This window comes from Anomaloglossus baeobatrachus, chromosome 4, assembly GCF_048569485.1.
Source record: "Anomaloglossus baeobatrachus isolate aAnoBae1 chromosome 4, aAnoBae1.hap1, whole genome shotgun sequence".
NCBI lineage: Eukaryota > Metazoa > Chordata > Amphibia > Anura > Aromobatidae > Anomaloglossus > Anomaloglossus baeobatrachus.
Window position 1 is genome coordinate 523,520,111 of NC_134356.1, and position 144,179 is coordinate 523,664,289.

The following is a 144,179-nucleotide window of genomic DNA, read 5'->3' on the forward strand; positions in this document are numbered from 1 at the left end:
AAAAGTTTGTGAACCCTTTAAAATTTTCCACATATTCCAAAGCTTGACCTAAAGTTAGATCAGATTTTTCACTCTCAGTTCTAAAAGTGCGATAAAAGAGACCCAAAGCAAACAAAGGAGTCAAAAATATTCGATTTTCCCATTCATTTTCTTGAGGATATATAAATGAATATATTCACACACAAACACCTGATCATTTTCTGTGTATAGCTTCCTTTTAAAGGGATTCTGTCAGCAGGTTGTTGCTTTATAATCTGAAGACAGCAAGAGATAGGGGCTGAAACACAGATTTCAGTGATGTGTCACTTATTAAGCTGTGCGCTGTTGTTTACTTAAATTGAAGGTTATATATACTAGGACATTATCATAACTGGGCCTAGCTGCCTTGTGCCAAGTCATCCGACCATGCCCCCTCCTCATAAGCAGATAAGATAAGCAGCTCACTGTCAGTAGACAAAGTTCACACAAATATGTGGTGTAGGCGGGCTTAGCTTTCTAAACTCTGGTACATCTAATAACTGATCGTGTCACAAGTCCTAGACCTAGTAAACTAAGAGATACATGGCTGGAATCATGGTTTCTTTTCCTATATTATGCTGCTCTCAGATGAGGTAGCAAAACCTGGTGACAGATTTCCTTTGAAGAAGGAAAAACAAACTTTTGGAGGGGAAAAGTCAATGTGATAATCTTAATCTTATTGTATTGTCTGAGTGAACCCGAGTTGTAAAATTTGGGGTTAGTGATGAACACTGGGTGTTCAGGTCTTGGACCTGAACACAGACCTGCATGTCCGGTTCCTGTTCAGGTTTGTCATTTGAATAAAGCTTGTTGAAAGGTTGCAGAGCAGGCAATGGTCAATTGACTCCATCACAGCCATGTCAAGTATTGGCATTGTCAAAATTGGCCAACTCACTACTGTAAAAAAAAATATTATTATATTATTATTATTATTATTATTATTATGTGGGCTACTGTCCTATTTTTGATATCCAGTGCAGGTAAAGCAGTAGCTACAGGCTGCAAACCCCAGCTGTCTGCTTTACAATGGCTGGTTATCAAAAATAGAGTGGATCCCGCGCCGTTTTTTTTAAATATTTAAAAAATATGAGCAGGGTCCTCTTATTTTTGAAAAGCAGTCACACTAAAGTTGACCACTAGGGGCCTGTATTATCGCCTGGGGTGGGAGAGCCATGATTATTGGCCTCTCCGAACCTTAAAATACTAGCCCGCAGCCACCCCAGAAGTTTTGCATCCATTAGATGCGCCAATGCTGGCACTTCTTCCCAACTCATCCCGACTGCCCTGGTGCGATAGCAATCAGGACAATATATGGGGTTGATGTCAGTTGTGATTAGTCAAAACAGCGGGAAAAAATCTCCGCTAAAAAATACAGCAAAGTCACAGCAAAATCGCAGCTTTTACTGCTAAAAGATCAGTTTTTGTTACCAAAGAAAAGAACCAAAAATGTCCTGTGTGAACATAGCCTAACCCTGCTTCTGCTGAAAAGGAAACTGCTGTAAGCGCCACGTGAAAGAACAGAAAGTAGGAGTTTAAAAAAAAAGTCCTAGTGGACAGTGTGACATTTACAAGAAAGTATAATTTTTACTAAAGACCATGAAATTATAAAAAAAGACGGCCAAATGAAAAAATATGCCTAAAAACGAACCACACACACACACACACACACACAAAAAGGAGCCCATGATCAAGTTTCTGGCCTCTTCGATCTTTCTCTCTGCCCTCACATCTCCACAGCAATACATTGACATGCTGTGGCTCGGAAAGCCGCACTGCATGCAATTTATGTTGCGGAAAAACAAGCTCAGAGGTCATGTGATTTCTTTAAATCCGATTTACTGTGCTTGTACTGTACAAAACCGCATTTTGGACAGAATAAAAACACTACGTCCAAAACACTGTGAATCCTAATCCTGGACAAGCAGCCTTAGAGGTTGATTTGCAATCTTTTCAAGCCTGATGAACATCAACAACTTTTACTGAGGTTCTCTGAAATCCCCTTTATTCTTGCCATGAACATCAGACTTTGATAGATCCCTGTTCTTTAACCAACCACCAGGATTTTTCAATATGAAGTAAAGGCAGTGCCATACTGGCACTAAGTATCTGAATCCAGGCATACCTGTTGTAGAAAGATCTGTTGCTTAGTTGGGCCACCTATTTTCCTTAAAGAGGACCAATCACCAGGATGCCCACTCTTACCCAAATTTCACCCTAATGAAAAGTGTAATTCCACAATAGTTTTCTTTTTTTTTTTTTTTTATTTACAGTGTTCATGTAACGTTAAAGTTACTAGGCAATGTGGTTCTCCAGGGTACTATGATTACGGTAATACTAAACTTGCATAGTTATTGTTTTATTTAAGTGGGGAAAGAAAAGTTAAAAAAAATTGGAAACAAAAGCAAAAAAATTGCTTGTGACTTCATTTTCAGATGTTCATAATGTTTAAAATTTTAGGGAGCTGTCTGAGGGCTTGTTCTTTATTGCCCAAGAAGATGTTTTTATTGATATCATTTCGGGGTGGATGCAATGTTTTGATCGCCTGTTTTTTCGTTTAACAATCTGATTAGTTCAAGAGACCTGGGATCAGATCGAGACTTGTTTGAATCTGATTGAGAGCATGCTCAGAAGGATTCAAACGATATTTACAAAATATTAACAAAATAATAAAAATAAAAATGTAGAATTTTAGGAGCAAAACAGTAAGAATGTAGTAACATGACAAGAATCTGTATAACTAATCATATGCTAATCAGTTGCAAGTCAAATTTATGTATGAGACAACCAAGATGATTGTGTATAAAATTAAGGTAATCTCAGGCTCAAAGCTGTAGTGGATGGTAAGATATGGAGCCTGAAAGTCAAAAGTTTACAACATTGTTACCCTTTTGCTTGTCACTGTATATATCACACTAAAGGCCCCGTTACATGCAGCGATATCACTAGCGATATCGCTTGTGAGCATACCCGCCGCCCGTCGGTTGTGTGACACGGGCAAATCGCTGCCCGTGGCGCACAACATCGTTAGGACCCGTTACACGGGACTTACCTGCCTAGCGACGTCGCTGTGGCTGGCGAACCGCCTCCTTTCTAAGGGAGTGGTTTGTGCGGCGTCACTAAGTGGCCACCCAATAGAAGCGGAGGGGCAGAGATGAGCGGCCGTAACATCCCGCCCACCTCCTTCCTTCCGCATTACCGGCGGCCGCAGGTAAGCTGTAGTTCGTCGTTCCCGAGGTGTCACACGTAGCGATGTGTGCTGCCTCGGGAATGACGAACAACCTGCGTCCTCTACAATCAAAGATTTTTTGAAAAGGAACGACGTGTCAACGATGGACGATAAGGTGAGTATTTTCCATCGTTAACACTCGCTCGGAGCTGTTACACACAACGACGTCGCTAACGACGCCGGATGTGCGTCACGGAATCCGTGACCCCGGCGATATATCGTTATACGTCGTTGCATGTAACGGGGCCTTTAGACTGTAATATATGAAAAACATAGGAGACTTGAGACTGCTGTGTATACATTATATAAGAGACACTGAGACTGCTGTATATAGGAGATTTGAGACTACTGTGTATATATTACACTGGAGACACTGAGAATCCTGTATATACATTACATAGGAGACTTGAGACTGCTGTTTTATACATGAAAAAGGATACCTGAGACTGCTGTATAAATCAAATAGGAGACAATAGGACTGCTGTATACATCATAGGAAACACTAAGACTGTTCTTGTATATTTCCTCTACTGTATACAATAGTATCAGTTTCTCCTATGTGATGTATAGACAGGAGTGCCAATGTATCCTACGTGATATATGCAGTAGTCTCAGTTTCTTCTATGTGAGGAATAGATAGCAGTCTAAAGGGGGCTTTACACACTGCGATATCGCTAATGATTTATCGTCGGGGGGGTCACGTCGTTAGTGACGCACATCCGTCCTTAGCGACATTGCAGCGTGTGACATGTACGAGCGATCTTAAACGATCGCAAAACAGGCAAAATTGTTGGTTTTTGAGAGGTCATCCTAAAACCAAATATCGTTGCCTGTTTATTATCGTTGCTGTTCTCCTTCCTGCGGCATCACACATCGCTATGTGTGACACCGCAGGAGCGACGAACATCTCCTTACCTGCGTCCACCGGCAATGAGGAAGGAAGGAGGTGGACGGCATGTTACGGCCGCTCATCTCTGCCCCTCCTCTGCTATTGGATGGCTGCCGTGTGACGTCGCTGTGATGCCGCACGACCCGCCCCCTTAGAAAGGAGGCGGATCGCCGGCTACAGCGACGTCACTGACCAGGTATGTGCGTGTGACTTGCCGTAGCGGTAATGTTCTCTACGGCAGCGATCACACAATATCGCACATACGACGAGGGCGGGTGCTATCACGCTCGACATCGCTAGCCGATGCTAGCGATGTCGCAGCGTGTAAAGCCCGCTTTAGTGTCTCATGTGATGAATATACAGCAGTCTCAGTTAATCCTATGTGATGTATTCAACAGTCCCAGTTTCTCCTATGTGATGTATATACAGCAGTCGTATGATCCTATGTAATATATATACATCAGAGGCTTAGTGTATCGTACATGATTTATATACAGCAATCTCATGTATAGTATGATGTATGCATAGTAGTCTCATTATCGCTTATGTATTGTATACACTAACCTCAGTGTCTCCCACGTAATGTGCAAACAGCAGTCTCATGCACCCTATAACATACATACAGCAGTCTCAATATCTCTTATTTGTTATATACAGCAATCTCAATGTTTTCTATGTGGTGTATATACAGCAGTCTCTGTATCCTATATGATGTATACAGCACAGTCCTAGTGTATCCATTGTAAGGTATAACAGCAGCCTCAGTATAGTGTTTTATTCTAGATTTTCTATATTTGTTATTACAGTCTTGGGACCTGCTCAACAATTTTAAAAAAACAGTCTCCAAACATACATAATTTAAATTATTATATAAAGACATTTTTGACTATTTGCGGTGGCAGAAATCATGAAAAATACACATGGACCTTTTTTTCTCATCAGCTTTCATTAGGGTATGTGTATTTCATGTGTGGCCCAAGATAAATGTTCTTCTTCCGATGTGGCCTGAAGATGCCAAAAGGTTGGACACCCCTGGATTACAAATTTTCAAGCACCACTGCATTTCCATGCATATTTTTATAGTAATGCAAGATTCACTAGATTGAAATAATTCCGAACATCACTACACCTCTATAGAAGTTTATACTCACTACACCTCTACAGAACTTTCTACTCTATAACATTAACTGCCAGGATGGTGACAGAATATACACATGCAGCAAAGATATAACAGTGAGTAATAGCATCAACTACAGAAGTAACCAAATTTTACTATACAAATAACACAACATTTGGATAACTTTTCTCACAAAACTATCTCACTTAAATAGATTAAAGGGAACCTGTCAGGTCCAATATGCACCCAGGACCACAAGCAGTTCTGGTTGCATATTGCTAATCCCTGCCTAACTGTCCCTTTATCTAGTAGCATAGATAAAGTATTTCTAAAGATCTTTTTATCATATGCTAATCATATGCTAATGAGGCTAGTTGCAAAGGCGCCAGTTCCCATGGCTAGTTGGCCCCCTTAGCATGTTAGTGTGCCCCTGTGGGCGTGCTAACATGCTAATGAATGCACAGTGTCAGAACTCACCTCTCCACTGCCATCGTGCCAAACACTGCATTTCCGCTCAGTGCGCATGATCAGAAGTCCCAGACTTCCAGTCATGTGCACTATGAAGTCGACTGTACGTGTCCCGGCTTCAAACTGGTGTAGTGTGCATGACTGGAAGTCCAGGGCAGTTCTGATTGTGCACACTAATCCGAAAACCAGTGGTAGCAGTAAAGGTAAGCCCGACCATGCATCTGACGTTGTGCATTCATTAGCATATTAGCACGCCCGCTGGGTCGTGCTAATATGCGAAGGTGGCTGACTAGCCAAAAACTATTGCCCTTGTGACTAGTAAAGGAATCCAGCTCACCCACGTCTGACCTCACCGCACCTCAGACTCGGATCCGGCCCTGCCCCGGCCGCAGCAATGAAATGAAGAAAAACGATCCAGCTGAGTGACCAGGTGATTTATTCAGTGCAATACAGACAAGGCATGGTCGTGGTTAACGCGTTTCTAGCTTAACGCTTTTAATCAACCATTAATTGATTGATTAATTAACCGTTGATTAAGGGCGTTAAGCCAGAAACGCGTTAACCACGACCATGCCTTGTCTGTATTGCACTGAACAAATCACCTGGTCACTCAGCTGGATCGTTTTTCTTCATTTCCTTGTGACTAGTCCCTGGCCTCATTAGCATATAATAAAAGATTTTTAGAAATACTTTTCCTAAAGAATTCTTTATCTATGCTACTAGATACAGGGACAGTCAGGCAGCAATTAGCATTATGCACCTAGAACTGCTCGTGGTTCTGGGTGCATATTGCCCCTGACAGGTTTATTTTAATAGTATTGCAAAAGTAATTGACAAATCTCAAGTTAGGCGTGAGATTACACTTTTCAGCCCGTGATATCCCAGTGCTGTGTCATCGGCAATTTTTTAACCATGAATACATCTGGTACACAGTCTTTTGGGTGTGTAATGAATAAAATTGTGGGTACGACTCTTGTTTGTCACTATCGCCAATCAACTGATTAAAGAGATCACAGAGCTAGAGAGAAGTTGCAGAATATTTATTGTCTACATTGGGTTTTAGACTTGTGCGCACTTTTCCTTGCGGCTCCGACAGGTATTGCAATTTTGTCCCGGTCAAGTGAACAAAAGGTGCAATTCTCAGCTCATAATTACAATATTTTCCATAGTATGGAAAAAGTAATCACACACGTCAGGAGACGCTGACTGCCAGGGTCTGTTTTTCCGTAAACAGGAGCAGCTGAGGAGCTAAGGTGTCCCAGAGGAGTGAACGTGAGAAGGACTGGTGCTGTGTGTTATCGCTTTATTTATACTGATCTCGTCACCGCTTCTGCTGACCCTTCTCTTTCTTCTGACTACCTGGAGCCGGTCTCCCAAATCACGCAGCATCAGGACCAGCTACAGTTTGGAATCCCTTCCGTTGCTATGGAGAGCAAGTATTCTTCTACTGATGGAAGGCTGTATTGCACTTACAGTACCCCCATCTCTCCCAGAGGAGTAATTATCAAGGGCTGGCAGGCTGCGAGTGGAAACAAACCATCAATTACATCACTAAGCCAGATCCATTTTTAAAAAGCATTTATTGAATTAAAAGGGGCATACATACAAACACACAAAACTTCTTTTTTCTTTTTTTTCATTTGTTTCTGCCGCTCCATAGAAAATACATATATCCATAGAAACTAGATTAGTTTAAAAATTAAATAGAAGGCCCCGGGCTGAATTAAGGTCCCCATAGTGACTCAATTTGTGCAAAACACTTTGCTGTTAAGCTCAGTACCCTAGAGAAACAAGAAAAGCAGCTGCACTCAGCTCATATGCAGATGCAAGCGAGGATTTCCTCCATATTAATAGCTTTTTTTTTTATATTTTCAAAAAGAAATGCTAAAAACTGTGCCGTGTAATTGAGGTCAGCGCTTTGTCTTTTCCTCCAAAACATCTCTGAAGAAACTTGATGGGATTGGAGTCAGTTTACGGCTGCTGGGGGACAAGTTTCTGAACAGAAGTTCCGAACTATGGGGGATTGAGTAAGCATGAACTCCCGAAAAATGACAAGAGAGCATGCTGCGTCAGGAACAGCCCACGCAATGAGGCCGGTACATGGAAGGTATGTGCACAAATGGCATGCATGTTAGTTATACATACCAGACTATGTTCTGCTGCATTTGCTAGTACAATGTCACAATCTTCTTTATATACTAGATTTCTTCCCCCAAAATGCAATTTTTAAATTGGGTTTATTACTAGATCAATTATTAAAATGATAAATAATGTAAAAAATAAAAGGAAGAAAATGCAAATATTGTGTGTGTGTGTATATATATATATATATATATATTTTTTTATTTTTTTTTTATATATATATATATATATATTATATATATATATATATATATATATATTATATATATATATATATATCTCAAAACCTACCAAGAACACCATCTGCAAGGAGTTTGTATGTTCTCCCCGTGTTTGCGTGGGTTTCCTCTGGGTGCACCGGTTTCCTCCCACACTCCAGAAACATACTCATAGGGAACCTAGATTGTGAGCCCCAATGAGAGCAGTGCTGTCAATGTATGTAAAGTGCTGTGGAATTAACAGCGCTATATAAATGAAATATATATATATATATATATATATATATATATATACATACATACATACATATCTATATATATATATATATATATATACATATATATATATATATATATATATATATATATATATATAAAAACATCATCCTGATGAAGGCAGTAACTCTGAAACGCGTTGATTAAAGTCACATATCAAAGATCTTGCATTCATCTTAATTGGCATCCGGCTTTTTAACCCTTCCAGCTCGTATATTAACTATTTTTTTAAAAAAGGCAGAGGATTCACCCAAATGTTTTTTTTTACCCTGATGTTTTTATATATGGCATGATTTTACTTCAAATTTCCTAATATGAAATATTATTATTTGTCGTATGAAATATGCTATATTCACCTGTTAGAAGACGAGCATTGTTTGCCTCCTTTGTAAATGAATATTTGTGCTAAATGTACAACACGTAGAGATAAAGTGATCATCCAAAGGTCACTGAGGCAAATCCTGATCCTCCACCCACACACCTGTGCAACCACTTACATAGGTCTCTGGGGAAGATCTGCACCAAAATCACCAAAACCTTCCAAACACATCACAAGGCAGAACCTGCAAATCATATTTTCTAGCTTTTCTATCATATACATTTTCTTTAAGCTGTTCCCTGTGTCCAGAAGAGCTTACAATCTAATCCCCCATGTCCAGAGGTTTCCCTAAAATCCCAAGGAGGCTGGGGCTTCCAGCTTGCAGTGTCATTCTTACTGATCTGCTTCTTCAGTCCCTGCTTAATTAAAGCGTTTAGTTCTAGACCTTGAATACATTTTAATAAATTACTATTACCGAAGAGGGGGGGGGCTACGAGTCACGGACTTTTGATTTTTGGTTTTGTGTGGGAGAAGGAAGGGCAAAGGTCAGGACCAGACAGAACAAAACACCTTTCCTTACATTACAAAGTACTGGAGAGCTCTTCAAGGCTGCCTGAACAAAGGAGCTGTCCAACAGAATGGATCCACAGCCCTCCATCGGAGCTGCACGTAAGTCTCCATCCTAATGCACTTTGTGCCTGTTCTGTTATTACTGTAATTGCTGCCTACTATTTGTAGAGAACGCCGCTGCATTTCCTAGATGCTGGAAATAACGACTTTCCTTGTGCATCATGCAGAGTGGCAGGGGAAGGGTTAATAAAAAATCAACTTTTTTTTTATATCAGTCCTATATTGTGCTGCTCTGTACTGAATATGCCTTATATATAGGTTATTAGGAGTTAATTAGAATTACGTGACCGTTGTCGCAGTTTAGGGTTCCCTCCGCTTGTTGCCCCTCTATAGGGCCCGCCATATGGATTTACAGTATAGATTATGCTATCGGCAGCATTCGAAGAATATTCAACTATATAACAGGAAAGATTATTGCGTTACCTTTCATGTGCTCCTATGTGACTGTTGGAGTTTTCTACTAAACATAAAGACTTCACCCAAATATTGGGGTTTATTGTAACCACCATCACCTGCTCCAGATGGTTATGCTTATTGCTTATTCCGACCATATTCCTGATAAATACGGCAATGCTTCCGATGTGGGAGATTGAGTGTGCCGCACTTTACAATATTACTTTATTGTCCGAATAGATGACTATATCTACAATGTTGCCTATTGCACTTTTGGTTTCCCGTCTTTACAAATACAGGTGCTGTAGAGTCCACATTAACTACTATTAATACTTCCATTATCCTAATATTTGTCAGTGGACAGGTCTGTAAATAATATTAGTGTGTCTGTGCACACAGTGCGTTTTTACCGTGGGTTTTTTTTATGCGTTGTTGAGTGCAGTTTTGTCACAAATCCTGATACCAGCAAAGTCAATGAGAATCCAAATGTAGTGCACACGGTGAGTGTTTTCTAATTGCATATTTGGTGCAGAAAATAATGTGCAGCATGTCAATTCTTTCAGCATTTTTGCAGCTTTTTTCACCCATTGAATTCAATTGAAAATCGCATGTAAAAACGCATCAAAAACTCATCAGAACACAACATCAAAAATGCATCAGAAGTGTTAAAGAGAATCTGTGACCACATTTGACCTTTAGGCTATGTGCGCACGTTGCGTACAGTCACTGCAGACATTTCTGCAGCGATCTGAAGAACACACGTGCGCTTCCAATTGCTGCAGAAAATGTCCGTAGTGAAAAAAAAAAAAGCCGATTCCATGCGCTCTGCCTGCAGCTCCTGCCATAGACAGAGCAGGAGCTGCCGGCAAAGCGCACGGAAGAAGTGACATGTCACTTCTTAGAACGCGCGCTTCGGGCAGCAGCCGAAGTGCTGCGCTCTAAGACGCCACGTGCGCGCGGGTCCTGCATAATCTTCATAGATTATGCTCGGGACGCAGGACGCATGCAGTTACGCTGCGCTACAAAGCGCAGCGTAACTGCATGTAATTATGCAACGTTAATATGCGCATACAGGATATAATGCTAAAAAATCCATACCCATCTACCTCATATCAGATACCTTGTTGTGGATAAAAAAAAATCTTCTTTTATCACTTTATATAAATGAGCTCTTCCAGGCTATGGGGCGGATGCTGTCTGCAAGTTAACTCCGCCTCCAGAGATTATTTTAAATAAAAAGGGCGTTACAAGTAACTGACACAGAACAGGAGAAATGACATTTGACTTCTTTCAAACACATTATTTTACAGCTCCCTGAGCTCTGCTTCATTGCAACAATATCGCAACGCTGTCTGTTTGTGAGTTGGAGGCTGAAGCTGAGAGGCACCTGCAGAAGTGTCAGTTAGGCCAGAGTGACACTTGCGAGTACCTCGCGTGTAACTCGCGCGAGTCTCTCATAGAATCATCCGGCACGGAGTCACACTCTCCTGACAGGAGTGGTCAGTTGCATGTATCTCTATGCAGCTGAGACGCTCCTGTTCGGAGAGTGTGCGGCCATGACGGGTGATGCAATGAGAGACTCGCGCGAGTTAAACACGAGGCACTCCCAAGTGTGACTCTGGCATTATAATCACACACAGCTCTGCAGTGAGAGCATAGAGCGGCCATCACACATCACACTGGTAGCGCATCTTATTCTTAAAATAATGTCTGGAGGTGGAGTTATCTTCCAGGCAGCGTCCGCCCCATAGCCTGGAAGAGCTCATTTACATAAGAAGATAAAAGATGACATTTTAACAAGGCATCTGATATGAGACATAAAAGTAAGGATTTTTTAGCAGCCTATAACCTGTATGCCCATATTAACAGTTTAAAAAGGTCAGAGTGGTGACAGATTCTCTTTAAGGGCTCATGCGCACGTAACTGCTGAATATTCTGCAGCGATTTGACAGCACATGTGCGCGTCAAATCACTGCAGAAACACTGAATAATGGATGCAGTTTTTCTGTACAAAAAAAGCCGATTTCATGCGCTCTGGCTGCTGCCCCCACCATAGACAGAACGGGAGCTGCTTCCAAAGCGCACGGAATAATTGACATGCTCATTTTATGAACGCACGGATGTGGATCAAAATTTTAGCACCCAAATCGCTGCGTTCATAAAAGCATCCTGCGCACGTATCATGCACAATCTACATAGATTGTGCAGAGGACGCATGCATTTACGCTGCAGTGCAATACGCAGCGTAAATTCGTAGAGAGTACGCAATGTGCGCACAAGCCCTTATAATGCAACAAAAATGTGGCAAAAATGCGTGTTTTTGCACTGTGTTTTTCCTGCCAAGAGATGCAGAATTGGTGCAGAAATTTCTGCAACGAAATACTCAACGTGTGCACATACCCCATACTTTATATTCTGATGTCAACACTGGATTATACAGAGAAGAGCATCTACATGGACACTACTACTTTTTCTGTAGCACATCGATAGTTGAATTTCTAGAAACTTTGTCCTCTTGTGACAGCCAGTGCTTAGCTGGCATGTAGTGTAGTCTCTTCTTTAAAAATGAGCTACAGTACTCCAACAACTATAGTGTGAATGGTGCTATTCACAGCTTTTAGACCTCATGAGCCTCATATACATATATGTGTTGTAAAAATCCATTCTAGAATGGCTGTATAATCCTTTTTGAATGTTGAAGCTCCATATCCGCTCATGTATCTTGTCAGCTCCTCAGTGCCCCTCCTCCCTGGCGCTGCTGAACTTTACAAGCTGCACGCTTTCAGACAGGCTTCATCCATGGAGATTGAATACAACGAGCCATTCTGACATGGATTTTCAAATTTGGAAATATACTCATGTAAATGTATTATTATTGTCTAATATAGCCATTAAATATTGTATCATGGTTTATTATGAAATCTAGTGACAGATCTGCTTTGCATACGGTATATAAAATATGTAGGGTAAAAAAAATGACAGAAAGATATCTTGTCCTGATAGAGTCATGATACACTTAGGCTGTTTTCACACATGACATTTTTGCAGCGTTTTGGCGTTTTTTGCTGAGTTTTTCAGGTGATTTTACATGCATGATTTGTCCTCAGTAGATGAAAATAACGTTAGTTTTATTTACCAAAAACACTGAAAAAAGCAGCACACATGTTATACTGCTTTTTTTGCAGCGTTTTTGCACTTTCTCATTGCTTTCTATGGGAGAAAAAAAACACTGCGGAAATGCTGAAAGAATTTGACATGCTGTAGATTTTGTAAAACACAACATTGCTCAAATTCAGTGAAGAAAAATAGTTGTGATTGTATGAGATTTCTGAAATCTCATAGATTTTGCTGGTAATGTAAAATGCAGTTTATTTTATCCTGAAAAAAAACAAAAACCAAACCACATGACATAGGGGCAGAGACCCTGATTCCAGTTATGTACCACTTAGTTGCTTATTATAGTTTCAATAAAATCAGTGTTTAATCAGCACCAGATTATCACTTCAGATCTAGTTGTCTCTGGACATCATTGTTTATATATGTATACATTGATCATTGTTTATATATGTATATGCTTAAAAGGCCACTATTAAACACCTAAGTGAATGATCCATCGCTGTGCGCATGCGCGATGACAGCTCTTCTCTCAGTACGGCAATGAATAGTAGCGCTCGTACACACGCGGAAGTTGGGGCATCATGTTACCTGTATACCTGTGGTGGTCGGATGTCCATTCAGCCGGAAAGGAGAAGCAGACTGTTATTTCCTTGGTTCACATTGCGCATGCACCAGATTTGCGACGGTATCTATTCACAGTCAAATTAGAGGTAAATAATATGTTCCTCTTTATAAATTTGATACTATGGTACTGCATCATTAGTAAAGAGCTTTTATTCACGGAAGGTCTGAGTGGTGGGATGACTCCACATGCGCGGACGTGATCGCACAAGTTGCGGTGACAACCGTGGCTGGCATGCGTTCCACTGACCAGACGGAAGGTGAATTCTTCTGTCATTTTCAGTGCACCCACTGAGTACGTCTTGCACAGGCGACGACAATTACACACAGCTGAAGCTACGCTATTAATCCAAAACCCCTATAAATAAGCACAATTTTAACAGCACTATGTCCACACGCCTCCTGATGACACAGGAGAGAAACGCGCGTCGAGGCGCTCGGTGTTTTGCCCAACGGATCACTGATCTAGCAATATGGTTATTATTATTTATTTATGATCTGCATTCTGGCACTATACTATTGCCTTACTATGATATGCTAACACTTATATGGTTGCAAATAACTGTCCCAGCATATAATTGGAACCCTGGTGATAATTGTCCACCATTATATTAATTTTTAACATTTCACATGTTGGGATTATGGAATTGATTTAATTGTTTTGAAAGTGTCATATACTTATATGGAGGAAATGTATCCCAGGGTTCTAATTATATGCAATCATTATGATACAGAGACTAAATATTTGATTTTTGGGATGCTATGTCAAACCTGTAATTAGGGTTATTTGAGTGCTCTGGCTGGTGAAACCGCTGTGGAACACCTGCTTATTTTAAATTTGTACAAAATTGTCTAACATTATATTTAATAAAAATTCATTTTATATGATTAATTTGGATTTGCATCTGTTCTGATCTCGATCAGATGTTTTATGTATCTTGTTAGTTTATGATCTCTGGACATCTAGTCCTGCTTTGTGTAACATTGTCCTCACCACTGATTAGCATCTTCTTGACAATTTACATTGTACACAGAGAGCTGCCAATCAGTGGTGTTGCCGGAGTTATACAGAGCTCAGCATTCAGAGAACTGCTAGATCTGCAGCGGAGAAAACTGTTATTAAATCTAATCTTATCCCATTGCTGGAATCAAGTTATCTGTCCCTACATCATGCTGCTCTAACATTAAGTACTGTGTTTCCCCCAAAATAAGACTGTCTTATATTATTTTACCCCAGAAAAATGCGCTAGGGTTTATGTTCGGGGTAAGGCATATTTTCGGGGAAACTTGGGTTGGGGATAAGTTTACGCGCCTCAAAAAAGGCAGAGCACCCCACCCAGGGGCATCATACTTACCAGACCCCGGACGTCTGTGTGGCGCCCATGTCGTCCTGTGACCCTCGGCGGGCCCTCCAGCAGGTGTGCTCCACAGCAGTCCTCCCTTGCTTCCGGCCGGCACGCACACAGCATTCGTATTCCTTCCGGACGTTCAGGGGGACCTGGGACGCAATGCAGTGGAGCGCACAAGGACCTGCAGTGGAATGCATGAAGGACCTGCGGGTGGAACACATTGATGCATTCCTCTGCGTCCCAGGTCATTGGAGCGGTATAAGGGGGGTGTATTCCACCGCAGGTTCTCGATGCCTTCCAGCGCAGGTCCTTCCGTTCGGGGTCTGGTGAGTATGATTGCGGGGTCTTCTGTCTTCTTACTTCTCACTATTGAGGGTGTCTTCTTTCTATAATGAAGTGTCCTGCAGTATTATTTAACTCTTTTAGCTGCATGGACACTTATTGTAAAACAACTAGGGCTTACTTTTAGGGTGGGGCTTATATTTAAGCCTTACTCCAAAAAGGCCGAACATTCCTGCTAGGGCCTATATTCGGGGTAGGACTTATTTTCGTAGAAAAAAACAGGTGGATTTTCAAAGTAATGCACAGCAGCCTCCTCAGGTCTAAGAGATCGATTTACTAATGTATGCAGTTTGAATAGTGAAATCTGGTGACAGATCTGCTTTAAGAGTTAAAACCCATTTATACTAGCTGACCAAGGCCAATACATTACCAGGACCAGTAATAGACAGGCTTATTGGCAGTTGGTTCATTTCCTTTATAGACAGGCTGGCTTCATTCTATGCGCACAGGATGATTGTAAATACGATTGTACTGTTAGCATAGAATAACTATTATTGGCAGAACATCTTAAGGCCACGTCTCACTAATCGACATCGCTAGCGACATCGCTGCTCAGTCACGGTTTTTGTGACGCAACAGCGATGTTGCTAGCGATGTTGCTGTGTGTGACATCCAGCAACGACCTGGCCCCTGCTGTGAGGTCACCGGTCGTTGCTGAATGTCCTGGACCATTTTTTGGTCGTTGCTCTCCCGCTGTGAAGCACACATCACTGTGTTTGACAGCGGGAGCCAACCATCTGAATGTGCAGGGAGTAGGGAGCCAGCTTCTGGCAGCTGCGGACGCTGGTAACCGAGTTACATATCGGGTATCCAAGCAAGGCGCTTTGCTTAGTAACCCGATGTGTACCATGGTTACGAAGCACAGCGTCGTTACACAGGTCGCTGGTGGCTGATCTCTGATCGCTGTGCCTGATTGACAGCTCACCAGCGACCATGTAGCGACGCACCAACGATCCCTGCCAGGTCAGATCGCTGGTGGGATCGCTGGTTGAGTCGCTTAGTGTGACGGTACCCTTACACAGGATGTTGTGCTGCCAAGAATGATTTTAAATCCAGCATCAACAATTCAATCACCCGTTCAGCGATCTCTTGCGCCCGGTTCTCGGCTCCTCTAAATGATACTTCACAATAATTTTATATATTATTGCAGCCTCATCACTTGTATCAACGAATAGTGTTATAATTAGGTTTATATTTTGGATCTCCAACCAAAATTAGAACAATACCTGCACTGTGGAAGTATGTGAAAAATGTTAGCCCTTGGATATGATATTCTAGTGATCCATTGTTTCCTAAATGCATACTGTATTTCTCTGACTCAGCAGTTTAGGTACAATAGTCTGGATATCAAATTCATTGCTCTTTGATAAATGCACTTGAGCAGAATTTATAATTTAGTGTTACGTCTGAATGGGGAATAAAATATCATACAATGCACAAAAAGTAAAACAAGTGCTTGTTGGGAGGACGATGAGTTCCTGTATGGCCAATAGTTTGGACTAGCGGCATAGTTGTGCTACTGGCCCAAAGTATCCACTCTCCAATGCTTCAATCAGAGGCAGATTTTAAGGCTCAAAAGTGCAGCAATATAGACAGCCTCAAAACAGCACTTGCAAGCTCTATAGAAAAAAACTAGTATCTACAGGGGGAGGGGCGGTGGGCATTTGCCCCAGGCACATCTGGCAAGGAGCGCCAGTCAAAGATGTCTCCCAGTGGCGACATTTTTGCCGCCCCCCGATGTGGGAATCAGCTCAGAGAAGATGTAAGGCTGACTTCACATGTCCTGTAATCATCCCGCAGAGATCCGTTGGGAAAAAAGTTCTGCAAACACAATTTTTTGCCCATTTTTAAACTAATGATGTCTGCCGGATCCATTTTTGTTTTTACATGGGAGTCTATGGAGAATGGATCCGTTAACTGTTTGCTATTTAGCCATCTGTTATTCTTGCATTTTTAATCCTTTTTTTTTTTTCTTACAGAATCTGTTACAAATGGAACATAAATAGCATTCCGTTAATGGAGCTGTTCTCCATTGACTCCCATGTTAAAAAAATGGATCCAGCAGAAATAATTTTCTCAAAGGATCTCTGCAGGATCCATTCTAACGGATCATTACAGGACATGTGAACTTAGCCCTAATCCAGTACAATTGAAGGCCTAACTACCAACACTTCTGTGTCAGGACCACATCAGCAGTGTGATCAGGTTAACTGATTACGCAGCTGACGTCATTTGATGGCGCTGCATAGGCATGAAGAGGTTTGGTGTGGTAAACCCTCCACCGGGGCTGAAGACACCAAAGATTTTTTGGAATTAGGGGGGGAATTTTCAGAAACAGTATGAGGAGTGAAGGGCGAATGGGTGCAGACACAGTATGAATATAGGAAGGGGGTAATACGTATGGAGAGGAAATGGGGAGATGAATGTAGACACAGTATGAGGAGTGAGGGGGAGATGTATGAGGGAGCGGGAGGATGGGTATGGTTGCAGCATGGGAAACCAAGGGGGGTGGAAATTTAAAAATACAGTATGGGGAGGAAGGGGGATGGGTGAAGACAGTATGGGGTGCAAGGGGTTTGGGTGAGGACACAGTATAGGGAGTGAAGAGGGGAATTTGAGGACACAATATGGGGAGTGAAGGGGATGGGTACAGACACAGTATGAGGAGCGAGGGAGGGTGAAGGGTGCAGACACATTATAGGGATCAAGGGGAATGCGTAAGAAACAGTCTGAGGATTGAGGGATGAATGTATGCAGTAAGACAAGCATGGGTGTAGACAAAGTATGGACGCAGTATGGAGAGCGATGGGAGAATATGTGAAGAAACAGTATGGTGAGGGGGAGGAATGTTGTCAAGAGTGTGTTGCAGTAACTTCGGCGGTATCTAGGATCAAAAGGTCAAGGCGTTTGGCTGACCGCAGGTCCTCTTTAGAGCCCGCTTGGCGATTATCATGAGTGGAGCAGAATTATTTTCTTTCTGTGCTGATGGGGTTAAACATACCTTTCTTTTCCTGCTCAGAATGTTTGTTAAATCTCAACTGCTGCACACTTTATAACCACTCCCTTCTCTATTTAAACTCACTCCTAGCTCTCTCCTCTGCCGGTTATAGATCTTCTATAGATCTTCTATACTGACCACTCTGATGAAGTCGGTCCAGCTCAAGCTGTGGAGTTCTTTTCAGTAGAAGTTGTGAATCCCCTCTCTGGAGAAGCTTTAGAATTCCATTTTCTGTTTTGCCCCGCTTGTTTGTCTTTCTCCCCGTGTGGTCTTACTGCACTAGTGAAACAAGTGTCTTTCTGCCCTAGACACTAGCTAAGGCTAGTCCAGGGTCAGCCAAGGACTAGGTATGTGATTGCGCATTGGGGGGGGGGGGAAAGGACCCATTTAGGGATGATAGGAAGCGCAGGATTCACACTCAATGAGTGTTAAGGGGTGACCCCTTCTTCCCTCTCGTTACTGCCAGGTCCTCCCTTTTTCCTTTTCCCCCGATGTTTCTCTCCTATTCCTCCGTATGTCAAGCGTTAAAATGCAATAACAAGCAATGAAAACAGCACATCTACATAAAAATGGTATAATTAAAAATGCCAGTTCAAGAAGCAAGATATAAGTCATCACTGAGCCCCAGATTCCGAAAAATGAGAACGAATCTGGGAAAATGGTGGCAAAAGCGCAATTCATTTTTTTTGTTTTGTTTTTTTTTACAAACGTCTGAATTTTGTTTCACCACTTGGAAAAAAGTTAAACTATACAAGTTTGGCATCTACAAACTCGTACTGACCTGGGGAATCATAATACCAGGTCAGTTTTACCATATAGTGAACATGGTACATTAAAAAAACCCAAAACACAACAATCCTGCAATTGCACTTTTTTTTGTAATTTTACCCCACTTGGAATTTTCTGCCCGTTTTCCAGTACACTATGTTGCAGAATGAATGATGTCATTCAAAACTACAACTTGTCCAGCAAAAGACAAGACCTCATATGGCTATAGACATAAAAAATAAATAGTTATGGCTCTTGGAAGAAGGGGAGGAAAAAAACAAAACAAAAAATGGAAAATTGCACAAGGGTCAGGTGAAGGGGTTAATGTCAAAAGCGCTGAAAACAAAAGTGAGTATACACCTAAGTGAAAATGACCAAATTGTGCCCAATTAGTCATTTTCCCTCCACAATCTCATGTGAATTATTAGTGTTACAAGGTCTCAGGTGTGAATGGGGAGCAGATTTACATTTGGTGTTATCACTCACACACTCTCTCATACCAGTCACTGGAAGTTCAACATGGCACCTCATGGCAAAGGATTCTCTAAGGATCTGAAAAAAAGAATTGCTGCTCTTCATAAAGATGGTCTGATCTGTTAAAAGATTACCAACACCCTGAAACTGAGCTGCACCACAGTGGCCAAGACCATACAGCCTTTTAAGAAGACAGGTTCCGCTCAGAACAAACCTCGCCATGGACGACCAAAGAAGTTGAATGCACGTGCTCAGTGTAGTATCATATTCAGAGATTGTCTTTTCAAAAACAGACGTATGACTGCTGACAGCATTGCTGCAGAGATTAAAGGGTTGGGAGGTCAGTTTGTCAGGGCTTCAACGATACACCACACACTGCATCAAATTGGTTTACATGGAAGTCAACTCAGAATGAAACCTCTTCTAAAGATGATGCACAAGAAAGCCTGCAAACAGTTTGCCGAAGGCAAGCCGCTTAAGAACATGAACTACTGGAACCCTGTCCTGTGGTCTGATGAGACCAAGACAAACATATTTGGTTCAGATGATGTCAAGGTTGTGTGGTGGCAACCAGGTGAAACGTACAAAGACAAGTGTGTGAGCTCACACCAAACCCCCCCTGAGGAAGTCCACAAACGACGAAACACGTGTCGGGAACAGAGATCTACAAGTATAATAGCCTTCACAGCAGGTGATTGTGCAGCTTTTGAACTCCACATTTATATAGCATAGCATAATTGTTGATCACCCATATATACCTATGCCTATTAATTTTGAAGGACATAGCACTAGGCTCCTTAATACTATTAGGCACACAACACTGGGCACTTTAATTCCATACAGTACTTGAATTGTGTAAATATATAATTTATTATATTTAATACTTGAGCAATTATTTATGATATTGTATTTTTTTTAATATTTACATTCTGGTTATTTATTCTTGATACTGTAACTTTTCAACAACATCTAATATTTTTATGCATTTTTGTCTTAATTCGAAACCTGTACTTTAATTCATATTTTTTTAATTAATTCTTTTTTACTGTGTATCCTGCTTGGACCCATATTTTTGTTTAAAAAAAATCTGTTTGCACATATACCCTGGTTATTTAAAATTGATTTTTAATATTATGAAATAAAAAGTATATATATTTTTATACAGTTTCATTGTTTTTTCATGTCACCAGTGACCCCTTGGAATGGGGATTTACCTCATGCCATTCCATAGGGGCCTTTTTGATTATCATTTGTCTATAGAGTGATATTCTTAAGTAAGGCATTTTTGAAGTATTAGTCATGTACATGACCTGAACAGGAATCATATCACTGTGATAAAAATAGCACAATACATACACATGTCTTGATATGTATCAGATAAAAATGCATGTGCAAATATTTATAAAATATATGTAAAGAGAACATCATTTGTGTAAATAAAGGTCAATCAATCATGAAAACTAATATGTGTATATATATATATATATATATATATATATATATATATATATATACTAGAAGGTGGCCCGATTCTACGCATCGTGTATTCTAGAATTTACGTATTGTGTAGTTCATGTATGATTTTTGTTATATATATATATAGATGTTGTTGTGTGTAGTTACCAAGTGTTTGTGTAGGGGCTGTACATGTTCTGGGTGTTGTCTGGGTGTGATGGGGGGTGAGAGCGGTGTTGTTTGTGTGTTGCGTTGTTTGTGGAGTGCTGTGTGTGTAGCGTTGTGTGTGTGTGTTGCGCGGTTAGTGTGTGTGTGGTGTGTTTTGGGGGGAGGTATGTTTTGTGCAATGTGTGTGTTGTGCGGTATGTGCGTATATTTGTGTGTGCAGCGTTGTCTGTGTGTGGGTGTCTGTGTAGGGCAGTTGTTTGTGGTTCCCAGTGTGTGTGTGGTGTGTTGTGCAGTGCGCGCGCGCGTGTGTGTGTGTGTGTTGGGGGGAGGTGTGCATTTCCCATCGTGCTCCATCCCCCATGCAGCGCACTCCCCATCGTGCTCCATCCCCCATGCAGCGCACTCCCTATCATGCTCCATCTCCCATCCTGCGCACTCCCAAACGTGCTCCATCCGCCATGCTGTGCACTCCCAAACGTGCTCCATCCGCCATGCTGCGCACTCCCAAACGTGCTCCATCCGCCATGCTGCGCACTCCCCATCGTGCTCCATCCCCCATGCTGCGCACTCCCAAACGTGCTCCATCCGCCATGCTGCGCACTCCCCATCGTGCTCCATCTCCCATGCTGCGCACTCCCAAACGTGCTCCATCCGCCATGCTGCGCACTCCCAAACGTGCTCCATCCCCTATGCTGCGCACCCTCCATCGTGCTCCATCTCCCATCCTGCGCACTCCCAAACGTGCTCCATCCGCCATGCTGCGCACTCCCAAACGTGCTTCATCCGCCATACTCCGCACTCCCCATCGTGCTCCATCCCCCATGCAGCGCACTCCCCATCGTGCTCCATCCCCTATGCTGCGCACCCCCCATCGTGCTCCATCTCCCACGCTGCGCACTCCCAAACGTGCTCCATCCGCCATGCTGCGCACTCCCAAACGTGGTCCATCCGCCATGCTGCGCACTCCCAAACGTGCTCCATCCGCCATACTCCGCACTCCCCATCGTGCTGAATCCCCCATGCTGCGCACTCCCAAACGTGCTCCATCCGCCATGCTGGGCACTCCCAAACGTGCTCCATCCGCCATGCTGCACACTCCCAAACGTGCTCCATCCGCCATGCTGTGCACTCCCAAACGTGCTCCATCCGCCATGCTGCGCACTCCCAAACGTGCTCCATCCGCCATGCTGCGCACTTCCAAACGTGCTCTATCCGCCATGCTGCGCACTCCCAAACGTGCTCCATCCGCCATGCTGCGCCAGCATCAGCCTCTCTACCCGCAGCATCAGCCTCTCTGCCCGCAGCATCAGCCTCTCTGTCCCCAGCATCAGCCTCTCTGTCCCCAGCATCAGCCTCTCTGTCCCCAGCATCAGCCTCTCTGTCCCCAGCATCAGCCTCTCTACTCCCAGCATCAGCCTCTCTCATCCCAGCATCAGCCTCTCTCATCCCAGCATCAGCCTCTCTGTCCCAAGCATCAGCCTCTCTGTCCCCAGCATCAGCCTCTCTGTCCCCAGCATCAGCCTCTCCTCTCTGTCCCCAGCATCAGCCACTCTCCTCCCAGCCTTCCCCAGCATCAGCCTCTCTCCTCCCAGCCTCCCCCAGCATCAGCCTCTCTCCTCCCAGCCTCCCCCAGCATCAGCCTCTCTCCTCCCAGCCTCCCCCAGCATCAGCCTCCCCCAGCATCAGCCTCTCTTCTTCCAGCCTCCCCCAGCATCAGCCTCTCTCCTTCCAGCCTCCCCCAGCATCAGCCTCCCTCTCCCAGCCTTCCCCAGGATCAGCCTCTCTCCTCCCAGCCTCCGTCCTCCCAGCCTTCCCCAGCATCAGCTTTCCCCTCCCAGCCTCCCTCAGCATCAGCCTTCCCCAGCATCAGCCTCTCTCCTCCCAGCCTCAGCCTCTCTCCTTCCAGCCTCCCCCAGCATCAGCCTCTCTCCTTCCAGCCTCCCTCAGCATCAGCCTCCCCTTCCCAGCCTTCCCCTGGATCAGCCTCTCTCCTCCCAGCCTCCTTCCTCCCAGCCTCCTTCAGCATCAGCCTTCCCCTCCCAGTCTCCCCCAGCATCAGCCTCCCCCTCCCAGCCTTCCCCAAGATCAGCCTCTCTGCTCCCAGCCTCCTCCAGCACGCCGTGCTCCTCTGGCGACACTCACACACACGATCGCATCCACTCACACACACCCGATCCCGACACTCACACACACCCGATCGCATACACTCACACACACAGACACTGACGATATCGCACATACGCGCTCACAGTCACAACATCCGGAGATACCACATGCTTCTGGCCATGTGATCCTCCGTCAGGTCCTGGAAGGTCACAACAGCACAGTATCGAGGCCGAGAAGCAAGCGATATCGCCGGATGCTGTGAGTGTGTGGATGCGATGTGATGTGTGTGTGAGGTGTGTGTGAGGTGTGTGTGAGAGTGAGTGTGAGAGTGAGTGTGAGCTGATGTGTGTGTATGTGTGTGTGTGTGTGTGTGCGTGTGGATCTTCCGCCGCTACAGGACCTCGATGCGCTTGTAACCATGCCAACGTATCCCGTCCCCCGCTCGCACGGGAGCCCACACCACTCCCGTGCGAGCGGGGGATGGGGGACGGGGGGGGGGAGTACAGTACTCACCCCCCTTAACAGCCGTGTCAGTTCGGGGAATGCGCGGGGTGGGAGAGGGGGGGGGAGTACAGTACTCACCTCCGTGACAGCCGGCCCGTGTCAGTTCGGGGAATGCGCGGGGGGAGGTGGGCGGGGCCAGAGCTAACGTGCGTTGCGTGAGGGGGGCGGGGCGTGGCGTGGCCGAATTGCCAATGCCTGCAGGGTGCCGGGGCGAGAGGCCAATCTGTGGGGGGGCGGAGGCTGGGCGAGCGGCTGGCCAATCCGTGTGGGGGCGCAGCCTGGGCGAGCGGCCAATCGGTGTGGGGGGGCGGGGCCATGGCGAGCCCAGCGGCCAATCAGCTTTGTGTCACCGTAAGGACACAATGTCACCGGAAGGACACAATTTTGAAGCATGACAGACAGACAGACAGACAGACAGAATAAGGCAATTATATATATAGATATATATATATATATCTAATATATAAAGCTGAATGTGTGTGCGTGTGTGTGTGTGTGTGTGTGTGTGTGTGTGTGTGTGTGTGTATGTCCGGGATTGGCATCCACACCGTCGCAGCTACAGCCACAAAATTTTGCACACTCACACTTCTGGACCCCAAGAGCGTCATGGGCTATGTTTTGAGGGGAAATTTTAACCCCGCTCTTTACAGTTATTCAACAAAAAACCTGCCTCCATTAAAGCGAATGGAGCTGGGAGCCACAGTGCAGCCAGAACTTCAGAAGAATGCGCGGCCAAGCCCTTATATGGAATGTTGGCGTGTCACAATGCAGCCAGGGAAAGAGACAGACACAGAGCCACGCCCTTATATGGAATGTTGGTGTGTCACAATGCAGCCAGGGAAAGGGAAAGAGGCAGACACAGACAGGGTAAGAAACAGACATAGACAGGGTAAGAGACAGACACAAAGAGACAGACACAGACAAAGAAACAGACTGACAGGGAAAGAGACAGACAGGGAAAGAGAGGGAAAGACAGACAGGGAAAGTGACAGAGATAGATAGACAGACAGGGAAAGAGATAGGTAGACAGACAGGGAAAGAGATTGAGACAGACGGAGAAAGAGACAGTCAGGGAAAGAGACAGACATAGAGAGAGAGAGACAGAGATATATACAGAGGGGGAGACAGACAGAGAATGGGAGAGAAACAGAGAGATTTTTACTGTCCCGGGCAGCGCCGGGTGCTATGTTGTGAGGCGAAATTTTAACCCCGCGCGTTCCAATTTACCAATCAATTTTGCCCTGATCTACATAATGGGGAAAAAGTGAAACGAAAAGTGTTGGGGGCAAATTGACAGCTGCCTGATGTGAACAAGGGGGACTTAAAGAATGAGAGCGATGGCGCCAAAGAGTATATACCGTACAGTTGCTAAGGTGGGGCCCCGACATAGGATACTCACCACACTCGGGGATATGAACACACACACACAAAATGCACCACACACTACCACGCACTTGAGCACATATACCACCCTCAGCACACATCTCACCACACATACACCAACCTCACCACATAATTGCCCTAAACACACACAAGTCTGGTATTATCCTTCAAAAATAAAAATCTGATTAATAAGCAGCCAAACTACAAGAACAACAAATGTACCATATAGGAAATACGGCAGCTGTCAGTCACATGACCTGTCTATATGTGTGTGTGAGCTAATATATACTGTCGGGTGGGGGGGCTTTCTGTTGCCTGGAGATTTAGCAGGCTGACAATAGCAACCAATCACAGCTTAGCTTCTATTTTGCTACAGTTAATTAATCTGAGCTCTGATTGTTTAATATAGGCAACAATTTAATAATTACATTTCTATCTATTTATTTTGTGGTTTTTGTGTGCAGAATACATTTTTCTTAATACATTCTATTTTGTTAACAGCAGTTATTAACCCGGGCGAAGCCGGGTAGTGCAGCTAGTATATATATATATATATATATATATATATATATATATATATATATATATATATATATATATATATATATATATATATATATATATATATATATATATATATTATACAATAGAAAAAATCAGAATGAAACAGGAGTTTCCTTGCTGGTTTCCCACGCTGGTACTAACCTGAGTTCAAACCGTACTGGCAGCACCTTTACAATGTGAACAGGTGCGTATCTGGATGGTGTATAAATATGAGACAAAAAAGACCAACCACACACTGTGAAAAAAACAAAATAAATTCTACCTTATAACATAAATGGAGGCATTTGGAATATTATAATGGCCAGCCCAGCGCCACTTCACGACACCCTCCTTTGCTGGGTCCTACTCTATCTACACTGCATCTTTTCTGGGTTTTAAAAACCTACAAGATCAGCTGGTGAACAAAAAGGAGGCTAATGAAGCGGCCAGGAGCTGGGGTGCAAATCCAGCAAACAGAGCACCACTCCCTGTTTATATGCATTATACAATAGAAAAAAACAGAATGAAACAGGGCTTCCCTTGCTGGTTTCCCACGCTGGTACTAACCTGAGTTCAATCCGTACTGGCAGCACCTTTAGGGTATGTGCGCACGTTGCTTTTTACCTGCTTTTTACCTGCTTTTTTGCTGCTTTTTCTTCTGCGCTGTTTAATGGCAAAATGGTTGTGTTCTGCTTTTCAAGCAAAGTCTATGGGAATTTGGGTTTCTTGTCCGCACTATGCAGTTCAAACTGCAGCCTTTTTGTTGCAGAACTTTGGTCAAAAACTCAGCTTTGCAGTGCAAAACCCAAATGGCAAAAACAATTGACATGTCAATTGTTTTTGCCATTTGGGTTTTGCAGTGCAAAGCTGAGTTTTTGACCAAAGTTCTGCAACAAAAAGGCTGCAGTTTGAACTGCATAGTGCGGACAAGAAACCCAAATTCCCATAGACTTTGCTTGAAAAGCAGAACACAACCATTTTGCCATTAAACAGCGCAGAAGAAAAAGCAGCAAAAAAGCAGGTAAAAAGCAGGTAAAAAGCAACGTGCGCACATACCCTTACAATGTGGACAGGTGCGTATCTGGATGGTGTATAAATATGAGACAAAAAAGGCATTTTTTAAGTATTAGTCATTTACATGACCTGAACAGGAATCAAATCAATGTGATAAAAATACCACAATACATACACACATCTTGATATGTATCAGATAAAAATGCATGTGCAAATATTTATAAAATACCGTATTTATAAAGAGAACATCATTTGTGTAAATAAAGGTCAATCATGAAAACTAATATATATATATATATATATATATATATATATATATATATATATATGCTAATGTTCAAAATAATTTAACTTAATTTATATAATTTTATTCATTTATATAGCGCTATTAATTCCACAGCGCTTTACATACATTGGCAACATTGTCCCCATGGGGGCTCACAATCTAGAGTTCCTAACTGTATGTCTTTCGAGTGTGGGAGGAAACCGGAGTACCCGGAGGAAACCCACGCAAACACAGGGAGAACATACAAACTCCTTGCAGATGTTGTCCTTGGTGGGATTTGAACCCAGGACCCCAGCGCTGCAAGACTGCAGTGCTAACCACTGAGCCACCATGCCGCCCTTCAGAGTAACCATTATTGGAAAAGGGGTATGGCTACCCATATGAAATCTCCCTCCCATGATGGACAGACATATGATAGATAAATAGATAGATAGATATGCCATAGCTGTAGAAAAATACATGAATTGCACATCCAAACATCATACATTGATCTAATATTTATATATCTGATCATGAGGTTCTTGGTTTAACATTCTGATTACACGGTGTGAAGACCAATGTCATGTCACGGCGAACCTCTGAGTGGGTCCCTAATCTATTTGAAGCCTTAACGCCTTCATGACTGAGGACGTACCCATACGTCCTAAATCATGAAGGGGTAATCACTGCCAGCTGTTGCGGTTAGCCTGCGGCGATCCCTGCACATGTTTGCTGATTAGTACAACAGACGTGTGTCTCGCAGGTGCAGGTGGATCCGCGCCTGTTAACCTCTTAAATTGCACAGTCAAAATGTGGCAGCGTGATTTAAAGGCCTGGAGCAAGTAACGCGCACTTACCATCGGAAGCCCCTCATCGTGATCACAGAGAGCCGATGGTTGTCATGATAGCACAGGGTCATGTTATGACTCCTGTGCTATTATGACTCACTTCCTGTAACAGCTGGCAGAGAGCTGGCTGTTACAGAAGATGAGCATTTCTCATGATCTGAGCTGTGCAGCTCTGATCAAGAGAAATGAATGAGTGATCAGACTGCTGATCCTTATAATCCCCTAGGGGAACTAGTAAATAAAAAAAGTAAAGAAAGAAAGTTTTAAAAAAAAATAAAAAAAAATAAAAGTTCAAAGTTCACCCCCCCAAATTAAAAGATTAAAAAATATACACACATTTGATATCGCCACGTTCAGAAACGCCCGATCTATCAACATTTAAAATCGATTAACCTGATCAGTAAATGGCGTAGCGGCAAAAAAATTCCAAAATGCCAAAATTTCACTGAGCCCCAGATCGCAAAAAATTAGAACGCTATGGGTCGCAGAACATGGCGCAGAAAGTGCACCACTTTTTTTGGACAAACTTCTGATTTTTTTTTAACCTCTTAGATAAAAGTAACCCTATACATATTTGGTGTCTACAAAACCGTACCAAATTGAGGAATCACAGTGACACATCAGTTTTACCATATAGAGAACACGGTGAATAAGATATCCCCAAAACAATCATGCAATTGCACTTTTTTGCTTTTTTTGCACTTGGAATTTTTTTGGCGTTTTTCAGCACACTATATGGTAAAACTTATGGGTTTTTTTAAAGTACAATTTGTCCCGCAAAAAAAAAAGCCCTTATATGGCAAGATTGACAGAAAAATAAAAAAGTTACGGCTCTTGGAAGAAGGGGAGCAAAAAACCCTGAAAAACGGAAAATCGCCCAGTGATGAAGGAGTTAAAGGTGTGGCGCAGCGTGCTAACCATCGCCATACCTCATAGCGCCCATGCTGCAAGGCTGAGCCCCCATGACTCCAGTCCACACTGCCCCACTGACACAAAACCACCACAACAATGGCCACCACACAGCACCAGGACCCTGTGAATGGAACTGGCCAACTCACCTTCCACAAGCTCCCAGCATGTGAACTGAGAGCAAAAAGGCAGAACCCCTCCTTATGGTCACACGCGGCATCTTTTTGTCAGTGCATATTGACTGCATCTTAAAACGCATCAAAAACAGAAAGCATTTTCACCGCGTTTTACCCAATGCGTTTTTTAATTCAAATCTATTTACTGGAAGGGCTCAAAAACGCAGTAAAAACGCAAAAAGAATTGACATGCTGCATCTCCAAAAACGCAGCCAAGATGCAGCCAAAAAAAGATGCACAGTGTGGACAGCAAAATAGAAATCTCATAGACTTTGCTGGAGGAAGGAAATTCAGGCATATAGGTGCATCTTTGTGACCTCAAAAATGCACCAAATATACAGCAAAAGATGCCCTGTGTGAACATAGCCTAAATACGCCTGTGCCAAATGGGAGGAGTGCTGGTTCAAGTAAAACAAAAAAACAGAAGTGGGACAGACCATGTAATGCAACATAGCTGGAGAAAAAGACATGGACTGCACATCCAATGCCGTTAGGCAAAAATTTAGATAGATAGATAATAGATGGATAGATATACGATAGATAAATAGAAAGATAGAGGGATAGATAGATGATAGATAAATGGATAGATAGATAGATAGATAGATAGATAGATAGATGAATAGATAGAGGGATAGATAAATGGGTAGGTAGATAGATCAATACATGATAGACGGATAGATACATGGATAGATAAATGGGTAGATAGAGGGATAGATAGATAATAGATAGATAGATAGATAGATAGATAGATAGATAGATGAAAGGATAGATAGAGGGATAGATAGATACATGATAGGTAGATAGAGGGATAGATAGATACATGATAGGTAGATAGAGGGATAGATACATAGATAGAGGGATAGATAGATACAAACATATAAACATTGATGTGTTTATAATTAAGTAGACTGACAGACTTACAGAGAGATTGTTAGATGGACAGACAGACATGCGTTAGATGCCGCCCTCTTTCTATAAGCGGATTGTGTGCTGCCCAGCGGTAGATCACTCATGTACCAGAATGAAATGTACTGTAATCCCTGAATGGTGAACTGCCAGGTAACTAATGCTGCTGGAATAAAAGGCGCCCAGAAGAGTTCTAACAGACTATTGCTTTTAAAAGAGGAACTAATTGGACTGGAACAATAAAATGTATTTGCTCATGTGGCAAGCCTTAATGGCATTTGTTCTCTGTTTATTGTCACAGGTAATGGATGCAAAAGATAATGTTGCTTGCGGTTTCTTTGTATCTCTCTTCCCACCCCACTGCTCTGGCAAACAATGTCCACAGCACACAGGAACTCCTGAGAAGATGAAGGGGCTGCATTCAGCTAACCTGCTTCGCTTGACTGTGCTGCTCCTCAATTATCTCTGGAAAGGTATCTGCTGATTTCCCTCCTCCTCTTTGTACTGAAACATTTTTTACAATTTGACTACACAAGAGAATCGCTGACGCTGGTTCTGCCATTATCAGATCTGGTTTCGTACCCCCATGTATTCAGATCTTTGACGTCATACGTAGCTGTAATGCTGAGATGTTATTTAACTTGCCTTCTCACTTTCTTTTGGTTAGAAGACTGAGACAAGAAGAGGCTCTAGGGAGGAATAATCGGGGTGACTGTAGGAGAAAAAGAGACTTAGGGAACCAGCCATCAGGATTTTCATATATAAAGTAAAGCCAGTGCTATACTGGTGCTAGGATGCTGAATGTAAGCATAGCTTTTGTTATGAGATTGGATGTTTATTTCAGAAATATGTGCAAGTAAAGTTCCAGCAATGCACTACTCTTTGATTGACAGGTGCAACAGGAAGGAAATATGTGGGTCAGGTCTTGCTATCTATTCCCGCCCCTGTCTGCCTGGCCTTCCTCCTCCTGTCGCTGTCATAGACGTTTATTTCAGAATAGACAGACAGAGGCGGAAATAAATAGCAAGACCCGACCCACATATTACCTTCCTGTTGCACCTGTCAATCAAATATCAGTGCATTGCTGGAACTTTACTTGCACATATTTCTGAAATAAACCTCCAATCTCAGTGCAAAAGCTATGTTTACATTCAGCATCCTAGCGTCATTAAAGCACTGGCTTTACTTTATATATGAGAATCCTTCTAGTTGGTTCCCACCACCAGCGCAGGATCAGCCTCCTAGAACAGCTTCCTATTATGCTTGTATAGCAAATAGACTAAGTAATTTGTTTTGCAATAAAACCCATAGGCCCCGATTTACCAAGACTAGTATTTTTCATGATGGTTTTGAGGAGGTGGTGAGGAGTGCAAGGCACCGGGTTCATTAGGAGGAGCACCACTTAATGGAGTAGGCGAGTTGGTTAGTGGTGTGCGACTCCATGTGTGCCTCACCACACCACAGTCAGAGACTTGAATAAGATTTGTGGCGTAAAGAACATCACCATCGCTTATCATAAATTTGAGGATCCGGGGTTGCCAGGCCCCTATCTTGCCCCAATGTTGAAGCTGAGCAAAAAAAAAAGAGAAAAGAAGAAAAGTCGCACAATTTTTGTGCAACCTCACGTTGATCAAAAATGATGAAACTTTTCAAAGCTTTTTACGCCGGTTTTCTGGCATACAAACTTTGATGAATCAGGGCCATAGTCTAATATCACCACACATCATATAAAATTGCCTGATTAGTCACAGGGGCTGCATCTCATCCAGGAACAGACGAAGAGGCATGAATGATGTCTGAGAAGTCCCTGATTGCCTCCTCCCCATTGCTTGAAATGTCACTCGTGTGTGAGCTGTCTTCTCGGGGATGCAGTCGGAAACTGACGATCATATTCCTGATTTTGCACACGGATCCCACAGTTCACATACATGAATGATACTTCGGGGGAGTTGGGCGGGGACTTGCTGAGGAATCTGTCTCAGATCTTTGGGCGTGATTACTGCTTCTCCGTTTCTGGATGAGGTGCAGCCTCTGTGACTAGTCAATATACTTTATATTTGATGCTCATCAATGAGAAAATACATATGTTGCAAAATTGCTTTTCTGTAATAAGGGCATGATAGGAAGCTTTTCTAGGAGGCTGATAAAGTTCTGTTGGGGAATTTCGGAGTTAAACTATCAAGGCTTAAGAAGGTATAAAATGAGACTGAGCTGTCACTCTCCTGGGGCGCAGCACTGCCTCTCACGGCTTCTCCTGTAACTGTGTACAAGCTGCAAGGGTGACATCATGTTTACAGCACTGCAGACAATCACTGAGCTCAGAGGCCCTCCCAATGGAGGTGCCACAAGCTCCTGTACTAATATATTGGCTGCAAAGCTGTTAATATGACATCACTACTGCAGCTTGTACACAATCACCCAAGCAGCGGCAGGAGGCAGAGCAGGAAAAATTGAGTAACAGCTTAGGGGTCTTTTTGCCTTCCTGAGCCTCTAGAGTTATACTCTTTGAAAGTGGAAACCCCCTTTAAATCCTGCTGATACATTTTCTTTCAATATCTGCTAGAACTGTATGACCCTACAGGGAGCCGCACTGGGGGAAGGACACTAATTGCTGTTTGCTTATTGTGTGCTTAACTGTTCTATATATTTTCTGTAATTATGTAAATCTATGCCAGACCTATGTATACCTTGTCAGTACATCAGTCACATGGCAGGTCCAGGACACACGCTATTATATGCCTGCGGTGTTTGCTTCCTTTTAATATCATTTAATAATTAGTCTTTGCAGACTAAGGTATTTTTTCCATAATAAAGATAATGAGGGATGGGCTGTTCATTAGCAAGGCATAAGCATAGCTACTAATTAATGATATAATACCCTGGCCGGTGCTCTCTATAAATTACCTGTGAATATGTTCAGATAAGGAAATTCATTTCTATTAATTGGGTACTGAAGGCCACAGCAGGTCTCAGCGGTGATGGGACTACTCAGGTTACTGTGAGATGTTTGGGGGATACTATAAGGTGCTTCCTGCAGTCTATAACAGGTGGGTTCTCCTTTGTGTATAAGATCTTCAATGCCTCTACCATGATGTGTATTGTCTAAAGCTGGCCATACATCATCAGTACCAGACAGCTATTCTTCCTGATATCCTCCAATGCACATGCATGCGCGATTAAGGTGAGTGTCTGTGTGTTTTACTATTGATAGGCGAGTAAAGCTACAGCCGGACACCCTTGTCCCCAAGATACCTGTGACCATGGCGTATCTCCCTTTAAGGAAAAGTATCGGCATTACATTTCACCATTCCTGATCCTTCTTTCCCATGAAATTATGTTTTGGGGAGAATCAGGAGTCCCAAACACATAAAAGTGTTGGCTGGTCCAAAATTGTGGCTTCAACTGACTTTTGTCTTATGTATGTGATGGGGAAGGGCGTTCCATATTTTGATATCAAACCCTTAGTATCAGGGGTGGACTTATCATTGGTGCAACCTGTGCGGCCGCACTGGAGCCCAAGATTTAAGGGGGCCCATTTCTACTTCCAAAGCAGGTGCACTTTTATGAACTCTTGGCCTTCAAAGGGCCCAAATATTCTTCTTGCACAGGGGCCCTTTTCTGTGTCTGCCAGTGGTTAGGATAGTAGTTTTTCCATGAACATCATTGATATATAAAATTAAATTTCTTCAATCGACCTATTTGATAACACCGACTATGTTGGATTTTTAATTCCCCTACATCCTATCTGCTACTAAGTTTTAAGTGTAGATTTTCCTTCTAGCATTGCATTAGTTTTGGAAAATACGCAGTTAATAAAACATATAATTCACAGATTTCTGTGTTAATAAAGTTTTCTCAAAGCCAAATTCTACGACATATCAAAAACAAAATAGCTTTTTTTAAAATATGACGTATCAAAAAAAGTCATAAACCACAACGTGAAACAAAACTAGATAAAAATACATCCAAACTAATTTAATAGTATCAAAAATTTGTAGGAAGGTATGGACACCAGGCCATGGGGGCTCTGCACTCCGACACCAAAAAGAGTCTGTGTGTGTGGATCACTTAGGGCGGGGTGTATGGCATTTACTATTCTCTTCAAGGTGGTGTCCATCACCCCAGAGCTGATTCCCATCGTAGACACAGTAGTGAAAAACTTGACACAGGAGATCTTTTGGCAACCATAACTTGAATAGTTTATGTTACTTCTCACTGATATTAGAGACATGGCATCACTCCTACGATTCTGCTATATTTGTTCTTTGGGGTACTCCCTCTCGGCCTATCCCCACTATCTTAGACCTCCCTTCTGCAAGCTGCCGGGCCTGTGCCTCCGTTCCCCCACACTAGTCTCACCGCTGTCCACTTCTTTGACCTGATGGCTCTTTAGTCGTTTGACTCTCTAAGCCCGTTCAGGTGAGCTGTAGGCTCCGGACCTTACAAGGATCCCTCTGGCTCCCTGACCGGCGTCTTTAGTCTTCAAACTCTCGTGCAGTACTACTATCAGCTTTCTCTATTACCAGGACGTGACTCTCTGCTCAACACTAGTTCCACCCCCCAGTGAGCTGAACCTGACAACTGTTTCTATTACTAACAAAATCTATCCACATAACATTCCTATGCTTTACATTAATTCTTAAAAATGACATCCTAAACCTTTACTTCACACTACATCCTACATAACATGCTCCACTCTGCAATGACTGACTAATACAAATGGTTAACACATTTACAGCACATAATACATTAACCTTTACATTGTAGGGGACTCGACCACCTCCTACAAACACTCACCAAATACGCATTGTGGGCACACAGTCCTTAGCCTTCTTCAATTTGATTTCTCCTTATCCTTACATTATTGCCTGTATCTGGCTGTCAGCTGTCACCATTGTAAGAAAATCATAAAACATCTTCTCCAATCTTTGTTACCAGGTTCCTCTCTGTCATTTTTATTAATTAAATACATGTGGATATAGGAGCAGATACAATAGAAGTGGCTGTTTTGTAAAATATACAGAGTTGTTTTCGTAAAAACAGACCCAAGGCCACATGTGATAAAACGTATTCGACTCAAAACCTAAACAGGTCCATCTTTTAGTGGTAACATGGAGCGGTTTTACGTTAAAATGCATAGTATTCCTTAATAGACATGATAGGGGTTTAGCAATGTGGGGTCATTCATGTCAAATTCATTTCCACTCCAACAGCAGTGATTATCGGAAACTGAGAACAGTCACCACAGATCATGTACTGTAGCAATTATCTCCGGATGTGATCCAAATTAGCCTGATTGTGCTAACATTGTTGGCATGTAAACATGGGGAATATTGACAAGCCTCTATGGAGTGTCTCGGAAATTTCCGTAATGGTGACCGAAGTATATAAATGTACCAATATTCAGTCTTACTTGTTTCTTTATAACTGTTCTAAAGATTTTCACTTTAGAAATGGCACTGAGAATCTGCATGTATTTTATATTCAGCTTATAAATGAGAATTTCCCTTTCTACATTGCACCATGCAGTTTTGGATTGCCAGTCACATTCATTTAAAGATGATGAGAAAAATGCCCTGCTTTTGATCTCAAATTAGCTTAAATCTAATGGTTGAGAAGAACAGAGCAGTAATTGTGATATTCATGAATCTATCTGTGGAGCACGGTTCTATACGGTGATGCAGAGTTGGAGGTCCATGGTTCAGGTCATTGGGACACAATGGGGATTAAGGGCAACACGTTATGGCACCAGACCTCTAATTATTGGGAACAGAACAATAGCAATGGTGACGCATGAGCAATGTGAGCTTTAGCGTCTCTTACATGTACGTGTATTGGCCTGCTGTGTAGATGTGTAGCCCCTTTTCGATGCCCAGCGATTGGAGTTATTAGCTAGATGGCAACTTACAGCCTTATTACTTCTTGAAAACCATTAATAGACAAATATGGCATCATTACTATACCAATAGTTGTGTCTGATTACAATGTACATGATTTATATATATTTGGCCGGCTGTGTGAGCTCTCTGACTTTTACTTCCACTTCCACCTCTTTGAACACATGATAGTTATGTGAAACATTGATAATCTGCTCCAATGTGTCCACATGAAGAGTACAGACTGTTCTAAACAGCATCATTATTAGCCTAAAACTGGATTAGGCTTAATCCATCTTGATAATCACTCATAAGGAAACACTTAATACTGTCATTTCAGGTACCTTTTTGGAATAGGTTATCCTGACTGTCAAAACCTAGAGAATAATACAATAATACTATTCATGGCCATTATATGATATGTATACAGCATTTTCACAAGTATTTTCCTTAATAGGCTTTATTTCTAATTTCTTGTTCTCTCTAATCTGGTATAGAATAGAGATGAGCGAACCCGAACTGTAAAGCTGGGTTCACACTAAGCGACAGCGACAACGACGTCGCTGTTACGTCACCTTTTTCGGTGACATAACAGCGACCTTGTAAGTCGCTGTTATGATCGCTGCTTAGCTGTCAAACACAGCAGAAGCAGCGATCATAACGTCGCTGTGCTACATGTGCAGAGAGCAGGGAGCCGCGCTTAGCGCTGGCTCCTTGCTCTCCTAGGTACAGTATACATCGGATTAATTAACCCGATGTGTGCTGCAGCTACATGTCAAAGTGCAGAGAGCAGGGAGCCGCGCTTAGCGCTGGCTCCTTGCTCTCCTAGGTACAATACACATCGGGTTAATTAACCCGATGTGTGCTGCAGCTACATGTCACAGTGCAGAGAGCAGGGAGCCGCGCGCACTGCTTAGCGCTGGCTCCTTGCTCTCCTTGCTACAGTATACATCGGGTTAATTACCTGATGTGTACTGCAGCCACATGTGCACAGAGCAGGAGCCGGCGCTGGCAGCAAGAGCGGAGGCTGGTAACGAAGGTAAATATCGGGTAACCAGGGAAAGGTCTTCCCTTGGTTACCCGATGTTTACGCTGGTTACAGCTTACCGCAGCTGCCAGACGCCGGCTCCTGCTCCCTGCTCGCTTCATTTCGTCGCTCTCTCACTGTCACACACAGCGATGTGTGTGTCACAGCGGGAGAGTGACGACCAAAAAATGAAGCTGGACATTCAGCAACGACCGGCGACCTCACAGCAGGGGCCAGGTCGTTGCTGGATGTCACACACAGCGACAGCGACGGGACGTCGCTGCAACGTCACAGAAAATGGTGACGTAGCAGCGACGTCGTTGTCGTTGTCGCTGTGTGTGACACCAGCTTAAAGTTCAGGGTTCGCACTGAAGAATGGGTGTCCAGGTCTCGAACCCAAAAGGTCTTTACTGCAGCTGACTTCAGTTGTTGCTTGTTTGTGGGTCTTTCTGCCTTAAGCGTTGTCTTAAGCATTTGAAATTAATTCTCTATAGGCTTGAGATCTATTGATTGACTCAGCCACTGGAGAATATTTCCCTTTTTTACCTTACAAAAAAACTCCTGGATTACTTTTGTAGTTTTTTTTTGGACCATTATCCTTCTCTACTGTGAAGTGTCAGTCAATCAACCTTGCTTAATTTGGTTGAATCTAAGCAGAAAGTATCACCCTGAACACTTCAGAATTCATCTGGCTGCTTCTGTCTTCAGTCACATCATCAATCTATACTAGTGACCCAATGCCAGTGGAAGCCATGCATGCACTGCTCCCACCATATTTTACGGAGGATGTGGTATGTTTTGGATGCTTTGGATCATGAGCCGTTCCAAGGTTTCTTCATACTTTGCTCTTCCCATCATTCTGGTTACAGGTTAATCTTAGTTTCGTCTGTCTAAAGATTGCTTTTCTAGAACTAAACTGGCTTCTTTAGATTTTTTTTTTGCAAAGTCTAATCTGGCCTTTTTGTTTTTAAGGTTTATGGTTTGCACCTTGTGGTGAACCCTCTGTATTTGCTCTCATGAAGTCTTCTCTTTATGATAGGCTTAGATACTGAAACACCTACTTTCTGGACAGTGCTCTTCACATAGGTGAAGGGTGTTAAGGGGTTTTCCTTCACCATGAAAAGGATTCTGCCTGCAATCATCCACCACTGTTATCTTCCATAGACGTCCAGGACTTTGTGAATATAGCAATCTGTTGATTTGGTCACGCCTAACATTTCCGCTTTCTTTCTGATGGATTTCTTTTTTCCAGCCTAATGGTGGTCTGTTTCTTTTCCATTAAGAGCTTCTTTGACCGCATCTTATGGGTTCACAGCAACAGATTCCAACTGCAAATGCCATACCTAGAATCAGCTCCAGAACGTTTCCTGCTTAATTGATGATGGATTAGCAAGGGAACAGCCCTTGCAGCCAATTAAAGAGCTTTAGAGATAATTGTCAAATTACTTTTGGGCTTTTGAAAAAGAGGAAGCTACAGGTTAAAGATTTGTAATTCCTAAGCTTTTACTCGGTAATGCTTCCAAGTGACAGCTGAGGCCAATGCCTGGTTGTGGTGGAAATGTGATTATTGGAGGTAACATATCATTGCATAGGATTTTCAGGGACCACAGCAATGGTAGGGAAGGAGTGTAGGACGATATACCATGTAATTAATGGTTCTTTTTACCCCATTTCCTGCAACTAGGAAGCGTAATTCTGAACAAATCTTTTATAAAGACATCCAGTGAAAAAGATCTGTACAGAGTGCATATAAGTTATTGGGAACATTTAAAGTCCCATTCCAGTGGGGGTTTTTATTTCATGTTATCAATTAATATCAGTAATGAAAGTACAGTTCATGCATTAAATTACTTACCAATCAGTTTTCTCCCGGCATGTTACTGCAGTTGTGACTGGCTGCCTCATACCATGCACAGTTCCTCTCTGACTGCAAGTCTATGAAAGTCTTGTTCTGAGTCTAAAGGGTGCTTTACACGCTGCGACATCGCTACCGATATATCGTCGGGGTCACATCATTAGTGACGCATATCCGGCGCCGGTAGCGACATCGCAGCGTGTGACACCAAGGAACGACGATCAACGATCGCAAAATCGTTCAAAAACGGTGATCGTTGACACGTCGCTCTTTTCCTTAATATCGCTGCTGCTACAGGTACGATGTTGTTCGTCGTTCCTGCGGTATCACACATCGCTATGTGTGACACCGCAGGAACAACGAACATCTCCTTACCTGAGTCCACTGGCAATGCGGAAGGAAGCAGGTGGGTGGGATGTTACGTCCCGCTCATCTCCGCCCGTCCTATTCTATTGGCCGGCCGCTTAGTGACGCCGCATTGACGTCACTATGACGCCGAACGCACCTCCCCCTTGAGGGAGGGATTGTTCGGCGGTCACAGCGACGACGCTAACAAGGTATGTGCGTGTGACGCTGCCGTAGCGATAATGTTCGCTACGGCAGCGAGCACCAAATGTCGCACGAACGACGGGGGCGGGTGCTATCGTGCTCAACATCGCTAGCAATCGCTCATCTCCGCCCGTCCTATTCTATTGGCCGGCCTCTTAGTGACGCCGCATTGACGTCACTATGACGCCAAACGCACCTCCCCCTTGAGGGAGGGATTGTTCGGCGGTCACAGCGACGACGCTAACAAGGTATGTGCGTGTGACGCTGCCGTAGCGATAATGTTCGCTACGGCAGCGAGCACCAAATGTCGCACGAACGACGGGGGCGGGTGCTATCGTGCTCAACATCGCTAGCAATCGCTAGTGTGGCGCCCTGGACTAGCCAGGTCATCACAGGTAACAACACACACACACCCCCACCCCCAGCAGTTCACAGCAGTCATCCCCAGTGAGACCTGATTTCTTCCCTCGGGTTCAGACAGACACACCAGGTGGGCGGAGTTAAGCAGATAGGCACGCCCACCGAGGAGTCTAGCTGGCCTGAGGCAGGAAACAAGGGCAGACAAGTCCAGGCAGAGGAAGAGAGAGGAAGTCTGCAGAGAGGCAGACGCAGACTGGGGCCTAGGTTGGAGCCTAGGGCCCTCGTGTAGCCAGCCAGGCAGACGGTAGTGGCCGTCTGCGGGAGCTGGGAAGATAGTCTTGGTGGAACCGTAGGTAGCCGGGACAGGGTGGTGGCCCTTCCGGTACCGAACCGGGGAACCAGCTGGAAACCGGAGCACAGTAACAGGACTCACAATACCAACCCGGGGTCAGGGGAAAAACACTGCAGCTGGCTGCGGGACCCGTCCATCCAGACGTTTGTTTTACCAAAAACTTTGCATTCAATTGTGGCTCAGTGAGTACTACCGTGCCATCCGGCACCGCGCTGCGGAGTACAAGCGACCCTGCACCGTGCCCGACCCGGCCTCCCCGTCACCTCACCGGGCCCCGGGACCACCAACCCCCCTACCCACGGAGGGGAGAGAAACATCCCAGCTGCTCCCTGCCATCGCTCCCGGGATCCCCGTCAACAGCAGCGGTGGTGCCCCAACCTCACCACAAACCGTGGGTGGCGTCACGGACCAAATCCCCCAAACCACACTACCCCCTTTCACTCACGGGCGAGGAGCGCCGCTCGAGTCCCCGGATCCGGCCCACCGCTCGAGCCACCGAGCAGCCAGCCGCAGCGCCGGACCCGAGCATGGTGAGCGCAGCGCCCTCCCCGCCCGCGACACTAGCAATCGCTAGCGATGTCGCAGCTTGTCAAGCACCCTTTACAGACATTGAGAAAGTGACTTATGGTCACATAGAAGACACAGCTGCAATCACGTAATCCAGGACAGGACCATAGCGATGCTGGAAATAGCAGAAGACAGTGACCCGTAAGTAATCGCATCCACTGAACATTCATTACTGATATTTAACTGGTAGTAAACTAAAAAAAAACAATAAAAAACTTCTGTTACTAAAAGGCCAAAAAATTTTAAGCAATGCGTGATTCACATCAATAGCATTTTGGTTAAAGTGATGAGTAATATTTGTAGCATAGCGGAAAAAAAATGCAGCACTTGTTTCCACAGAAAATGAGAAAATGGCAGAGGTCCATAGAAGAAATAAAAAATAGATAAGATACAAACTAGAAGTAGATAGATGGATCCCCATTAAATGCTGTCTATACAATTAGTATAATAACTTGTGACCTTTACTAAAGGCTAAATCAATGAAAGAATACCAATATAATGATAGTGGGTCTTAATTAAGTACCTTTGAGTAATAACCAATCTTCATCTGTCTTCTAGCTTCGACTGTTAATGTGCGCACTTGTGAGGGTTACCCGGGGCGGGGTGACGTGTATCATTCAGGTTTTCACTGTCCACGACTAAGTGACTCCCAAGAACATATGTACTGCTGCTGGCCGGGAAACGAATCCTTGAAGTACTGCTGTATGCAAGACGAGTTTGAATCCGTGATGAAAGTAAACCTGTCAGAGAAACTCGCCACGTACATCTACAGGTATGTCCAGAATACACCATTACATTCTGGGGTGATTGTAAAGTAACTATAGTGGAGATGTAATCTGCAATATACATAGGCCAGTATAGGCAATGTGACAACTTGAGGTTTTGCCAGCAGGGCCTTGGTGTCAAAGGCTCCAGGCTCACAAAATGAGCATATTAGGTGCAGATAGGTGGTCTGAAACTGCTTTCACAACCGCAATTGTTGAAAAAAAATCAAATCAAATAATGTATAGTACATGGTTAAAGGGGTAGTTGACTATTCTGCAATAGTGACCACATCTATGTAAAACTGATAGGGAAGGCTTTTTCTAAATACCTTGATCAGCCAATTCTGTCTCTGAGCAGCGCTCTCAAGGTCCGCTCATCCCATTAAGTGACCCCCGTACTCCATGACTTCTGGGATCCGGTGATGTCACGTCAACTTCCAGTTGACCTGACATCACCGCGGCCAGCCCCAATCTCCCTGAGTGACTGGGATGTGGGTGGCATTTCAAAGGTCATCACAGCCCAGCACCGCTCCTGCTTGCGGCACTCTGCAGTGAAGGAGAGTGCGCGTGAGATGCTGCGCTGTGACCAGCGGTGAAATGCTGCCCACAGCCCAATAACTCAAAAAAACTGGGGCCAGCCTCGGTGGTGTCAGGTTAACGGAACCTGACATCAGTGGATCCTAGAGGTCACAGAGCCTGGGGATGGTCAGTTCATGGGGATGAGAGGACCGCAATAGCGCCGCTCACAGGCAGAATTGGCTGATCAAGGTATTTAGAAAAAGCCTATCAGTTTTACATAGATGTGGCCACTATTGCAGAGTAGTGAACCACCCCTTTAAGTAATTACATGGTATGGTTGACAAAAAAAGACAAATGGCCATCACGATCAGCCGAGGGATAAGAGAGGTCGTTGAACAGATTCCCTTATATTTGATCATCTACAAGACTCTCAAAAATACGCCAGTGATGATTTGTAGCCTCCAAAGTCTTTTTTTGAGGATCAGCAATATAAATAGATTACTGCAGGTAACAGTTGATTGTGTGGGTGTCAGGTGTCTGATCCCCACCAATCTGATATACAGTCATGGCCAAAAGATTTGAGAATGACACCAAAATTATATTTTCGCATGATCTATTGCCCTCTGGTTTTTAATTGTGTTTGTCTGATGTTTACATCACATACAGAAATATAATTGCAATCATATTATGAGTACCAAAAGGTTATATTGACAGTTAGAATGAGTTAATGCAGCAAGTCAATATTTGCAATGTTGACCCGTCTTCTTCAGGACCTCTGCAATTCTCCCTGGCATGCTCTCAATCAACTTCTGGACCAAATCCTGACTGATAGCTGTCCATTCTTGCATAAGCAATGCTTGCATTTTGCCAGAATTTGTTGGTTTTTGTTTGTCCACCCGTTTCTTGATGATTGCCCACAAGTTCTCAATGGGATTAAGATCTGGGGAGTTTCCAGGCCATGGACCCAAAATCTCTATGTTTTGTTCCATGAGCCATTTAGTGATCACCTTTGCTTTATGGCTAGGTGCTCCATCATGCTGGAAAAGGCATTGTTCGGCGCCAAACTGCTCTTGGACAGTTGGGAGAAGTTGCTCTTGGAGGACATTCTGGTACCATTCTTTATTCATGGCTGTGTTTTTAGGCAAGACTGTGAGTGAGCCGATTCCCTTGGCTGAGAAGCAACCCCACACATGAATCGTTTCAGGATGCTTAACAGTTGGCATGAGACAAGACTAGTGGTAGCGCTCACCTCTCCTTCTCCTAATAAGCTGTTTTCCAGATGTCCCAAACAATCGAAAAGGGGATTCATCTGAGAAAATGACTTTACCCCAGTCCTCAGCAGTCCACTCCCTGTACCTTTTGCAGAATATCAGTCGGTCCCTGATGTTTTTTCTGAAGAGCAGTGGCTTCTTTGCTGCCCTCCTTGAAACCAGGCCTTGCTCAAGCAGTCTCCGCCTCACAGTGCGTGCAGAAGCACTCACACTAGCCTGCTGCCATTGCTGAGCTAGCTCGGCACTGCTGGTAGTCTGATCCCGCAGCTGAAACAGTTTTAAGATACGGTCCTGGCGTTTGCTGGTCCTTCTTGGGCGCCCTGGAGCCTTTTTGGCAACAATGGAAGCTCTCTCCTTGAAGTTCTTGATGATGCGATAGATTGTTGACTGAGGTGCAATCTTTGTAGCTGCGATACTCTTCCCTGTTAGGCCATTTTTGTGCAGAGCAATGATGGCTGCACGTGTTTCTTTAGAGATAACCATGGTTAACTGAAGAGAAACAATGATACCAAGCACCAGCCTCCTTTTAAAGTGTCCAGTGGTGTCATTCTTACTTAATCATGACTGATTGATCGCCAGCCCTGTCCTCATCAACACCCACACCTGTGTTAATGGAACAATCACTAAAACAATGTTAGCTGCTCCTTTTAAGGCGGAAATGCAATGATGTTGAAATATGTTTTGGGGGTTAAAGTTCATTTTCTTAGCCAATATTGACTTTGCAAGTAATTGCTGTTAAGTTGATCACTCTTTATGACATTCTGGAGTATATGCAAATTGCCATTAAAAAAACGTAAGCAGTAGACTTTGTAAAAATAAATATTTGTAGCATTCTCAAAACTTTTGGCCATGACTGTAGATGACCTATCCTAAGGATAGCTTGTCAGTATCAAAGTAGTGGACAACCCCTGTTGAAAGAAAGTAGATTTCACAGCCAGTTTATATATATATTCATATATATAAATTGACTTTTGTGTTTATAAATATATTTGAAAATTGATTTGAGGTTATTTGAAAGTTAATTTTACGTAAGATATTAATTTATGTGAACTGTAATACTAAAGAAATCCTGGCATGCATTAGATATGCTCTATAGTAGCAGCAGGCAGATATCCATATGTGACTGTGACCCATGAAGTTGGGCACCATTGGTATTTGTCATAAGAACATCCAGTAAAGTGTGAACATGAAAACATAACAGCAAATTACTGTATTTTTCGTTTTACAAGACGCACTGGATTATAAGAGACACCCCAAATTTGGAGAAAAATAAAGTAAAAAAAAAATATGGGGTTCGTTTTTTAAGCCAGTAGTGTCTTACTGGGGAAGGGGGGATGGCAGCAGAGGTCACAGGAGGTAGTGGCGGTGCTGGAGTACGGCGATGCTGCAGGCGGTGCATAGGAGAGCCCAGATGCTGACTGCATTCTGAAACGCTGTGCTGGGGCTGTGGGCCCTGCTCTGTCCTGGGACTGCGGGCGCTATTCCGTGCTGGGGCAGCGGGCGCTGCTCTGTGCTGGGGCAGCGGGCGCTGTTCTGTGCTGGGGCAGCGGGCGCTGCTCTGTGCTGGGGCAGCGGGCGCTGTTCTGTGCTTGTGCTCGCTGCGGAAGGTGAGGCACAGACCATTTTGAAGATGGTGCTGCAGGCTTCAAAGAAATGGAGGCCGCAGTTGGCGCGTGTGCAGATTGTGTTATCAGCTCAATGACAATCCGAGATCTCATCTGCGCATGCGCCACCTGCAGGCGCCATTTTTCTTAAGTCCGCTGCTGGGACGTCAATGAATGGAATGCGGCGCGTATGCTGATGTGAGCTTGAGTCTAGCGCTCCATCTGCGCACACGCCGACTCTGGGAGACATTATTTGAAGCCCTCACCGCCGACATCTTCAGAATGGCCCGTGCTTGACTGCCCGCTGCACAGAACCTCACTGCCTGCCACACAGAACTGAACAGAACAGCGCTGTGTGCCACACAGAGCCGCGCCCACAGCCCAGGCACTGAGCAGCGCAGCATTGCCCTTGCCTCCTGTGACCCCTCTCCACCACCCCCCGGTAACCTACATTCAGATTGAGACCCATCCCTCATTTTCCTCCCAAATTTTTGGGAGGAAAAGTGCTTCTTATAATCCGGAAAATACGGTAATATGTTGTACTGTGTAGAACACAGAACTGTGATCAGACATATTTCCATCTGAGGTCATTGATTTGTTTGTCGTTTTGTAGGAGTCCTCTTCCTCTGCTCGGCATTGGCTTCTATGGACTACTGATCCTTTCCTTGATGATTGTAGATTTTATCTATTACTACAGACTCAATAAGACAGCTTTCTACAACATGCTGAGTCACACGTGGATTGGGAAGCATCTTATTCTTCCTATGTTCCAGAGAAGCCTGGGAAACAATATTCAGCAAAGGAACAAAGGTGTAACCGCAAGAATGACAGCAGATGCCAGACACGAGGAGCACAGACCTTTAGAAGGCAATGTGTGAGGATGATGCGGGGGCGGATTGACAATGGATGTTACTCCGCTCACTATAAACAAAGGATACATATTTCTCGATATGACAATCAGCAGCTTTATGAGGACAACATTTCCATTAATTCTGTCACAGTAAGCTATTGGATGCACACCTGTCAGATGAATGTAGAGAATCTGCTCTAAGAATCTACGACATACGTGTTTAGCCAACAGTGCTAAACGGCACAGCATATAAAGCCCACCCGCTTACACTGTACTAAGTAAAATACTGTTACTTAGTGCTAAGAAATTGCATAATTGATGTTTTTGTATTGCATCAATTATGCATTTTATCCTCTACATAGCACAATGTTAACAAACTGGAAATGGTAGGACGCAGTATTTCATTCTTTCATTGTTTCAAATCTTGTTTTGTAAACGACCAAAGCGTAAAAAGCACAAAAGAAGCTTAGTGAAATGCATGAAATGATAATGGCGAGGGTTCACTACAGAGATGTGATAAGGGGCTGCATACACGTTTCTGTTGTGCTAGCTATCTCCTGGACCCTGGTGGTCACTTAAAATATTGAGAAGACCAAATTGAGTTCACATAAACTATTTAAAAGAGTTTTATGCAGCCACTAAAGGCTACTGACAGTGTAACCTATTTAACCTATTGTAAGTGCCTCTGTTGTCAGATTATGTAATGTGAACTGCATACATTATTAAATAGCTCTCTTAAATCCATGTCCAAATGGCTGTATAATCCTGATATTAAAATTAGCATCTTAATAGACCGACTATAGAATAGAAGAGCTCATGTATTCAGTCTCCACCCACCCAGCCTGACTGACAGCTGCAGCATGCACTGAGCAGTGTGAGATCTCAGCAACAGCAAAGAGGAGAGACACTGAGGGGCTGTCAATCACACTGGGTGGATGGAGATTCAGCAGCAGAGAAGGAGAGACACTGAGGGGCTGTCAATCACACTGGGTGGATAGAGATTCAGAAGCAGAGGAGCAAAGACACTAAGTGGCTGTCAGTCACAGTAGGTGGGCCGAGATTCAGAAGCAGCAGAGATACTGAGGAGCTGTCAATGAGGCTAGGTGGATTGTACAGCCATTCTGACATGGATATTCAAAGTAAGGTCATCAGAGCAATATTTAATGTTGTATGGAAATTAGTATTTGGAAATCTAACAATAGATCCACTTTAATCTGTATCTTACAATCTCTCATTTATGTTGATTACCAATTATAAAAAAAGTTTTTACTTTTATCTTACATTTTTAAATGTACCCATTTTTTTACAATAATTTAATATGAAGAATAATGTCAAAAGGGAAACTGTCTCTCAAATCATGCTGGCCAAACCGCGGTTTAAAGATCTTGTCAGGACTATAAGCAGGTCCAGCACATTCTTGGCTGACTTCTTCTCGTACTGCTCTGGCTGATAGACAGGTTTCCTCCATGTGTGTACATCAGGAGAGACCTGTCAATCACCTGGTGCAGTGCAAGGAGAAGCCAGCTGAGAAAGCATCAGGCAAGTCTCATCTTTGCCTGTAGTCCCCAGTGGCTCAGTGGTTAGCACGAGAATAACATCTGCAAGGAGTTTATATGTTCTCCCCGTGTTTCTGTGGGTTTCCTCCAGGAACTCCATTTTCATCACAGACTCCAAAAACATACTAATAGGAAATTGTGAGCCCCAATGGTGACAGTGATGATGCCTGTAAAGCGATGTGGAAGTAATTGCGCTGTCAAAGCAAGTAAAATAAAGTGTCCAACTAGCTCTTCAATCTATGATTTCTTTGGCAGCAATTGTGCCAAAATCATGACTCAAGTAACAGGTTCCCTTTAAAGTAAAGGTTAAAGAGGTTTTCCACTATGAATGTGACCCCCTTTCTTTTATCCTTAAGGTCCAGTCACACTAAGCAACTTACCAGCGATCCCAACAACGATGGGGATCGCTGGTAAGTTGCTAGGAGGTTGCTGGTGAGATGTCACACTGCGACGCTCCAGCGATCCCACCAGCAACCTGACCTTGCAGGGATCGCTGGAGCGTGGCTACACGAGTTGCTGGTGAGCTCACCAGCAACCAGTGACCAACCCCCAGCGCCGCGTGGAAGATGCTGCGCTTGGTAACTAAGGTAAATATCGGGTAACCAACCCGATATTTACCTTGGTTACCAGTGCACGGAGCTACACGTGCAGAGAACAGGGAGCAGCGCACACTGAGCCCTGGCTCCCTGCTCTCCTAGTTACAGCACACATCGGGTTAATTACCCGATGTGTGCTGCAGCTAAATGTGCACAGAGCAGGGAGCAGCGCACAATGCTTAGCGCTGGCTCCCTGCTCTCCTAGTTACAGCACACATCGGGTTAATTACCCGATGTGTGCTGCAGCTAAATGTGCACAGAGCAGGGAGCAGCGCACAATGCTTAGCGCTGGCTCCCTGCTCTCCTAGTTACAGCACACAGGGGGTTAATTACCCGATGTGTGCTGCAGCTAAATGTGCACAGAGCAGGGAGCAGCGCACAATGCTTAGCGCTGGCTCCCTGCTCTCCTAGTTACAGCACACATCGGGTTAATTACCCGATGTGTGCTGCAGCTAAATGTGCACAGAGCAGGGAGCAGCGCACAATGCTTAGCGCTGGCTCCCTGCTCTCCTAGTTACAGCACACAGGGGGTTAATTACCCGATGTGTGCTGCAGCTAAATGTGCACAGAGCAGGGAGCAGCGCACACTGCTTAGCGCTGGCTCCTTGCTCTCCTAGCTACAGCACACAGGGGGTTAATTAACCCGATGTGTCCTGCAGCTACATGTGCACAGAGCAGGAGCCGGCACTGACAGTGAGAGCGGCGGAGGCTGGTAACAAAGGTAAATATCGGGTAACCAAGGACAGGGCTTCTTGGTTACCCGATGTTTACATTGGTTACCAGCCTCAGCAGAAGCCGGCTCCTGCTGCCTGCACATTTAGTTGTTGCTGTCTCGCTGTCACACACAGCGATCTGTGCTTCACAGCGGGACAGCAACAACTAAAAAATGGCCCAGGACATTCAGCAACAACCAACGACCTCACAGCAGGGGCCGGGTTGTTGCTGGATGTCACACACAGCGACATCACTAGCAACATCGCTGTTACGTCACAAAAGTTGTTCGTTAGCAGCGATGTTGCTAGCGATGTTGCTTAGTGTGACGGGGCCTTTACTCTCCCTAACTAACTCTTTCCTACTATACTGATGCTATCTACTCTGCTCTCTAACAGGTTTGTAAATACCTTTATTGTTGTTGTAGGTTTTATTGTTCTGGCTGCAGACCGGAATCGGACCAACAGAGCAAGGCACGTCACTGGTGGGGCGGGGCTACGTCTCTATGAGTGGCCAGATCACACTTCACCCTCCTCGCAGCCCCCACCAGTGAGCTTGTTAGAGATAAGCTTACAGGAGCAGAGTAGATAACAGAAGTATATTAGGAAAGTGTTAGTTAGAGAGAGTTAGGATAAAAGAAAAGGGGTCACATTAATAGTGGAAAACCTCTTTAACTTTTAGACATATTTTGCAATATATGTGTAGCTTATAAACAAGGAAACATGCAATATTTTGTTCACTGCCAATTCATTTTGGGCTTTGGGATCAGGGTTTACAGCAAATAATATCAATACACAAGTGGATACAATATCAGGTATAGTACCATACTGCTAATGTTGGGAGAAGGGACCAATCGGTCGCTCCTGTCCGTGCCTTACAGCAGCTCAGAATGTTCACAAGGCACAATCACTGGGTCATTTTATGAAGATAGATGCTTTGTAACCTTCTCATAGATTAATATTTCCCAGCTTAGTGCAAAGCCATTGCGGTGAAAGAGTATAGAAACCTTGTAATGCGATGCATATCGCCTAATAGAATCCAAAGGTAGGGAAATGTGCCCTCAACAACCTTAATTTTTCTTGTCATTCCTAGAGAGGACCGTACATCTCTCAGAAGAGGCGGCTCATCAAAAAAGACTAAAATTCCATAACTTTACTAATTAATTGAAGGATATTTGATATTTATGTTTGTTAATGATACAGCACAGCAGGTAAACTGCAGGAATGGGAGCTGAAAATGAAGTAAGCACAGCCCTGGGAGCAATATGCCACCTGCTGCTAAATCATTTACTGATCCTCATTCCAGGTGTAACATAGGCCTGGAGCCTTGTTCCCACGTAACTGAGGCAGGGGCACTTCAGAATTGGTAAACATGCCATTTTGTGTTTTCTAGCAATAACCACTGTAAACTAATTTATGAATTTCAATATTGATACGGATCATAATAAAATGAAAAAAAAACCAAAAACTTGTATGAAGTTGTGGCTCTTTATGTATTGATACATCTTGTGTTTTCAACATAGCAAATCCAATTCATGAAAACAATTATTCCAAAATTCTGTCTTAAAAGCTTTGAAAAGTTAAAAAAAAATTGTGAAATTTAGAGTTCTGCAAAAGTGTTGCGACTATAGGTGTTTCCACACAAGTTTAGCCCAGCTCCAACAAAATGGGTGCAGCTGGGACAACGGTTCGATGGGGGCTCATCTACTTCATGAAAAGCTGTGGCATACCTTACTCCAAAAACCTTACTCCAGTTTTTGATGGAGCATGAAAGCGCATGCCACTCCTCCAATATCTCCTGATTTATTAAAATGCGGGCACATCTTCATGAATTAGGAGCGTCTGACTCCAACAATCCCCCTCAAAACCGGCGTGAAAACTGCAGAATCGTGGCCAACTTGTTTTAGTGGTAATAGGTTGCAAAAATGACTAATGAAAGAGAAACAGACCAACATTAGGCTCAAAAAAAAAAAAGAAGAAATCCATCAGAGACATAGCAGAAATGTTAGGAGTGGCCAAATCAACAGTTTGGTACATTCTGCATAAAACAAACGTGCACTGGTGAACTTGGGAGCTCAAAACAGCATGGAGGTCCATGGAAGACAACAGTGGTGAATGATAGTAGAATCCTTTCCATGGTGAAGAAAAATCCCTTCACAACATTCACACGAGTGAAGAACACTCTCTGGGAAGTAGGTGTTTTAATATCTAAGTCTATCATAAAGAAAATACTTCATGAGAGCAATACAGAGGGTTCACCACAAGGTGCAAATCATTGATCAGCCTTAAAAACAGACCAGATTAGACTATGCCCCAAAAAATGTAGAGAAGCCAGCTAAGTTCTGGAAAAGCATTATTTGTACAGATGAAACTAAGATCAAACCTGTACCAGAATGATGGGAAGAAGAAAGTATGGATGCTTTTCAATCCATCATCCAACAATAGAAGGAGTATGGCACAACTGCAAACCTACCAAGACATGTCTGTCCACCTATACTGACATCCCAAGCAAAGAGAACATTAATTAGAGAAGCAGCCATGAGACCCATGGTAACTCTAGAGAAGTTGCAGAGATCCACAGGTCAGGTGTGAGAATCTAACTACAGGATAACTAATAGTTGTTTACTCCACAAATCTGGCCTTTATGGAAGATTGACAAGAAGAAAGACATTTTTGAAAGCAAGTCATAACAAATCCCATTTGTAGTTTACAAAAAGCCATATAGGTGACACAGCTATCATGTGGAAGAAGGTGCTCTGGTCAAATGAGACCAAAGTAGAACTTTAAGGCCCTGTGCGCACTTACCGGATTTTGCCGCGGATTTTCTGCAGATTTGCTGCATGTTTCGCTGCAGAAAATGTTCTCAACATCTCTGCAGTGAATCACCAGCAAATCCTATGGAGAAAAAAAATCCTGTGCGCACTAGGCGGAATTTGACAGCTGCATGTTTTGCTGCGGGAATCCCGCAGCAAAAACAAGTGCATGTCACTTCTTTTCCGCACATCGCTGCGGGATTTCACTCCATTGACTCCAATGTTAATCATGAAATCCCGCAGGGAATAACGCAGGCAGCAAATTCTGTGCGGTTCACTGCGTTTTCCTGCGTTATTCCCTGCGGTATTTCGCGGTTTACCTCCGGTAATGTACATCGCTTGTCTGCGGTTTGCAGGGAAGTGATGTCATTACAGGAAGAGGAAGCAAAGCAGAGAGTAAACACACACACATCACAGACACATACACATCACAGACACAGAACACATACACAGACACATAGAACACACATAGAAAGAAAACGGAAATATAGAAAACAAAGAACGTGGGCTCCGCTGCATATTTACCGTCCAGCCGAGGTAAGCACACAGCAGCGGCCCGGTATCCTCAGACTGGGGAGGGAGAGGGGCAGGGGTAATGTCCCCCGCCTCACTCCCCCTCCGGCAGCCGAGAATACCAGCCGCAGCTGCCCCGGGACTGTCGCATACATTATGCGGCAGCACCGGCGTGTCCTCGGCTCTTCTTGCCGCCGTGTAGCAGTGGCAGCAAGGTAATACAAGGGGTTAATGATGGTGGGGGACCACCGCCATTAACTCCAGGCTTGATCATGGCAGCGTCTATGTGACAGCTGACATGATCAACCCGTAAGTAAAGTGAAAAAAACACAGACACCGAAAAATCCTTTATTTTAAATAAAACAAACAAGCCTCGTTCACCCTTTTATTAACCCCTCCCGCACCAAAGCTCCGGCGTAATCCACCGCTCCGACGTCCTGCGCTGCTTACATCCAGCCGCGATGTGTCACAGACACAGCGCTGAATGAAAGCAGCAGACAGCAGAGGTAATTACCGGTCATTTCCCACGGCCGGTAATGTGAACTCACTGCCGACCGTGGGAAATGCAGCGATTTGTCATCTATCTATCCCTCTGTCTGTCTATCTATCTATCCCTCTATCTATTCTTCTGTCTACCTACTATCTCAGAATTAAATGACTTTTTTTTTTTTTTTTTCAATGTGCTTTATTGCATTGAATGCAATAAAGCACATCCCAACCCGCACGCGGCAAAACCGCGGCAATACCGCGAATAATACCGCGGTAAAACCGCAGCAAACCGCATGCGGTTTTCGGGTGCGGTTTCCCGCGGTTTTTTACCGCGGGTGCGGTAATCTTTGAGAGCATGCGGAATTTTCTCAAGAAAATTCCATTTCCCAGTGCGCACATAGCCTAAGGCTAAATGCATAATGCTATGTGTGGCGTAATACTAACACAGCACATCACCCTTGAAAACACCAACCTTCAAACAAGGTGGTGGCAGCATCATGCCGTGGGGATACTTTTCTTCAGCAGGGGCAGGGAAGTTGATCAAACGTACTGAGAATGAAGCTAAATACAGGACAATGCTGGAGGAAAGCTGTTAGAGGCTGGAAAAAACTTTAGACTGGGGCATATGTTCACCTTCCAGCAGGACAACAACCCTAAACATACTGCTGGGCTACAATGGAATGTCAGTGTTTCCCAATCTTCAGTCCTCAGAGCTCCCAAGAGGTCATGTTTACAGGATATCCTTAGTTTTGCACAGGTGAAATGTAGCAAATGATAATGTCTTGATAATAATTCCATCACCTTTGCAATGCTAACGATATCCTGAAATGTAATCTATTGGGGGCCGTTTGGGAAACACTGGGTTAGATCAAAGCATATTCATGTGTGTGAATGGCCCAGTCACAGTCCAGACCTAAATCCCATTGAGAATCTGAGGCAAGAATTGGAAATGGCTGTTCACAGATGCTCTCCATCCAATCCCACTAAGCTAGAGCTATACTGCAAAGAAGAATGGGCAAAAATGTTAGTGTCTAGATGTGCAAAGTTGGTAAAGACAGACCCCAAAAGACTTGCAGCAGTAATTGCAGGGAAAAGTGACCCTACAGAGTAATGACTCAGGGGGACACAATACAAATGCATATCACTATTTTCAAACTTCTATTTTAAACATATGTAGAAAGCCACATATCATTTCATTTAAACTTCACAAATAATTGTTACTTTGTGTTAGTATATCGCATAAAATGCTCAGTAAAATACATTTACGTTTGTAGGTGTAATGTGTAAAATTGTGGAAGAGTACACAGATATGAACACTTTTTTAAGGAACTGTAGATATGGTGATAGTTTTAGATATGGCGATGACACCATGTCTCTCACCCAATTTTTTTATTTTTAGAGTGCTGTCTGTTGGTGGGTAATATGGCTTAAAAAACTCACTTGGTGGCTGAAACATTGCCTGTCTGCTATATAAAAAGAGCAATGTACAACGTTTTAGGCAGGTGTGGAAAAAATGCTGCAAAGTAAGAATTATTTCACTAATAGAAGTGTTAGCAGTTTATTTTTAACAATTAACAGAATGCAAAGTGAAAGAACAATAAAGAAAGCTAAATGAAAACAATACTTGGTGTGACCACGCTTAGGCTACTTTCACACATCCGGCTTGAGCCCTGTGGCTCAATCCGGCTGTGCAAGCTATGCAACGGATGCGGTGAAAACACCGCATCCTTTGCATAAGTTTTTCCCATGCGGCCCGCCCGGTTATTGCCGCTTGCGGCATGCTACGGAGCATGCGCAGTGGCAAAAACCGCATGCGGCGGCCGGATGCGGTATTTGCCGCATCGCGCCGCATCCGGCCGCCATAGGGATGCATTGAGAGATGCGCCGCATCGGCCGAATGCGGCGCGATGCGGTTTTTTTTGCCGCACGAAAAAACGTGCCAGGCAACGTTCCATCCGGCCGCCGCATCGGCTAAATCTGCCGCATGCGGCAAAAACCGGATGGAACGCAAGGCCATGCGGCACAATGCGGCACAAATTAAAGTCTATGCAGGAAAATCGCAACCGGCAGCAAAAAAAACCGGTTGCGATTTTCCTGCAAAGTGCCGGATTGTGCCGCAGAAGAAAAACCGGAGGTGTGAAAGTACCCTGAGCCGTCAGGGCAGCCACAGTGGATTTGGGCTTGTGCAAATCCTTCTGTCTCTTCATGTAATTCCACAAAAACTTAATGATGTTGAAATCAGGGCTTTGTGGGGTCATATCATCACAACCAGGACCAGGGCCAGACTGGAACTAATAAGCAGCCCTAGCATACAAAAACCACCATCACACATACAATAAATGGCATCACCCAGATCATAAAACATTGACAGTTCATGCCGACTTTTGCTTTATTTGTTACACCACTCAAACATGTTGGACAGCCCCTTCTCATTCCCCATTTTCACCCCCATAAACATAATAAAGCCTATAGTCATCTCTAGTACCCGTGCGGTTCCAGCAGTGTCGGAACTCGTGTTACTGGGGTCCTCGTGACATTGTTATGACAAACGAACCCTGCAACCATACGAGGTGGGGAGAAGTAAGCCGGCGCTCATTGGTTGCAGGGTTCGTTTGTCATAACAATGTCACGTGGGCCCCAGGAGCACCAGAGATGAGTACAGTCCCTGACAAAAGTTCTGTCGCTTATCCATGTTATGTAAATAAAAGCTTATAACCTGTTTTTAAATTCATCTATTGGTTTCATAAATTACTCTTTTGAAAGCTGAAACCTTCCAAATTTGGTTTAGGTTATGAAAATAAAGTTGCTGCAAAGATGAAATATTGATCATTTAATGAACACAGAAAGGTCAGATTTTGGCAACACAAAAGTTTTGTCGCCTTGTCATATAATGCACCCAATCCTAGTTTACATCCTCACCTGTGCTCACTAAATGATCGGTTAATTAGTGGGTGTGTATAAAAAGAAACCCAGCACCCTAGACCTTCAGTTGAACTGCAATTTGACCTCTGAGAACATGCCAAAAATCCACCATGCGACCAAAGCCTTGATTATCAAGAGGCTGAAGACCAGATCCACTACAGAGGTGGCTGTCACCTTTAATGTGTCTCAGTGTCAAGTACAAAGAATTAAACAATTTCGCCTGCACCCCGCTGATGAAGCTTTGGCGACACGCGCGTCCGGGTTGAAGGGTATTTGCCTGTCCACCTCTGAGCCACCCCTGTCTGGCCTACTTTTTTCACACCATGGGTAAGTCCATATAAGATGATTGTTTGATGTGATTATTTGTTCACACTATGTGCTGTTAGCACTATTGCACTTGCTATTTATCCATGGTCTCTATATTATGATGGGCTGACCTAGGTGGTTCACTGATGGGTGGGTGAATGCAGAATCCACTTACCTCAAACTTGTTTGTATGTGTAATGATTTTATCTTGGTTATATTGACATTAATAAATTTGATATTTTTGAATAAGTCTCCTTCACGTGTTTTTTACACGACTTTTTTGAAAAGAATTAAACAAAGATTTGAAGAGACTGGAGATGTTTTTGACAAGCCCAGGTCCGGCAGACCCCGCAAGACAACTGCTCAGGAGGAACGTTTGTTGATTAGAAATCCAAAGCCAGCCCCCCTTCCACTGCAGCAGAGCTCCAACAAGACTGGTCACCTTACATCCCTGTGTCAACTAGAACAGTTTGTAGGATTCTGTCTCAAAATAGCCTCCATGGTTGAATCTGTGCCCAGAAGCCAGCACTAAACAAAAGGCAATTAAAAAAACGTGTGGCATTTGCCAAGTCCCACAGCCTGCTAAACAGATGGACGGTGGAAAAGTGGCAGAAGGTGGATTTCTCTGATGAATCTTCAGTTGAATTACACCACAGCCGACGCAAATATTGCAGGAGACCAACTAGAGCCCGTATGGATCCAGAAAACAGTTACGTTTGGTGGTGGAAAGATCATGGTCTGGGGTTACATTCAGTATGGGGGTGTGTGAGACATTTGCAAGGTGGAAGGCAATATCAATAGCCTAAAATATCAAGAAGTATTAGCTATCTCTTACATTCCCAATCATAAAAGGGGTCAAATTCTGCAGCAGGATGGTGCTCCATCTCATACATCCATCTCTACAACAAAGTTCCTTCTGGAAAAGAAGATCAAGGTGCTCAAGGACTGGCCAGCCCAGTCACCAAACATGAACATTATTGAGCATGTTTGGGGTAGCATGAAAGAGGAAGCTTGGAAGACAAAACCAAAGAATCTAGATGAACTCTGGGAGGCATGTAAGACTGCATTCTTTGCTATTCCTGATGACTTCATCAATATATTGTATGAATCATTGTTGCACCGCATGGATGCAGTCCTTCAAGCTCATGGAAGCCACACAAAATATTAAATATGGCTCTAATAGCACCACAACTTCATTCCCCAATTTTATGCAACATATCTTTGTATTAGAAGTTAATTATTTGTTTGAATTTCACATTACTTTCTGTGGGCGACAAAACTTTTGTCTTGACAAAATCTGACCTTTCTGTGTTCATTAAATGATCAATATTTCAGCTTTGCAGCAACTTTATTTTCAAAACCTAAACCAAATTTGGGAGGGTTTCAGTTTTAAAAAGAGTAATTTATGAAATCAATGGATGAATTTAAAGTCAGGTTATAAGCTTTTATTTACATTACATGGATAAGCGACAAAACTTTTGTCAGGGACTGTATAGACTTCATGTTTATGGGGGTGAAAATGGGAAATGAGAAGGGGTTGTCTAAGTAATGGACAACCCTTTTAAGGCAGCTACTATGGCCCTGATTCATCAAGACCAGAGTTGTTTACGCCAGAATTCTGGCTGAAAACACTTTGATAAATGGGGGACTTTGCCTTGCTTGGCTATAAAACATTTAAGTGCGACAAATAGAGATGAGCGAACCTTTCAAAGTTCAGTTCGCCGAGCCTGATGGAAGAAATGCTACATTCGCTGAACTATTCATCAAACCGTTCCAAGAACCTTTTTGAACCTCATTGGATTCAATGGGCGGCCAAACCTAAAGCAGAGAAAACACCTCTAGGGGCATCAAAAAGTTCCAAAACAGCAAAAATGCATATTAACATGCAGTCCCACTGTTTTGGCATAGCTATTAGCTTCCTATGCAAGACTATTGCTAGACTATTGACATAACAAATATACAGTCATATGAAAACGTTTGGGCACCCCTATTAATATTAACCTTTTTTCTTTATAACAATTTGGGTTTTTGCAACAGCTATTTCAGTTTCATATATCTAATAACTGATGGACTCAGTAATATTACTGGATTGAAATGAGGTTTATTGTACTAACAGAAAATGTGCAATCCGCATTTAAACAAAATTTGACCGGTGCAAAAGTATGGCCACCCTTATCAATTTCTTGATTTGAACACTCCTAACTACTTTTTACTGACTTACTAAAGCACTGAATTGGTTTTGTAATCTCATTGAGCTTTGAACTTCATAGGCAGGTGTATCCAATCATGAGAAAAGGTATTTAAGGTGGCCACTTGCAAGTTGTTCTCCTATTTGAATATCCTATGAAGAGTGGCATCATGGGCTCCTCAAAACAACTCTCAAATGATCTGAAAACAAAGATTATTCAACAATTTTGTTCAGGGGAAGGATACAAAAAGTTGCCTCAGAGATTTAAACTGTCAGTTTCCACTGTGAGGAACATAGTAAGGAAATGGAAGAACACAGGTACAGTTCTTGTTAAGCCCAGAAGTGGCAGGCCAAGAAAAATATCAGAAAGGCAGAGAAGAAAAATGGTGAAAACAGTCAAGGACAATCCACAGACCACCTCCAAAGACCTGCAGCATCATCTTGCTGCAGATGGTGTCAATGTGCATCGGTCAACAAGACAGCACACTTTTCACAAGGAGAAGCTGTATGGGAGAGTGATGCGAAAGAAGCCGTTTCTGCAAGCATGCCACAAACAGAGTCACCTGAGGTATGTAAAAGCACGTTTGGACAAGCCAGTTACATTTTGGAAGAAGGTCCTGTGGACCGATGCAACAAAGATTGAGTTGTTTGGTCATACAAAAAGGCGTTATGCATGGAGGCAAAAAAACAAGGCATTCCAAGAAAAGCACTTGCTACCCACAGTAAAATTTGGTGGAGGTTCCATCATGCTTTGGGGCTGTGTGGCCAATGCCGGCACTGGGAATCTTGTTAAAGTTGAGGGTCGCAGGGATTCAACTCAGTATCAGCAGATTCTTGACAATAATGTGCAAGAATCAGTGACGAAGTTGAAGTTACGCAAGGGATGGATATTTCAGCAAGACAATGATCCAAATCACCGCTCCAAATCTACTCAGGCAGTCATGCAGAGGAACAATTACAATGTTCTGGAATGGCCATCCCAGTCCCCAGACCTGAATATCATTGAACATCTGTGGGATGATTTGAAGCGTGCTGTCCATGCTCGGCGACCATCAAACTTAACTGAACTGGAATTGTTTTGTAAACAGGAATGGTCAAATATACCTTCATCCAGGATCCACGAACTAATTAAAAGCTACAGGAAGCGACTAGAGACTGTATTTTTGAAAAAGGAGGATCTACAAAATATTAATGTCACTTTTATGTTGAGGTGCCAATACTTTTGCACCGGTCAAATTTTGTTTAAATGCGGATTGCACATTTTCTGTTAGTACAATAAACCTCATTTCAATCCATAAATATTACTGAGTCCATCAGTTATTAGATATATGAAACTGAAATAGCTGTTGCAAAAACCCAAATTGTTATGAAGAAAAAAGGTTAACTTTAATAGGGGTGCCCAAACATTTTCATATGACTGTAGAGGTGGACGAGAGACAGGTGTAGGGTTGATGCTCACATGCCACTGCCAATATAGACAAGACACAACTTGGAAACCCATCTTGGAGTCTTGAGATTTAAACAACTTTCAGGCAGACAGCAGGACAAAGGCATCAATTGCCCCCTCCCATAGTATTGTGGCAAAGCAGAGAAGTATGGTCCATGCAATAGAAAAGATGTGGCCTGGCATTTTCATTTTTAAAGCTAAAAAGTGGAATGAGTGACAGGACTAGGCCTCTTGCTCCCACACCTCTGCCACAACAGACAAGAAACAACTTGGAGAGCCATCTTGGAGTCTTGATATTTAAAAAAAATTGAATGCAGACAGTAGGACTGTCACGGGGTATGTAATGAAAGAACAGGGGATGCTGGGCTGGCCCTCAGGCTAGAGACTCTGCACTGTCCCTTATCTCAGAGGTAGGTGAGATGGTAGCCAGGTCTGAGCCCACAGCGTGACCCTGACTCCTGTTCAAGCCCTGCTCTTACTCCCCTTCTCCCCTACCCTTAGGGCGGGCCGGAAACACAGTAACAGAACCCCACAGAAATGGCACGGACAAGGGAGAAAAAAAACTCGTACACACTGCACTCAAACACTAAGGAGAGACCATTGTGTATAGTGGAATAAAGAATAGGAAGTAAACGCACAACAGGGGAACATTCATATAACTCAGAATCGAAACTACAGATCACCATAAACAGGATCGCCACTAAGACTAGAATCGCTGGAGCTACGCTGAAGCTATCTATTACTGGCACATACTGGAAGAAAACCTTACCTTAAATAGGAATGAGACAGCTACACGTGGCAATTAGCAACCTGAGCTCCTAGTTGTTGTTCACCAGTCTGAAGTAATTAAATCCTGCAAGGTTGAAGACCAGTGAACCTGAATCAGCCAACGCCCAGCTCTGGCTGAACAACTCTGAAGCAACAGGTTGCTTTTCAGACTCTGTAGTATGAACAGAGTCTGTCACCATCGTGCCACCAAGTTCGTGCAGAGCCAAACATCGCATGACAGTACCCCTCCCTCTACAAAAGACCTCTGGAACTTCTGGCCCACTTGACCTAGGTCTCTCAGGATGGTTGCGATGAAAGGTCCTAACCAGACAATCCACATGGAATTGCAATGCTGGCACCCAAGTCTTCTCTTCCGGATCGTAATCCTGCCAGTGTACCAGATATTGCAGAAATTGATGTACTACCTGAGAGTCAATAACTATAAACACCTCAAACATCAGAGAGCCATCTACAAAGACTGGGGGTGGCATGGTGGGAGGCAAGGTTCCCGACCCCAAGAATCTCTTTAAAAGAGATTTGTGGAACACATTATGAATCCTGTATACCGCTGCTAATGCCAAACGATGGGCCAGTTGATTGATTATTATGGGGAGATAAGGTAGGCACACCAGTGACTATGTAAGGGGAATACATGAAATAGCAGAAACTGCTGTGTGAATACTGACTTGAAAAATCCAATAGCTATATGTAAGAGTGAAAATGTGAAAAATGGAATCTGCATTACTGCCATGAACATATGAATCAAGAGAAATTTAGCTACTGAATTGATCAATGCAATAGCGCCCCAACACTACGCCAAAGTATTTCTCTATGTTGGGGTCCCTAGCTTGTGTGTGTCCTCTCATGCAGTTAAAAAACTTACCGTGTATGGGAAGCTGAGACCCAGGCTATTTATGCGTATGATATGGATTGGCAATAGGTGTGACTGCATGAGAGGACACACACAAGCTAGGGACCCCAACGTAGAGAAATACTTTGGCGTAGTGTTGGGGCTCTATTGCATTGATCAATTCAGTAGCTAAATTTCTCTTGATTCATATGTTCATGGCAGTAATGCAGATTCCATTTTTCACATTTTCACTCTTACATATAGCTATTGGATTTTTCAAGTCAGTATTCACACAGCAGTTTCTGCTATTTCATGTATTCCCCTTACATAGTCACTGGTGTGCATACCTTATCTCCCCATAGTGATGTTTTTTTAGGTTTTTGCACCCAGTTCAGACTTAGAATGGTGTTCCAAACGTTATTCCTTATTGTTAGTAGTTTTTCGTTTGTGAACCCTCCCCAACCACACCTATTGCCAATCCATATCATACGCATAAATAGCCTGGGTCTCAGCTTCCCATACACGGTAAGTTTTTTTAACTGCATGAGAGGACACACACAAGCTAGGGACCACAACGTAGAGAAATACTTTGGCGTAGTGTTGGGGCTCTATTGCATTGATCAATTCAGTAGCTAAATTTCTCTTGATTCATATGTTCATGGCAGTAATGCAGATTCCATTTTTCACATTTTCACTCCTACATATAGCTATTGGATTTTTCAAGTCAGTATTCACACAGCAGTTTCTGCTATTTCATGTATTCCCCTTACATAGTCACTGGTGTGCATACCTTATCTCCCCATAGTGATGTTTTTTTAGGTTTTTGCACCCAGTTCAGACTTAGAATGGTGTTCCAAACGTTATTCCTCCTAGTTGATTGATTATGGCAGAGATTTTGAAAGGACCAATGAAACTAGGTCCCAAATTCAGGGAAGGTACCTTCAACTTAATATTTTTTTGTGGATAACCACACCCAATCACCCACACACAAGTCTGGACCAGGCACACGTCCACAGTCAGCCACATGTTTATATCTAGAGCCCATGCTATGCAAGTGCTGATGAACCTTATTCCAGGTAGACGATAATACCAACCCTGTCTTATCCTCCTCCTGCTGTTGAACTGCTGATATTGAACGCCCTAGATAATGGAGAAATATCCACAAATGAAAAAAACTTCATGTTATCAAAATTTCCGATGACCTCGGTTTTTTGTGGAATACCCAAGGAACACAAAGGACTAACCCCTCTCAAGGGTCGCCTGATCGTCTCAGGAGTGGATTTTTTGACACAAAATTGTAGTATCTATCTAGACAAAGTTCTGAGGAATTTTGTAACAGCGCTCCCCTCATATCTATGGAACACTATGGATTTACTATCCAAACTGGAAGTTATCTTTGTAGAACAAGGGTTACACTTAGCATCTATAGATGTGGAATGCTTGTATAGAAATATCCTGCACGAAAATGGTCTGAATGCCAGAAAATATTTTCTTGACACTGGGGGCACACAATATACATTACATAACAATTTTGTTTTGAATCTACTCAATTATGTCCTCAGACATAACTATTTTACATTTGTAGGCAAATTCTACCACCAGCTCAGGGGCACTGTAATGGGGAGCTCAGTGGCCCCCACTTATGTTATTCTGTTCCTTACCTGGTGGGAGGACACAATCATTTTCAAGACTGAAGCGGATACATCTTGGTGGAATCCCCATATATTCTGGGGCAGTTATATAGATGATGTCCTGATTTTATGGGAAGGAGATGAGATATCTTTCAAACGTTTTGTGATCGACTTAGATCAAAATGAGATAGACCTGAAACATACAGTAGAATTCCAACTTAGGGAGATAAATATCCTAGATGTCACAATTCAACTAAACAATGGGGGGCAATTAGTTAGAAGAACATATTGTAAACCTACTTCAACTCTTTCATTGGAGGAGTCATCATCCACCGAGCCTAAAAAGAAGGATTTTTGTGTACTCACCGTAAAATCTCTTTCTCTGAGTCTTCATTGGGGGACACAGGACCGTGGGGTGTATGCTGCTGTGACTAGGAGGCTGACAATACGTAGACAAAAAAAGATTAGCTCCTCCCTAGCAGTGTACTCCCTAAGCCGGAGGCGGACTTAAATCAGTTTAGTGCACAAGCAGTAGGAGGAGTACCAAAAACAACCATACATTAGTCAAGGTAATAACTATAACAAAGAAGCCGCGCAGTAAGTGGTCAGGGAACATGAGCCACTGAGATAGACAGGCAATATGTGATAAAACAAGCAGGGTGGGTGCGGTGTCCCCCAATGAAGACTCAGAGAAAGAGAGTTTATGGTGAGTCCACAAAAATCCTTCTTTCTCTTTCGTTTCATTGGGGGACACAGGACCATGGGATGTCCAAAAGCAGTCCCTGGGTGGGAAGTGGCAAGCCCAGCGGATAGGAAGGAAACGGCCTCCCTCAGCGGGCTTGCCCAAGATGTGAATGCACCTACCTTGTACAGGTGTGCTACTGCCACCTGCAAAACCTATTTCCCAAGACTGGCCTCTGCTGATGCTTGGGTGTAAACATGGTAGAACCTGGTAAAGGAATGCAGACTAGACCAGGTGGCGGTCATGCAGACCTGGTCGGCTGACGTCTGATGCGTAATCGGTTAGGAGATTCCCACTGCACGGGTAGAGTGCGCCTTTACTCTTCGTGGCGGAGATCTGACCTTTATGAAAGAGGCCTCAGAAATGGCAGAACGGATCCATCTGGCAATTGTGGCCCTGGGTACCAGCATGCCCCTCTTGTGTCCGGATGGAATGATGAACAGACCGACCGTTTTATGGAAAGGTGCGGTCCTGGAGGCGTAGAGTCTGAGGGCTCGCACCAGGTCCAGAGTATGCAAGGCCCTTTCAAGGCTGTGAGAAGGACCAGGACCGGAGGACAGAGAAAACAATCTCCTCATTTGGATGGAACGGCGAGACCGCCCTAGGCAGAAGGGAGGGATCCGGCCGGAGCACCACCTTGTCCTGGTGGAAGACCCGAGAAGGGGTAAGGACCGAAAGAGCTGCCAGCTCTGATGTTCTTCGTATAGAAATGATGGCGACGAGGCACACTACTTTCCAGAACAGGTGAGAGAGGAAAGAATCTCGTAAGGTTCAAATGGCGGACCCAGCACTAGCATGAGATCCCACAGTTCTAGTGGACGACGATACGGCAGAGCTAGATGGACAACTCCCTGGATGAAGGCCTTGATCGGCGGGCGAGAAGCGAGAGTCCGCTGAAACAGAATTGACAGAGCCGACACTTGGCTTTTAAGCGTGGAGAGTGCGAGACTCGCATCCAGACCTGATTGGAGGGAAGGGAGAAAGAAAGAGGAGAAGAGATGCCGTGTTCTTTAGACCACCGGAGGAAAGAGCCTTCCACATGCGGTAGTGGATTCTCTGAGAAGATGGCTTCCTGACCTTAATCATTGTCTGTATTACCTTTGTCGAAAAACCTGCCTGAGCTATTACCCAGGATACAGTAGCCAGGCTGACAAATTTAGGACTTTTGATTTCTGGTGGGAGAGAGAGGGCCCTGCCACAGAAGGTCTGGACGGTCTGGAAGGTGCCCCTGGATGACCGCGTGGGGCTGAATAAGTTCCGTGAACCATGCTAGTCTGGGCCACTCTGGATCACTAGAATGACTGGAAATCCTTCCACCCTGATGTTCTTGAGAACCTTCGAGATCAGGATTAGCAGAGGGAAGAAGTCCGGGAGCCTGCACTGGTTCCACGCGTCGACCTCTAGCGCCAGGTGGTCGCGGAACCCCGCGATGAACCTTGGAACCTGACAGTCGAATCGGGAGGCCATTAGGACCACCTTCGGAGTCCTCTATCTGCCGCCGATCTGGTTGAGGCCTTCCCCGTTGAGGGACCATTCGCCTGAAGCGAGGCCTTCCTTTCTAGCTAGGCGTCTTGAATGTCCAGCGACGTCAGAACTTCGCCGACTTCCGTGGAGGTGTTTCCAGAGCGGAGAGACTCCATGCAAAATGTTCGGGGCCTCACCGACTTGTTGAGAAGCTTCGGGTCGAGGACGGGGCGGACCGAGACAACCTTTTTGGGGACCACAAAGAGGTTGGAATAAAACCCCTGGAGGAGTTCTGAGGGAGGGACTGGTTCCACGATGCCAGAATGGCGGAGAGACTCTATGGAGAGAGGGAACGCGCGAGCATGCGAAGGAGAGTCGGGAGGGCGAGATCGGAAAAAACGTCCCGGTGGCAATGAATCAAACTCTATTTCGCAGCCTGAGACAATGATCTCCCTGACCTAGGCATCTGTGCCTAAGGGGGGCCGGAGATGCTGGAGGCGAGACAGGAGCCCCTCCACTAGTCTGGCGCTGCTGCACGCAGACCGCGAGTCATCTGGAGGAGCGGCGTCGAGATCTGGCAGCGGACTTCGTGGACTGTATAATAGCGCACACCGGAATTTTTTTACAAACATATTTACTTATGTATATCCCCATGTATATGCACACATATTGCCCTTCTATAAATATGCTCAGTTGTCATACTATGTAAAAGCTTTTAAGTTCCGACATGGAAGTTTAATATCTATATTATGTGGATTTTCCTGCACTTCGGAGTACCTAAATGCTTATATATGAACTCAAATGGATTTATATACTTTGAAAGAAGCCCCATTTTTTATTGTCAAAAGTTTATTTTAATTATTTAAAAAAAAAAAAAAAATTTTGAAAAACTTTTTTTATTTTTTTTGGTTAAATTATTATTTAAACTATGCTTCAATGAAAGAAACACATAGTTATTCTATATTATGGTAGAACACAAAGCGCCATGTTGAATGTAACGCAATATAACCGCACAAGTCGCAGATGGTGTAAATTTGGTGTGAATTAAAAACGCAAGTAGGAGTTTTGGCTATGTATGCATGCACACTGCTTCTATATTAGTACTCGATTTATATTGTGTGGGGGCTGTTCAGTTTGAACTAGAAGATTTAATATCTGTGTTATATAAGTTTCATCCTACTCAGAATTTTTTTTTATCAATTGATGTCTATGAAACATGCTTTAATAAATTTATATGCTTGAAAAAAAAAAAAAAAATATACCACAGCCAAATATATAATGAGCTGACCTTCAGCTTTAACATTAGGGGTTAAACTGCAACAATTGTTCCAAGGGGCTAAAACACACCCTGTAGTTAGCATTTGTGAAAAAAAAAAAAATAAAATCTGGCAGCGGACTTCGTGGACTGGTGGGCACGCGACCGCCAAGAGGGATTGGTCTTGAATGCCGGAGCCTTCCTGTCCCTCCGAGGGAAGCGTGTTTTTCGAGGTTGAGGTGTTCTGGGCGTGTTTGGGCCGAAATGGGGGAAGAGAAGTACTCTTTCCTCCCGTAGCCCCAGAGATCAACTGGACTAGCCTACCTCCGAAAGACGTTGCTCTTAGAACGGAAGGGGAGTCAGTGACTTTTTAGAGGCCGCATCCGCATTCCCGGTCCTGAGCCAGAGGGCTCGATGGATGGCCACACTGTTGCTAGAGGCCTGGGCCGTGCAAACGACAGACGCCAGGGCTGCGCTGAGAAGGTACTCACCCGTGGGTGTGATCTGCGAAGAGATGTTAACCAGTTCCGGAACCGCAGAGATGGCACGGAGTCCGCTGTGCAGAGTGTCCGGCCAGGACATCAGCGCCCTTGCAACCCAAAACCGAGGCAAAGGCCGGGGATGTGCCCGCTGCCTGAGGGCAGAATGGGTCAACCTGTCAATGGTACGGTCCGTGGATTCCCTAAGAGGCGCACTGTAAGGGAGAGGAGGACTGTGCGAGAAGTCAGGTGGGATACTGGCAGGATGACCACAGGGGAGTCCGGCCATCCTTTTCGGAGTCCCTCAGAGAAGGGATAATATAAATTAATGGACTTACCGCTGGTAAACACCCTGTCCGGCTGTTGCCTGTGGTTGCTCAGTAACTCAGCGAACTCTGGATGTCCACCGAATACGTTATGGAGTCGCTTCGTCCGCTTAAAGGAGACTTGGGTGCTCTGAGAAGAGACGGGGTCTACCTGTACCTTCAAAGTCTGATTCACCGCTTCTACCAGGCTATCCACCATGCGCCAAACTTTAGCCGCTTGCTCGCAATCCAGCGGAGGTGCTACATCTGAGTCATCACCCGAGAGGTCGGAGGACTTCCGGGAGGAGTGGTAGTCTGGACCTGGGGATGGGGGTGAAGCCTGGGAGGACGCTGAAGACGGGACCTGGTGGGTCCGCTTCTAAGCAGTAGCAGAGGACCGTGGGACGGGGCTCACGACCTCATGAGGAGACTGCGCTAGGCCTGTGGAGGGCTGACCGAGCGTCGGCAAGAGACGCAGAGCTTGCTCGATGGTCCGAGAAGCCTCAGCGAGGGCATCTGCGGACTGGGGCAGGGACGTTAATCAGTCGAGAAGAGGCGGGACGCTGGATCCTGCTGGATCGGAGGCTACGGTTGCAGCAGCTGAGGCGACGGTGGAGGAGTCCTGTGGACACTGCGGGTCTGCAGAGCCGCTGGAGCCTAGCGTGACCTCCTAGCCTAGGAGGAATTTTGCTTTGCAGGTGGAGCACGCACAAAAAAACCAAAGCAGGGGAACCTGTTTGGATCTGGCGGACCTAGGATTATGCAAAGGTACTCTCACTGGGGCTGCTAGAAAGGAGACAGGCGATCGACCAAACGGTCACTAATAAGTGCAGGCTACCTAGCGAGGGCTATCTCCGTAGGAGAAAAGCGTACCCAGGTCCTGTGTGCTGCCCACCAGTCCAGAGAGAGGGATCCAGGTCACACCGGAGCCAGGAGGTAAAAGGAATAAACATGGATGTTATTAACGACAGGGCTAAGACCCCACGGATATATGATCTACAGGGGTTGTGTGGTACTACACATGACAAATTTGTTTGCTAGAAGCAGAAGCTTTCCCCAGAGGGCGTTTCTGGATTACAGTTCATGCCCCATTCTGTCTATTTAAAAACCTGGGTAAGCTGTAACAGACCCAAAGAGCCAACATTAGGGCAACAAGGGGCAGTCACCAAGGTCTCTCAGACCTCTACATAGCAATTTTATTTTCTGTTTTACATCCACATAAACTGCAGGTTAAAGCTAATCTGCCTGTGCCTCAAAAGCTCTCATTACATAAATTGTGGCCATCTGATGATCACATGGAGCAAGTCTGCTAGCAGTTAAGCTGGGCACACGCTTTAGATATCCTAAGGCACAATGAGTAGGCCACTATATTTCCCGACTGCATCATACATAGGCAGACCGGGAGGCAAAACAAGATGGCGAGGGGACGCTGGATGGGGATGGAGGAGGGGCCGTGTGAGAGCGGGAAACCAGGCATCCACTGCCCACACTATGATGCCTGGAGGCTGAGTGGTGGGCGGAGTCGGGGGCGGAATGGCCGGTGGCCAATAGCGCTGAAGCGGGGGACGTGGCTGGGACGCAGGGAGACTAGGCCGAGACCGGGGCCTAAATTTACAGCCTCCCGAGGGGAGAAGGTAGGGGAGAGATGGTCCTACCTGACATCCGCGGCGCCGCTCCAGGGAGGATCCGGTGTGCAGGCGGAGGGCTCTGCACTTGCCTGTGAAGCGAACATGCAAAAGTAGGGCTGCGGGCTCCAGGGACGCGGAGAGGAGAGGCGTCCGGAGAGGTAGGGAGGTGGACACCGGGTGGGGGGAGGAAGTTCCCCTGCAATTGTAGGCAGCGATGCGGGCCCCATCCGAAAGGTGAAACGCTGCGGGGGTCCAACCTCTGTAGCTTGTCCCTGTGCACCCTTTGGGGTAATACCGCAGGGTGGATCAGGGGTGCCCATGTAGGATCTGCCCCACATGCAAACCCGGGAGTGGTACCGCGGGAATGGACAGGAGAGAGGGCCCGACATCTCAAAGCTCTGCGACCCTGGGAAGTGGTACCCACAGAGCTGGAGGGAATGAGGGTGAATATAGGCGACACCTGCAGAAACAGAGAAAAAGGAGAATGAGAGTGTGTCGCCCTGGGCAAGCCAGGGGACACAGGTCACAACACCACCACACCCCACACTCCAGGTAGGCACATCTGCTAACCTACAAATCCTTGTTGCCTTCCTCCAGGAGTCTGTTGATGCACACCAGGGGGTGGGCCAGGCGGTTGGCTCCACCCACCAAGGAGCTCACAACTCTGGAGGCAGGAAGTTACCAGGCAGTCTAGTCAGGGAGGAGGAAGTGGAAGGAGTGGAGGAGTAGCCTAGGGGGGGCTAAAGTAAACAGCGAAGTGACAGTAAGAAAGAAAAGGAGTAAAGGAGGAAAGCAAGAAGTGGTGACAGCGCAGAGAGCGTGCAAAGCCTGAGAGCCCAGCTGTGTGTAGGGCTAGAACAGCAAGGTCAGCGACAGCGGTGACTGTCCGGAGGGGGACCGTTTGGAAGTTCCTGGAAGGACCCCGTTGGCTGTGTGCCCGGTGGTCTGGAGCAGTGTTCCGAAGGACAGTCAGCACCAGGGCAGGGGCCTCTCGGACCCCGGCAAGGCTAGGAGTCGCCCAATTTGCCGAATCCGTCAGTGAAGGGGACGTAGATCCCCCAGCAACCAAGTCCCGATTGACGGCAACAGCCCGACCATTACAGGGGAGACACCGCCACCGCCAGGGCACCAGTTTCCCCAGGGCCAGCGCCTGCGGGCAAAGTGTAGAGCTCCTCCGGCCCAGATTGCAGTCGGGGAGCGGGTAACCGGAGGGAATCCACCGCTACCATCAGTCAACACAGGTGCAAGGAAGAGAGACATCACCGTCACCTACCGGGAGTGCAGGTGCAGCCGTCTGTGGGACCGTCCTACCAGCCGTTTGGTTTACCGTACAAACTGTGTCCAAGTCTCAGGCTGAGTGAGTACCACAGTGCCGCAAGGCACCGCGCTGCCCCCGCGTCCCTGCGCCCTCCAGGCCCTACACTTCACATCTCTTCACTGGGCCCCGGGATCACCAACCCCTACCCACGGAGGGGCAACACAACACCTGGCTGCTCCGCATCACCATCCCCGGGACCCCCACACCGAGCAGCGGTGGTGCAATCACCACAACCGTGGGTGGCGTCACGAACTATAAGGCTCTGTGCGCACTGGGAAGTGGAATTTTCTTGAGAAAATTCCGCATGCCCTCAAAGATTACCGCACCCGCGGTAAAAAACCGCGGGAAACCGCACCCGAAAACCGCATGCGGTTTGCCGCGGTTTGCTGCGGCTTTACCGCGGTATTATTCGCGGTATTGCCGCGGTTTTGCCGCGTGCGGGTTGGGATGTGCTTTATTGCTTTCAATGCAATAAAGCACATTGAAGAAAAAAAAAAAAAAAAAAAAAAAAAAAAGTCATTTAATTCTGAGAGTAGATAGACAGAAGAATAGATAGAGGGATAGATAGATAGACAGACAGAGGGATAGATAGATAGAGAGATAGATGACAGATCGCTGCATTTCCCACGGTCGGCAGTGAGTTCACATTACCGGCCGTGGGAAATGACCGGTAATTACCTCTGCTGCTTTCATTCAGCCTGTCTCTGTGACAGTCGCGGCTGGATGGAAGCAGCGCTGGACGTCGGACCTGGATTACGCCGGAGCTTTGGTGCGGGAGGGGTTAATAAAATGGTGAACGAGGCTTGTTTGTTTTATTTAAAATAAAGGATTTTTGGTGTCTGTGTTTTCTTCACTTTACTTACGGGTTGATCATGTCAGCTGTCACATAGACGCTGCCATGATCAAGCCTGGGGTTAATGGCGGTGGTCCCCCACCATCATTAACCCCTTGTATTACCTTGCCACCACTGCTACACGGTGGCAAGAAGAGCCGAGGACACGCCGGTATTGTCGCATATTGCATGCGACAGTGCCGGGGCAGCTGCGGCTGATATTCTCGGCTGCCGGAGGGGGAGTGAGGCGGGGGACATTATACCTGCCCCTCTCCCTCCCCAGCCTGAGAGTACCGGGCCGCCGCTGTGTGCTTACCTCGGCTGGAAGGTAAATATGCAGCGGAGCCCACGTTCTTTTTTTCCTATATTTCCGTTTTCTTTCTATGTGTGTTCTATGTGTTCTGTGTCTATGTGATCTATGTGTCTGTGATGTGTGTGTGTGTGATCTGTGTGTGTGTTTACTCTGCACGGCTTCCTCTTCCTGTAATGACATCACTTCCCTGCAAAACCGCAGACAAGCGATGCACATTACCGGAGGTAAACCGCAAAATACCGCAGGGAATAACGCAGGAAAACGCAGTGAACCGCACAGAATTTGCTGCCTGCGTTATTCCCTGCGGGATTTCTTGATTAACATTGAGTCAATGGAGAGAAATCCCGCAGCGACGTGCGGAAAAGAAGTGACATGCACTTGTTTTTGCTGCGGGATTCCCGCAGCAAAACACGCAGCTGTCAAATTCCGCCCAGTGCGCACAGGATTTTTTTTCTCCATAGGATTTGCTGGTGATTCACTGCAGAGATGTTATGAACATTTTCTGCAGCGAAACATGCAGCAAATCCGCGGCAAAATCCGCGAAAAATCCGGTAAGTGCGCACATAGCCTAACAATCCCCACACCCAACAAACAACCCCCTTTCACTCACGGGCGAGGAGTGTCGCTCGAGAAACCCCGGGATCCGGCCTACGGCTCGAGCCACCAGGAGCAGCTGCCGGACCCGAGCAGAAGGGGTGAGCGCGGTGTGCTGACACCCTCCTCCCCGCCCGCGACAAGAGCGATGAGCGTCACCGTGAAAAGTGAAAAATACGCAAGAGAAAAGTGACTGAAGGGGGCCGAGAGAGCCCACGTCAGCCTCCTACGACACTAAGCAAAAAACTGATTTGGGTCCGCCTCCGGCTCAGGGTGTAAACTACTAGGGAGGAGCTAACCTTTTTTTGTCTACTTAGTGTCAGCCTCCTAGTCACAGCAGCATACACCCCACGGTCCTGTGTCCCCCAATGAAACGAAAGAGAAAGTAAAATACCAAGAGGACAGTATTTAAGTGTCAGGAGAAGTTGTACCTCTACCGCTATCTTTTTTGATTAGGCATGGGAACTCGGTAGTAGATTCCTTGGTAGGAGTTATCTCTCAAAAGGTACTCAGTACTGCCTTCCAGAACTCCTTGAAGACCCCTAAGGACACACTTCTAAGAACTAAGGAGAGACATGAATGGACAGATTTGTGTATAATTGGGAAATATGATAACCAGAGTAAACTGGTACTATCCATTTTAAATAAACATTAGAGAATCCTTAAGGTTGACCCAGGCAGACTCAGCTATCAGCAAGCTATTATCATCAATTCCAGCTATAATATACTGAAAGAGAAGCAATATTAGAGACCAAAATACTTCATGCTGAAAACACGTGTAGGAGACTTATTCAAGTATAAAAAACTGAATTTTATTTTTGAATAAACATACAATATTTAAAATTCATTTTCCATATAGTAAATACATGAGGTAACAGATGGATTAAATCACACCCACCCACCAGGGAACTAACCAGGTTTAACCCATCACTACTCCATATAGCTAGGTAGCATGAATAAATAAATAAATTATGTATTGATGGAGATACACTACAGGATCAATTGATCACTATATAATGAAAAGCATTCCAAACTTACCCATAGTGTATAAATGGAGGGCCTACGAGTGGTAGTTCAGAGGTGGGTGAGCGAATGACCTTTATCCACCTTTATGCGCGTGTCGCAAATGCTTCATCAGCGGGGTGCAGGCGAGTGGGCAGTATATTCCATAATATTATCCATACAGGGTTTTCGATAGAATTCATTATGATGCAATAATTATTTTCCCCTTTTTGCCTATGGCCTATTTGATAATATTAGAGACCAGTTGGTATATAGCATGGATACAGCCTCAAAACAGATGCGGATGTGGCGCCCCTGAGGCTTCAGTCACCACAGATGTACTGCACCTCATCCAGAGGTGTGGTATTTCATCCTGGGTATGGAGGAGGTCACCACCAGTTCACACAAAGCACAACACTCACTCAGCAACACCTCATCAGACATGTTAAGTTCGTGATTATACCTGAAGCCAGACTGGGGGGGTGGAATCTTATGAGTGGGAACAAACACACATTAGTGGAGTGTGGAGTAAGAAGGAAAGGAGAGGAGCAGTGGAGGAACGAAAACCTGTGGCCTGGAGCTGGTACCGCTCGGCCCCGTCACAGACAGAAGGGGTCCTAGAGACCACGGGAGTGCCATAACCTCCTGTGGCCTTGTTCCACATATAATCTACAAGTGGCAGGACTTGGCCGCAACTCGGGGACTGGTCCCAAGGCTAGAGGAGAAGAACCTACATACTCCATTAGTAAAACCAGCGGTTGAGATGACTGCAAGCACCGAAGCCACATCCGCACACAAATTTGCTGGAAGGTGACCCCAAAGGACCAAGGGATATAGCTTCACGCAACCTCTTAGGGTCCACGGGCACTGGCACAGAGTTCAGTGTGTGAGGGCGCAAGACAAGAGGTCGAAGCAAGGGCAGGAAAACAACCAGGGAAGGAACACTTAAGAAAGGTGCACCAGACTCGACCTTCGAAGTACCTGGGATTGGCTGGAGCCCATAACAGTGAAACCCCAGCACTCCAAAGGCGGTCACTGGCATGTCGTGTTACCTTGGAACCTGCTACAGTGAGTAAAAACCTTGAGACTGCATCCCTGTGTCACTCCGTTATTCGCCTGCACCTACCGCCCGGCAACCCCCGTCACCTTAGACTGCTACTAGTCCCATCCGCCCTGGGGCCCAGCTCTACCTGTGGAGAGCTGTACCATCTAAGCTGCGTCACCATCTACCCCAGAGGTCCCTATCTCGCAGAGGCAGCACCTAACTTGCTAACCTCATCTATGCATCTAACAGATGCGACATACCGGACGGCTGCGGATTAAGGATATACCAGCCCCCGGCCGGCGTTATCATGGCTGGATGTGAAGATTAGGGGGGACCGCACGTCGTTTTTTTTTTTTATATATATTTTAAAAAAACGCAAGCGTTTTTTTTCTACGTCGCAGTCACACTTGTGAGCAACCCCCGCGAGTCTGACATCGCAGAACAGCTGCACACTTCTGACAGGAGCGTGCAAGTGTTTCTAGATACATGCACGCTCATGTTCAGACAGCAGCAGGCTGTGCCGGGTGATGTCAGACCCGCACGAGTCTGACAGCGCATCACCGGCACTGCTGCACGCTTCTCACAGGAGCGTGCATGTGTTTCTAGGTACATGCACGCTCATGTTCAGACAGCAGAATATGGTGTAAAAATCCCAGCATCAAATTTGCATCCCCTGGCCCCCAAAAATAAAAAAAAAATTAAAAAAATCTGCCACAGGTGGAAATTTGGTGCTGAAAGCTGCTGCAGGCGATTTCAGCACCAAATGTGCACCTCCCGGCAAAAAAACGCGGCAAAAATCGCAGAAAAATAACCGCGGCAAAAACCGCGGCATAAAAATTGCGTCAAAACACCGCGATTTTTTGCCAGGAGGTGTAGATTGGATGCAGGAATATGGTGTAAAAATCCCAGCATCAAAATTGCATCCCTTGGCCCCCAAAAGTAACAAAAAAATTAAAAAATCTGCCACAGGTGGAAATTTGGTGCTGAAAGCTGCTGCAGGCGATTTCAGCACCAAATGTGCACCTCCTGGCAAAAACCGCAGCAAAAAATCGTGGAAAAATAACCGCGGCAAAAACCGCAGCATAAAAATTGCGTCAAAACACCACGTTTTTTTGCGAGGAGGTGTAGATTGGATGCAGGAATATGGTATAAAAATTTCAGCACAAAATCTGCATCTCTTAGCCAAAAAAAATGCGCTTTTTCTGCTAGGAGATGCAGGTCTGTGAACTCAGTGACCTCCACCTGAGGTCAGGTTACCTGCGATTGCAGATGAAGGACTGTGGGAGCCTCCATCTGTGACCGCAAATAACCTGAGTGACGTCACCGCTCAATGCGCAGCTCATTCATTCTCTGGAGCTTACAGAGAGAGGTCGCTCGTGCCGCTCTCTGTGATATTCAGATGTAGCAGAGCTGAAGCGGCGTGGGACGTCGTGTGGATTACGTCGGAGCTGCAGGGTGTTTGGGGGTAATAAAGAGGTGAAGGAGGAGTGTTTGTATTTTATTCCAGGATTTTTCTGTGTCTGTGTTTATTTACTGTCACTTACAAGTTTGTGTGATGCAGGTATCTGACAGACGCCTGTACCATCACAAACCTAGGGTTTAGTAGCAGCTATGTGCCCCTGCTAACCCCTGCTATTACCCCGACTGGCACCGCATCACGCCAGCGGGAAGAGCCGGGTATCGCACACCGGTATGTCGCATCTAACAGATGCGACATACCGGACGGCTGCGGGCTGAGGATATACCAGCCCCCGTTATCTTGGCTGGATGTGAAGATTAGGGGGACTGCACGTCGTTTTTTTTTTTGTTTTTTTTTACTTTCACCGGAATCACAGGTGCGAGGGGCTCTGGCAGCACCCGGCAGCCTCGCACGTGTGACTCTGGGCACTGGATAAACAGCACAGATACTGCGCAATGGCTGGGGCTGCAGCCGAGCGCTATAACTGTGCTGCCGAGTGTGTTTACCACCGTGACCAACAGTGCACTGCTTTCCCCGCCCACCGGCCATCCTGGCTCCTGCCTGTGATTGGTTGCAGTTAGCTGCCACGCTGCCACTCAGGATGGGGGCGTGTCTAGCTGCAACCAACACACGCCGGTGGGCGGGGAAAACCATGAATATTGAATTGTCAGCTCCGGAAGGTAACAGCGTGACCCGGAAGGAGTGTGCTGCCATGACAGCGCCTCGGTGAGTATGCCGCGCTCGCTGCTAGCCCCCTAGCCCCTCCACAAACATTTTAACCCTCCGGATTCCGGTCCCCATTGACTTATATGGGCACCGGATTCCGGAGCGGATCGGACTTATTTTTAAGTCTGTTAACGACCCGCCGGCCCCGGATTATTGCCATCCCGCTCAACTTTAATAAGGTCCCAACAAGGGGACAATATGAAAGGTTTTACTTTTTGTGCTATAGAAGTAGTCATAACACCACCTAGACAGAGAAATGGAACCAAAGGATACTTCAGAAGGAAATCAAATGGATTTACACACATGGTACTGTAAATCCATTTTGTCTCAGTGAACATATCCAATTTAACTGTTTTTTTGTAAACAGTACCCCATCGGATGTTTAATCTCTATATCCCACCATCTTTGTTGTAGGAAAATATTGCAGCCCCAAGAGTCTTACTAAATACTCATTGGCCCTAAATTGCATCTTTAGTAGAAGATTTATCTTTATCCTGACATTACTCAGGATCTATATCTAATTTTATTAACCTTTACTATAACTGTGCCCTCACAATTAGGGAAATTTATTACACAGCCAGTCCCCTTGCTTTATTCTAACCATATTATGTGGTCAATAGAGGTTTACTATGAAGATGGGAACCTAGTAATGTAATTGGCAGTTACTGAATGTGCTCTTGGTCTGTTATGTATCTGACACCCTATATCACCGGGGGGAGGTCTGTTATCTTTATTCTGATAGGAAATATGTATGGATAGATCCCAATATATTTATACTGTACGAATAACATCTGTTTGACATTTGCTATACTGTACATTCCCTAAGGCTCTGAATTTACACCCCTGAAGAACCTCTTCATATAGAGGGGAAACGGGTCGGGTAGGAGAAGGCATCTTTTAAGCCAGAGTAAAAGTAGCGGACTAGTGATAATCATCCCCTCCACATGACATCATTACTGGATAAGTCATAGAACATGGGCTGGATGACTTTTTTCCAATGACAGCTACATGACTAACACCCCGGTGACGGACTATATGATATACTTACCAATTGAAGCATAGGAGGAATGTGTAAACACCCCAGCAATTAATTTTAGTTCCTCACAAGGGTAATTAGTACTCTGATTGATATAGGTTACTGTATAGTATATGAAATCTTTTATATGATCCTTTTTTGATATACTGTATTTATTTCCTACTGTCACGACGCTCACAGGGAAAGTTGAAATGCTAAACTCAAGTGTGCAGGGTGAAGTTGCAACTAGGTGGCGCTGTGAGCACGTGTGTACAACAGTAGCGCAGAAGTCAGACAAGCCGAAGTCAGTACCAGGAGGACGTAACTATACACAGGGATAAGAAAAGAATAGAGTCGGTAAATAGGCCGTGAGGTAGGTAACCAGAGGAGCACGTAGGACACAGGGAATAGACAAGGACGTAGTCAGGAGGGAGCAGTAGGTCACAAGCCAGATGGTAACGCAGTGTCACGGGGATAAAGCAGAGGGAAGTCAGGGGTCGAGCACCAAGATCAATAAGCAACACAAACCAAGAGCCAGGAACTTACTGCGGTACATCAGAAAATACGACTGGAGTTGTTCCAGCCGACATTGATCCATAAAGAAGCCCAGCAATACCCAGAATGCAGAACATGAGTGCAGACCCCTCCAACCAACCTGAGAGTGACCCGGCACCGGAAGCATCCCGTCGATGACACCTGAAATGCCGGGGGGGGGCCCCCTCATGTCACACAGACAGACACTGGGACCACAGGAGGGTAACACAGAACACCGCAACGTCTTAAGCGCACCACAGGTCAGGACTATGACACCTACTCTACTGTGGGTTGCATGAAGGAAATGTGTGTTCATGCTTTTGGTGTACAGGCAGTACATCGGTTTTTAATCTAATAAATAAAAGTTGTATATTTTAAGAAGTTTTTTTTGGGCGGCACGGTGGCTCAGTGGTTAGCACTGCAGTCTTGCAGCGCTGGGGTCCTGGGTTCAAATCTCACAAAAGACACCATCTGCGGTTCTCCCCGTGTTTGCGTGGGTTTCCTCCGGGTTCTCCGGTTTCCTCCCACACTCCAAAAAAATATACTCATAGGGAATCTAGATTGTGAGTCCCAATTGGGACAGTGTTGCCAATGTATGTAAAGCGCTGTGGAATTAACAGCGCTATATAAATAAATAAATATTATATTATTATTATTATATTCTATTCCCTCTGTGAACCAATATACAAGTTTTGAAAAAACTATACGGTGATAATTCGGTCACACTTGGTACCATGGCAACCTGGCTGTAAACTCCGGTGACCTGAATGACATCACTGCTTCTCACAGCCAGGTTCCCCGCTGCCCTCAGTATGTCCCAGTAGGTGCAGTGATCAGTCACGTTTTTATCACTGCAGCTTCTGGTTGTCGCACAGCCGAGATCATCGTGGGACGTTGTGTGGATTACTTTGGACCTGATGAGGTTTTTTTGAAGGTTATAAATTGGTGAAAGAGAGTTTTTTTTATTATTTACTATAAAGGATATTTGTGCATTTGTGGGGGGGTTTCTACTTATAGGGTTGGTAATAGGGGGGTCTTATAGACACCACTTCATTACCAACCCAGGGCTTGATGGCAGCTGGGATTTTTGACAAATAATAGCTGACATCAACCCAATATATTACCCCGATTGCCACCACACCAGGGCAATTAGGATGAGCCAGGTAAAGCGCCACAATTGGCGCACCTAATGGATGCAAAAATTGTGTGGCAGCTGCGAACTGCTATTTTAGACTGGGGAGGGCCCAAAAACCATGAACCTTCCCAGCCTGAGAATACCAGTCCACAGCAGTTCTATCATAAGGATATCAAAATTCAATTGCTAGTAAATGTAAAACTATCATAGGCATGTGCTTCAATGTTAAGATTAAAGAATAAAAAAAAAAAAAGATATCTGGCCTCCTCATCTCCCCTTATCCCATTCACCCCCGGGCGATTTTCCGTTTTTGTTTTTTGCTCCTTTTCTTCCGAGAGCCGTAACCTTTTTATTTTTCCGTCAATCTAGCCATATAAGGGCTTTTTTTTGCGAGATGAGCTGTACTTTTTAATGACACCATAAGTTTTACCATATAGTGTACTGTAAAACAGCAAAAAAAATTCCAAGTGCGGAAAAATTGCAAAAGAACTGCGAATGCACGATTGCTTTTGAGTTATTTTATTCACCGTGTTCACTATATGGTAAATCTGATGTTACAGTGTGATGCCTCAGGTCAGTATAAGTTCGTTGACACCAAACATGTATAGGTTTACTGTTATCTAAGGGGTTAAAAAAAATTCAGACATTTAGGCCATTCTCTTCTTACATGATACAGTTAGGTCCAGAAATATTTGGACAGTGACACAAGTTTTGTTATTTTAGCTGTTTACAAAAACATGTTCAGAAATACAATTATATATATAATATGGGCTGAAAGTGCACACTCCCAGCTGCAATATGAGAGTTTTCACATCCAAATCGGAGAAAGGGTTTAGGAATCATAGCTCTGTAATGCATAGCCTCCTCTTTTTCAAGGGACCAAAAGTAATTGGACAAGGGACTCTAAGGGCTGCAATTAACTCTGAAGGCGTCTCCCTCATTAACCTGTAATCAATGAAGTAGTTTAAAGGCCTGGGGTTGATTACAGGTGTGTGGTTTTGCATTTGGAAGCTGTTGCTGTGACCAGACAACATGCGGTCTAAGGAACTCTCAATTGAGGTGAAGCAGAACATCCTGAGGCTGAAAAAAAAGAAAAAATCCATCAGAGAGATAGCAGACATGCTTGGAGTAGCAAAATCAACAGTCGGGTACATTCTGAGAAAAAATGAATTGACTGGTGAACTTGGGAACTCAAAAAGGCCTGGGCGTCCACAGATGACAACAGTGGTGGATGATCGCCGCATACTTTCTTTGGTGAAGAAGAACCCGTTCACAACATCAACTGAAGTCCAGAACACTCTCAGTGAAGTAGGTGTATCTGTCTCTAAGTCAACAGTAAAGAGACGACTCCATGAAAGTAAATACAAAGGGTTCACATCTAGATGCAAACCATTCATCAATTCCAAAAATAGACAGGCCAGAGTTAAATTTGCTGAAAAACACCTCATGAAGCCAGCTCAGTTCTGGAAAAGTATTCTATGGACAGATGAGACAAAGATCAACCTGTACCAGAATGATGGGAAGAAAAAAGTTTGGAGAAGAAAGGGAACGGCACATGATCCAAGGCACACCACATCCTCTGTAAAACATGGTGGAGGCAACGTGATGGCATGGGCATGCATGGCTTTCAATGGCACTGGGTCACTTGTGTTTATTGATGACATAACAGCAGACAAGAGTAGCCGGATGAATTCTGAAGTGTACCGGGATATACTTTCAGCCCAGATTCAGCCAAATGCCGCAAAGTTGATCGGACGGCGCTTCATAGTACAGATGGACAATTACCTCAAGCATACAGCCAAAGCTACCCAGGAGTTCATGAGTGCAAAAAAGTGGAACATTCTGCAATGGCCAAGTCAATCACCAGATCTTAACTCAATTGAGCATGCATTTCACTTGCTCAAATCCAGACTTAAGACGGAAAGACCCACAAACAAGCAAGACCTGAAGGCTGCGGCTGTAAAGGCCTGGCAAAGCATTAAGAAGGAGGAAACCCAGCGTTTGGTGATGTCCATGGGTTCCAGACTTAAGGCAGTGATTGCCTCCAAAGGATTCGTAACAAAATATTGAAAATAAAAATATTTTGTTTGGGTTTGGTTTATTTGTCCAATTACTTTTGACCTCCTAAAATGTGGAGTGTTTGTAAAGAAATGTGTACAATTCCTACAATTTCTATCAGATATTTTTGTTCAAACCTTCAAATTAAACGTTACAATCTGCACTTGACTTCTGTTGTAGAGGTTTCATTTCAAATCCAATGTGGTGGCATGCAGAGCCCAACTCGCGAAAATTGTGTCACTGTCCAAATATTTCTGGACCTAACTGTATATACAGTACAGACCAAAAGTTTGGAAACACCTCCTCATTCAAAGAGTTTTCTTTATTTTAAGGACTCTAAAAATTGGAGATTCACATTGAAGGCATCAAAACTATGAATTAAAACATGTGGAATGAAATACTTAAAAAAGTGTGAAACTGAAAATATGTCTTATATTCTAGGTTCTTCAAAGTAGCCACCTTTTGCTTTCATTACTACTTTGGACACTCTTGGCATTCTCTTGATGAGCTTCAAGAGGTAGTCACCGGAAATGGCCTTCAACAGTCTTGGAGGAGTTCCCAGAGATGCTTAGCACTTGTTGGCCCTTTTGCCTTCACTCTGCGGTCCAGCTCACCCCAAACCATCTCGATTGGGTTCAGGTCTGATGACTGTGGAAACAAGGTCATCTGGCGTAGCACCCCATCACTCTCCTTCTTAGTCAAATAGCCCTTACACAACCTGGAGGTGGATTTGGGGTCAATGTCCTGTTGAAAAATAAATGATGGTCCAACTAAACGCAAACCGGATGGAATAGCATGTCGCTGCAAGATGCTGTGGTAGCCATGCTGGTTCAGTATGCCTTCGATTTTGAATAATCCCCAACAGTGTCACCAGCAAAGCACCCCCACACCATCACACCTCCTCCTCCATGCTTCACGGTGGGAACCAGGCATGTAGAGTCCATCTGTTCACCTTTTCTACAAAGACACGGTGGTTGGATCCAAAGATCTCAAATTTGGACTCATCAAACCAAAGCACAGATTTCCACTGGTCTAATGTCCATTCCTTGTGTTCTTTAGCCCAAACAAGTCTTTTCTGCTTGTTGCTTATCCTTAGGAGTGGTTTCCTAGCAGTTATTTTACCATGAAGGCCTGCTGCACAAAGTCTCCTCTTAAAAGCTGTTCTAGAGATGAGAAGGTGTGTCCAAACTTTTGGTCGGTACTGTATACAGTATATGAGTGAGATACGTGTACATGGGAGCCTGATATTCTGGATTATTCATTGTGCTTCTACCATTACAAGATGATCATGTTCATCTGAATTGGAGTTGTAGTATGGCGTATCTACATACATGCATATCTACGAAGAAATTCCAATGATATATTTATATTATGTGGCTCATATTGTGAATCTTAAATGTAATATTGTTATCTATATCCTATAACTTGAGAAATATATCTGTTCTTTCAATACGTATATTATTATACATGATTATATGGTATTATTTTGCATGTCTCTATATTAAGTCCATCGTTGCTTATGATATACATAGATATATGTGAGACAAGAAAGTGGATCCAGCAAATACAAGGCAACTCCAGGTGGCAGTAAAGAGATTTTTTTTTTCAAACTTTATTGTGCACTAGTTAAAAATTCCAGAGCTCTTGACAGACAGTAGTAGTGCAAGATACACACAGTAGCAGACTACGCGTTTCGACGGTATCAACCGCCTTCTTCACGGTCCCAGTTTTGGTTTGGGACCGTGAAGAAGGCGGTTGCTACCGTCGAAACGCGTAGTCTGCTACTGTGTGTATCTTGCACTACTACTGTCTGTCAAGAGCTCTGGAATTTTAACTAGTGCACAATAAAGTTGGAAAAAAATAATCTTTACTGCCATCTGGAGTCGCCTTGTATTTGCTGGATGCACTTGCTTATCTCATATTTCCCTGGATGTTCTCCCAGTCAGGATCTGTGCAACAAGGAAGAAACAGGCTTACAATTGGGAATGAGCTCGGACAGGTGAGCTGGTCTACAACTTTTCTTGGTTGAAACATAGAGATATGTATTGAAATTTATCAGTCTGTTATTATGGATATGCATTGATGTGGCTTTATAAAAATGCATGTATTATGTAGTGGCTATATACAATTAATCTATGCTCCAGTTGTGTGCTATATATATTTCTGGCACTATAAATATGATAGATGATGTCCTGCTCCCTGATATACATGGTAGTATACGTCCTCCTCCTCTTCTATCTGTTTATGGGTATGAACGCATGCGCTGCCTGTCTGGATCTCCCGCTCCTCTCAGCTGTGTCTCCATGGTTAATGTGACGGCAGGTTAATTACCCGGCGTCCCTGGGGCCATGACGCGGCTGGGAGGCGGGATTTCCCTTGTGATTGGCGGCGCATGCGTCACTCTGACATCCAATCAAGTTAGGAGATGTGGCCTATATAAATGTCACTTCCTCTGTTTTCGGTCACGCCCCCTGATGAAGGTTTACACCGAAATGCGCATCGGGCGCATTTACACTGCATCCACCTATATCCAGGAAACGTTATCAACGTCTTGATGGAATTATGTCTTTTCTATCTTGGTTGCCTTACATGACTCTGCTCCTCCGCAGCTATGCGGTTCTTATATGCATGTGACCACCTTGCAGCTTTGGGCATTACATTATGCACTTTTTTTACCTTCTATTGACTGCCTTTAGATTTCGTAGTGGCATCTTCCAATAGTCTATGGATGGTATTTTGTGAATTTAGGTGTCTACTACTGGCATATTATGTATTTAATGGAAATTAGATATTCTGCCTTCACTGCAAGTGGTGTGCACCTGTTTTATGAGTAGATCTAGGAATATTTTGATGTACTCTTTTTTCATGCATCCTTTAGGTGTCCTTCCTGCATGGTTTAAATAATAATTGATATGATGTATAATATCTCCGTGTCCCATTGTTGGACTCCATGCATGAAGTATACCTTATATTAAGGACTTAATTCCATCTCTAGGAGTATGTTAGAAATATAGCTATATTAGTGGTTCTTTGTAGGCAATTTTAGTGACCCGTCAATTACTGACTGTGATGTATGCAGTCTGATGATATTTTCTTTGTCGCTCCATTGGGAGACCCAGACAATTGGGTGTATAGCTTCTGCCTCTGGAGGCCACACAAAGTATTACACTTTAAAAAGTGTAACCCCTCCCCTCTGCCTATACACCCTCCCGTGCATCACGGGCTCCTCAGTTTTATGCTTTGTGTTGAAGGAGGCACACATTCACTCAAGCTCCCATTTTAGTCAGCAGCAGCTGCTGATTGTATCGGATGGAAGAAAAGAGGGCTCCAACAGGGCCCCCGGCATGCTCCCTTCTCACCCCACTAAGTCGGCGGTGCTGTTAAGATTGAGGTACCCATTGCGGGTACAAAGGCTGGAGCCACATGCTGTTTTTCCTTCCCCATCCCTTAGAGGCTCTGGGAGAAGTGGGATCCTAACCGGTCACCATTCACTGGGACCGGGCTCCCTCCGCAGCCCCTGGGGGAATCTGACGGACAGGAGACTGAGTATCATCAGGGACAGGCCCTGCATCTAAAAGGTACTCTGTGTCCCCTTGGGGATGGTGCATGGAGCGCCTGTGTTACAGACGCTGCAGCGGCTGCTGTTTTTTTGTGACGACCGGGACTACCGCGCCGACCGCGCCTGTTTGCCGGCCGCGTTATTAAATTTAGTCCCCGGCTTCTGCGGCCTAGTACCATAACTCCCGCCCCCGGGCCTGCCAGTCAGGGGTAAGGGCGGGACGGTCGACTGGACGTCGGCAGTGAGGGCTGGAGCATACTTAGGTGTTCTCCTCCCCCCTCACTGAGCACTGTGGGGCACCAGATTCCCGCACTTTATTAGTTCATCGCCCCCAGGCCCCTCTCGGTCGGCGCAGTAGAGTGCTCCTGGGGTGACACCTAGGTCCCACGGGGAGGACTCCGACACGGACCGCAGTCCCAGACCGGCTAAGCGGGCTCGCTGGGAACCTTCCCCGGCTTCATCACGCTGTTCGGGGTCTCAGCATGAGGACTCTCTGGAGGATGAAGCGGAGGTCGCAGCTCAGGGCTCTGATCCTGACGTTGCTCTCAATCTTGATACACCTGAAGGGGACGCCATAGTAAATGACCTTATAGCGTCCATCAACCAGGTGCTAGATCTTCCTCCCCCAACTCCACCTATAGAGGAGTCGGCTTCACAGCAGGAGAAACACCAGTTTAGGTTTCCCAAACGTACACGGAGTGCGTTTTTCGATCACTCTAACTTCAGAGATGCTGTCCAGAAGCACAGAGCATTTCCGGACAAGCGCTTTACTAAGCGCCTTAATGACACACGTTACCCCTTCTCCCCTGACGTAGTTAAGGGTTGGGCTCAGTGTCCCAAGGTGGATCCTCCAGTCTCTAGACTGGCGGCTAGATCCGTAGTATCAGTGGCAGATGGTTCATCGCTCAAGGATGCCACTGACAGGCAAATAGAGCTCCTGATGAAATCCATCTATGAAGCCATAGGCGCGTCTTTTGCTCCGGCCTTTGCAGCCGTGTGGGCACTCCAAGCTATCTCAGCTTGTCTGTCTGAGATTAATGCAGTCACACGTACCTCTGCTCCGCAAGTTGTGTCTTTGACTTCTCAGGCATCAGCCTTTTCGTCCTACGCCATGAACGCCGTCCTGGACTCAGCGAGCCGTACAGCGGTAGCGTCCGCCAATTCGGTGGCAGTCCGCAGGGCCATGTGGCTACGCGAATGGAAGGCAGACTCTGCTTCCAAGAAGTTCTTAACCGGTTTGCCATTTTCTGGCAACCGTTTGTTTGGCGAGCAATTGGATGAAATTATTAAACAATCCAAGGGAAAGGACTCGTCCTTACCCCAGTCCAAACCAAAAAGACCTCAGCAACGAAAAATTCAATCGAGGTTTCGGTCCTTTCGGCCCTCAGCCAGGTCCCAATCCTCCACGTCCAACAGGTCAGAGAAAGGCCAGAGGAACTCTTCTGCATGGCGGTCTAAGTCACGTCCTCCAAAGACCGCCGGAGGAACCGCCTCCAAGGCGGCCTCCTCATGACTTTCGGCCTCCCCAAACCGCATCCTCGGTCGGTGGCAGGCTCTCCCGCTTTTGCGACGCCTGGTGGCCACATGTCCAAGACCGATGGGTGAGAGACATTCTGTCGCACGGTTACAGGATAGAGCTCAGCTCTCGTCCTCCAACTCGTTTCTTCAGAACATCTCCGCCCCCCGAGCGAGCCGATGCCCTTTTTCAGTTTGTGGTACTGCCTTTCGGCCTGGCGACAGCCCCACGGGTCTTCACCAAGGTCATGGCATCCGTGGTGGCGGTCCTACACTCTCAGGGCCACTTGGTGATCCCTTACTTAGACGATCTCCTAGTCAAGGCACCCTCCCGGGTGGCATGTCAACACAGCCTGACCATTGCTCTGGAGACTCTCCAGAGGTTCGGGTGGATCATCAATTTCCCAAAGTCAAAATTGACACCGACCCAATCACTGACTTACCTCGGGATGGAGTTTCATACTCTCTCAGCGATAGTGAAGCTTCCGCTGGACAAACAGCGTTCGCTGCAGACAGGGGTGCACTCTCTCCTTCGGACCCAGTCACACCCCATGAGGCGCCTCATGCACTTCCTAGGGAAGATGGTGGCAGCAATGGAGGCAGTTCCCTTTGCGCAGTTTCATCTGCGTCTACTTCAATGGGACATTCTCCGCAAATGGGACAGGAGGTCGACGTCCCTAGACAGGAACGTCTCTCTTTTACTGGCAGCCAAAACCTCTCTTCAGTGGTGGCTTCTTCCCACTTCTTTGTCGAAGGGAAAATCATTCCTGCCCCCATCCTGGGCTATGGTCACGACGGACGCGAGTCTGTCAGGGTGGGGAGCGGTTTTCCTCCACCACAGGGCTCAGGGAACCTGGACTCCGACAGAGTCCTCCCTTCAGATCAATGTTCTGGAGATAAGGGCAGTGTATCTAGCCCTAAAGGCGTTCCATCGGTGGCTGGAGGGCAGACAGATCCGCATACAGTCGGACAACGCCACGGCGGTCGCGTACATCAACCACCAGGGAGGCACACGCAGTCGTCAAGCCTTCCAAGAAGTTCGGCGGATTCTGCTGTGGGCGGAAGCCACAGCCTCCACCATCTCCGCAGTTCACATCCCGGGCGTAGAAAACTGGGAAGCAGACTTTCTCAGTCGCCAGGGCATGGACGCAGGGGAATGGTCTCTTCACCCGGACGTGTTTCAAGAGATCTGTTGCCGCTGGGGAACGCCGGACGTCGACCTCATGGCGTCTCGGCACAACAACAAAGTCCCGGCATTCATGGCACGGTCTCAAGATCACAGAGCTCTGGCGGCGGACGCATTAGTTCAGGATTGGTCGCAGTTTCGACTGCCTTATGTATTTCCTCCTCTGGCACTGCTGCCCAGAGTGTTGCGCAAGATCAGGTCCGACTGCCGCCTCGCCATCCTAGTCGCTCCAGACTGGCCGAGGAGGTCGTGGTACCCGGATCTGTGGCACCTCACGGTGGGTCAACCGTGGGCACTCCCAGACCGACCAGACTTGCTGTCTCAAGGGCCATTTTTCCATCTGAATTCTGCGGCCCTCAACCTGACTGTGTGGCCATTGAGTCCTGGCTCCTAGCGTCCTCAGGGTTATCTCAAGATGTTATTGCCACTATGAGACAAGCCAGGAAACCAACGTCCGCCAAGATCTATCACAGGGCTTGGAGGATCTTCTTATCCTGGTGCTCTGATCGGGGTTTTACCCCCTGGCCGTTTGCCTTACCCACTTTTCTTTCTTTCCTTCAATCCGGAATGGACAAGGGTTTGTCTCTCGGCTCTCTCAAGGGACAAGTATCGGCGCTTTCCGTGTTTTTTCAAAAAGCGTCTAGCCAGGCTTCCGCAGGTCCGCACGTTCCTGCAGGGAGTTTGCCACATAGTCCCACCTTACAAGCGTCCGCTGGAACCCTGGGATCTTAACAGGGTGCTAACGGCTCTTCAGAAACCACCTTTCGAGCCGATGCGGGATGTCTCTCTATCACGCCTTTCGCAGAAGGTGGCCTTCCTAGTGGCAGTCACATCACTTCGGAGAGTGTCTGAGCTAGCAGCGCTGTCATGCAAAGCCCCCTTCCTGGTGTTTCACCAGGATAAGGTGGTTCTGCGTCCGGTCCCGGAATTTCTCCCTAAGGTGGTATCCCCTTTTCATCTCAATCAGGATATCTCCTTACCTTCCTTTTGCCCTCATCCAGTTCACCAATGTGAAAAGGATTTGCACTTGTTAGATCTCGTGAGAGCACTCCGGCTCTACATTTCTCGCACGGCGCCCCTGCGCCGTTCGGATGCGCTCTTTGTCCTTGTCGCTGGCCAGCGTAAGGGGTCGCAGGCTTCTAAGTCAACCTTGGCTCGGTGGATCAAGGAACCGATTCTTGAAGCCTACCGTTCTTCTGGGCTTCCGATTCCTTCAGGGCTGAAAGCCCATTCTACCAGAGCCGTGGGTGCATCCTGGGCATTGCGGCACCAGGCTACGGCTCAGCAGGTGTGTCAGGCGGCTACCTGGTCGAGTCTGCACACTTTCACGAAACACTATCAGGTGCATGCCTATGCTTCGGCAGATGCCAGCCTAGGTAGGCGAGTCCTTCAGGCGGCGGTCGCCCACCTGTAAGAGGGGGCCGTTTTTCGGCTCTTTTTATCGAGGCATTCTTTTACCCACCCAGGGACTGCTTTTGGATGTCCCAATTGTCTGGGTCTCCCAATGGAGCGACAGAGAAGAAGGGAATTTTGTTTACTTACCGTAAATTCCTTTTCTTCTAGCTCCTATTGGGAGACCCAGCACCCGCCCCTGTTCCCTTCGGGCTGTTGTTCTTTTGTGTACACATGTTGTTCATGTTGAATTGTTCTTTTGGTTCATGGTTTCAGTTCTCCGAACATCCTTCGGATTGAATTTACCTTAGACCAATTTATAAGTTTCCTCCTTCCTGCTTTTGCACCAAAACTGAGGAGCCCGTGATGCACGGGAGGGTGTATAGGCAGAGGGGAGGGGTTACACTTTTTAAAGTGTAATACTTTGTGTGGCCTCCGGAGGCAGAAGCTATACACCCAATTGTCTGGGTCTCCCAATAGGAGCTAGAAGAAAAGGAATTTACGGTAAGTAAACAAAATTCCCTTCTTTCTTACCATCTCAGATGCATTTGTACCTAGTGTTTGCAGTGATGTAATCCGTGTTTTTTTCCCCACTGTCACCTTTTTTATTAATAAAATCATTATATTTTGGACCATATGATCGCTTTCTTCTCTTCCTTGTTTGACTACTAAGGCAACCATCAGATCCACGTGATCACGTCACATGATCTTTCATGGAGCCGGGTGAGTGAAAGCTTACCGTGGCTGCGATGTACACCGTGCTGTCACATTTTGACAGTGCGGTGCAAGGGATTAACTGGCACGAGTGGAGAGCGGATCCATTTGTGCTTGATAGGCGCACGTCAGCTGTTCAAATCAGTTGGCATGTGCGGAACTCACTGTGCCCGTGGCAGCCGGCAAAGAGTATACCGACATGAGGCATGACGTATCCAGTACGTCCAATGTTTGTAAGAGGTTAATAGCCGACCATCACTCACCTTTGCATTTACCCTCTGCCCAAGACAGCACTAGATGCTGGTGCTATCATGAAAATTGGGAAATCCGCTTACTGGTATGTATAAAATGGGTTACACATGCCTATGTAATATAGCGCAGGTGTTATGGCGCTTAATTACCGCCAGCGGCTGGATGAATCCGCAGACTATTTTTCTTATTTTTATGACATTTCTGAGTTGGTAGCTGAAAAAAAATTAAAAAATCCGGCCTCCTCCACCCTTAATAGCCGGCCATCACACACCTCTTTCCTCATCACCAATGACAGATCTGTCATAAGAATAAGAAAATTCAATTTAGAGTAAATGTAAAGCTATCATAGGCATGATCTTAGATGTTAAGATTAAAGGGAAGTGGTCACCAGATTTGGCGACAATAATCTGCGGGCACCACCAGTGAGCTCTTACACAACATTCTAGAATACTGTATATAAGAGCCCAGGCCGCTCTGTAGAACGTAAAAAACATTTTTATTATACTCACCTAGACAGCGGTCCAGTCCGATGGGTGTCGCTGCTCTCCGGTACGGCGTCTTCTCTCTGCTGCAATATCCGTCCTCCTTATACCCAGCCCAGTGTGGATGACACGTCTACATTATCCACACAGGCCGGCATTGCAGTCCTGCGCAGGCGCACTTTGATCTGCCCTGTTGAGGGCAGACCTAAGGACTGTAATGAGGAAGCATGAGAAAAGGTTAAAGACCACCCATGCATGCGCACTACAATACTTTGATCTGCCCTCAGCAGGGCAGATCAAAGTGTGCCTGTGCAGGACCACAATGCCAGCTTGTGTGGATGACGTAGGTAGCGTCATGCACATGTGCCTGCGAAGAATGAGGACAGCCATCTCAGCACAGAGGAGTCACCAGACCGGAGAGCAGCGATGCCCAAAAGACCAGACCGCCCCCTAGGTGAGTATAATTAAAGTGTTTTTTTATGTTCTACAGAGCGGCCTAGGCTCTTATATACGGGATTCTAGAATACTGTATATAAGAGCTCACTGGTGGTGGCTACAGATTATAGTCGCCAAATCTGGTGACAGGTTCCGTTGAAAAATTATTAAATAAAATTTTAAAATATTGTATTTCACCCTTACCTAAGACAGCACTAGAAGCTGTGCTATCAGGAGCACGGGGAAATGCATTTACTGGGAAGAATAAAATGTTTATGAATTGTAGCGCAGGTGTTCTGTCACTTACCGCCAGCAATTGGATGACTGTGCTGGGTTCTCTTCTTCTCATCCCTCTACTAGCATCTTTCATCCAAGTCAGATGTCTTCAGAGTAAAGGGTGCTTTACACGAGACGATCTATCGTGCAATAGATCGTCGGGGTCATGGTTTTTGTGACGCACATCCGGCGTCGCTTGCGACATCGGCCTGTGTGACACCTCCTAGCGACGCAGTATCGCTCACAAATCGTGAGTCGTGTACTCGTCGCTAGGTTTCAGAGAATCGTTTATGAAACATGGCGCCGGTTGTTCATCGTTCCCGTGGCAGCACGCGTCGCTCCGTGTGACACCACAGGAACGATGAACATCGCTTACCTGTGTCCCGTGGCTCCCGCCGGCTATGTGGAAGGAAGAAGGTGGGCGGGATATTTACATCCCGCTCACCTCCGCCCCTCCGCTTCTATTGGCCGGCCGCCGCGTGACGTCGCTGTGACACCGAACATCCCTCCCACTTCAGGAAGTGGATGTTCACCACCCTCAGCAACGTCGCCAAGGAGGTAAGTACGTGTGACGGGGGGTTAACGAGTTTGTGCGCAATAGGCAATAAATTGCCCGTGATGCACAAACAACGGGGGCGGGTACGATCGATCGTGAAATCGCACGATCGGGCGTCCCGTGTAAAGCAGGCTTTAGGCCGGTTTCACACGTCAGTGAAAAACAGAGACGTTTTGTCATTGATGTGTAAAAAACGCGTGTGTCCCTCCGTGTGCTGTGATTCACAGCTCACGTGGGTTATCCATGTGCTATCTGTGATCCGTCATCCGTGATAGCACATGGACGTATACTCACCTGTCCCCACTCCTGTTGTCCGTCATGCTGAACTCTTTGGCTCTGCTGTGTTTCCCGCCGCCGCTGCAGCTACTTCCAGGTCCCGATGTCGTGCATAACTGAATATGCATGACAGTAATTAGCCGGCTCCGAAGCAGCAGCCAGCAGCGGCTGAACACAGCATAGCTGGAGAAGGCGAGTAGAAAATGCTTTTTATTTTCAATGACCGTTTTTTTTTTCTGGTACGAGTTTCACAGGCCACACTAAAGTGTGGTCCGTAGAACATCAGTGATGCCAGAAAAAAAGAGACATGTCTCCATGTGGAGCACATGGACACGCATGTATACCGCACGGAGACACGGTCAGTGAAAAATCACTGATGTGTGCGCAGACCCATTGATTTTTAATGGGTCTGCGTATGTCCGTGTTTCTGGTACGTATAAAAACTAGCACATACGTACCAGAATCCCTGACGTGTCAAAGAAGCCTAATGGAGGTCTTCATCCATATAATTCAGGTAAGGTATATCTTTGGACCGTGTTATCCAGTAGATAGAAAAAAAATTGTTTAAAAGGACTGAGGATTCTCAGTTCTTTTAAACAATATTTTTCATCCTTATATTAGTGTCTGATGTTGGATATCAAATCTCCTGGGGTTCTTATGGTCCTCTGGAGACTGGTACGTATCTCTCTTAGGCTTTGTGCGCACTAGTGCGTTTTACCCGCGGATTTACCCGCGGATTTGCCGCGGAAATTTCTTGAGAAATGTCTGCAATCTTTGTGCAGACATTTCCCAGCAAATTCTATGAGAAAAAAAAATAGCTGTGCGCACTGTGCGGATTTTTCTCAAGAAATTTCCTTGAGAAGAATTTCTCGAGAAAATTTCTTGAGAAAATGAGCATGTCAATTCTTTTCCGCAGGTACCCTGCGGATTTCGGCAGTACAGCCTGCAAAATCCGCAGGGAACCACCCGTGGGAAAATCGCGGCAAATTCGCGGCTAATCCGCGGCAAATCCGCATGCATATTTGGTGCGGATTTTTTCCGGAGGTCCGGAAATCTTTCACTCCCAGAAGTTTCTCAAGAAATTTTCTTGAGAAACTTCACATTTCTAGTGTGCAAATAGCCTTACTTTTATAACCTTATTGAGCTGGGATGTGAAAGAAAAAAAAAAAATCCGGCCTCCTCATCTCCCCTTAATAGCCGGCCATCACTCACCTCTTTCCTCATCACCCATGACAGATCTGTCATAAGAATAAGGAAATTCAAATACCAGTAAATATAAAACTATCATAGGCATGTGCTTAGATGTTAAGATTAAAAAAAAAAAAAAAAAAAAAAATCCGGCCTCCTCATCTCCCCTTAATAGCCGGCCGTCACTCACCTTTGCATTTACCCTCTGCCCAAGACAGCACTAGATGCTGATGCTGTCATGAACATTGGGAAATCTACTTACTGGTAAGTATAAAATGTGTTACACATGCCTATGTAATATATCGCAGATGTTATGGCGCCTTCTTCTGGTGTCTTTCATCCCAGTCAGGTGTCATCAGAGTAATGGAGGTCTCCATCCATGTCTCTTCTCATGGTGTTATTGAGACACAGGTACATATTTTTTATTACTTTGACAACATTACTGAGTTGGTATCTTTTAAAAAAAAAAAAAAAAAATCCGGCCTCCTCATCTCCCCTTAATAGCCGGCCAACACTCACCTCTTTCCTCATCACCCATGACAGATCTGTCATGAGGATAAGGAAAGTCAATTACCAGTAAATGTAAAACTATCATAGGCATGTGCTTAGATGTTATGATTAAACAAAAAAAAAAAAATCCGGCCTCCTCATCTCCCCTTAATAGCCGGCCATCGCTCACCTTTGTATTTCTCCCTTGCCCAAGACAGCACTAGATGCTACTGCTATTAGGAGCATGGGGAAATCCATTTACTGGTAAGTAAAAAAGTGTGACACATGCCTATGACTTGAGGCGCAGATGTTATAGCGCTTACTTACCGCCAGCTGCTGGATGGATCTGCTGGCTTCTTCTCTTGTCCTCCTCCTTGATTCTTTTTTCCCAGTCAGGTGCCTTCAGAGAAATGGAAGTCTTCATCCCTGTGGAGGTCCCCGGTGATGTTGGACATTCGATCTTCTGGTGTTCTTTGCATTATCTTCTGGAGGCTCAGGATCACAGCATGCTCTGATATTATTGAGCTGGTGTCTTGTTGAGGGTTTCCCAGTTGACAAATGAAAACCCTCTGAACCTGGCCTGGTCCTCTGGTGTTATAGATAACGGAGCCTCTGCCGCTTCGATCTTTTCAAGCTTAAATGGACGGAACCTGGGATGAAGCTTAGGTGGCTGCAATAAAATAATGCAGAAGAATGTTGTGATAAAATGATCTGGAATACATTTTCCATCTTCTAGAGCAGTGGTCCCCAATTTTTGTTACCTGGAGACCCACATTTAGCTCTGAGAAAGGGTCATGACCCAAACCCAGACCTCCTCCTTCCCTGTATTAGTGACATCCATTCCTAGATATCTCAAATTAGTCATGCCAAAATCTCCCGTTACCCATTCCTAGCTATTTGCTAAACCTTGCACTAATGTACCAAACTGGCAGTGAGGCACATCCTGGGCTCTCTACCCACACGTCTCCTGAGCGGCAGGTTGGAAACCCTTGTCTTGGAAGATAATCTCCCCTACCTTGAAGCACAATCATAATAAGATAAAAAAAAATGAAGTGAAACTAAAGACCAAAGCTAATCTTACTTCTTATCTTTGCTTGGTGCACCCAAACACGGTGTGGCCAAACACATAAGTGCATCTTCCCGCCTGCTTGATTTCCCTCTATCTCCACCCTCCTCATATTTTTTTGATTGACATTTCTGGCTTCATAGAGCCAGAGAAGGGGTGAGATAGATGGAAATCAAGCAGGTGGGAAGGTGCATTAAAGATTTGGCCTCAACATGATGCACAGAGCGCATGTACTTGGATCGTACATTCATTCTGTGCTGACACGGTCCTTATAATAAAGGATGTGATCTCAGGCTCTACATAAAGGGGTATTTTTTGTAAGTCAGGATCAGGTAACAATTTACTTACCACAGGGATGTATGGTGGGTCCATCCTAAGGGCTTCCACTGAGACCCAATCAATGCGCTGGAAGAATTGATGTTCTCGAATGTTACCATTGACTCCCAATCGCTGGACAGGATCTTCCTGGAGGAGCTGAAAAGGAGAAACATATTTAGAATTTAGTAAGTGAACCCCGTGATCTGAGCAGCACACAAAGATCTGACCAATAAAGATTATATCCAATGTAAAAAAATAAAGATTAGCTGCACAACTAACACCCTCCGGAGATGCATTCACGCAAACATGACCAGCGGATTACCAGATATAGTGATCTCAGCTTAAGATAAAGCAATAACATATATGAGCAAAAATAACCAGAAAAAGACTGATAAAAGCGGCCCTCACCACTGGTACGTGAGAAAGACAGCACTTTATCTGCCAGATTATGTCTCATGTGCAGGCCAGTCAGGCTAATCAATATAACCCCCGCCCTCACCACTACTGACAGCTTGCTGACACTTCAAAATGTAGCTGCCAATCAGGGGTGTGGGCGGGGTTATACAGAGCTTAACAGTCTGACAACTGCTACATCTACATCAGAAAAAACAGAGATTCTATCAAAATTGCACCAATCAGTCCATTAAATGATACATTGCTGGAATCAGGATTTCAACCCCTACATCATGCTGCTCTCAGACTAAATAACTAAAACCTGCTGAAGCCGAGTGAGTGACTCGCATCACATCACCCGGCGCGGCCTGACGCTGTCCAAACAGGAGCGTCTCGGTTGCATAGAAATACATGGAGCCGACCCACTCCTGTCAGGAGAGTGTGAGGTCGTGTCGGGTGATGCGATGTGAGACTCACGCAAGTCACTCACAAATGTGACTCCGGCCTTATATTAGAATCTTATACCAAGAGCATACTCACCTGTTCCATGATGTCATTGGCGCCGGAGGATTCATCAAGGAGAGTGGGATGGTATTCACCCTCTCTGATCAGCATCTTTTTTAAGATGATGCCAAACGAGTACCAATCGACTCCGGCGTTATACTCCTCCTTGTCCAGCATCTGCCATAGAGAATCATTATTAGTACTGCTACATACTGTATGTCACCATACTGATACATGCCCTATATCATCCTGCTGTATAACATTACATTTACCGTCTACAATAACACTCAATACAAAAATATTAATATATGTTACAAGTAAGAAGTAAAAATGTATTCTCACCTCAGGAGCCATGTAACCCATGGTCCCAGCGCAACTGGTGGCTGTCCGGTCTCTGTGCATGTTGTCAAGAGCTAGACCGTAATCCATGATCTTAATATGGCCCGTATCAGCCACCAGGATGTTTCCGGGCTTCAGGTCTCTGTGAGAGAGAACAAATGTGAATATAAATCAGTGTTCATCATTCTTATCTGATGAATATAGGGATTTATCCCTGAATGAACAGTCTGTCTCATGTACTGAGCCCGTATCTGAATGACAGCCGATCACCACACGTCCTGCAGACGTCCATAAGTCTTAACGTGAACCTGTCAGCTGATATATGCTGCTCAATCCACGGGCAACATGTGTCAGGCTCATGCTGTAATATCTCAGCCAGGTATGTTTGACTCTGAAACGTCGCGGCCCTGAGACAGCGCTCTGCCTACGTGTGTGTATAGGGAGAGGCCTGTCAATCTAGTGCAGCGAGCAGGGAGAAGCCGCTGGGGATCCACCTGGCCATCGAGCAGGGAGAAGCCGCTGGGGATCCACCTGGCCATCGAGCAGGGAGAAGCCGCTGGGGATCCACCTGGCCATCTCGGTTACAGTGACTTTTCAGGTTTGTTTTCTTTGAAATGCCGCAGCGCTTCAGAGTCAGACATACCTGGCTGAGATATTACACACAGCACCTCATACATGTGCCCACAGATTGGGAAGCAAGCATCATCTGTCAGGTTCATTTTAATAGGATTCATGGAAAATGGTTCTATTGATGAGACACCCCTTTAAGAAGAAAGTATTAGAGAACTAGAAAGTAATTACCTATGGATGACGCCCTTAGAATGGAGGAACTGGATCCCACAAACTAGTTCAGAGGCATAGAATCTGACAAAGAGAAAACGAGTATAAAACCCCAAAGAAAACACAAGAGATCACAGAAGTATTATATATAAATCCTTTCTTCAGCATCTTCCATATACTGTGTGTATAATTACTATAAATCTGAGCTGCTTGTCATGTTGATATTACTCCTGCTAACCATGGATACCTAAGCTGCAATGCCCTGCACATGAGGTAGGAGACATGGTTATATCAGGAGAACTATACTACATTTCTAATTGGAGGTATTTGCTAATATTATTATTATTACACCTACTACATATGGGGATAGGGTCTCAGAGATGGGAATACCCTTTTAAAGGTTGTTCTGTTTGCTCTTGAAGAGCGCACTGCTCCCCTCCTGGCGTCCTGGGTGATGGCGGGGGGTGGATGGGGTGCGATGGATTTTTAATAGGAGGAGAATTGCACAAAGCACAGAGCTTATAAGCCGTGCACGCTCCTTAGATAGGAAACTGGGCAATGTGATGCTTCAGGGGAGGCGGTGACCCCAGCAATGAGCTGTGCACTATATCATTAATATCCCCATGTTCTTGAGAATGGAGAGGAAATTTAATGGGAGGAAAATTACAAAGTTGCTGCTTTCATAAAGTGCTTTGCATTTTTACCCATTTTAAACCTTTTACACTTTACCTGGCACTGGTGATGTCAAGCGGCCCCCTCATCTGTAACAGTTGGTAAAAGTCCCCGCAGCGCATGTATTCCATGCCAAGAAAGACATTCATCTGTAACATGGGACAGGAGCGGTCATGTTATCACATTACTACTGTATATACAGATGTATTACACAATATTACAAGGAAATAGGCTTTTAACCCTTTCGTGCCAGACCCTGTTTTTGCCTTCGTGACCGGGCCAATTTCTTCATTTCTGACCAGTGTCACTATGACAGGTTATAACTCTGGAGCTTCAACGGATCCCGGTGATTCTGAGTTTTTTTTCGTGACATATTGTTCTTCAGGATAGGGTTAAAAATAAGACGATATCTTTTGTGTTTATTTGTGAAAATATCGGAAATTTAGCGAAATTTTGCAATTTTCAAACTTTTAATTTTTATTCCCTTAAACCAGAGAGTTATGTCACACACTATAGTTATTACGTAGCATTTCCCACTTGTCTACTTTACATCAGCGCAAACTCTGAAACATAATTTTTTTGTTAGAAAGTTAGAAGGGGTCAAAGTTCATCAGCAATTTCTCGTTTTTCCAACAAAATTTACAAAACCATTTTTTAGGGACCCCATCACATTTGAAGTGACTTTGAGAGGCCGAGGTGACAGAAAATACCCAAAAGTGACCCCATTCTAGAAACTGCACCCCTCACACTGCTGAACACCACATCCGAGAAGTTTATTAACCCTTCAGGTGCTTCACAGGCACCAAAGCCATGTGTAAAGAAAAAAATGAAAACTTTACTTTTTCTCACAAAAATGTAACTTTAGCCTTAAATTTTACATTTTCACAAGAGCATGAGGTAAAAAATGCACCATACAATTTGCTGTGCAATTTCTCCTGAGTACGCCGATAATCCATATCTGGTGTAAAGCTACAGTATAGGCGCATGGCAGGGCTTGGAAGGGAAAGAGCGCCATTTGATTTTTTTAAAGCAAAATTAGCCGAAACCTTTAGTGGATGCCATGTCGCGTTTGGAGACCTCTGAGGGGCCTAAACAGTGGAGCTCCCACATTTTGGAAACTAGACCCTTCAAGGAATTTAGCTAAATAATGAACTCCTTGAACTCCCGGGGGCTTCACAAAATTTAATAACGTTGTGCTGTGAAAATGGAAAAATATAATTTTACCACAAAATTGTTACTTCAAAAAAGTAGCTTTTTTCACAAGGATATCAGGAAAAAATGCGCCATAAAACTTATTGTATAATATCTCCTGAGTGCACTGATACCTCATATGTGGGGGAAATCTACATTTTGGGTGCACGGGAGGGTTTGGAAGGGTAGGAACGCCATTTGAATTTTAGAGTGCACAATTGTCTGGAATATATAGGCGCCATGTTGTGTTTGGAGAGACATCCATGTAAAGTCTTGTTTTTTGCGGGTTGACGTTTCTATTGGTACCATTTTCGGGCATATAACATTTTGGATTTTTTTTATTCTCATTTTTTTTTTATAATTCTTTATTTAACCGAAAAACATGGGAATACATCAATCCAGAACAGTAGCATAACAATTTATGACCATTGTACATTGTCACCCATCAGGCTAACTGTAACAACTGATAACTACCACACTTTGGCTCCTCCATGTTTACCCGGGAATTTTCAAGTATAGAGATTCTGTAGAGAATTAAGGAGAGAAAGAGAAAGAAGCAAGAGAGCAGAAGAAAGTAGACCATAGACGAATAGGAGGGTGCACACAAAAAGGGGGGGAGGAAGGGGGGGGTAAAGAGCAAAACATAAGGGAACAAACAGCCACTAGGCAGAGATCCATCATCTCAGAACACCACTGTCTAATGGCAGAAGAAGACCCCCTCAGTCAGGGGGGATCCAGGTACCGTATTCCTTGGAGAATTTAAACTCGATCCAGGGAAACCAAGTCCTGTGAAAAGCCTTCTGTCAGGTCCTCCATATGCAGCAATTCATTCACCCTGTTCGCCCACATTGATAGTGTTGGCGGAGTGGGGGATCTCCATCTCAGGGGGATGCACGTCCTGGCGGCCATCACCAGGAAGCTTAATAGAGACCCCTTATAAGCACGGATAGAGGAGTCGGGCAGTTGAAGCAAGAAGAGCTCCGGGCCCAGGGTCTGCGCATGTCCAACCACATGCCCGATCACCCCCCGCACCCCCTCCCAAAATCGCTGCAACTCCGGGCATGCCCAGAATATGTGCAGGAAGTCACCTTCCCCAGTCCCACATCTCCAACAACTGGAGTCTACACCTGGGAACATCCTGTGGAGTTTCGTCGGGACCCTATAGCATCGAGAGATACATTTATAGTTGGCCTCTTGGAGTTTGGCGCTAACTGATGTTTTGTGGGCGAGTAACAGCACTTTATTTCTTTGCGAGGTTGAGAGGGTGAGGCCCAGGTCTGACTCCCAATGCAAGAGAAACCCCGGCGGGGACAGGTCTGTAGAGTTGCATAGCATGGAGTGTGAAATGGCCAGGGAGTGTCGGAGAGACCCCCTTTCCATTCACAGCTTCTCAAAGTCGGTGAGGGGTCTGTCAAACTGACTATGGACCGGTAGAGTAACGAGAAAGTGTCGCAGTTGTAAGGAACGCCACGGGCCCAGGGATCCAGGGACCCGGAAGCTCCGAAGTTCCTCTATTGTTGGCCAATGCCCCCCGACTCCGATGTGTTGAGCGCAGAATCTATTCCGCGAGATCCAGAGGCGAAACATCGGGTCAGAGAGACCCGGCGAAAAATTCGGGGCGCCAATGAGCTCTGCTCCACCTGAACCCAAGCCTTGGCTTTAGAATGGCAACACCAGTCCACCACCCTGGCCATGTGTGTGGCAATGTAATACGTCTTGAGGTCCGGAAGACCCAGCCCCCCCCCGAGCCCTAGGTCTACACAACGACCGTGCCAGTCTCGCCGGCTTGTTTGCCCATAGGAACTTCGTTTGTAGAGAGGAAACTTCTCTAAAGAATGGCCTGGGGATCCCTATGGGTAGGGTCTGAAGGAGGTACAAGAGTCTCAGAAAAATGTTCATCTTAAAAATCGCGGCCCGTCCGAACCACGTGAAAGTGCCTTTTGACCAGGTTTTACAGTCTTCTTTAATTTTTTGGAGCAGAGGGGTAAAGTTCAACTGGAAAAGGGAGCTCACGTCAGCCGACAATTTAAGTCCCAAGTATCGCAGGTACTGAGGAGCCCACTGAATGTCAGAGGCTCCCCGCAGCTGCGAAACTACCTCCGCGGGGAGGTTAACGCCCAGAGCCTCCGATTTAGACAAGTTGACCTTGAAGTTGGAGAGGAGGGAGTAACGATTAAATTCCTGCATTAGCACTGGGAGTGATTCGGCTGGGTCAGCGATAAAAAATAATAGATCATCCGCAAAGGCTGCTATCTTATGAGTCACTCCCCCGATCTCCGGTCCCTTAATGCTAGTGTTCATCCGAATGTGTCGCAGTATGGGCTCTAATGTGAGTATGAATATCATTGGGGAAAGCGGACAACCCTGCCTGGTGCCATTGGTAATCGGAAAACTCTCTGAAAGCACTCCATTAACCCGAACACGAGCCGACGGTGCACTATATAGAGAACCTATCCAACTTAGCATGTTTCCACCCAGCCCTAGGAAAGCAAGGACACTGTCCAGGAACGTCCAGCTGACCCGGTCGAACGCCTTCTCGGCGTCTGTCGACAACAACATGAGAGATCCACCATCAGACCTGGCCCTATGAATCAGGTTTATGGCCCTCGTGGTGTTATCCCTAGCCTCCCTGCCCAGCATGAACCCGGCCTGGTCAGAATGGACTATACCCCCTAGCAGTGGGGACAGTCGCTCGGCCAGAATCTTAGCAAACAACTTTAGGTCCACATTGAGCAGGGAGATCGGGCGATAGTTGGCACAAGTGGAGGGATCCCTCCCCTCTTTAGGAATAACCACAATGGTAGCAGCAAGGGCATGTCTTGGTAAAGGTGGGGATGGACACGATGGGATGTTGTTGAAGGCTGCTAGAAAATGGGGGGTCAATATAGGACCCAGCTTCTTGTAATAGGCCACCGGGAGCCCATCCGGCCCCGGTGCCTTACCCGAAGGGGAATTCTTAAGGGCAGCTAGCTCCGCCTCAGAAATCGGTGCCTCCAGTGCCTTTATATCTTCCGGTTTAAGCCTCAGGAGTCCTGAGGATCTTAAATAATCCTGGATTCTTTCCCTGGCTGTCTCCCTATCGTCCTCTGTCAAGTTGTTGTCAATCGAATACAGGGCTGAGGCTCTCTCCCCAGATTGTTTCCGTATATGTGGTATAAACCCCTTCAACCTTTGAATCTGCAGCGCCCTTGCTAGAGTCCTTCTATTTTTGTTTCCGAATTCATAAAAATGCCTTCGGCATCTTGCTAATGAGGCTTTAGCTTTGTTGGAAAGTAGCGATTTCAACTTTTCTCTTTTCTGAAAGAGAAGGGTTTTGGTCTCATCATCTAGTCGGTCTTTGTGAATCCTCTCCAACGCGTGTATGTCTGCCAATAGCGACTCGATTTCCGCGTTTCTCTCCCGTTTCAACCGAGCGCCATGTTTAACAAACAGACCTCTCACTACGCATTTATGTGCTTCCCATGTTACCGCGGGTGTGGTGTCTCCCCGGGCGCAGAGGTTGAAGTACTCCTCCACCGCCTCCCGTATTTCCTGCATGGTCCCACGATCCCCCAGCAAAGAAGTATTCAATGTCCATTGGCCTTGTTTAACCAATGGGCGCACTAGGGAGACATCTAGAATTATTAAAGCGTGGTCAGAAAACAAGATCTCATCTATTTCAGTACCCACCAGGCAGTGGAGATCCCTGTGTTTGATAAAGAAGTGGTCCAACCTTGAGTACGTATTATGGACAGCGGAGTAGAAGGATTAGTCCCTATCTGTCGGGTGTTGCACCCTCCACGCGTCGACTAGCTGGTATTCGTGTAATCCCCGTTTGACCCGACTATGAGCGGCTCTAGACATAGTGGCGGCACCCTTTGAAGTATTTATCTCTGGGTCCATAACAAAATTAAAATCCCCTCCCACTATCAACGTGCCCTCTGAGAACTCGTCCAGGATGCTCAGGTATTTTAGCAGGGCCAAGCATTGCCCCGTGTTGGGAAGGTAAAGGGCCGCAAAGGTGAAGACCTGGGACTGGACACGACCTTTTATCATGATCAATCTCCCCTCCTTGTCCGTGTGGGTCCCCATCAACTCCCATGGCAGAGAGCTCTTTTATTCTCATTTTTGAAAGGTAGAATTAACATAAAACAGCAATTCAGGAATTGGTTTTTGCAATTTTTTTTTTATGCCGGTCACTGTTTGGTAAAAGTAACAACACAGACTTATTCTTCAGGTCAGTACGGTTACAGCGATACCACATTTGTATCTTATCTTTTTTTATGTTTTGCAATAAAAACATTTTTTTTAGAAAAAAAACTTTTGGGGATTTGCTGTATTCTCAGAGCTATAAGTTTTTGATTTTTCCGCTGTGGAGCTTGTTTTTTGTGGGATAAGATGTAGTTCTCAGTAATACCATTTTTATTTATGTTCAACTTTTTGATTGTGTTTTATTCCACTTATTTTCTACAGTATGATGAAAAATGTATTTATTTTTTTAAACTGTTCACTGAAGGGGTTAAATAGTGTGACAGTTTTATAGATCAGGTCGGGCTGGAAGCGGTGATGCCATATTATAATTATTTGTGTTTTTTTTTTTTTTTACAGTTTACAAGTGTTCTTTTTTTACTTTTCTTAACTTTTTTACCTGGTCTTATATGGGACTTTAGTTTTTCTTAGTCCTGTATAATGCATTGCCATGCAGCAGCAGCATAGTAATGCATTATACTGGCAGCATCAGGCTGCAGATCGCCTGTCAGACCCTGCTGCAGACTGAGTCTGACAGGCCACCGTACATGGCAGACCCGGAGGTCATCATGTGACCTCCAACTGCCATGACAACCCTTGTGCTTGTGACACAGAGGAGCCGGAGAGGTAAGAGAAGCAATCACTGCTCCTCTGAAACATCATTGTGTCGCGATTGCTATTGATCGCGGCACATAGTCAATTGCAAAGGGTTAACATCACCAGGACCTGATCCAATCAGGTCCTGTTGATGTCTCCGGGCAGAACTACCCCTCTGCACCGGAAACCCAGCGATGGCAGCATGCAGGGGATCGCGATCCTCTCTTGACCGCTAAAATACCTTGGTTCTGCACAAAGCCGAGCAGAAGCCGACGTATATTTACCATCGATTGTCCTGAAGCGGTTAAAATAGAAAGAGAACATGACCTCTAGTACCTCCTATTGGAATTAGCAATCCTAAAAGTCAATATTGACCTTTAAAGTGAATCTGTCAGCAGGTTTTTGCTATCCCATCTGAGAGCAGCATGATGTACTCAAAGAGACCCTAAATCCTTCAATGTATCACTTAAGGCCCCGTCACACTAAGCAACATCGCTAGCAACATCGCTGCTAACGAACAACTTTTGTGACGTTGCTAGCGATGTTGCTGTGTGTGACATCCAGCAACAACCTGGCCCCTGCTGTGAGGTCGTTGGTTGTTGCTGAATGTCCTGGGCCATTTTTTAGTTGTTGCTCCCCCGCTGTGAAGCACAGATCGCTGTGTGTGACAGCGAGACAGCAACAACTAAATGTGCAGGCAGCAGGAGCCGGCTTCTGCGGAGGCTGGTAACCAATGTAAACATCGGGTAACCAAGAAGCCCTGTCCTTGGTTACCCGATATTTACCTTTGTTACCAGCCTCCGCCGCTCTCACTGTCAGTGCCGGCTCCTGCTCTGTGCACATGTAGCTGCAGGACACATTGGGTTAATTAACCCGATGTGTGCTGTAGCTAGGAGAGCAAGGAGCCAGCGCTAAGCATTGTGCGCTGCTCCCTGCTCTGTGCACATGTAGCTGCAGCACACATCGGGTAATTAACCCCATGTGTGCTGTAACTAGGAGAGCAGGGAGCCAGCGCTCAGTGTGCGCTGCTCCCTGCTCTCTGCACGTGTAGCTCCGAGCGGTGGTAACCAAGGTAAATATCGGGTTGGTTACCCGATATTTAACTTAGTTACCAAGCGCAGCATCTTCCACGCGGCGCTCGGGGCTGGTCACTGGTTGCTGGTGAGCTCACCAGCAACTTGTGTAGCGACGCTCCAGCGATCCCTGCCAGGTCAGGTTGCTGGTGGGATCGCTGGAGCGTTGCAGTGTGACATCTCACCAGCAACCTCCTAGCAACTTACCAGTGATCCCTATCGTTGTTGGGATCGCTGGTAAGTTGCTTAGTGTGACTGGACCTTTAGTTTACTGGGGGCAGTGGAAAAGATAACTCCACCACAGCAGGCTCTATATGTGCATAGTCTATAGACAGTGAGCTGCTTATCATAAGTGGGGGGGGTGTCGGAGTAGCAGGTAGGAGGTAATGTACTTAAAGCAATGTTAATCTTCTGGTGCTAAAACAATCATTGCAACTAAATACCAGCAGACAGCTTAATAAGAGAAGCACGGCCTCTGCATGATTTCCTTAAAGTAGTATCTACAACTACTATTTTAATTAATGGGACCCATGTCTGATCCTCAACAGGGGACATGTGCTCATGCAGATGTACTGACAGAAAAGAATGAAACCTTAATCCGAACCAGAGAAAAAGATCTTTGTTTCTTTCTGCAGCATTGGTCGTGCAATCATGGGGTCGGAGGGTTTCAGTCACCACTCTGTCTATCAATAGCGATGGCTGTAACCACACCCCTGCACTGACTGACAGCCGCTCAGTATTAGTCCTGGCTGTCAGTCAGTGCAGGGGTATGTAGTTACAGCTGTCACTCTCAATGCACAGAGCAGTGACTGAACCCGCACCGACACCGTCCCTGTGACTGAAATCCTGACGCTCCTGGGAGGATTAAACATTTCCTCCCAGAACTGGGGTTCAACGGGCAGGCGCAGGCAGGTGTCACACAATATTAACCTGCAGATTAACCCCATATCTTCAGGAAATAGAATTTTTTCATGTGACAGGTTCCCTTTAATGATATGGTGTAATTGTTTTAGTTCGTGTGCACCAAGCTGCGGACCCCTTTTTCAGCTAATTAGCAATGTGACGCATAAGGCTATGCTTTCCAGGATGCGAGCAATGATTCAAGAGGATGTTCAGGACTTTATATTAATGGCCTCTCCTTAGGATGTCATCAATATCAGATCAGTGGGGTGCAACACCCGTCATCCACGCCGATTAGCCGGTCTCAATTCTTGTGGAGGCTGTAAGTGATTGGCTGCAGAGCTGCACAGCACACCTCTATTAAAGGGGTTATCCGGCTTCTTTTGACTTTTTTTCATTATTACACTCTTGGGCTACATTGGGGCAGGTAAGTAGGTAGAGACCACTTACCTTACCTGCTGTCAGCCCCTCTCCCCCCGGCTCAGAGTGGTCATGTGACCGCTCCTGCCGCGATTTTGCTGCTTCCGGTCATTTCATGTCTACATGGGCAGGGCCATGTTGACATGCAAATCTGGAACAGCATGTCGCCTCCCTGCTGGGCTGTACAGTGCGTGGAGTAACCGCCCCCCATCCCTGCACCCTCCCACACATTCCCCTGCACCCGGTACTCTGCCCACAACCTCCCACACACTCCGTAGTCTCCCTCCCCCGCCTCCTGTGCCCAGCTACGTGCGCCCTGAATTCCAGCCGATTCAGTGTCCAGTTCAATAAGGCAAGGAACACTTGCTGTCCGATACACTGTCAGCGCTGTGTCCCCAGCGCTTTATCATGTTTACTGCCTGACGCCCTGGGAACTGTCTCCCCCCCCTCCCCCGTGCGCGCTGTCTGTGTCATCATGGGTCACCTGTGTGTGTGCATCAGTCTGTGTCCCGCGCCAGCCCCGCGGATGCCCGCACTGCAGCGTGTCAGTGTTTGCCCCCCTCTGCAGTATAAGCTGCTTCTCACCCTGCAGTGCGAGCAGCCGCGGGGATGACGAGCGCTGCTTGTCATCACTGCCCGTGCAGTCTGTGTCCCGCTCCCTGCCAGCCCCGCAGCTGCCCGCACTGCAATGTCAGTGTCTGCCCGCAGTATCAGCAGCTTCTCACGCCGCGGGGCTGGGAGGGAGCGGGACACTGACTGCTAAAGGTGGTGTCACACACAACGACAACGACGTCGCTGCTACATCACCATTTTCTGTGACGTTGCAGCGACGTCTCGTCGCTGTGTGTGACATCCAGCAACGAGCTGGCCCCTGCTGTGAGGTCGCCGCTCGTTGCTGAATGTCCAGCTTCATTTTTTGGTCGTCGCTCTCCCGCTGTGACGCACAGATCGCTGTGTGTGACAGCGAGAGAGCGACGAAATGAAGCGAGCAGGAGCCGGCGTCTGGCAGCTGCGGTAAGCTGTAACCAAGGTAAACATCGGGTAACCAAGGTGGTTACCCGATATTTACCTTCGTTACCAGCCTCCGCCGCTCTCACGCTGCCAGCGCCGGCTCCTGCTCTGTGCACATGTAGCTGCAGTACACATCGGGCAATTAACCCGATGTGTACTATAGCTAGGAGAGCAAGGAGCCAGCGCTAAGCAGTGTGCGCGGCTCCCTGCTCTCTGCACTGTGACATGTAGCTGCAGTACACATCGGGTTAATTAACCCTATGTGTACTGTAGCTAGGAGAGCAGGGAGCCAGCGCTAAGCAGTGTGCGCGGCTCCCTGCTCTCTGCACTGTGACATGTAGCTGCAGTACACATCGGGTTAATTAACCCGATGTGTACTGTAGCTAGGAGAGCAGGGAGCCAGCGCTCAGTGTGCGCGGCTCCCTGCTCTCTGCACATGTAGCTGCAGGTTAGATTAAATGAGATAATTACCTGCTGTGACGATCTCCTGCCTCCTGACGTCACCGCGGTCACTGCCTTCTCTGCCCGTCTCGCGGGCGGCCTGAGACAGTCACTAGCAGTGACGTCACGGGCTCTCGCGATACTGCGTATAACGCGGCGGGCATAGAGGTTAGTGACAGCGCTGACGTCAGGAGAGCAGGAGATCGTTACTGCAGGAAATGATCTCATCTAACCTCCTGATGGCAGCGCTCGGCATCCCCTGCAGTGACCTGGGCTGACCTATTGATGTTAGGTCAGGTCACTGCACGGCTCTCCCAGCCAATGGGGAACATTTTGTTCTTCATTGACTGGGAGTCTCATTGACTATGGTATGGATCGCCGTGCGACCCCCTTATTGGATTACGCCGGACCCGGATTGGATTGTTCTTGTCAATAAATTGTTGAAAGAGGGAATGTGGGGAGTGTTTTTTCAAATAAAACTTTTTTTGTTGTCTATTTTTTATTTCTTACTGACTGGGTTGGTGATGTCGGGTATCTGATAGACGCCTGACCTCACCAACCCCAGGGCTTGATGCCAGGTGACATTACACATCTGGCATCAACCCCATATATTACCCCGTTTGCCAACGCACCAGGGCAACGGGATGAGTTGGGGCAAAGCGCCAGGATTGGCACATCCAATGGATGCGCCACTTCTGGGGCAGCTGTAGCCTGCTATTTTTAGGCTGGGGAGTGTCCAATAACGGTGGACCTCCCTAGTCTGAGAATACCAGACCACAGCTGTCCGCTTTACCTTGGCTGGTGATGCAATTTGGGGGGGACCCCACGTTTTTTGTTTTAAATTATTTATTTAATTTTAAATAGCGTGGGGTGCCCTCTGTTTTGGATTACCAGCCAAGGTGAAGCTGCCAGCTGTGGTCTGCAGGCTGCAGCCGTCTGCTTTACCCTAGCTGGCTACAAAAGATAGGGGGGACCTCACGTCGTTTTTTTTTTAATTATTTATTTATTTATTGGCTAAATACAAGGCTAAGCACCCTTTAGTGCCACATGAAAGGCACTAAAGGGTGCCAGCTTAGAATATGCGGGGGGGGGGGGGGGGGTAGGACATTATATTGGCCTTTCTCATCTGTTATCTATCCCTCTATCTATCCCTTGATTCATTCATCCATCCATCCCTCTAGCTATCTGTCTCTATCTATCCCTCTATCTAGCTGCTTCCGTTTTTTTGCAGTATGAAAAAAATAGGAAGGTACGCAGATGACACACGGACCATATACAGAACGGAACGGATGCCACACAGTTGCATCCGTGAAAAAACATGAACATTTTTTTGCAGACCGCAAAAACGGGGCAGTCCTGTGAATGTAGCCTAATCAAGAGGCTTATGAGGGTGATGTATTTAATTACAAAAAACTGTTTTTTCTTGGTGTATGTGTTTATTTACTGTCACTTACAGATTACTAAGGGGGGGGGGTGTCTCATAGACCCTAACGATTAATATCTGGCTTAGAGGCAGCTGTGGGCTGTGATTAACTTCATATTAGCCTGATTGCCACCGCCCCAGAGCAACCAGGAAGAGCCAGGTAAAGTGCTGGGATTGTCACATCTAATGGATGCGACAATCCTGAGTGGCTGCAGGCTGCTATTTTTAGGCACGGGGCGGCTCAATAAATAGGGGTCTCCCCAGCCTGACAATACCAGCCCCCAGCTTTTGTGGTTTATCATGCCTGGGTACCAAAATTCGGGGGGACTGAATTTCGTTTATTTTTAAATTATTTTTGTAAATCAAGAAAAAAGCCGCATGCAGTTCCTCTTATTTGGATACACAGCCAAGATAAGCGCACGGCTGGGGGCTGCATACTGTAGCCATATGCTTTTTCTGTTTTTGGTGTCATAATATGGGAGAAAAACACAGTGAAAAATTTTATGCGTTTTATACCACAATAATGATCCGCAGAGTTGAATTGCTTTCCCGCTCATCAACCGTCTTGGCGCCCGTGATTGGTTGTAGGCAGATGCTGTCACATACGCTAAGGGTGTGTCTGACTGCAACCAATCACAGGAGACAGGACAGCCGGAGGACGGGGAAAGCAGTGCATATGAATGAGCAGTAATTAGCGGCCCAGCAAGTGAAGGAGAAGCCACGGGAGCAGTGTACAGCTGCAACGGAGCCTCGGTCAGTATGAAGCGCTTTCTTCTTTTTTTTTTTTTTACTTTACTATAAATTTTTAATTTCACAAGTGCCTGATCCGGATCACACATCCGGAATCCAGGTCCTGGTTCTGCCCAACAATAGCCTCTGATACTCTGAAAAGAGGGCTGTTTACCCCTACACTGACTGATAGAACGAGTTTTTTCAGTAGCTACTCTGAAAAGATGACGCAAAGTTTCATGAACCTCCATTTTCAACAACCCACAAAGTACAGTTTCATCAACACAGTATGATAGCCCCGACACAACCCACCACATTTTATAATGGCTCACACACAGTATAATGCGCTTCACATAGACATCCAAATACTATAATGTCCCCCTCATACAGCCCAGCAAACTATATTTTGGCCCCTACACAGATCAAAACAGTATAATGGCTGCCCCACCTAATGATTAAAAAAATTACTCATCTCTCCCCATTCTCCCGCTGCTCCAATCTTCGCAGCAGGTGTCCTGAATGTTCGGCACTGGTCTGCAGAGGGTGCGTTGAAGTGACATCATTGTGCCCTCTGCACTGAGACATCAAAGCTCATAAGCACAGGGAGAATAATGGAGGAGGGAGCCATCAGATCATTGCTTTCAATTATATTGGCATTTATCGTTCAGTTGAACGTGCAATACAGGACGGAGGAGGGTCCAGTGCAGACCCTGGAACTGGGCCCCTGACTCACAGGTCCCTTAGTAGCAACGTGGTCTGCCGCCATGAGCGGTACACAACTGTATATATCTTTCAATTTTAAATAAATATTTATATATATATATATATATATATATATATATATATATATATATAATCTAATATATAAAGCTGAGTGTGTGTGTGTGTGAGTCCGCTAAAGGAATCCGCACTCTCATTTACAATAACATTTTTTTGCACAGATGACCCATGTGACCCAGGGAACGTCGTAGACTACGGTTTCACAGGAAAATTTAACCCTGCGCTTTACAGTTACTCTCCAAAAAACATGACTCCATTAAAGTGAATGGAGCCTGGAACTACAGTTTATTAATCTCAGCTGTGATTGGTTACTATAGTAACAAAGGACAGTGTTCGTAAAGAGGTAATAAGATGTCAGTGGGGAGACGGATAGAGAGAGACAGACAGGGAAAGAAAAGAGACGGAAAGCTAGAGACAGACAGAGACAGACGGTGAACGAGACAGACTGTGAACGAGACAGTGCGGAAATGAAAGCCACCTCACAGACCTGCATCATGCTAGTAGTGACATAGGCATGCTGTGATGTATGACAGCATGACCAAAATATCATGTAGCCCAAGGAAAAAATAGTGGTCAAGATTTTTCACAAAAATCTGCAGTAACTATATTTTATTGTAGATGATGATGATTATTATTATTATCACACTATTTCTTGCTTGCTGCTACACAGTGTAGATATGTGAATCCTCACATCACATGCAGCAGACACAGTTGTCGACAGTCAGAATGAATGGTCATGTGACCACTCGTATGCAATCTGCACACTCTACATTCGGAGCCCAATGTGTCAATTCATATAGTGACACATAGAGGGATAAGCCTGGAGAATCTATGTGCATATATATATATATATATATATATATATATAATTGCCTTATTCTGTCTGTCTGTCTGTCTGTCTTGCTCCAAAATTGTGTCCTTACGGTGACACAAAGCTGATTGGCCGCTGGGCTCGCCATGGCCCCGCCCCCCCACACGGATTGGCCGCTCGCCCAGGCTGCGCCCCCACACGGATTGGGCGGCCGCTCGCCCAGGCTCCGCCCCCCCACAGATTGGCCTCTCACCCCGGCACCCTGCAGGCATTGGCAACTCGGCCCCGCCCCGCCCCCCTCACGCAATGCATGCTAGCTCTGGCCCCGCCCCCCCCCACGCATTCCCCGAACCGACACGGTCACGAAGCCACGACTACCAGGTGAGTACTGTACCCCTGGGAGCCCACATCAGCGTACGCCGCCAAACCAGCCGACACATACCCTCGCATTGCTGGGGCTGGCCGGCGTATGCTGGTGTGGGCTCCCGTGCGAGCGGGGGACGAGATGCGCTGGTAACCATGGTAGCATAGTTACCAGCGCATCAAGGTCCTGCAGCGGCGGAAAATACACACACGCACACACATAACAGCACACACACACACACACACACACACATCAGATCACACTCACTCTCACACACACATCACATCGCATCCACATACTCACAACATCCTGGGATATCGCTTGCTTCTCGGCGGCGATATTGTGCTGTGAGCTTCCAGGACCTGCCGGAGGATCACATGGCCAGAAGCATGTGGTATCTCCGGATGTTGTGAGTATGAGCGCGTATGTGCAATATCGTCAATGTGTGTGTGTGTGAGTGTATGCGATCGGGTGTGTGTGAGTGTATGCGATCGGGTGTGTGTGAGTGTATGCGATCGGGTGTGTGTGGGTGTGTGTGAGTGTATGCGATCGGATCTGTGAGTGTCGGCAGAGGAGCACGGCGTGCTGGAGGAGGCTGGGAGGAGAGAGGCTGATCCTGGGGAAGGCTGGGATGGGGAGGCTGAGAGAAGAGAGGCTGATGCTGGGGAAGGCTGAGGCTGGGGTAGGCTGGGAGGAGAGAGGCTGATGCTGGGGACCGAAAAGGCATCAGCTGGGGACAGAAAAGGCTGATGCTGGGAGGAGACAGGCTGATGCTGGGATGAGAGAGGCTGATGCTGGGGACAGAGAGGCTGATGCTGGGATGAGAGAGGCTGATGCTGGGGACAGAGAGGCTGATGCTGGGAGGAGAGAGGCTGATGCTGGGGACAGAGAGGCTGATGCTGGGAGGAGAGAGGCTGATGCTGGGATGAGAGAGGCTGATGCTGGGGACAGAGAGGCTGATGCTGGGAGGAGAGAGGCTGATGCTGGGATGAGAGAGGCTGATGCTGGGATGAGAGAGGCTGATGCTGGGAGGAGAGAGGCTGATGCTGGGGACAGAGAGGCTGATGCTGGGAGGAGAGAGGCTGATGCTGGGAGGAGAGAGGCTGATGCTGGGATGAGAGAGGCTGATGCTGGGATGAGAGAGGCTGATGCTGGGGACAGAGAGGCTGATGCTGGGAGGAGAGAGGCTGATGCTGCGGGCAGAGAGGCTGATGCTGCGGGTAGAGAGGCTGATGCTGGTGCAGCATGGGGGATGGAGCACGATGGGGGGTGCGCAGCATGGCGCATGGAGCACGTTTGGGAGTGCGCAGCATGGCGGATGGACCACGTTTGGGAGTGCGCAGCATGGCGGATGGAGCACGTTTGGGAGTGCGCAGCATGGCGGATGGAGCACGTTTGGGAGTGCGCAGCATGGCGGATGGAGCACGTTTGGGAGTGCGCAGCATGGCGGATGGAGCACGTTTGGGAGTGCGCAGCATGGCGGATGGAGCACGTTTGGGAGTGCGCAGCATGGCGGATGGAGCACGTTTGGGAGTGCGCAGCATGGGAGATGGAGCACGATGGGGGGTGCGCAGCATAGGGGATGGAGCACGATGGGGAGTGCGCTGCATGGGGGATGGAGCACGATGGGGAGTGCGGAGTATGGCGGATGGAGCACGTTTGGGAGTGCGCAGCATGGCGGATGGAGCACGTTTGGGAGTGCGCAGCATGGCGGATGGAGTACGTTTGGGAGTGCGCAGCATGGGAGATGGAGCACGATGGGGGGTGCGCAGCATAGGGGATGGAGCACGATGGGTAGTGCGCTGCATGGGGGATGGAGCACGATGGGGAGTGCGCTGCATGGGGGATGGAGCACGATGGGAAGTGCACACCTCCCCCCAACACACACACACGCGCGCGCACTGCACAACACACCACACACACACACTGGGAACCACAAACAACTGCCCTACACAGACACCCACACACAGACAACGCTGCACACACAAATATACGCACATACCGCACAACACACACATTGCACAAAACATACCTCCCCCCAAAACACACCACACACACACAAACCGCGCAACACACACACAACGCTACAGACACACAGCGCTCCACAAACAACGCAACACACGCAACACACATACAACACCATTTTATTCAAGTGTGTTCTTTTATATGTTTAAAATTTGTTGTAAATTCATGCATGGAAATGGATACATGTATTTTATATGCATACACAAATCTCCTATTTGTTTTTATGTGGTCTGGGGCAATCTGTGAGCACTCCTTTAAAAAGGGGTGTAGCCGTAGCTCCACATGTGGACCTGTGGAAGCCCAATTTGGGCGAAACAGCTGTCGTCCATTCTTGAGGAGCCAGCTCACAGTGTGTCTCCAGCCCTCCACTCTGCACGTGTTTGAATAAAGAAATCCTTCACAGCGGATTGAGTGCGGTCTCTTTCTACTCTCACGCTTCATCAATGGACTTTGCCTTATGACCAGCACCCCGCTCTTGGATTGTCGGACCCTCCAGGCTCTCCACCCGAGCACAGGCACAGGCGGTACCGCAAGCGATATTGCAGGTAAATCTGCGGTGGTGCAGGACTTTGCTTCTCTCCTGCTTTATTACACATACAACACCGCTCTCACCCCCCGTCACACCCAGACAACACCCAGAACATGTACAGCGCCCTACACAAACACTTGGTAACTACACACAACAACATCTATATATATATATATATATATATATAACAAAAATCATACATGAACTACACAATACGTAAATTCTAGAATACCCGATGCGTAGAATCGGGCCACCTTCTAGTATATATATATATATATATATATATATATATATATATATATATATGTATACACATAACTATATGACACAAACCACGCACACACACACACACATGTACCATACATACATGGCGTATATATCTACTATAGACTCACATTGGGTGCTATATATAGTCTGCCTTAGGCCTGTTTCACATGTCAGTGAAAAACAGTGACGTTTTTCACTGGCGTGTAAAACACGCACATGTCCCTGCGTGTGCCGTGATTCACGGCACACGTGGGTTGTCTAAGTGCAATCCGGGCTCCGTTCTCCGTGGCCCGTGATTGCACTTAGTAATCAACTCACCTGTGCGCGCTCCCGCTGTCCTTGGTGCTGATTGCTCCCGCGGTGCAGCATCCGGCCGGCGCTGACCCCCGCAGCAGCTGCTTCCGGGTCGGCTGTGTCGCGCATCATGAATATGCGCGACAGTAATGAGCCGGCTCAGAAGCAGCAAGCTGCACGGGCTGCAGAGGACATCGCTGGACGCCGGGTGAGTTAAAATGTTTTTTATTTTAAAAGCACGTTTTTTTCTGGCATGTGTTTCACGGACCACACCACTGCGTGGTCCGTGGGACATCAGTGATGCCAGAAAAAAATGGACATGTCTCTGTGCGGCAATCACGCACACGCGGGTACGCTGCACGGAGACACGTGCAGTGAAAAATCACTGACGTGTGAGCAGACTCATTCATTATAATGGGTCTGCGTATGTCAGTGATTCTGGTACGTTTAAAAAAAAGCACAAACGTACCAGAATCACTGACGTGTGAAAGGGGCCTTACACAGTATTCATTTATCTATAAGGGGTGAGGAACATGTAACAACTCTTTCTGTTACCATTGTGGATGGGATGTGAGCTGATTGCGCTGTCACAGATGAGAGAAGCTGGATCTCTGCTCTGTCACATGCTGAGAGGTCAGGAGCTGGGCAGAATACTGACAGCCAATGAGTGTGCAGAGGCCGGGCAGGGGGCGTTTCTGGACACTGAGGCCGGGCAGGGGGCATTTCTGGACACTGAGGCCGGGCAGGGGGCGTTTCTGGACACTGAGGCCGGGCGGGGGGCGTTTCTGGACACTGAGGCCGGGCGGGGGGCGTTTCTGGACACTGAGGCTGGGTGGTGCCAGCTCTGACTGAGGTTTGGCAACCAAGAATACAGGAAATTGTCATGTTTGTTGGAGCTGAATGTAAACAAGGTGCTGCAGAAAATAAAGGGTGAATTCAAGAGGAACAAAAGTTAGAAAACTAAAAATAACAATGTAGGGGTGATTTATATGACAATACAGCACAGATTAGCTTACAATTTTTTTTGGAGTGTATGTCGGATAACTCCTTTAACTGTATAGTGGCCGGGTAATAAACATCTGCCCCTATTTGAATGATTGATTCACACTCAAAGGTGGATTATAATGAGGGCAATCTGGGCTACCACCTGGGGTCTAAGGCTCCAGGTGGCCCATGCTCCGAAATGTAAATTGCCCCATCATAATCTGCATGAAACCAGGGCCGCCACCAGGGCATTACAACCATGACTGGTGTACCGGGCCCGGTGAAGAGGCGGGGCCTGGGGTAATTACATAACTTTATTAAGACCAACCGCCCCCTCTTCACCAGGCCCATGGGCGGCACTGTACCTTAAAATCCTACTGTCTGGCCGCTTATGACGTGGCTACGCAGCACACGTGGTCAGGTCCTGGCGCCCAGGTTATTTGCGTGAAGAGGATTCCCGGCATCTTCTCTGCTTCAGACAGGACCTGCGGATCTCTGTGCAGGCTCCGCCCCCTCCTCCTCCTGTGCTGGGATTCATGGCTTCTCTCCATCTAGACAAGGAACTCCCCACCAGTCAGAGGCTGGTAAGATGGATGTGTGGTGACAGCTGGAGACAGGGGTCTGTGTCTGCTATACTGTGCACTGTGGTGGGTTGGATGGAGGCATGGCCGGCTCTAGGTTTTTGTGGGCCCTGGGCGAAAGAGTTTCAGTGGGCCCCTTCCACACATAGGCATGCACAGATACATACACATATAGGCATACGTACACATACAGTACTTATTTAAAGAGAAATTCACAAAAACAGACATAAATCTATACACAGTCATATACACTGACATACATAGATACACATCATACATGCACATTCACACATTATTTTTATATTTTTATATACTTATACTGTATATATTTCTAATATTGGGAAGCTGGCAACAGACATGGGCGCACATAGAGCACACTAACACTGCTGTATATACATCACAAGAGAGGCTGGTGACATACACATTACCGGGGGGAATACATATTACTGAGGAAAGGGGTATACAGCAATGGGGGGCATACAGCTCTAGAGGAGGGTAGTGACTCTGAGGTGGGGGGACAAACAGCTCTGAGGTGGGGGGTGACATGCAGGTCTGGGCGTATACAGCTCTGGGGTGGGGGGGGGACATACAGCTCTGGGGGGTATACAGCACCTGGGTGGAGGGGACATACAACTCTGGGGGTATAGTAGTATGCAGCCCCCATATTCCTCCATATAGTGTTATGAAGCCCCCATATGCACTATGCAGCCCCCATATGGCACTATGCAGCCCCCATATAACATTAAGCAGCCCCCATATAGAACAATGCAGACCCATATAGCATTAGGCACCTTCATGTAGTATACAGCCCGCATATAGCACAATGCAGACCCAGATAGTATTAGGCATCCTCATGTAGTATACAGCCCCTATATAGCACAATGCAGACACATATAGCATTAGGCACCCTCATGAAGTATACAGCCCACATATAGCACAGTACAGACCCAGATAGCATTAGGCACCCTAATGTAGTATACAACCCCTATATACCACAGTGCAGAGCCAGATAGCATTAGGCACCCTTATGTGGTGCAGAGCCCCTATATAGTACACTGCAGAGTCAGATAGCATATAAACAACAGAAACAGAGTATGTGCATGCAAATATTTAATAATTTTAATATGGACAATAACAATTATTACTATATGGGCAAATTAACACAGGGCACTATATGGGCATATTACCACAGGGCACTATATGGGCACATTACTACAGGACACAATATGGACACATTACCACAGAGCACAATATGGGCACACTACCAGTGGGGACAATATGGGCACATTACTACAAGAGGGCAATATGGGCACATTCCAACAAGGGAGCGATATAGGCACATTACTACAAGGGGAATATGGGCACAATACTACAGGGTACAATATAGGCACATTACTTTGGCACAATATGGGCACATTACCATAGGGCACAATATGGGCACATTACCACAGGGCACAATATGGCCACATTACCACAGGGCACTATATGGGCATATTACCACAGGACACAATATGTACACATTACCACAGGGCACAATATGGGCACATTACCACAGGGAACAATATGTGCACATTACCACAGGGCACTATATGGTCATATTATCTCAGGGCACAATATGGGCACATTATCACAGGGCGCAATGTGGGCACATTACCATAGGGGGCAATATGGGCACATTACTACAAGGGGGCGATATGGGCACATTCCAACAAGGGAGCAATATGGGCACATTACTACAAGGGGCAATATGGGCACAATACCACAGGGGACAATATGAGCACATTACCACAGGGTACAATATAGGCACATTACCACAGGGGACAATATTGGCACATTACCACACGACACAATATGGGTACATTACCTCAGGGCACAATATGGGCACATTACTTCAGGGCACAATATGGGAACATTACCTCATGGCACAATATGGGCACATTACCACAAGACACAATATGGGCACATTAACACAGGGCACTATATGGGCAAATTAACACAGGGCACAATATGGGCACATTACTACAGGACACAATATGGGCATATTACCTCAGGGCACAATATGGGCACATTAACACAGGGCACAATATGGGCATATTACCTCAGGGCACAATATGGTCACATTAACACAGGGCACTATATGGGCACATAACCACAGGGTACAATATAGGCACATTACCTCAGGCCACAATATGGGCACATTACCACAGGGCATAATATGGGCACATTACCACAAGGCACAATATTGGCACATTACCACACGACACAATATGGGCACATTACCTCAGGGCACAATACGGGCACATTACCTCAGGGAACAATATGGGCACATTACCACAGGACACAATATGGGTACATTACCGCAGGGCACAATATGGGCACATTACCTCAGGGCACAATATGGGCACATTACTTCAGGGCACAATAAGCGCACATTACCTCATGGCACAATATGGGCACATTATCACAGGACACAATATGGGTACATTACCCCAGGGCACAATATGGGTACATTACCTCAGGGCACAATATGCACACATTACTTCAGGGCACAATATGGTCACATTACCACAAGGCACAATATGGCCACATTACCACAGGGTGCAATATGGCCACATTACCAGTGGGGACAATATAGGCATATTAACACAGGGCACTATATGGGCACATTAACACAGGGCACTATATGGGCATATTACTACAGGACACTATATGGGCATATTACCTCAGGGCACAATATGGGCACATTAACACAGGGCACAATATGGGCACATTAACACAGGGCACTATATGGGCACATTACCACAGGGTACAATATAGGCACATTACCTCAGGGCACAATATGGGCAAATTACCACAGGTTACAATATGGGCACATTACCACAGGGCACAATATTGGCACATTACCTCAGGGCACAATATGGGCACACTACCTCAGGGCACAATATGGGCACATTACCAAAGGACACAATATGGGTACATTACCGCAGGGCACAATATGGGCACATTACTTCAGGGCACTATATGGGCACATTAACACAGGGCACAATATGGGCACATTACCACAGGGCACAATATGGGCACAATATGGGCAAATTACCACAGGTTACAATATGGGCACAGTACCACAGGGCACACTATGGGCACATTACCACAGGACACAATATAAACACATTACCACAGGGCAAAATATGGGCACATTACCACAAGGCGCAATATAGGCACAATATTAGAGGGGACAATATAAGCACATTACTACAGGACGCAATATGGGCACATTGTCACATGACACAATATGGGCACATTACCACAGGGCACAATATGGGCACATTACCATAGGGCACAATATGGGCACATTACCTCAGGGCACTATATGGGCATATTACTGTGTCGCCCTGGGCAAGCCAGGGGTCACAGGTCACAACACCACCACACCCCACACTCCAGGTAGGCACATCTAAGCTGAACCAAAAATCCTTGTTGCCTTCCTCCAGAGGCTGATGATTCACACCAGGGGGTGGGCCAGGCGGTTGGCTCCGCCCACCAAGGAGATCACAGCTCTGGAGGCAGGAAGTACCAGGCAGTCTAGTCAGGGAGGAGGAAGTGGAAGGAGTGGAGGAGTAGCCCAGGCAGGGCTAAAGTAAACAAAGAAGTGAAAGTGGAGGAAAGAAGAGTAGTAAAGGAGGAAAGCAAGAAGTGGTGACAGAGCAGAGAGTGTGCAAAGCCTGAAGGGTCCAGCTTTGTGGAGGGCCAGAACAGCAAGGTCAGCGACGGCGGTGACTGTCTGGAGGGGGACCGTTTGGAAGTTCCTGGAAGGACCCCGTTGGCTGTGTGCCCGGTGGTCTGGAGCAGTGTTCCGAAGGACAGTCAGCACCAGGGCAGGGGCCTCTCGGACCCCGGCAAGGCTAGGAGTCGCCAAATTTGCCGAATCCGTCAGTGAAGGGGACGTAGATCCCCCAGCAACTAAGTCCCGATTGACGGCAACAGCCCAACCTGAAGCAGAGAGACACCGCCACCGCCAAGGCACCAGTTTCTCAGGGCCAGCGCCTGCGGGCAAAGTGTAGAGCTCCTCCGGCCCAGATTGTAGTCGGGGAGCGGGTAACCGGGGGGAATCCACCGCTACCACAAGTCAACCATAGGTGCAAGGAAGAGGGACATCACCGTCAACTACCGGGAGTGCAGGTGCAGCCGTCTGTGGGACCGTCCTACCAGCCGTTTGGTTTACCGTACAAACTGTGTCCAAGTCTCAGGCTGAGTGAGTACCACAGTGCCGCAAGGCACAGCGCTGCCCCCGCGTCCCTGCGCCCACCAGGCCCCGCACCTCCTTCTCCACCACCGGGCCCCGGGATCACCAACCCCTACCCACGGAGGGCCAACACAACACCTGGCTGCTCCGCATCACCATCTCCGGGACCCCCGAATTGAGCAGCGGTGGTGAAATCACCACAACCGTGGGTGGCGTCACGAACTATAACAATCCCCCACACCCAACCACAAATCCCCTTTCACTCACGGGCGAGGAGTGTCGCTCGAGAAACCCTGGGATCCGGCCCACAGCTCGAGCCACCACTGAGCAGCTGCCGGACCCGAGCAGAAGGGGTGAGCGCGGTGTGCTGACACCCTCCTCCCCGCCCGCGACATTACCACAGGACACAATATGTGCACATTACCACAGGACACAACATGTGCACATTACCACCGAGCACAATATTGGCACATTACCACACGACATAATATGGGTACATTACCTTAGGGCACAATATGGGCACATTACTTCAGGGCACAATATGGGTACATTACCTCATGGCACAATATGGGCACATTACCACAGGACACAATATGGGTACATTACCATAGGACACAATATAGGTACATTACCTCAGGGCACAATATGGGCACATAACTTCAGGACACAATATGGGCGCATTACCACAGGGCACTATATGGGCACATTACCAGTGGGGACAATATGGGCACATTACCACATGGCGCAATATGGGCACATTACCACTTGGCGCATTATAGGCACATTATTAGAGGGGACAATATAAGCACATTACTACAGGAAGCAATATGGGCACATTGCCCCATGACACAATATGGGCACATTACCACAGGGCACAATATGGGCACATTACCATAGGGCACAATATGGGCACATTACCACAGGGCACTATATGGGCATATTACCACAGGTCACAATATGTGCACATTACCACGGGGCACAATATTGGCACTTTACCACAGGGCACAATATGGTCATATTATCTCAGGACACAATATGGGCACATTACCACAGGGCGCAATGTGGGCACATTACCACAGGGCGCAATATGGGCACATTACCATAGGGCGCAATATAGGCACATTACCAAGGGACAATATGGGCACATTACTACAAGGGGGCAATATGGGCACATTCCAACAAGGGAGCAATATGGGCACATTACTACAAGGGGCAATATGGGCACAATACCACAGGGGACAATATGGGCACATTACCACAGGGTACAATATAGGCACATTACCTCAGGGCACAATATGGGCACATTACCACAGGGCACAATATGGGCACATTACCACAGGGCACAATATTGGCACATTATTGGCACATTACCACTCAACACAATATGCGTACATTACCTCAGGGCACAATATGGGCACATTACTTCAGGGCACAATATGGGCACATTACCACAGGACACAATATGGGCACATTACCACAGGACACAATATGGGTACATTACCACAGGACACAATATGGGTACATTACCTCAGGGCACAATATGGGCACATTACCACAGGACACAATATGGGCATATTACCTCAGGGCACAATATGGGCACATGAACACAGGGCACAATATGCGCACATTAACACAGGGCACAATATGGGCACATTACCACAGGACACAATATGGGCACATTACCACAGGGTACAATATGGGCACATTACCAGTGGGGACAATATGGGCACATTACCACATGGCGCAATATGGGCACATTACCACATGGTGCATTATGGGCACATTATTAGAAGGGACAATATAAGCACATTACTACAGGACGCAATATGGGCACATTGCCACATGACACAATATGGGCACATTACCACAGGGCACAATATGGGCACATTACCATAGGGCACCATATGGGCATATTATCTCAGGACACAATATGGGCAAATTACCACAGGGTGCAATGTGGGTACATTACCATAGGGCGCAATATGGGCACATTACCACAGGGGGCAATATGGGCACATTACTACAAGGCAATATGGGCACATTACTACAAGGGGGCAATATGGGAACATTACCACAGGGCACAATATGGTCATATCTCAGGGTACAATATGGGCACATTACCACAGTGCACAATATGGGCACATTACCATAGGGTACAATATGGGCACATTACCACAGGGCACAATATGGTCATATTATCTCAGGGCACAATATGGGCACATTACCACAGGGCGCAATGTGGGCACATTACCATAGTGCGCAATATGGGCACATTACCACAGGGGGCAATATGGGTACATTGCTACAAGGGGGCAATATGGGCACATTACTACAAGGGGGCAATATATGCACATTACTACAAGGGGGCAATATAGGCACATTCCAACAAGGGAACGATATGGGCACATTACTACAAGGGGCAATATGGGCACATTACCACAGGGGGCAATATGGGTACATTGCTACAAGGGGGCAATATGGACACATTAGCACAAGGGACAATATGGGTACATTACCACAGGGGACAATATGGGCACATTACCACAGGGGACAATATGGGCACACTACTACAAGGGGGCAATATGGGCACATTACTACCAGATGGGGGCATTACCAAAAGATGAGAACCAGGATGGAAATATTAATGTAAATTGTTGACCAAAATTACTATATGGTGGTAATTGTAAAACAACATTACTTCCAAGAAGGGGATAAAATGTAAAAAAAAATCTAAATAAAGAATGCCTTTGTTTTCTCCCATTAAAAATACTTTTTTGTATATAAACTGAAATAAAAAATTGCACATTTGTTATAATAAACGAGCAAAAAATGTTCAAAAAAGTGTGATCCAAAAGGTGCATAGAAAAAAAAAAATATGCGATCACTAAAAATGTCACTGGGTCCAGCAAAGAATGCGGCCCCCCACTTAATTTTTTTTTTATGTGCGGCCCATATACCCAGCTGAGATTGAGACCCCTGCTCTAGGTTGTATCCTAAAACACCATGAAAGCATGATCTGAAACATTGGCTTACTTGCATCACTTGCACATTAGATCTCCATGTAATATATAAAGTATTGATGATATTTTGGTACAGTCCTACCCTACCAAGAGCCAAAGTGGTGAAGGAACACTAATGAGTTACTAAAACTGTATTCACTCTTAGGGCTCATGCGCATGTTGTGTAACAGCGAGAATTTACGCTGCGTTTAGCACTGCAGCGTAAATGCATGCGTCCTGCATCACCTGCACAATCTATGTAGATTGTGCATAATCCGTGTGCACGTTGCTTTTTTGAATGCAACGATTTGGGTGCTAAAATTTGGACCCAAATCCGTGCGTTCAAAAAAGCAACATGTCAATTAATTTGTGCGCTTTGGATACAGCTCCCACTCTGTCTATGGCCTCTTTCACACGTACATGCCTCCGGTACATGTTTGGCAGTTTTGTCACGTACCGGAGGCACGTACACACGTAGACCTAGGTTTTCCTATGGTTTTGTACACGCGTAACTATGTGTACGTGTGTTTCTCACGCCGACATGTCCGTTTTCTCTCCGGCATGACGAGTGTCACATGGAACGCAATCGTGTCACACGTAATGCAAACGGACCGCACGGATGTGTTCCGTGTGACACGCACTGGAGAGAAGACATGTGTCTGTGAGAAGAAAAAAACAAAACTTTACTCACCTTCTCCAGCGCTGCTGTCTATGCCGCTGCTGTCACTTGCTGCCGACCGCCGCTCATTATGCTCATTGAATATTCACTTCACTGCGGCCGGAAGCAGCAGTAGCGGGAAATCGGCAGGACCAGAGACCGAAGATCAGCACCACGGACAGCGACGCCAGGGACAGGTGAGCAGAAAGTTCCCGTTCTCCGTGTGTTATCACGGATAACACATGGTGAACACACGTAGCCTATAAACATGGGTCACTCAGGGCAAAACGCACCTCTGACACGTCCGTGAAAAACGTGTGTGGTTTTTCACGGACATGTGAGAGAGGCCTATGGGAGAGCCAGCATCCATAGCGCATGAAATCGGCATCTAATCTGCTGAAACACTGCATCCATTACGCAGTGTTTCTGCAGCGATTTGAAGAGCACATGTGCGCACAAATTGCTGCAGAAATTTCAGCATTTATGTGAGAACAAGGCCTTAGTTTGCAATGTATGTGTGATGGAAAGATGGGAATGCTACCAACGTGTATTACTGTTTGGCATACACTGCCATATGCCTACCACTAACCCTCAATATATAATCACATACATTGCAGTATACAGGTGTTGGTGAATACCTAGAGTAGAGCATTAAGCTTTGCTATTCATTACTATTGAAAGAAAAGGAACATGAACACATCGTCCTACATACAGTATAATAGCATTCACAGCTCTTCACACTGTATAATGGCCCTCACTAGCCCTCTAAACAGTATAATGGCCCCCACACAGCTCTGCGCACAGTATGATGGACCCCACACAAACCTTCACACTGTAGAATGGCTTGCATACAGTATAATGGCCCTCAAATAGCCCTCCATAAATTATTAAGACTCAGTCATAGCCCTCCAAATATTATAATGGCCCCACATAGCTTTCCATATAGTATAATGTACCCCCATAGCCCTCCATATAATATAATGCACTCTCATAGCCCTCCATATAATATAATGTACCCCCATAGCCCTCCATATAATATAATGCACTCCCATAGCCCTCCATATAATATAATGTACCCCCATAGCCCTCCATATAATATAATGCACTCCCATAGCCCTCCATATAATATAATGTACCCCCATAGCCAGGGCCGGATTATAGGCGGGGCAAGCGGGGCTCCAGCCCAGGGGCCCCCACCAAAAGAGCTTCTAAGGGGGCCCCCACCACCAGGGCCATACTTGTCAGCATTTTTTTTTTCTTCACACCCTCTCCCCCTCCGTAAAGACAGTCTAATAAATCAGTTGTGTTTTCGGAGGGGGGGGGGGGGGGGTGCGGTGCACCGGCATTTATTTGTATCTGCGTCTTAAGACGTTTTAAGACGCAAAAACAAACTGCGGGCACAGGACGCTGAATGACCCTGGAAGTACAATCGCTGGTACTTCCGGGGTCAGAGGTGTGCCAATGAGCTCCCTGCTATGTGCTGCGGCCGTCATGGGCGTACCCAGCGAGGGGCGGGGGGGCACCTGCCCCCCCTTCCTAGAAGCAGGGGTACGGTGTAATGGGCCGCTGTATGTGCAGCCACGCTCCTCCGCAGTGTGTGCATGCAGGCTCGACACACTAGCTGCAGCAGGAGCAGGAGGCAGCGCTGTGCTGTGTCGGCTCTGCTGTGTGCTGTGTGCCCGGCATGCACACAATGCAGAGGAGCGCAGCGGAGCCGGTGCTCGCAGCTTCCTCCTTCTTCCTATTCAAATGTATTTGCGTCTTTCAGACGTAAATACATTTGAACAGCGCGCCGGGACTGGGCCCCGCCCCCGACGTGCAGCAACGTGATGAGATCAGCACCTTGCTGACGTCATCACAGTGCTGCGGGCGCCGGCACACAGGGGAGATCAGATGGTAAGCGCTCCATGAAGGAGCCGAAGAGACAGGTTTAATTAATGATGATGAGTGGGGAGGGGCTGAGGACACATAACGGGGAACATCTGTGAAGGAACACAGCTCTGTGACAGGCAGAGGAGGAGCACTGTATTCCGAGGGAGGGGGGGGAGGCAGGAGTGTGTAGGGATGGGGCAGTGTGATTTGTGTGTGTAGGGGGTGATGAGGGTTGCATTGTATTGTGTGTGGGGGGAGGGGTAATGGGGGGGTGCATTTGTGTGTGTGTGTGTAGAGGTGATGGGGGGATGCATTGTGTGTGTGTGTGTGTGTGTGTGTGGGGGGGTGATGCATTGTGTGTGTAGGGGGTGATGGGGAGAAGCATTGTGTGTGTAGGGGGTGATGGGGAGATGCATTGTGTGTGTGTGTAGGGGGTGATGGGTGGGTGCATTGTGTGTGTGTTTTGTGTGGGGGGAGTAATGGGGGGTGCATTGTATTTGTGTGTGTGTGTGTAGGGGGTGATGGGGAGATGCATTGTGTGTGTGTGTAGGGGGTGATGGGTGGGTGCATTGTGTGTGTGGCGGGTGATGGGTGGGTGCATTGTATGTGTGTTTTGTGTGGGGGGAGTAATGGGGGGTGCATTGTATTTGTCTGTGTGTGTAGGGAGGAGAGGTGGGTGCATTGTATTTGAGTGTGTGTGTGTTTGTAGGGGGTGATGGGTGCATTGTGTGTGTAGAGGGGGATGGGGGGTACATTGTGTGTGTGTGTGTGTGTGTAGGGTTGATGGGGGATGTATTGTGTGTGTGTGTGTGTGTGTGTGTGTGTAGGGGGTGATGGGTGGGTGCATTGTGTGTGTGTGTGTGTGTGTGTGTGTGTGTGTAGGGGGTGATGGGGGGTGCATTGTATTTGAGTGTGTGTGTTTGTAGGGGGTGATGGGTGCATTGTGTGTGTAGGGGGTGATGGGGGGTGCATTGTGTGTGTGTGTGTAGGGGGTGATGGGGATGCATTGTGTGTGTGTGTGTGTGTGTGTGTGTGTGTAGGGGGTGATGGGTGGGTGCATTGTGTGTGTGTGTGTGTGTAGGGGGTGATGGGTGGGTGCATTGTATGTGTGTTTTGTGTGGGGGGAGTAATGGGGGGTGCATTGTATTTGTGTGTGTGTGTAGGGAGGAGAGGTGGGTGCATTGTATTTGAGTGTGTGTGTGTGTGTGTGTGTAGGGGGTGATGGGGGTGCATTGTGTGTGTGTGTGTAGGGGGTGATGGGGGATGCATTGTGTGTGTGTGTGTGTGTGTAGGGGGTGATGGGGGGTGCATTGTGTGTGTGTGTGGTGTGTAGGGGTAAAGGGGGTGCATTGTGTGTGTAGGGTGTGATGGGGGGTGCATTGTGTGTGTGTGTCTGTGTGTAGGGGGTGATGGGTGGGTGCATTGTGTGTGTCAGAGCTGTGTGTGTCAGAGCTGTGTGTGTCAGAGCTGTGTATGTGTGTCAGAGCTGTGTGTGTGTGTCAGAGATGTGTGTGTGTGTGTCAGAGATGTGTGTGTGTGTGTGTGTCAGAGCTGTGTGTGTGTGTCAGAGGTGTGTGTGTGTGTGTGTCAGAGCTGTGTGTGTGTGTCAGAGGTGTGTGTGTGTCAGAGCTGTGTGTGTGTGTGTCAGACCTGTGTGTGTGTGTGTATGTGTGTCAGCTGTGTGTGTGTATGTGTGTCAGCTGTGTATGTGTGTCAGAGCTGTGTGTGTGTCAGAGCTGTGTGTGTGTCAGAGCTGTGTGTGTGTGTCAGAGCTGTGTGTGTCAGAGCTGTGTGTGTGTGTCAGAGCTGTGTGTGTGTGTGTGTCAGAGCTGTGTGTGTGTGTCAGAGCTGTGTGTGTGTGTGTGTCAGAGCTGTGTGTGTATGTCAGAGCTGTGTGTGTGTGTGTGTCAGAGCTGTGTGTGTCAAAGCTGTGTGTGTGTCAGAGCTGTGTGTGTGTGTCAGCTGTGTGTGTCAGAGCTGTGTGTGTGTGTGTGTCAGAGCTGTGTGTGTGTGTGTGTGTGTCAGAGCTGTGTGTGTGTGTCAGAGCTGTGTGTGTGTGTCAGAGCTGTGTGTGTCAGAGCTGTGTGTGTGTGTGTCAGAGCTGTGTGTGTGTGTGTGTGTGTCAGAGCTGTGTGTGTGTCAGAGCTGTGTGTGTGTGTGTGTCAGAGCTGTGTGTGTGTGTGTCAGAGCTGTGTGTGTGTGTGTCAGAGCTGTGTGTGTGTGTCAGAGCTGTGTGTGTGTGTGTCAGAGCTGTGTGTGTGTGTGTCAGAGCTGTGTGTGTGTGTGTGTGTGTGTGTGTCAGAGCTGTGTGTGTGTGTCAGAGCTGTGTGTGTGTGTCAGAGCTGTGTGTGTGTGTCAGAGCTGTGTGTGTAAGAAGCAGTCTGTGCAGCCCCCCAGAACTATATGGGTCCCCCAGAGCGCTATGTCACCCATCCCAGTAATGAGTACACCACCAGAGCTGTTTGCCACTCCAGTAACGTCTATGCCCCCTGCCCCTCCTGTAATGTATATATTGTAGCCCCCAGCCCCTCCTGTGATGTGTATACAGCAGTGCTGTCAGTGTGCAGTCATGTCTGTTAGTGACAGCCATCGTGAAACACAGCCACATGTCCTGAAGGAGCTGGACGGAAACAAGCGGGAGAGGTGAGTGAGGCTGCTGGCGATTTCCCCATATTAATACATGTAAGGGCTCATGCGCACGTAACTGCTGAATATTCTGCAGCGATTTGACAGCACATGTGCGCGTCTAATCGCTGCAGAAACACTGCATAATGGATGCAGTTTTTCTTTACAAAAAATGCCGATTCCATGCGCTCTGGCTGCTGCCCCCACCATAGACAGAGTGGGAGCTGCATCCATAGCGCACGGAATAATTGACATGCTCATTTTATGAACTCACAGATTTGGGTCAACATTTTAACACCCAAATCGCAGCGTTCATAAAAGCAACGTGCGCACGTATCATGCACAATCTACATAGCTTGTATAGGGGACGCAGGACGCATGCATTTACACTGCAGTGCTATACGCAGCGTAAATGCATGAAATTACGCAACGTGCGCACGAGCCCTAATGCATCTGTGTCTGCATGTATGTCAGTGTATATGACTGTGCATATATTTGTCTGTTTATATGTATTTTTCTGAATTTGTCTTCAAATATGTATATATACGTATGCCTGTATGTGTATGTGCGTGTCTGTGTGTGGATGGGGTCCACTGAGACTCTATCACCCGGAGGCCACAAAAACCTGGAGCCTTAACATTGGGATCAATAAAAAATATGTGAGTAAGGTTCTGTGCGCACGTTGCGTATTTGCATGCAGTTACGCTGCGATCTGCACCGCAGCGTAACTGCATGCGTCCTGCGTCCCCAGCACAATCTATGAAGATTATGCAGGAGCCATGCGCACGTGGCGTATTAGAGTGTAGCGATTCGGCTGCTGCCTGAAGTGCTGCGTTCTAAGAAGTGACGTGTCACTTCTTTCATGTGCTTTGGATGCAGCCCCTGCTCTGTCTATGGGAGGGGCTGCACTCAGAGCGCATGAAATTGGCTTTTCATACGGACTCTTTCTGTAGCGATTTGAAGCGCACGTGTGCTGTTCAAATTGCTGCAGAAATTTCTGCAGAGACAAACGCAATGTGCGCACATAGCCTAACTCTACTTTCTGTGTATAAGTGACGGATGTGAGTGATCCTGGACTGTGTCTGTATTGTACTGTAAATCTGAATGTGGCAGAACAGGATAAGCTAAATGTTCATTGGATTTATATCTAAATGCTACGGTTCGCGCTCTACTGTTATAGCTAAAAATGTTAACGTTATGGGGCCCCCACCAGATTTTCTGCCCAGGGGCCCCCACCAACCTTAATCCGGCCCTGCCCATAGCCCTCCATATAATATAATGGACATCCCATTGGGCTTTATATATGGAATGCACATCCCATAGTTCTCCACAGTAGCGTAACTACCGGGGGGCAGAGGTTTCCCCGAGCCCCGTGCTCAGAGGGGCCCACTAGGAGCTTTCACCTGTGAGTGCTGCAGGGGCAGAGCAGAGACTCTTGTCCAGATGACGAAAATGCATCCTAGTGGTGCAGATAGGACCTGCGATGATGTCATCCCCATGTGACCGAGTGGGAGGAGCCACAGTTTTGCCGCTCAGAAAGCTGAGGAGATGCTGATTCCTGAAGGAGATGGCAACTCGTGACCGGTAATGAGGGAACATGGGGTTGCAGGGTGAGTGCATATAAGGGCTGCAGACTGTGACAAAATGGTGTGAAGGGGTGCAGGGTGTTTGAGTGAGGGGTAAGTTGGGGTACAGGCTGTGTGACATATAGGGATGCAGGCAGGGCCGGCTCCAGGTTTTTGTGGGCCCCGGGCGTAAGAGTCTCAGTGGGCCCCAGCCTCACATACAGATGCACACATACAGATACGCACACATACAGATACGCACACATACAGATACGCACACATACAGATACGCACACATACAGATACGCACACATACAGATATGCACACATACAGGCATAGGCTGGAGTCATGCGTGTGACTCGTGTGAGTATCGGATCGCACTGCCCGGATCGGCTGGCTTCTCTTCTGCCAGGAGCGGCTCTGCTGTATGTATTTCTATGATGCTCACCTGCTCCTGTCATGAGAGCCGCGGCCAGTCCGGGCAATGCGATTTGAGTCTCACGCAAGTGTGACTCCAGCCATACATACATACCGTATTTTTTGGATTATAAGGCTATGTTCACACACTGCGTTTTTTTACCCGCGTTTTTGCTGCAGAAATTTCTTAAGAAATTCTTGTAACCTTTCTGCAGAGATTCCCCAGCAACACCTATGGCAAAAAAAATAGCTGTGCACACAATGCGTTTTTTTCTTAAGAAATTCTTTCTTGAGAAAAAGAATGTGCATGTCACTTCTTTTCTGAAGTTACCTGTGTTATTCACTCCATTGACTGTAATGTAATCATGAAATCACGCAGGGAATAACGCAGGTAGCAAATTCTGCGCGTTTCATTGCGTTTTCCTGCGTTATTCCCACGTTATTTCACGTTTTTCAGGACATAATGTTCATCACTGTCCTGCGTTTTGCAGAGAAGTGATGTCATTATGACAGGAAGAGGAAGCGGAGCAGAGAGTAAACACACAGATCACACTCAATCCCCGGAAGCCGCACGGAAGCACTTCCATGTGACCTCTGTCGGGTGCCCGTGCAGTGTGTGTCCTGCTCCCTGCCAGCCCCGCGGCTGCCCGCACTGCAGTATCAGCAGTTTCTCACACTGCAGCCCCGGGGATGACGAGCGCTGCTGTCAGGAGGTTAGATGAGATCATTACGTGCTGTGACGATCTCCTGCTCTCCTGGCGTCAGCGCTGTCACTGCCTTCCATTGCCTGCCGCATTCTCACGTCACATCTCGCGGGTGGCCTGAGACTTGTCACTAGCGGTGACATAACAGACTCCTGCGATTCTTCGCTGTGAACGCGGCAGGCACAGAAGGCAGTGACAGCGCTGACGTCAGGAGTGCAGGAGATCGTCACAGCAGGAAATGACCTCATCTAACCTCCTGACAGCATCACTCATCATCCCCTGCAGTGACCTGGGCTGACCTATTGATGTTATCTCTGTTCTTCATTGACTGGGACAGTGACTATGGTATGGATCGTCGTGGGCCTCTTATTGGATTACGCCGGACCAGGATTTGATTGTTCTTTTTAATAAAATGGTGAAAGAGGGAATGTTTTGGGGAGTGTTTTTTCAAATAAAACTTTTTTTGTTGTCTATTTTTTATTTCTTACTGACTGGGTTGGTGATGTCGGGTATCTGATAGACATGTGACATCCTAACCTCAGGGCTTGATGCCAGGTGACATTACACATCTGGTATCAACCCCATTTTTTACCCCATTTGCCACCGCACCAGGGCAACAGGATGAGTTGGGGCAAAGCGCCAGAATTGGCATGTCTAATGGATGCGCCACTTCTGGGGAGGCGGTGGCCTGCTATTTTTAGGCTGGGGAGTGTCCAATAACGGTGGACCTCCCTAGTCTGAGAATACCAGACCACAGCTGTCCGCTTTACCTTGGCTGGTGATCCAATTTGGGGGCGACCCCACATTTTTTGTTTTAAATTATTTATTTAATGTAAAATAACAGCGTGGGGTGCCCTCTGTTTTGGATTATCAGCCAAGGTAAAGCTGCCAGCTGTGGTCTGAAGGCTGCAGCCGTCTGCTTTACCCTAGCTGGCTACAATAGATATGGGGGGACCCCACGTTTTTTTGTTTTTTTTTTTAATTCATCTATCTGTCGCGGGCGGAGGAGGGGACGCCGCGCTCTCCCACTGCTGCTCGGGTCCGGCTGCCGCGGCTGCTGCGGCCTGCTGCTGCTCGGTGGCTTGAGCGATGGGCCGGATCCCGGGGACTCTAGCGGCGCTCCTCGCCCGTGAGTGAAAGGGGATTTTGGGTATGGGGATTGGTTATTGTCCGTGACACCACCCACGGTTGTGGTGATTTGTTGACACCACCGCTGCTCTGTATGGGGATCCCGGGAAGGATGGTATGGAGCAGCCAGTTGTTGTGTTGCCCCTCCGTGGGTAGGGGTTGGTGATCCCGGGGCCCAGTGATTAGGTATGTGATGCAGGGCTTGGTGGGCGCAGGGACGCGGGGGCAGCGCTGTGCCTTGCGGCACTGTGGTACTCACTCAGCCTGAGACGTTGACACAGTTCTCGGTAAAACACACGGCTGGAAAGACGGTTCCCACGGACGGCTGCACTTGCTTTCCCCAGTAGGTGACGGTGACGGTCCCTCTGTCCTGCACCTAAGTTGATGTTGGTTGCGATGGGTTCCCACCGGTAACCCGCTCCCCTGCTTGGATATGGGCCAGAGGAGCCCTACTTTGCCCGCAGGCGCTGGCCCTGAGAAACTGGTGCCCTGGCGGTGGCGGTGTCTCTCCGTTACGGTTGGACTGTTGCCTTCTATCGGGACTTGGTTGTTGGGAGACAGTCGTCCCCTTCACTGACGGATTTGGCAAATTATGGCGACTCCTAGCCTTGCCGGGATCCGAAAGGCCCCTGCCCTGGTGCTGACTGTCCTTTGTCTACTGCTCCAGACCGCCGGGCCACTACCCGTCCGCGGTCCTTCAGGAAACCTCCGAGCAGTCACCCCTCCAGACAATCACCGCCGTCTGCTGACCTTGCTGTCACTGTCCGGGCACACAGCCGGACTAACTTCAGGCTTTACAAACTGTTTCTTTCTTTACTTTCTTTACACTTCACTGTTTACTCCTTACTCTATCTTAGCTGTTCCTCACTCAAACTCTGCCTGAGCTCAACTGCCTGGTTCTTCCTGCCTCCAGGGCTGTGAACTCCTCGGTGGGCGGAGCCAACCACCTGGCCCACCCCCTGGTGTGGACACCAGCTCCTGGAGGAAGGCAACAAGGATTTTGGTAGCTTGGGTGTTCCTAACTGGGGTGTAGGGTGTGGTGGTGTGATGACCTTTGACCCCTGGCTTGTCCAGGGCGTCACATTCCCCCTTAGCAAAATGCAGACCGTCCGCGGGCTGCCCGTCCAACACCGGTTTTATTTTCTGAAAAATATATAAAAGTGTAAAACGGTAACATATTTACATTTTATTACATCATCCCACAACGGGAGGCACTTTTCTTAAACGTTGCAAAACGGTTTACGGTTACGGTTTCCGCTCTCTCCCACCCAAGCAACCTGGCCCTGATGCTGCCCCTAAAACCCAGGCAGCACCCCTTGACCCAAGTCCAGCACAGGTTACCCGAGCGGGATCTGTCCTTCCCCTCCAGAGGGTAGCCACCGGTCCCTGTTTTGGCTGGGCCCCAGCCGGCTCTACTGCGGGCCCTCCCTCCAACCTGCCTCTCCGGAGGCGGCAATGCGGAAAACGGTAACGGTAAACAACTTATTTACAAGCCACTAACGTTTGTGGTTGCCCTGCAAGTTCACAGGCTTGTCCATGGAAAGTTCTCCATGCAACACTTTTAAACGGTCCCCACGGGGACAACGGTGCCGGCAACGGCCGGTTCTCTCAATCACGGTTAGGACAATCTGGTGAAGCTTCGGTAATCATCTTATCATCATTTTTGCAAACAAACAAAACAACTCACACAGACTTCTAGTCCCAACGGGGACTGCTGCAGCGGGCATCCGCTGCCCTTGAGGCGGCTACCACCGCAGGGGGTCGGCCCACTCCGGGACCGAGCGGTACATGGGGTTTTCCTCCCACTGGCAGTTCAACCCCGAACCACTAACCGCCGTTAGGAATGGCGGCGGAGGCGGCATGCTTGGGACCTCTTCCTCCATCAACGACCTTCTCTCCGGACCCCCAGCCGCGGTGCTGATGTCCGTCTCCCACTCAATCAGGGCCGGTTCTGGGGTTTGGGTGGACTGATCGCGACGCGGCACGGCTGCAGCGGCCCCTTGCTCACGGGCCCCCACTACGGCAACCATCCTTCGCATCTCTGCCTTCCAATACATCAACTGCTGCAGGCTCTGCGCCCTCACCTTCACGCAGAATCGGCCCAACTCCCGCTCCAGCCACTCAGCGGTCCCGGCGGGGAGCTCACCCGGGCCGCAGTCCTCAAAAGCTACTCCGCCTCGTTTCCCCCAGAGCTTGGGTACTCCGGTGGCGGGTATTCCCGCACTCCAATTCGAGGACGCCGCCATCTCTCCATCTGCGTCCCCCTTAGCTTCTTTCCGGCCCCTCCTCTATTGGGGCGGGGTTTTGGCCTTCGCGCCTCTGCTACTCGAGAAGACGCTCGAGCGGGAACTTTTCGCGCCAAAGATGGCGACTTCTGAAATTTTTCAGCCGGATACCTCCGGCGGTCACAAGGCGCACCTCTACCCAACGGCAGAGCGGTAAGATCCTGTTCGTGACGCCAAGTTGTCGCGGGCGGAGGAGGGGACGCCGCGCTCTCCCACTGCTGCTCGGGTCCGGCTGCCGCGGCTGCTGCGGCCTGCTGCTGCTCGGTGGCTCGAGCGATGGGCCGGATCCCGGGGACTCTAGCGGCGCTCCTCGTCCGTGAGTGAAAGGGGATTTTGGGTGTGGGGATTGGTTATTGTCCGTGACGCCACCCACGGTTGTGGTGATTTGTTGACACTACCGCTGCTCTGTATGGGGATCCCGGGAAGGATGGTATGGAGCAGCCAGTTGTTATGTTGCCCCTCCGTGGGTAGGGGTTGGTGATCCCGGGGCCCAGTGATTAGGTGGGTGATGCAAGGCTTGGTGGGCGCAGGGACGCGGGGGCAGCAATGTGCCTTGCGGCACTGTGGTACTCACTCAGCCTGAGACGTTGACACAGTTCTCGGAAAAACACACGGCTGGAAAGACGGTTCCCACGGACGGCTGCACTTGCTTTCCCCAGTAGGTGACTGTCCCTCTGTCCTGCACCTAAGTTGATGTTGGTTGCGATGGGTTCCCACCGGTAACCCGCTCCCCGGCTTGGATATGGGCCGGAGGAGCCCTACTTTGCCCGCAGGCGCTGGCCCTGAGAAACTGGTGCCCTGGCGGTGGCGGTGTCTCTCCGTTACGGTTGGACTGTTGCCTTCTATCGGGACTTGGTTGTTGGGAGACAGTCGTCCCCTTCACTGACGGATTTGGCAAATTATGGCGACTCCTAGCCTTGCCGGGATCCGAAAGGCCCCTGCCCTGGTGCTGACTGTCCTTTGTCTACTGCTCCAGACCGCCGAGCCACTACCCGTCCGCGGTCCTTCCAGAAACCTCCAAGCAGTCACCCCTCCAGACAATCACCGCCGTCTGCTGACCTTACTGTCACTGTCCGGGCACACAGCCGGACTAACTTCAGGCTTTACAAACTGTTTCTTTCTTTACTTTCTTTACACTTCACTGTTTACTCCTTACTCTATCTTAGCTGTTCCTCACTCAAACTCTGCCTGAGCTCAACTGCCTGGTTCTCCCGCCTCCAGGGCTGTGAACTCCTCGGTGGGCGGAGCCAACCACCTGGCCCACCCCCTGGTATGGACACCAGCTCCTGGAGGAAGGCAACAAGGATTTTGGTAGCTTGGGTGTTCCTAACTGGGGTGTAGGGTGTGGTGGTGTGATGACCCGTGACCCCTGGCTTGCCCAGGGCGTCACATATCCATCTTTCTATCTATCCATTATCTATCTGTGTATCTATCTATCTATCTATCAATTATCTATCTATTATCTATATTATTTAGTGCTGCTAAAGCATTAAAAAAATGCAAGGACTAACCTGCAAAACAACACACCAAAAAGCGGTAAAAACGCATGCCTTTTTCGGTGCGTTATTGGTGCATTTATTAACGCAGGTGCGCTAATCCTTCACTCTCAAGAAATTTCTTAAGAAAATTATAAATCTTTTTTCTAGTGCACACAGAGCCTAAGACGCACTTTTCCTCCCAAAAATTTGGGAGGAAAATGAGGGGTGGGTCTTAAAATCTGAATGTAGCTTACCGGGGATGGTGGAGAGGGGTCAAAGAAGGCAGGAGCAATGCTATGCGGTGTGCTGCCGTCGCTGCTCTGTGCGTCAGGCAGCGCGGCTCTGCTCTGTGTGGCTCGCTCTGCATTGTGCGACTCACTCTTCTCTGCAGCACGGCTCTGCTGTGTGCGGGGCTGTTCTGCTCGCAGCGACTCTGCTTCACAGCATAGTTCTGCTCTGTGCGGGGTGGCTCTGCTTTGCAGCGCGGCTGTTCTGCTTGCTGCGGCTCTGTTCTGTGCACGGCTGTTCTGTACGCCACGGCTCTGCTCTGTGCAGGGCTGCTCTGCTCGGCGCGGGGCTACTCTGTGGGGCTGCTCGGCGCGGGGCTGCTCTGCTCGGTGGGCGGTAAGGTACTGGCCATTCTAAACATGTCGGCTGTGAGGGCTTCTTCAAATAATAGCGCCTAGAGTCGGCTCGTGCGCAGATGGTGATCTCAGCTCAAGCTCTCATTATTTGAAGAAGCCCTCACCTCCAACATCTTCAGAATGGCTGGTGCCTTATCGCCCGCCGCACAGAGCCGCCCCACATAGAGCAGAGCCGCACACAGCAGAGCCTCGGCGAGCAGAGCAGCCCCACACAGAGCACAGCTGCTGTGAGCAGAGCAGCCCCGCACAGAGCAGTCATGCAGTGAGTATCTAGGCCCCCCTCTGTACCACTCACAGCATCGCTGTACTCCACTACCGCCCGTGCCTCCTGTGATCCCCGCTCCTCTGCCAGCCCCCCTCCCTGGTAAGACACCATCGGATTATAATACGGACCCCATATTTATTTTTTTTACTCCAAATTTTGGGAGCATCTTATAATCCGTTGCATCTTATAAAATGAAAAATCCGGCATTTAAAGAGAAATTAAGATAAATACATATAAACAGACATAAATCCATACACAGTCATGCACATGGACACACATAGATACACATCATACATACACTTACAGACACATTAGAGATATCATTGATATGGGGAAGTTGGCAGCAGCCTCATTCACCTCCCCCGCTTGTCTCCATCCAGCTTCTCCAGGGCATGGGGCTGTGTTGCACTGCATGATGACCATCACTAACAGACATGGCCGCGCACATTGCACACAGACTGCTGTATATACGTCACAGGAAGAGCTGGGGTATACAGTATATAAATGACAGGAGGGGTTGGGGGCATAGACATTGCTGGGGAGCATACATGTTACTGAGGTGCATACATATTCCTGGGGGGCATAGATGTTACTGGGGTAGTATACAACTCTGGGGGGCATACATATTACTAGGGTGAGTGGCATACAGCTCTGGGGTGGCAGCGCATACGGCTCTGGGGTGGCAGTGTATACAGCTCTGTGGGGCCAGCGCATACGGCTCTGGCAGGGTGGAATATACAGCTCAGTTGATGGGGGGGGTCCTATACAGATCGGGGGGTGGAACATACAGCTCAGGTGGAGGGGGAATACAGTATGGAAGGACATATGCTGTGCTCAGTGTGCTGGGGGTTGCTGGCTGGAGCTGCGCTGCGGCTCCTCTTCATATGTGAGACTGGAGCACACTGCGCGGTAGCTCCGCCTACAGATGAACTTCAATGCTGGAGGTGCACGGAGCATTACACATTGAATGCTGTGTACTAGTGTGGATTAAAGGGTCGGCAACCGCACTATCCAGGATGCAGGATACTGCAGCTGCTAACCCAGACACTGTAGAGGAAGCTCTGCTCCACTGGTATATAGGTGCTCAGAGGTAAATAATAGATAATAGCAAAGGATAGCCTCGGCACACTAAAACTCCCCAAATTGAGTCAAAAAGTCACAATGAATGGTGATAAAAAACACTCTTTATTGGTCCCAATGAATGGTGATAAAAAACACTCTTTATTGGTCACAATGAATGGTGATAAAAAACACTCTTTATTGGTCCAATGAATGGTGATAAAAAACACTCTTTATTGGTCCCAATGAATGGTGATAAAAAACACTCTTTATTGGTCACAATGAATGGTGATAAAAAACACTCTTTATTGGTCCAATGAATGGTGATAAAAAACACTCTTTATTGGTCAATGAATGGTGATAAAACCCAAGCACTGCAGCCCTTGGAACTCAGCCCAGGGCCCGCAGGACTGAAGACGCCGAGTGAGCCCCACCAGCTGTCTAGGGCCCCGGCATTTGACCCGGGAGTCAGACACGCCCCCACACTGAGTGACAGCTGTCTCACTGCAACCAATCACAGCCGCCGGTGGGCGGGTCTATATCTTGCAGTAAAATAAATAAATAATTGGAAAAAAATGGTATGCGGTCCCCCCCAATTTTGATACCTGCCAAGATAAAGCCACACTGAAGGCTGGTATTCTCAGGATGGGGAGCTCCACGTTATGGGGAGCCCCGCAGCCTAAAAATACCAGCCAGCAGCCACCCGGAATTGCCGCATCCATTAGATGCGACAGTCCCGGGACTCTACCCGGCTCATACCGAATTGCCCTGGTGCGGTGGCAATCGGGGTAATAAGGGGTTAATCATAGCAGGCGTCTATGAGACACCCCCAATGATTAACCTGTAAGTGCAAGTAAATAAACACATACATCCAAAAAAATACTTTATTTGGAATAAAAGACAAAAAAACACCCTCTTTCACCATTTTATTTAAATCCCCAAATACCCCTCCAGGTCTGACGTAATCCACAGAGGTCCCACGACGATTTCAGCTCTGCTACATGAAGCTGACAGGAGCAGCCGTAGAACGCTGTCGCTCCTGGGAGCTCCACGCAGCAACTGAAGTGAGCCGCACTGTCAGCGGTGACGTCACTGAGGTAGTGCCGGGGTGTGTTCGGTGATGATGCGTGCGGTAGTGCCTGCGTGTGCGGTGATGATGCGTGCGGTAGTACCTGCATGTGCGGTGATGGTGGGGGCGGTAGTGCCGGTGTTTGTGTGGTGATGATGGGGTCTCTCTCAGCATAAAAAAAAAAACAAAAAAAAAAATGAATCCGTTTTTTTACCGGATCCGTCACATCAGTTTTTACACAATCTGAGATGGATCCGTTGCATCAGGCACAAACCGGATTGTGCCTGATTGCAAAAAACTGATGTGTGAAAGTAGCCTTAGTAGTAATGGTGGTGGTCAGGACGTCAGGTTCTTCTCTGGAGCGGGTACTTCCATCTTGTCTATGGTGCAGCCTCCTCTCCTCCTCCTGGGGCCCGACTGCTTTATTTTCTTTAAATATTTCCAGTGCAGGAGGAAGGGTAGCAGCTCAGGGATGAGAGGGGGCAGGGATCCATGTCTGCTATACAGCCCAGGCCTCTGTCTGCACTGCTGTAGACAGAGCTGGTGGGCGAAGCCTCCTCTGTCTCAGAGAAATGACGTCATCCTCTGCGCCCCGGCAACTTGTGTGGAGATGAATGCTCTCCCTCCTGCAGGCCCTAACAGGGGAGGAAGGGGCCCGTGTCAGCTCAGCATAATGATATGCGTTCAGCTGATCGGGCCCCTGCTTCTCTTCCTAGTGTTCAAGCTGCCGCTGGCAAAGGAAATCCCCATATGTTTTCAGGCCCTGGGGGCCCCCTCTCGCTCTGGGCCCCTGTGCGGCTGCACATGCGGTATGTCCGCCAGTGCTGTGATCACTAATCACTGAGCGCTACCTGATCTCACATCCCTCTTAGCAGTGGCTGTGCTTACTTTTACAGATCAATACTGAGCATAGCCAGTATGGGGCATATTTTATAACATTTTCTAATTCTTATAAAGTGAAAACAGACTAAAAAGCCTTAAAATGCCCCAGACTTATCATAGTGATTCATGATATTTGAAAAATCTGTTCATTTCTAAGATTGTCTAGTCTACGTTTATACCACCCATTAGTGGGCCTACTTTCTGCCAAAAATTTGTGCCAAAATGGTGATGGATTTTTTGGTGCATGGTGTAGCATGTTAGCAGGGGCGGATAAAGAGTAGCCCGGGCCCCCGGCAATTTAGAAGGCCTGACCCCCCCCTCAGCCCCGATGTATCATGTGACATGATCCCCTTTGATAGATCATGTGAGAGGTCATTTGATTAACACACAGATGCACGTCTGCAGATGCAGAATGAGAGAGGCAATTTGTTTTCCCTTATGTGCAGCGATAGACATAATACAGCAGGGGTGGGCAATTTATTTTCCAGAGGGGCCACATGAGACACCAAAAAAAATTGTGGAGGGACAAAGCAATAGGCTGAAATTAATTTTGCTCAATATTCATAGTAACATATTAATTATAATTATTGTTTTACATTAATTGTATTATTTAATATTAAACAGAATTAAGTATGCCGACATCCCCCTACATACAGAATGAGCCCAGACACAGCCCCCTAGATACTGCATGAACACCCACATAGCCCTTATATACAGTATGAGCTTTTACATAGTTCCTTATATACAGTATGAGCCCCTACATAGCCACCTATAAACAGTGTGAACCCTCACATAGCACCTATATTCAATATGAGCCCCCAAATAGCCCCTATATATAGTATGAGCCCTCACATGTCTCCCTATATACAGGATGAGCTCTCACATAGCCTCTTATTAACAGTATAAACCCTACATAGCTTCCTATATACAGTGTGAGTTCTCACATATCCTCCCTATATACAGGATGAGCCCTCTATACAGCCCCTATATACAGCATGAGTCATTACATAGCCCCTATATTCAATGTGAGCCCCAAATAACTCCTATATATAGTATGAGCCCTCACATAGCTCCCTATATACAGGATGAGCCCTCACATAGCCTCTTATATACATAATAAATCCTACATAGCTTCCTATATACAGTGTGAGCTCTCACATATCCTCCGTATATACAGTATGAGCCTTCACAAAGCCCCTATATATAGTATGAGCCCTCATATAGCTCCCTATATACATTATTAGCCCCCACATAGCTCCTTATATATAATATGAGCCCTCACATAGCTCGTCATGTACAGGGTATAGGGGTGCTCAAAGTTGGACCCCAGAGATCTAACATTGATGTCCTATCCTAACAATAGACCATTACTATTCTAATCAAGTAAAGACCTGAAAAAAGAAGCTGAAAACCTTTATAAAGATATACCATTTATTATCACAGAATTCTGTACTGAAAAGGGAAATTATAGTGAGAGGGCAGTCAATATAAAGGGAATCTGTCAGTAGGATCAACCTTCCTAAGCCGTCTATATGGACATGTAGGACATAGGACGCTGAATGAAGTCACACCTTGACGGCTGTGATTTGATGACTTACTCCAGAGAAATCCATGTTTTCTTATATGTCAATGAGCTGGTAAGAGCTATGGGCCGGACACATTAATATTCTATAACCTCCATGTCCATATAGATGGATTGGGAGAGTGGATCCTACTGACAGATTCCTGTTAAATCCAATTAAAATGATCTGAAATGTCATAGATCCATCAGAGGAGATTATGGTAAAATCTATGACCACCACAAATCTCCTGGTTCCTATAATGCAGTCATATCCCTTTAGCCTTAATTAGGGATTTTGGTGCTGGAAATCTCAGAAAAGTCTAAGCACATAGCCCTCCACATCAATGACAGCTTACCTACAATGTTACATCAGATTTTTAATAAGAGAAAACCATGAGAAGTGCAAAGGTATTATCAAAAAGGCCACAAAAATGTTTCTGCTATTTGTTAGTGGCCCTATAATGTGTATCTGCCCCTGTCAGTGTTATGTACATACAGCAGTGCAACCTTGTAATGGCATTTGTTAATATTAGAGTCACAATGTTACCTTGGTCTGGAATGAGAAGTCTGCGTGGACTAGGAAGGGGCTTCCAGTTGCCAGCTGAAGAACTCGCCTCTCCACCATGACATCCTCGTCATCACCAGCGGCTAGCAGGGCTCTCTTGCTGATGATCTTAACAGCAAATTCCTGGCGGGTTAAAGTATCTTCCGCCATCAGGACCTTCCCAAAACTTCCAAAGCCGAGCAGATGATGGAATAGTAATCTCTCTTTGATGGAATGAGAGCTTGTGCTGGTGGAAGTGGTTGGCCGAACACCGCTGTATCCTATCAGGGGAGATAATTGGGATATATTACAATAAACGTAACATCTACAGGACATTATTCACACTGAGGACACTGTTTTCCTATGTTAGGACTGCAAATATTTATTGGTCCAGCAGTGAGTTACAGTAAAGTCATTGCTAAGCAGCTACTAATAATTTTCCATGTCTTGTGGTAAATCTCAGAACTGAACCTGCACATTATACAATGATTGGAGCATTTCACCATGATTTGGGAATAATAGAAACCTCTGACCACTTTGTCCTGGTGAATTGTGCCTTCTACACCTATAATAATCCACCCTGGAATAACACTAGTTTTGGTAATTTTACATTATAGAGGCACATTTGAAATAACTTCTCAGAGTTTTTATCCCTGGATAACATGTGGAGGTAGAAACCATGTACAATAATGTTCCTCATAATTACTGGTTGTATTTCTCTGCTTACCTGAGCCTCTCGGGTCCTCCTGCAGGTCTTCTTTCTTCTGGATATTGGTCTTGATTGATGGTGTCTTTCCTTCCTCTGAACAGTCCAGGCCGATTCTTCTGTTCTTCGGTCCTTTACTCTGGGCAATGACGTCTTCATCCGCTCGCTCCATCACTGGAGTGGGAGACATCTTATGCACTGGGTCTGATTTCTTCCTCTTTCTTGCCCTTCTTTTGGCCTTTTGGGCAATGACGTCTTCATCCACTTTTTCCATCTTTGGGGTGGGAGACATCTTTTGCACTGGGCCTGATTTCTTCCTCTTTCTTGCCCTCCTTTGGGCCTTTTGGGCAATGACGTCTTCATCCACGCGTTCCATTTCTGGAGTGGGAGACGTGTTCTGTACTGGGCCTGAATTCTTTTTGGCCTTTTTGATTGAAGACTTCTCATCAGCCGATGAGTCCAAGTGTCTTCTTTTCTTCAGTCTCTTCCTCATCACAACCTCTTCTTTCTCCATATTAGCGCTTTTTTCACAATCCGCAGACAGCTTCTTCACCGTCACCAGCCAACTCCAACTGTCACTTTTCTAACTGTCAACTCGCGGTTATATGTAAAGCAACACAAAAGCATTGAGCGCACGGGCACCTGGTCATGTGATCAGTAACTGACCAATAAGATTCCAAGGCTAATGCTACAGTATAAGAATTTGAAATGATCAGTGCCATATATGAGTTGTAATAAAATATTTTTTCATGCTGTGTTAGGCCTTGTGCACACAGTGCGATTTTTTTTTTTTTTGTGACCTAAATCTGCATGTCTATCTTTATGCCAGCAAAGTCAATGAGAATCCTGAAGTGTTGTGCGCACGTTGCTTATTTTGTTACTTGCAGATTTAGTGCAGAAAATAATTTTCTGGCGTTTTTATGAGTTCACTAATATAACACGTGGCACAGAAATACACCAAAAACGCATCAAAACACATACTTTCTTTAGTGGGGGGGGTTTCTGCCAGAAGGTGCAGATTTGATGCAGAAAATGTCTGCACCAAATTTGCAACATGCGCACATAGCCTTACACTTAAGAGTTTTAAATGTAATTTCTAGTGACTTTATCTTTTTCTTTTGAATCTTATTAACATAAAAAACTTTTCTGAAAGCGTTATCTTACAGCTGTAGCGTTATGAAGGGTTGAACCATTTCAAGTTTTTTTGCTTTTTTTTACCCATTTGTATTTTGCTAATATTTGTAAATAGTAATTTAATAAAATCATTTAGTTCTCACGTTCCACAAAGTCCAGAGTTGTTTCTCTGCTGATGGTCAATTGACTGCGTACAGGTTCCGGTAACTACGCTACAGCCAATCACGGGGCTCAGCGGCCCATGCTGTCTATCCCTAAGTCCAGTGATTGGCTGCAGCGCTTCTGTCGTGATGTCACTGCTGCTACCTGGACACAAACATCATAGTAGTGGCAGAAACTCAGCGCTGGACCTGGGGAAAGTGAGACACTGATTTTATTATTATTTTCCACTGCTCCAATGAATTACTAAAAACTGCTAAAAGGGGAAAACCCCTAAGAGGGTCTATTTTACTCCTTGTTAAATTGGTTGTTGCCTTATTTATTGAAAATTATAAACATTTCTTGTCCATTGTACTTATTAAGAAACAGCCTGATAATTGTATTTGTTTTATTATTTTATATGTTTCTAAATAATAAAAATAATAATATAACCAGGGTCGGACTGGGGTGCCAGGGGCTTATCAGGGAAATTGCCTCTAGGGGCCCGCACTATAGCTACCATTAGGCTATGTGCGCACTAGAGCTTTTTACCCGCGGATTTACCCGCGGATTTGTCACGGAAATTTCTTGAGAAATGTCTGCAATCTTTGTGCAGACATTTCCCAGCAATTTCTATGAAAAAAAAAAAAAAAGCTGTGCGCACTTGTGCGGATTTTTCTCAAGAAATTTCCGCGAGAAGAATTTCTCGAGAAACTTTCTTGAGAAAATGAACATGTCCATTATTTCCGCAGGTACCCTGCGGATTTCTGCAGTACAGCCTGCAAAAATCCGCAGGGAACCACCCGCGGGAAAATCGCGGCAATTCCGCGGCAAATCCGCGGCAAATCCGCATGCGGATTTGGTGCGGATTTTTTCCGGAGGTCCGGAAATCTTTCACTCCCAGAAGTTTCTCAAGAAAGTTTCTTGAGAAACTTCACATTTCTAGTGCGCACATAGCCGTTTTTATTACTTGTTCATTTTTGGCTTTTCTCAGTATAATGTGCGCCTTTTAGCAAACTATACAGTGCGCAGAAGAGACCTGTGTTGTGCACTGCACTATATCGGAGGATTTCTTGTTCAGTCTCATATTTATTGAAGTTAATAATGGAATCTATTATTTACAGTCAGTCGCAGTTTTTCTTACACATGGACATTCCTTGTCCTAGGAAAACCACCGAGTCCATCAGCCAAACAATACTCAAAGAGAAGCAAAATGTTATCCAGCATCTTCACA

General features: G+C 46.5%; 1 protein-coding gene across 4 annotated transcripts; it reads left to right on the plus strand.

Annotated features, from left to right (window-relative positions):
• Positions 1 to 7,058: 7,058 nt before the first annotated feature.
• LOC142303969 (protein shisa-like-1a) lies at positions 7,059 to 49,551 on the plus strand. Of its 4 annotated transcripts, none has more exons than XM_075345894.1 (4): positions 7,059 to 7,825; positions 29,944 to 30,115; positions 40,787 to 41,000; positions 45,000 to 49,551. In XM_075345894.1, exons 2-4 carry the CDS (start codon positions 29,947 to 29,949, stop codon positions 45,262 to 45,264), a joined length of 648 nt encoding a protein of 215 aa, XP_075202009.1. In that variant the 5' UTR covers positions 7,059 to 7,825; positions 29,944 to 29,946; the 3' UTR covers positions 45,265 to 49,551. The 4 variants fall into 4 exon arrangements, with proteins under 4 accessions (XP_075202009.1, XP_075202011.1, XP_075202008.1 ...); XM_075345893.1 differs by lacking the exon at positions 7,059 to 7,825 and adding an exon at positions 8,831 to 9,342; XM_075345896.1 differs by lacking the exon at positions 29,944 to 30,115 and having other exon boundaries at positions 7,063 to 7,825.
• The last annotated feature ends 94,628 nt before the right edge of the window (positions 49,552 to 144,179 follow it).

What these genes read in the sequence shown, in the direction of transcription:
- LOC142303969 (XM_075345894.1), top strand. Translation starts at nt 29,947, where the DNA reads ATGGATGCAAAAGATAATGTTGCTTGCGGTTTCTTTGTATCTCTCTTC. An exon ending in CCTCAATTATCTCTGGAAAG is followed by an intron (nt 30,116 to 40,786) that starts GTATCTGCTGAT and finishes TCTGTCTTCTAG; the next exon opens with CTTCGACTGTTAATGTGCGC. An exon ending in CTCGCCACGTACATCTACAG is followed by an intron (nt 41,001 to 44,999) that starts GTATGTCCAGAA and finishes GTCGTTTTGTAG; the next exon opens with GAGTCCTCTTCCTCTGCTCG.